Source organism: Amblyomma mixtum, chromosome 5 (genome assembly GCF_055824585.1).
Source record: "Amblyomma mixtum isolate Tamu chromosome 5, ASM5582458v1, whole genome shotgun sequence".
NCBI lineage: Eukaryota > Metazoa > Arthropoda > Arachnida > Ixodida > Ixodidae > Amblyomma > Amblyomma mixtum.
The window spans coordinates 9328837-9442668 of NC_143016.1; the positions used below are offsets into that span (position 1 = coordinate 9328837).

The following is a 113832-nucleotide window of genomic DNA, read 5'->3' on the forward strand; positions in this document are numbered from 1 at the left end:
AAGCTTGTTGAGCTGATTTTCGCACACTAATTATAGAATGCAGTCACTGCACCTGGCATCGCCGAAATCAACTTCTTCTACATCATCAAATGCTCCAATTGCACCTGCTGTTTCTGACACGTAATAAGTGTGGGGGAAGGCTTGTTATAAATATCCAATGCAGGAATGCAAACTCGGCTAGCTTTCAAATGCATACTTTTGGTGGTCGATATTTTGAACCACACTGGTAATTAATAAAATTTAAGAAATGCAGCTTACCTTCGATGCTGACTGCCATCAATTTTGCAATATAACCTTGCCTTTTGCTATAAAAAATTAGTTGATTTTAGTTAATTCATCATTAGTCTGTGGAGATGAATCACAGACACAAGTCATTGTTGGGTCTCCACAAATTTATTTGGCAGGACCCGCTCAGCCAGGCAGAAATGGGACAGCGTGCCGCCGGCATCCAGTTGAGCAGCCCTGAAATCCAGTCTGCGCGTGCTTGGCAGGCGTGCTGGGGCTGTCGCCATCTTCTGCGGCCGGACCAAGATGGCACGCTATAGGGCCCCCCCTCTAGCGATGAAGCCATGAGCAAAGTGTGAATGGCGAAAAGCGGATACTCTTGGTGCAAATCGTACGCGACGAGGACTGGCACGGTCGGGTGAGGATGCAGCTGCACAGTTGGCGATGACGTCGGTGTCAAGGTGAGCAGGTTCAAGGCGGTCAACTGAGATTGTGTCCTCTCGGCCGTTGATGAGCTGAAGAAAGTGCTTAGAAGCACACCGGAGCACCTGAACGGACCATCGTATGGTGGCCGCAAGGGTGGGCGTACAGCGTCGTGGCGAACAAAGATGTGAGTGCACTGCTGAAGGTATGGGAGGGACATGGACACGACGGAATACTGGCACTGATGTGGTGGAACGACAGTGCTCATAGCGCTGTGTAGACGGTATGCGTAATCTCAGATGTCAGCAGGCATGGGTGGCAAGGTCTAGAAGAATTCTCTAGGAACACGGAGAGTAGTGCCAAACGTTAGCTCTGCTGCACAGGTAGAAGAGTCACTGCGAAGTGCGGTGCAGGAACCAAGCAGGAGTAGGGGTAGGCACTTGATCCATGGTAAAGGAAAAGCGGATGCCATAACTGAAGCCTTCAGCTTCCGGTGAAAATGCTCAATGACACCATTCGAAATTAGGTGGTAAGAGGTCATCTTGATGTGATTGACACCGGGGAGCCGAGTTAGGTTGGCAAGTAATGTGGAGTTGCACTGACAGCCATGATCAGTTGTAATGGTGGAAGGGACACCGTAGCTGCTTACCCAGAGTGTGATGAGTGCTGTTCTGATCGACTCCGCGGTTATGTCCAGAAGGGGCATCGCTTCAGGCCATCTCGTGAACCTGTCAGTGCAGGTTAACAGGTAGCGGTGGTTCCCGCAGGGAGGAAGGGGACCGACAATATCACCGTGCAGGTGGCTGAAGCGGGGAGGCGGGAAGGTGCCAAGCGGAGTCGCAGTGTGTCAATGCACTTTGCTTTGCTGACAGCTGAGCCATGTGCGCGAGCACCAGTGAACGTCGATGTTGATGCAAGGCCAGACATAACGAGCCGTGACAAGGCGCTGTGTTGCGCGGATGCCAGGATGGGCCAAAGAGTGGGGGCATCAAAGACAGTTTGTCGGTATGGTGGAGGCACATAGGGTCGAGGGCGACCTATCGATGTATCACATCCGGGTCACCAAATTTGTGGAGATGAATCGTAGACACAAGTCGTTGTCGGGTCTCCACAAATATATCTGGCAGGACCCACTCATCCAGGCGGGAACGGGACAGCGCCTCCGACATCCAGTTGAGCAGCCACGAAATCTAGTCTGCGCGTGCTTGGCAGGTGTGCTGGGACTGTCGTCGTCTTCTGTGGCCGAACCTCGATGGCATCCTATAAATTCATATGAGGCACATAATGTCTGCCTTGCTGTACAATCCAACTCAACAGGCCACATTGATGTATCTCTCATGCTTTTCAAAATAAAATTGTGCAAAAGTTAAAAAAAATCAACTGTATATCACATTTTACTGAGATGTCGTCACATGGTTTTGCACTGTTTCTGGTCTTTGAGGAAAGGAAATGTCTCGTATCCTGGTGGGCACCCGAACAGCACTGCAAGGGAAGGGATCAAGGTGAGAGTGGAAGAAGAAAGAGAGGAAGAGGTGCCGTAGTGGAGGGCTCCGGAATAAATTCGATCACCTATGAATCTTTAACATGCACTGACATCGCACATGGGCGTCTGAACTGCGTTTCACCTCCATCAAAGTGTGACTGCCACGGCCGGGTTTGAACCTGGGAATTCCGGCTCAGTAGCCGAGCGCCAAACCACTGAGCCAGATACACCAATAATGGCACAGTTTTGCTCTGCGGAATGTTGCTTCAGCTTGATTTATGCAATTTTCAGTGGTAAATAAAAATTATTCTGATTCCACGGGTATTATAATGCTTGGATCTGCCAATATGAGGCAAGGTCATTTTGTTTCCTACTCAACCTAGTAGGGCGTTTTGTTCAGTTAGTCCTTTTAAGTCCGTAGGCAGTCATTGTCCATGCATGCAGCTTATCTCATTAAGTGTTGATGACAGACAACTGATTGTGGGTCCCAATAATGACAGGTTAGGCAAGCCATTGTGCAGATCCGAAGCAGTGTCTGTGTCCCTACCTCAGAAGCACTGGTTGCACAAGCGTTACATGGGTGCCACTTTCGGTGCTGTGTGCGTGCCACTGTCCAGTTTCAAACAAGGAACTGCTGACAACTGTTCAAGGTTTAGGGACACCAAAATTTTCATAGTGTATTTTTGCATTTCAATGATGTGTAAGACATTAGCAAACATAAATCACCATGTGAAATTCACCTGCGCTCAGTAGTGAACTTATATACAGGTTTCAGGCTTTTCGGTTTTTATTTTCTAAAATTTGGCTGACTTTTTTGGCGCTTATTTCGGAATGAATTTTTTTCGGCAACATAATATGGTACTCTTGTGTGTTAAAAAGTCGCCTAGAATTTCTTTTAACCTTTTATCAGCCAGAGGATTTGATTTACTAGTAATCAGCACAAAAATGGCACAAAAAATTTACAGCTGTACTTATAGGAAGAAATGTCATCACCTATAAAAAAGAAATGGAAGGAACTGTAAGTCAAAAATACAAGTGCAATTTGACTTGCAAAAGCTAGGTTGTGATGCTGATGTTGGGTTTCTGCACTGAATGGAGAGAGAGGTTGGGTCTCACGTGGTCTGCATGTTGACAGCGACGGAACTGCTGCTTAACCATCGAGGTAGCCGGAATAGCATACTTTTTCGTGGCACTTGTGTATGGCTTCGCATGAGTGTCCCTACATACAGTGGAGGAGCCCACTCAACTAAGCAACTGCACTGAGTGGGTGATGGCAGTTAAGAACATGCAGCAGTTTATTTACAACCTGTCTACAAATCAACCAAGGCGGTTGCTATCATGCAAATTTAACAATCAGGAATGTTGGGCCAGAGCGCAGTGGCTCCTCTCTTTTGGGCTGACGTCAGCACCCTGTCTTGGCCCTGCCTGCTCTCTCCGTCACTCCACCAACAGCAGGGTCGAGTCTCCCCTTTTGGCACCAGAAAGCCACCTTACCTGTAGCACACTGATGCCCACGAGCACCACGTGCATTCCACGAAGCCATTTAAGTACAGTTACAGCACAGACCACACACTCAAAACGATAGCAGCAACTGAATGGGAGCCACCATGCAGCTAGGTCTGAGCGCACGACTCTGCCCGCGCTCGCTTCTTCACTGTTAGTCTCTGGAACATGTGGTCCTCATCACGCGGTGTGGTGCTGAAGTGCCACAAACCTGAGGAGTCTGTGTGTCGACTGCGCCTTGTAGGAAGGAAGACCTTCCAAGGCCTTGACTTTTCGTAGACCGCCGTTCCTGCAGTTTACAGCGTTTGTTTTCAAACAAGCCCACTCATATGGCACAAGGTAGGAGAAGGGAGAGAGGGCCTCGCAATAAGCCCCAAGGAAATAGCTGAAGAAAACATTGAGCTAGTGGATCCGGGTGTTGGCTGTTTTATGACCCTCTGCACTATAGCCCATCACTTTGACTGCTTGGAGCCTCCCGGTTTGCAGAGGTGTGCAGAATAGCAGAGTAATACCTTAGAACGCATGACTGCGCTACTTAATCTTAATTTTCTTTGCCCTAGTGCGTGTAACGTGTCTATTAAGGAACACTGACTACCCTTTTTCACTTATAACCAAATTTTGAAAACTGAATTCGGTGTACTTTATTTTTTCCTAACCTTATTATTGGATTAATTCTTCGATGCAGTTTTGGTTTCAGCAGTTGAAAGATGGTTGTAGCATCACAAGTAAGCATCCGATCATGCGAGGCATACACAGTCTGAACTATAATAGCTCTTTGTTCACTTGCTGCCATTCTGGCTTCTGGAGCAGTTTAGTGCTAGTGTTTCAATCCATTAAAGCTACAAAGCAGTGGTTATACTGTCGCTTCTGTATGCCTTACATGACCTTGTACTTGCTAGTGATATGGCAACTGAAACTACAATGGAAAAAAAAAATTAAATTACAAATTATTTATTGAGTACTGATGAACTCCACGCGATGATCAATGTTTACTAATGTTTCGTACTTTATTCCAGGGCAAAAGCACACGCCGAAAAATTTGGTGCCTCTACTCCTTCAACTCATGTCACCGCACTAGTCTGTGACCGATGTGGCGTACACTGTGTAGCATTCTGCTTGCCCCTCATCTTTCATGAGTGGCAGAAAAAATGCATTTCAAGAGTGTTGACAAATATCTCGAGAATGGTTAAGTTCGTGTAAGGCAGCCAAGTTAACCTCGTCTGTACCTACCATTGCAGCCTAGGCCTCAAAACCAGTAACTGTAACGTGCACTAACCAATTTTAGTTCATTAGGACGTCTGGTTCCTGACCTTTTTGGTGTTTATTAAGCAAGAAAGATTACAGTGAAGATGAGAGCTTCACAGCAGCTTTCTTTTTCTCTCCAGAAAAATACGGCATATGGTTTCTTAAATTAAACTTGGCAATACATACATGTGTTCCTGGCAAATGTGCCATCACGCAGGAAGAGGCAGAGAGACCAACATCGATGACTAGCATGCAGACTGGCGATTCTTTGGTGGGATGATTGTCCACAAAGATTTGAAAATAGCTGTATTCTGAAGCAGTTTTGAGGACAGAAAGGGTTGAGATTGTCAGCCATACTTTATTTAAGCACAATTTAGAACATTTCTGGTGACAGGCACACATCTTCATGAGAAGGCCTAAAAGGTGCGTAATTGACCACAATGATTGCAAAAGCTTCGGTAACCATCCGGTATTTTTCAACAGCCATACGCCAGACAACTCGCGCAACATGATGAAAAAAACTGGATATGGCTGTCCACTAACAGCACTGTTAAAAATACACTTGACAGAATTCATAGCAATACCACGGCCATGCTAAAATAGAATACATTAGCTGAAAGTGGACACCGCATAACCACTGCCCATGAGCCAAGTTCTACAATACGTGGATACAGGACATCGTGTATTTGTAAAAATACTCGCACAGCCCGATAATTAGATTGCACCTTGCCTGAAACCGGAGATCAAGTATGACGCTGAAGAATGCGTATCAAAAACAACCTGTGTGTACCACCATTATTTATTATTTACCCTCAGGGCCTGAAGGCATTACAGAGGGGAGTGGGATAACGTACAGTAAATACCATAAAGTACAGCAAGAAAAGAAAAAAAAAAAAAGAAGAGAGACAATTATTGTGGGAAATAAGCCAGTGAAAACAAATTCAAAGAAAACACAAATTTGGAGAGAGAGACTACATATGGCAGTATTAAAAAAGTATTAGTAATGTCAACTACATGGTGGGGAAGGTCGTTCCAACTTGCGCAGGTACTGGGGATGAATTAATAAAAGAAATGTTCAGTGTGACATGAAGGAACACCTATTTTGTGGAGATGATCTATGCAGCCTGTAACACATAGGCCTGGTTAGCAGCCACCTCTTAAGGGGAGGATTGGTGTCATATATCTTGTGAAAAGGACATAAGCAAGAAATTTTTCTTTGGCATAAGAGTAGCGGCAATGATAAGGTAGCCTTCACAGTGGTAACACTGGAGCTATGGTGATAACTGGAAAGTATGAATCGCAGTGGTTGGTTTTGTGCAGATTCAAATTCAGATGCTAGTGATCTACCACAGACTTATGGTACATACTCCAATTTAGACCGAACGAGTGAAGTAATTTTACTGAGCTAGAGGAAAGGTAGAATTTAGATGCAGATACAGACACCCTAACGTACGGTTAGCATTGTTAGCAGTAAATTCAAAATGCGATTTCAAAGAGGTGAGAAGTTATATGCACACTGAAGTATTAGTACAAAGGCAGTTTCCAAGGTAGTATTGCAAAGTTTAAAAGTGGCTGTTACAACGCCACATTAAGAAGCACACACTTGTTAATGTTAAGTTCCTAGTGCCATGTTCGTTTCAAAACTCTGTTAATATCAGGTTGAAGAACAGAAGCGTAAGAGTCGCTGTTAATTTAAGAGCCTAAAGACAGAAGAGGCAGCATTGTTAGGCAAGTCATGAATACAAACGAGAAAAAGTAAGGGCCCAAGAACCCTGGGGAATGCCTGAGCCCACTGGAGAAGAACAGGAGGTAAGTTGATCTGCAGTCACACATTGAGAATACTAGTTAGTGAGGGAAGACGAGGTTACTGAATTTGAACTTTTTCAAAGGCTTTCGAGAAATCGAGAGAAAGAGAGCTATTTAATGAAAAACAGATTTTAGCCGGCGTGAATATTCGCTGACATGCTAATCTGCGTAGGGGAGGGAATAGGGAAGTAAAGATGGAAGAAGGGTGGTAGAAAACAGTGCAGTCATTGAAGAGGGTTGCAACGCAGTAGTTCACCGCATGATAGCTTCTTTGGATGAGACCAAAGTCAAGTTCTGTGCATGGACAGCAGGGTGATCAAGTGTTTGGCAATTTAGAGTTTGTCTAAAACACCAATAGCGTCGAAATAGGCAAATAAGAATATCATTGCACGTTGCTGCTGTCTGTGAATAACCTAATAGAGTCCACTGTGAGTGGCACTCGGGTGACGGACTGCATGCATTGTTCGTAGCGCGCACGTCCGTTGGCGTGCGCTGGACATTCGAAGAGGATATGAAGCACAGTCTCAACTGAGCTGCAGTTGTCACAATACGGGCTGTCTGCTTGCTTGAAGCAGTATCGTAGACTGTTCGTAAATGCAACACTAAGACAAACACAATGATAAACTGTTTCTAGATGACGCGGAGGCCCAAGTGGTAGTCTTGATTTGAGCTGTGGGTCGATGGAATGGAGAAAGGGGTAATGATGACTTGGCGAGTTCCAGAGGCAGTTCTTTTCATCCTGGGTATATGGTTTGGCGAGTTGGGAGGCATCTGATTTTGTGAAGAAGGTGCGCTTGTAGTTACGGTACAAATCGAGGAACATGCAGTCTGCCATAGAACCCTGGCCAGGATGAAATGCACATCGTGTGTAATACAAAAAAAGCTGTGTCTTGCATAAAAATGTTTCATGAAACCCTTGCTGGCAGTAACTGAGAAAGGAATTTGACTCTAGGAAACTTGCAAGGAGAGAGTAGATGCCATGTTCCATGGTCTTACAGAGGATGCTAATAAATGAAATGGGTTGGTAGTTAATAGAAGAATGCTTGTCTTCAGACTTGTGCATTAAAACCACCTTCCAATCATTGGGGACCCAACCAGACTCCATAAATTGCTCAAACAGTTTAGAAATGAATTATAGCCCTATAAGCTTTCATATTTTTTTGGAAGTTTAGAGTTGATGTTGTCCATAACGCATGGCGGTGATATCTTGATTTTTTCAACCCCCACAGGTTCATAACAATGGGGTTCACAAGAAGGAAATTACAAGGTGGATAACGAGGATATGCGATATTACCTGGCCACCTGATGCTTTTAGATTAACTGCAGAGTAATCCGTTTTGTTAGCAATGTTCCGAAATTGTTGGTTATCAGTTAGCATCAGTGGCAAAGTGTGATTGAAAAGTGACTCCTTTGCTTGTTTTAGTGTGGTTTTATATTAAGAAGCAGAGGACTAACACGCATCACACCAGTGTATAGAATTAGACATTTTGGCGGACTGAAACATTTTTTCCCTTGTTTTTTCTAGTGATAAGTAAAGTAAAAATGTTCTCATATTTTGCACATAGGCTGCAAAGTTTAGTGTGCTAGACAGTAATAACCAGGCACATAAAACAGCAAAAAGGCATTCAAAAGCTTCTTCTACACTGCAGCCTTTCTTAGCAGCAACTAATATTTTCTGGATAATAAAAATAAACATGCAAAAGGTAGAACTTTATTTTGTATACACAAAAATAATGGCACTTTTACTGACTGCATGCACATACTGCAGCCAGAGTTGAATGCACTGGGTAAATCCTCAAGGTCCTTTACAGCTTTCAGATGTCGATCAACCGAACAATGCAAAAGTGCAAGCGTGAACTCCATAAATGACGCCAGAACAGAATAAATACTGCCCTTTCTGAGAAGCATGAAAGAGCATTGCACCAAAGTGCACAAAGGTGGGCTGCATAAAAGCAACAACATGAGATAACTCGTACATGGCATCACAGACCCCACGATGGCTGACCACACACCACTTCCACGGGGCAGGTAGCTATCAGCGGATAAGATGGATGAACAGGCTTCCTCCATGTTCTGGTCTACAAAAACGGCTATCCTAACAGGCAGAGGGATGCGCACTGGGAAGCCAAATGGCTATCCACAATATTCAAGTGAGTTAGGCAGAAATCAAGCTGACAAAATGAGATGAAATCTGTTGCCTTCAGATTTGAGCAGGAACAGAGGAAGATCCTACGCCGTCTCATTCAGTTAGCCTGTTTCAGTGCTTTCCCTAAAAACTTGGAAAATATGAGACACTACACATTTTTGCGCGGTTATGCTCAGTAAATCTGTTTTAAAAGAATACATGAGGAAGGAACCAATCGACAGCTTTACGTATGCCTACATTAGTGCACTGTACTTACAGAAATCAGGTCAACGAGTATGTAACCCCATCAGCTAAAGAATAATCACGCTTTCTTGCTCTGCAGTGCAACACTTAAGCAAAGCTTCCCATTTGTGCAAACGTTTCCTTCCTAGACAACTACTATTACACTCCACAAAGAAAAGAAGCGGCCAGCACATTTCAAACATACATTTCCAATTAGTCGGCAAGCTAAAACCTTACGATGATCATGCATAAAAGATTAAGACACCGAGCAGCACACTTGCAATATCAGCTCGAAAGGTTGCGTCCGATGTCAGCTGCGAATGTAAACCCGATGTTTCATGGTTTCGATGGTCTAGCTAGAACTGCCAGTGAAAGCCGCGCGCATCCTGTTCGTGCTCAATTCAAGTGAAAACATTTCTGGCATACGTTTCGCGCAGACAAGCTCATATGCTGGCACAAAAATATTTTTTAGCCGCTAAGTTTCGTGGAGTTCAACGTGCCGAAGCAAATCGTTCCCGAAGCAAATCGTTCCGATTTGTGGACGATATGCGAACGGCAGGCGCGGTACTTGCCACCATGGCACTCAAGTATGTTGACATCCGAGAAATTATTAACACACACCACCTTTTCCTTACGCAGAACTGCCAGTTGTCTTGCTGAACTTACCGAAATGATGCTCATTGCGTGAGAAGGTTCGCCGGCACTGTGCAGGGATGCCTGCCTGAACATATGTCACTTTATGGTTCGTTAGCATTTACAGCACCTGGCAAAAGCATACGACAGGTGCAGCAGAGCACAGAAAGGACAGTAATAACACGACACACATCATTTACAACACATTTCATACACGCGCCACGACCCTAGCACTACGTCACACAAATAAAAAAAAAAGAGGGGAGGGACAATGAGAAAAGCGCACGCAGCGCCATTACTGAAATTTTGTTGCAGGCGAAACTACGCCTTTTAATTAGAGAAAGACTAACAGCGCACAAAATCACAAGCACCAAATTTTAACTTTTTTTAAGTGCACTGCTTTTTGAAAAAGAAATAGTTCGGCGAGTTTTCGTCAGTGTCGCCATCTGTAGTGCTGTCACTCAAGCCTTCGCAACGGCGCGTCATTTGAACTCACTAGTTTCAGCGTGCGCGTACGAGTCTCGTTGCGGGTCTGCACACAAGCACCTGCTGTTGAGCAATGCTAAACTTTTTTTTACGCTGTAGAAAATCCATTGTCTCAGTGGAACAGAAGTGGCAAAGAAACAGATGTGGTCTGATTCAGTTGTAATATAACTGCAACATTCCCAAGAAAATAAGAGTTTCCCCAGTTACTGCAGGTCAAAAACTTGGTGATAAATGGACAGTTAACAGGCAAGTGGAAATAGCTCATGACAAAAAGCGCAAAAAGATGAAGACCAAGTGAAAGACTGTTAGTCTTGTGTCTTTTCACTCCGTTCATAATGAAACCTTGACATGGAATAAATTGGGCAAATAAGCTTCCCACTCAGTGATGGGCAGTGAAGTTGAAATACATTGGAAACTGATGATGATGCTGGGTTTTCTTGACTCAAGGGCATCTAAGGCCAAAGAGCACCAAACACAAGGTTTTTGGTTGGCTCAGGCTAAAGTATGTACTACACGTGTTAAAATCAATACCGGGAGTATAGAGCCCAAGAGTAGTGAGTATGTTCATGACCACAGTGTGTCAGGAGGGTGTATAAATCAGTTAGAATGGCCTAAAGAGGTGTATAGTGCCAAAGATTCGCTGTGGCTTAGCTTGGTTAAGCCCGGTAATTGCGAAAGCAATATCCGTACCTACGCCATGGTACAGCTGGTAGTGTAGCTGGTGGTGGTGCTTGTGGTTAGACTTGTGGTGATGCATCGGTTATACAATCCAAACCAATCCAATCCAATCTAATCTGATCCAATCTAATGCAATCAAGCTCAAATGGAGGTCAGTGGTGGTCACCGCTGTGGCACGGCAAAGGCGTGAAAGTGCAAGTAGTATGGCTTTCGCAATAAAAAATTGTATTAAGAATTGTTGCATATAAAAGACGAAGCCAGGTAGCCTCAACCGCAGTCCTTGCTTGGAAAAGAAGAGCGAGGCATCAAGCAGCTACGGCTAAGCTCAGCCTTCTCCTCAGCAATGAGGAGGGGCTGAGGTTGCTTGGAGTAAGAGATCTCTTGCAGAAATCCTACATGTGTTAAAATTCTGAAAACCCTACCCAATGAAAGCATGCAGTCATCACCTAAAAATAAAGAAGGGTGCAATGGTATTTTGTATGTGTATAGCTCTGGGAAGTGCTGCCGTCTTTCTGTTTCGAATCTCGGGCACACGATTAAAATGTGCACAACTGAGATGGTAGACTCCACATCTTGCGCACTGCGGTGCTGGTGTCCTTTAAAAGATGCAAGTGTGTGATGTATGTATGTTCTATCCTCAGTGTGCAGAGAGCAACTTCTTTGAATCTATTTTGTTTTTCCGTGGCATACCTTCCAATCCTTGGTTTTATTGTGTGCAGTTTGTTCTCTGTTCATCCCAGTCCTGCTGTCACTCATTGCGGAGTGTAGTCCTCTAATATGTGGCCTGAGGTCCTGGTATGAAAGTTGGTTAACATTGATAAGACTCAGTTCAGCAGCTGACGCAGCAAGCCTATCAGCTCCCTCATTTCCATCGATGCCACAGTGACCTGGTACCCAGCATATTGTAATTTTAAGGTTCAATGTGTGCGCAAAAATGGAAGTTTGCGCGCAGGGAATTCATAATGGGGCTTTTATAGGGTTTCCCAGGGGACAGGGCTATAACCACACTTAAGGAATCACAGTAAATAACAGAGGTAGGGATTTTCTTTTGCAGGATGGACCTAACAGCCAGCAGGATACCATGACATTCTGCAGTAAATATGCTTGTGTCTATTCATTGTTTTTGTCTCAGAAAATTGACAGCTGTGAACTGCACATGAAAACTGAAGATGTTTGGTTTTGGTTTGGTTTGGTTTTATTGGGGTTTAACGTCCCAAAGCTACTCAGGCTATGAGGGACGCCGTAGTGAAGGTCTCTGGAAATGTCGACCACCTGGGGTTCTTTAACGTGCACTGACATCGCACAGCACATGGGCCTCTAGAATTTCGCCTCCATCAAAATTTGGCCGCCGCGGCCGGGATCGAACCCGCGTCTCTCGGGTCAGCAGCCGAGCGCCGTAACCACTGAGCCACCGCGGCAGGGCCAAACTGAAGATGTCTTGGAGTCATCAGTGTAAAACTCTGTGCGCTGATACTTTGCTTTTAGGGACATGAAGTGCTGTTTTATGCCAATTGGCGACCCATGCTTGCCAACCTCACAAAAAGTTCTGTCACAGACAACTGGATGCACTTCCCAGGGAGCAATCACGTCTCTAGAAGAAGTCATCAGTATTAGAGACTGGTATACTCATTTCTTGGACAAGTGTGGCGACTCTAATAGGTGAAGGTGGGGTTTCAGACAGTCTCTTTGAAAACAGTCAGTGTACTGGTCGGGTTTCGCATAAGCACGCTGCATGGATGGTCGGCATGAGATAATACCTTGGTGGCGTATGCTATACTTGTAAACTTCGCCTTAGTTCAAATGGCTATCAGTCCACCTTATTGTACAAACTAGCAATTGGGCTTGTATGGAAAGCACCAGTAGCCAACCGCAGACCCAGGTGGTACACTGCATCGACCATTTTTAAGGTGGTTCTTCGAGCTGACTCGTACGCTACTCAGCGGTAGTCTATACATGATAGAACTACGCCATTTAGAAGACTCAGCAGGCAGTCTCCATCTGTACCCCACGACTGGTGTGACACGATTTTTAGAAGGTTCACTGCCTTCATACATTTAAGCCATAACTGCTCAATGTGTGTGACGAACATAAGCTTTTCGTCAACTATGACGCCAAGAAATTTGTGGTCTTTTTGGACAGCAATACTCTGCCCGTTCAGTGTGATGTCGGGTTCAGGTCTAACACCATGTTTTTTTTTTAGAGTACACTGACTGTCTTTTCTGTGTTGAGTTTAAATCTGTTCTTGTGTGCCCACTTTGATACTTTGTTCACTCCTAGCTGAATTTGCTGCTCACAGATGGACAAATTACACGACTTGTAGCTTATTTGCAAATCGTCAACATAAATAGCGTAGGATATTGATCTCGGTAGGATGCTCTTCAAGTAATTCATTTTGACCATGAAAAGCGTGCAGCTAAGAACGCCGCCTTGAGGGAAACCATTCTGATGTGAAAAACTGCTTAGATAAGGAATTCCCTACACGGACCTTGAATGTTTGTTCAGACAGATAACTCTGAATGGTGGTCAAATACATTTGAAACTGCGTTTTCGATTCATCATGCCTGTGCAGGATAAAGGGCTCTCCCAATGATCTGCCATTATCCCTGTGCCATGCACCAGCCAAAGCTCCCCCCAGAGTGGAAACATGTGGAGGTCATCCTCATTCCCAAGTTCAACAAACCTCCTTCAGTTAAGGCACTCTGCCCCATTCATGTCTTGCCTGGGCAAGATCTATGAACAGATCGTTCATACCCATCTCCGAAACCGTACTGATGATAAAAACCTCTTTCCCCTGTACATGATCGGTTTCCACCCTGGACTTTCCACCCAAGACGCCTTCCTCCTGCTAAAAACGACGTACTCACGGGCATGCCATCTGGAGGCGAACTTCAAGGGGGCATTTGACGACATCACCCACACAGCCATCCTGAACAACCTCAATCATATCGACTACAGCACCCGCATCTATCAGTACATCACCGCCTTCCTCTCCAACCGCACCGCCACAATCGGCATAGGCACTATGTGATCCCAACCCTTCGACACTCATAATAAGGGCACCTTGCAAGGAGCTGTCCTCTCCCCACTCCTTTTTAATACTGCTACGGCCCCCTTGGCCCACCAACTAGCAGCTCAACAGGACCTCAGCTACACCACGTATGCAGACAATATTTCCTCAAGGTCTACACGGGGCTTCCTCGCAGCCAAGAAAGAGGCTCTTCAAAAAGCCATCCTAACCGTTGAGGATTTCTTCACCAGCAGTGGCACGCAACAAGCCCTGGAAAAAACTGAAGTGATTCAAACACACGGACCCCGCTACAAGTCACCTGGCTCTATCTGCCTCCGAAGCCATGACCATCTCATTGAGAAATGCCCCGCTTATCCGGGTCCTTGGCCTCTGGGTTCAACATGATGGAAAACCCACCCACACCCTGTAGACACTCCGCACCTCAGGTCTCAATGTCACCCGCATGATCCGCCGAATAGTGGGGCACGGAAAAGGCATGCGTGAAGCAGCACTCTCCGACTCGTCAAGGCCCTTGCTATCAGCCGCAGGATTTGCCAGGATTTGGTAAGTGGAAGCCAAGAGCGGGAGATCAACTACAGGTCATTTTTCTTGTCGGTCACAGCACTGTGCAGTGTTATGTTCCGAATGAGAGCAAAAAGCATCAGAGTGATGAACTAGAAGCACATTTTGCAAGAACAGGTTTGGTCTGGTTTATTGGGTTAACGTTCCAAAGCGACTCGGGCTATGAGGGATGCCATAGTGGAGGAAGGGCTGTGGGTTTAACCACCCGGGGTCTTTTAACATGCACTGACACATTGCACAGTACACAGGACTCCAGCATCTCGCCTCCATTGAAATGGAACTGCCACAGCTAGGATTGAACCCACGTCTTTCGGGTTAAGTACCAAGCACCATAACCACTGAGCCACTGCGTTTTTTTTTTTGTACGTGTTTGTGTGTCCTTTTTTTCCGAAAACAGAAGTAAAATATAACTGTTTCACTCTGGAATGAAATCGTGGAAAGAAAAATGACCATCGTAATGTAGATCGCTTTTTGCAGTACTTTTTGCCAGTGCATTCACTGCATGGTACAGGCACCATGTACAGGGTGCTCCATATTTATCAGTCAGGGTTGTAAAAAAATTATCTTGCGCAAACCACTGGTCTATTTCTGCTAAAGCACAGACCACAGGGTAGCTTATGATATCTGTGTTTTCCGATAAATACTCCGATAAACGCCGGAACTTGCCTGGACTGCCAAGAATCGGTGAAGGACTGGAGTCGTCTGCGCGCGGAATTTTCATGGAGGCGAACGGGATAGCCGGTTTGAGAGGCTTTGCCATCTGGTGAACTGCGAGGCAAACAATATCCCTGCTCGGAGCTGGGGTAGGTCGCGCAGTACCCCAGTTGGCACAGCCTGTCAAATATGCTGCTCCGCTTACCTAAACGAAAATTCTCCGTGCAGACGAGTGTAGTTTTTAGCCGTTTCCGGACAATTCAAGCAAGTTCTGATGTTTAAACCAATTATTGAAAAACGCAGACTATAATAAGCTACGTTATGGCCAGTGCTCAAGTCCAGACAGGTAAGTAGTTTGCGCAGGAGAATTTTTTTACAACCCCGACTGATAAATACGGAGCACCCTGTATACCACTTCTGTAAACAGCAGCTTGCATGCACAGTCTCCTATCAGCCGTGAATGTAGGTTGCAATGCAAGCTGGGCTAGTTGGAGGCAGCACATAAAACTGTGCACAGTGTGAGAAATTAGACAGCAATAGAACAAACACATATGCGTGCCAGCACTGTCTTGTAGCTGTGACAAAATAATATCTGCAGCCTGAACTTGTGAGGCAGTGCTGGTATGTGTATGTGCTCTTTCTATTGCCATTTGGTTTCTCATGCTGCACGCAGTATGTCATCATTGGAGCAATCGATGCATTGCTGTAGTCCTCGCAGAACATTTTCAGAAAACAACATCCTCCTTGACCGAAGGAATACAACTTGCTTGGATGCTGTCAGTGCAGCACAAGGGCTTGAAGAAGCTGATCTGGACCTGCAAGCACACAAAAGAACCACCACAGCTGCCCTGGCAGTAGAAGTGCAACTTTACCCTTGTGGTTACCCATGCTTCCTGACAACTTGAATAAGTTTTTGCTTAGCACAGTGAAATGCGTAGTGGATGAAGCAATTGCACTGACCGCCACAATTAAAGTATGCAGGTTTTTATGCAGTTGATAAAAAATTATAGCAACTGAAACGGAAGGAATTGCAGATTTAGACCACGACCTATAATAAGAAAAATTGGAAGGGACACTTAATCTCGGCCCTAAGGGTATGACACGATAGCGTTATTGGTCTCCTGGGACTCCTCATGCCCCTCCTGGAGCAGTGGTGCAGCAGTTAAGCGATGAACCACTGCGCCCTGCGATGACAGGTACTCCCAGTGGTGAGCCCCATGTTGCTCTTCCCAAACGACCAATCATAAATTTAACTGCCACCTTCTGCGGTGGGCAGTTTGCTCACAATCCGGTGGGCAGGTTGTGATGACGCCTCAAGGTCACGTGACCAAGATGGCCCACCTGCCTCCTAGGTTGCTCTATGGGCACCACCTGCCCGAGCCATGCACGCGGTTTTTCGCTCACAATGCCGAAGCTAACACCGGATTTTCTGGTGACCGTGGCGAGTGGCAGTTAAATTAATGATTGGTCTGTCGGGAAGAGCAACCTTTGTCGCTCAAGTCCCACCGGTGACAGCACCTGCCATCGCAGAGCAGTGGTGCATCGCTTAACCACTGCACCACTGCGCCAGGAGTCGTATGAAAACTTCCGGGGATCTATGAGTGTGAAGTAGAGAATGATGTTCTGCATTTATGGGAAAGAACCCACTACGTTCAACTCATCACGTCATACCCTTAAGGTGGAGCTTTCAATTTCTACCTTACTCCTCCAGCAGCAAGTGCCCATTTCCCATTGTTGAACATGACGGCCAAGTTGGTTGGTTGGTAACAACTTTATTCATAGTCCTGCAGAGCTTTCGCCGACGGGGCCTTAGGTCTCCCACGTGGGGACGTCGAGGCGCTGCCTCGCCGTCGCCTCGCGGGCCTGCTGGACGGCCCAGAGTTGGTCCCCGAGGCTGGGGCTGCGCAAGGCAGCGGCCAACCGCGGCGGGAGGGTTCCGGAATTAGCACCGTGAAGGTTTTTGTTGCAGTCCCAGAGCATGTGAGTTAAAGTGGCTACATTGGCGTTGCAGACCTTGCATATATTTGTCGGGTATGTACCGGGGTAAAGCCTGTGGTATAGTTCCGGGTTGGGGTACGTGAGCGTCTGCAGTTGTCTGAGGGTCACCGCGTGCGCCCTGTCCAGCTTGTCGCTGGGCGGAGGGAAGGTTCGGCGGGCCAGGCAGAGGGCCTTGGTAATTTCGTTGTAGCTGATCAAGCAGTCTTTGGTGCTATTCCACGGACGACGGTCGCCGGCGCGGTTCGCGAGCTCGCGCGCCTTGGCGTGTGCCGTCTCGTTGCGGTTGCGATACGTCCTCGATACTTCTCCCATGTGCGCAGGGAACCATTGAATTCTGGTTTGGAATTCTACGTCCTGCTGGACTTGCCGGTTCCTCAGGACTTGGGACGCTCTCTGTGAGATCCATCCTTTGGCGAAGTTTCTAACCGTCTGACGCGAGTCGCAGAGAACCACGGTGCACGTCGGATCCGTGAGGGCGAGTGCCACCGCCGCTTCCTCCGCCTCTTCTGCGCGTTCGCACGCTACACTTGACGTTATGCGCGTTTTGCCGCACGAATCGACGACCGCAACCGCGAATCGCGAGCGTTCTGCGTATTCCGCGGCGTCAACAAACCTTGTCCCCGTATCGTCTCCATGGCTGTGCAGGAGAGCTCTGGCCCTGGCCACTCTTCTTCCCCGGTTGTGTTCCGGGTGGACGTTTCGTGGAATCGGGTCGACTCTTAGCGTTTGTCTGATCGCGTTTGGAATGGCGACTTTCTGGCCTTGTTGTACGTGGTAACGGATGCCGAGACTTTCCATGATCTGGCGGCCGGCTGTCGTTCCCGTTAATCTTTCCAGTTGTGAAGTGCGCTGCGCCTCGGCGATTTCGCTAAGCGTGTTGTAAATGAATGAATAAATTTAATTTTGGCATGACTGGCACATTTAAGGGGGGGAAGGGGAGTGCTAACAGCCAAATAAAGTTTGATTTTCATATATAGCTGTTATGAAAGAAATGTTTATGCAAGTTACTGGAATGTTCACTGTATTTTACTGTATCATGCATGTATTCATCACTTTCTTAAATATACTGTAATACACCTTAAGGACTAACTTAATATATGCACCCAGATGAGATTTCTGACATTCAGATTTAGGACATTATTAATGTAAAGCACAGCGCGGCTCAGCTAGTTGCTTTATAGGCAGTCATAAAGCATTTCATCCGAGTATCCTCAACCAATCACATCGCTACAGTACTAGTTGATTTACTGACCCCTGTTCATGAATGTGATCTGCAGAACTCACACAGACTATGCGCAAACTTTCTGAATGCAGTTGATCACTCCTTGCATCTACATCTTTATCCCTTTTCATCCCGAATTTTTGTGGCGAGCACAAAAATTTGTGGTGGTTTTATCTCGTTAAGAAGCTATTAAAAAGCTTGTAAACAAATTACGAGGGCAGTAAGTACAGCGGTTTTCAAGGGAGAACCATGTCCAGTATACTGAACACTGGGATTTATTTGTTGCCCTAGGAGTAGCACATTTTCATCTGCACTTTAAGAATTGTAGCTACTTTCTTCACTATGAAGCACAGACTGTGGTTGGAATTTTTCCGCTTTGCCGCCTGAGTACGAATTGACATCAAGGTTTGAGTAGTCTCCAAACAAAATTTCCTGAATATCCTCATTAGGAAGAGTCTTTCCTACAAATAAAACAACCGAATGGTGCTCAGAAGCATATTACTTGGACGACAAATCCACATCAGGGTGTTTCTCGAACGATAGTGGGAGTTATTTAATTTTGGCACCAAACAATATTGAAAATCAAATGTAACCTGCTTGCGCACGGATTAGAACAATACGAACAATTAAATCGTAGTGACCAGTACATTGGAGATAAAAATATTATCACATTGCGAAAAAACTACTCACAACTAGGGCAAACTTTTAACCACATTGTTTCAAATGAAATTTGATTCACTTGCTAGAATTTATATATTTGAATTGGATGAAGAGGAAACTTTAAAAGAAATTGTTTGCTTGAGCACGTCGCGCGTGGCGGTCTGCTCGTGGAAGCTGCCCTCCTAAAAAGATGCGGCCAAGAGAGGAACTATCATGATGGAGATATTCCTCGTCTCTTCCAGAAGCCATCGAAATGGTTTTGGTTCTGATTTAGCTTTGTTTGATTTTTTTCATTGCTTTTTTTTCTGATGTCCAGTGTAGTGGTCGCTAGGTTGGAAAAGGTTATAAAGCTGCCGATTTCAATTTAAGTTTTACATGCAATAACAAATATATTTTTGAGCAGTAAAATATAAGAGTAAAAACAAAAAGTAAATAAAATTCAATAATCATTTTAGTAAAACATGGAATAAATAAACAAATAACTGAACAAACTCCAAGTCCTGCCCCCCAACCCCCCAAAAAAGTTCCGCAGTCCCTGCCCTCTAATGACATTGCTCTTTTGCAGCTGAGCTACTCCTCACCAAAGTATGTCTGTGAACCCAGATACCTTCTTCTCTCCCAGCATTCCCCATGAGTGGTGACTATGGACTTCAGACTGCCCTGTTCCTGCTCATGACTTACGCCTGCACCGACCTGCCCACTAGGACTGCTGCTGAAAGAAGCTCAAGATTCTGGCTTACTTCCACGACTGCCACTGATTAGCACTGGCAACTGATCTCTCCAATAGTGTGCTGCCTTCGTTGCCGCCACCACTGCCTAGAACTACTCTAACTGTGCTTATGGTGCACTCGCAAATGCCATACAGAGCTGGGTGTATCGACGGTACTGTTGTCTGCATTGATGGTGGCCCGGCTAACAAAGCTGCTGCTGTCATTCTATAGTTAAAGCTTGATTTAATAAAGTTGCACTCCAAAGAGTGGAAATCAAATGCAGTTTGAAACAAAGGGGACAGGTGTGTTACTTTTTCCCACACGAGTACATGCACCATGTCATGGTGCACCATGTCATGGTGCATGTACTGCGAAATTGAGAATTGTGGTTTACAACTGTAAGTTCAAATCTCAATTCCAAACTATATATACTCACCTATGCACAAAAACTTCAGTTCCTCAAAGACCTACATGTACACAGGAGTATAACGAATAGACGGAGGGGTATTAATAAACCGAGCATGTCACCACTCTGTTTGGGAGGGCGCACTTTGCTGGAGATTAATCTTTCTTGCTAACAGAGCAGAAATACTACAACAGAAAGCACAAAAACATGAAGCAGTTAACCAGCTCTAGAGATTTAAAGAATGGCACAACAGCCTAAGAGAGCTAAATAAGGCCCTGAAGTTTTGGAAGAAGAATCATCAATATAAATCGTGCACTAATAATACAATAATAAAATATTAGATATTAAGATAAATTTAGTCCTCACTTGAAGAAACAGAAGTTTCAATTCTTTGTGTTTGCACATTACCTACAGAAAAACTCTTCAGGTGATAAAACGCATGAAGGAAAACAGCAAAAATGCTGTCAATGCAGTGGGCTTTCCTTTCCTCTCTGTAGCACTTCCACAAGAGTATTTCACAGGGTGCCTAAAATAGTACAGACACCAAATTTTTGCTTCGTGTTTTCTTTCAAATGATGCATTAGACATTAATATACATGTACCACCGTGCGATATTTGCCTATGGCCGGTAAATAATTTAGAATTATATTTCTTCTTGATGTTGTTTCGGTTTCATCAACTGAACGATGGCTGTGATGTGTAGTTGGTATCTAGGTCACATGAGACACGATAAAAACGGCAATACAACTGCTGATACGTCTCTGTTGCCATTCCATTTCTAGAAGCAGGCTGGTTTAAATGTTGTAGTGAATCAAACCTACGTAAAAGCATGTATAGTGAAGTTTCTTCCTGCTGACGCAACCTAAAGGCCAACTACATGTCACTGCCATTGTTCGGTTGATAAAACTGAAACAAGAACAACATGAAATAAGAAATTCAGTTATAAATTATTTAGCAGTTGCAGGCAAAAGCAAGTGGTGATTCATAAGTTCACTGTCCAATGCGTCATTTGCAAGAAGAAAACACGCAACTGAAAATAGGTGTCTGTAGTCCATTAAGAGTTTCAACTTTGAACCACTTGGGCACCTGACTCAAAGGCAACCAGACGAAGGGTTGTCTTGAATTCTAGTATACCCAAGCAATTGCTATACACGGCGACAGATCTGGGGGCATGTTGCCTCATACAAGTTGCAACAGACGCTCTCAAGTGATTGCAAGAAGCTGTGGCCTATTACATGCCAAGTTACCTTCAACAAAGCTATGTTTTGGACACCACCGCACATGAAGGTTTATGGTTTATGAGGGTTTAACGTCCTAAAGCAACTCAGGCTGTGAGGGACGCCATAGTGAAGGGCTCCGGAAATTTCGACCAACTGGGGTTCTTTAATGTGCACTGACATCGCACAGTGCTTCCACACAAGACTTTTTTTTTTAGGAATTTTAGGCATTAGGAAACCCGCATCTTTCAGGTCAGCAGCAGAGCAAAATAATCACTGAGCCACCACAGCAGCTTCACATAAAGGGTGCTCCCACAGAACAATAGCTGTTATATATGTACAAGAGGCTGTGTATAGCTTGTTCTATATGGCACACTGTCTGCTTATGAATCTAGTACAGACTTGTACAGATCTAAATCTGCTGCTTTCATTCCGTAGGCAAACTACATAGGTGCATTTGTGTTTCCCCAACTTCTCTCTCTGCAAATCACGTAGCCGAAAGTGCTCCGAACAACTTTCCAAACAACACCGTACCCTAAAATGCAGAGGTGCCAAAATACAGGTTCTGGTTTCTGGGGTTTAACGTCCCAAAGCGACTCGGGCTATGAGAGACGCCGTAGTGGAGGGCTCCGGAAATTTGGACCACCTGGGGTTCTTTAACGTGCACTGACATCGCACAGTACACGGGCCTCTAGAATTTCTCCTCCGAAGAAATTCTAGCCGCCGCGGCCGGGATCGAACCCGCGTTTTTCGGGACAGCAGCCGAGCACCGTAACCGCTGAGCCACCGCGGCAGCGGTGCCAAAATACACACTCCACAATTATTTTTATTTATTTTATTTATAGATACTGCGATCTTGTACAGATCATAGCAGGGTGGGACAAAACAAAATACAAGCATATAAACACACACAAATTCACAACATTTACAGGCACTTTTCAAACAGAAGTAAAGAATTTTGATTAACAGTCTCGCTATTAAGTTTATTCCAATCAGTAATTGTCCTCGGAAAAAAAGAATATTTAAAGCAGTTATTTCGCGCGTTCAAAGGGGTGATTGTTAGTGCATGCCTTTGTCTCGTGTTATAACCTGAGGAGTAAGAAAAATAATTAGAGGTATCAACTTTATAATGTCCTTTTATAAGCTGGAAAAAAAACTTTAGTCGACAAACACGATTGCGCTCAGTGACGAGGGGTAACCCACTTCGCCTCACGAGCTCACTTATAGATGCACGGCCATATGAGTTAAAAACAAATCTAACCACTTTATGCTGTATTCGCTCTAATTTCTGAATGTTTGTTAACGTGAAAGGGTCCCAAATGACTACGGCATATTCTAGTAATGGACGGATGAGAGAATTGTAGGCCAATAGACGAACACTAGATGGGGATGACTTTAGGGAGCGCCTCAAGAAAAATAGCTTCCGCATTGAGTTTGCTACTACAGCGTCTATGTGTTTTGACCACGAAAGGTTGTTAGTAATCCATAGGCCCAAATATTTATACTCTGTCACTTCTAATAATGATATGCTGTTAGTACCGTACACATAATGAAGAGGCATTTTCTTGTTTGTAATTTTCATGAACACGGTTTTTTCAAAATTAATGCACATCTGCCATTTGTTGCACCATGCAACCACTTTCGCTAGGTCATTATTTAGACGCACCTGGTCGTCAACTGAAGACACCACTTGATAAAGGATACAGTCATCCGCGTACAGCCTCACGCGAACTGAAAGATCTGCCACAATGTCATTAATAAACAAAAGAAATAAGAGTGGTCCCAAAACAGATCCCTGGGGGACGCCAGACATAACCCGGACACTGCTAGAAGAAATATTGTTCAGAGTGACGAACTGACATCTGTTCGAGAGATAAGCTTTAATCCATGCAAGTATCCTGTCATTTTTAATGTAATAACTTAATTTATGAATTAGTTTGTTATGTGACACCTTATCGAATGCTTTATGGAAATCCATGAATATTGCGTCTGTTTGTTTTCCCTGGTTAATCGACTGAGCAAAGTCATGCACAGTTTCAACTAACTGTGTACTTGTGGAAAACCCACGCCTGAAACCATGCTGAAAATCGGTAAGTACTTTGTGCTGTTCCAAGAAACCTAATATATGTTTATGAATTATATGTTCTAAAATTTTACATGATGTGGAAGTTAGAGATATGGGTCGGTAATTCTCGATGTGTGCTTTTTTTCCGGTTTTGTGCAGAGGTTTAATCGCGGCTGTCCTCCAGTCATCCGGTAAAGATCCGTCATGTAAAGATCTGTTGAATATTACTGTCAAGTACTTTGCGCACCACTCCGCATAGCGCTTCAAAAAAGTGTTTGGTATGTTATCGGGACCTGCTGATTTTTTGACATCAAGGTTCAAAAGCAAGTTACAAACACCAGTCTCTGAAATTACAACATCAGATATGGCAGGGAGTGCTGCAGAAAAGTTGGGCAGGCATCCATTATCCTCTGTGAATACTGACTGAAAAAATTTGTTGAACGCAGAACAAACAACAGCCTCATCACGCACACATTTGCCGTCTACTATGAATTCGTTCGTGGAAGAAGATTTGGGCGTGATTTGGCGCCAGAATCTCTCGGGAGACGTTTTAATGAACGAGGGCAGGAGCGTTCCGTAATACTTTTCTTTGTCGCAAATTATTTTCTGCTTAAGTTCCTCTGAAATTGCTTCCACAATTGGTTTTAATGATGAATTCCTGCTTGATTTCTTTTTTAACCTTTTAAGCCTTCGCTGCAAGCGTAACGTCTCCCGAGAAATCCAAGGATTGCGGTACACAGACTTTTTTGCAATTTTGGGAACGAAACGGGCGACGATCATTTTAAAAGTAAGCCATAGGTCATTCACACTATCAGTGCTATTCCTAAAATTCTCATAACATGAATCAAGCATGTCCAGAATAGATTCGTCTTCTGCACGCGAAAAATTGGGAAAAAATTGCACGCTAGTTTGACGATCTGGGTACACATTTGACAAGCTCAGCAGCACAGCTTTGTGATCGGATATTCCGTTTGTGACTTCACAGGCTACCAAATTGCGGATGGCACCACTGACAAAAAATAGATCTAGAATTGATCCCGCGGCTCCTTGCATTCTCGTAAAATTATTTACTACTTGCAGCAGGTCAAATGTGAACACAATGTCGAGCATTACAGTATCAGCATTATGGGCAGAGAATGATGAAAAGGTGTGCCAGTCAATATTAGGCAAGTTGAAATCACCAGCCAGTATTAGTCTATCATCTCTTTTTACATGGCATTGTAAATATGCTCTTAAGTTTTCCAAGACCGCAACAGAAGAGTTGGGAGGACTGTAAAAAACACCAAGAACAAAGAACCCTGTTGATGTATGTTTTGCAAAATATGGCTTCAATGCCTTGAGCATCAGGCATCCTGAAAAGTTGCAATGATGATTTCATTAAAATTGCCACTCCTCCACCTCTTCTGTCACGGTCACTACGAAAAACCTTATAATCTTTAGGTACAAATTCACTGTCAAATATTTCATTGCTTAGCCAGGTCTCGGTAAGCATGGCAATAAAAGTAAATAAAAGTAAATACATTGCGGGCATGCTTTCAAAAATTCAAACTTTTTAAAACTTGACCAGGAGCATGCTCTGAACCTGTGGAAACAGCGAAAGTATGCATTACGCCATACCAATCTCGGCTCACTGTGGTAATGAGGTCAAGGTAGAATCCAGCTGGTGGAAGGATCTGCAAATAAACAAAGGCGCACGCTGCAGATCAGAGTAATGCTACAAACACAGCCAGTTTGCACAGATGAATTCAACAAACTCACTCCCAGAATTGAGTAAAGCAAGTGAGGGCTCCTGCTGCAGCAGAAAAACAAAGCAACGACATTGGTAGCTGCTGGTTGATACACACATGAATTAATTGTTTCGTAAATGCACTAGATGTGCATTCCCAAGACAATTAATTACAACAAACGAAACAGTGTAGTGGATTCACTGATACGGTAAATGCTGCATATGCTGCTTGCATGGATGAACTGTTCTGGAAAGTGGTTATAGCAGCTGCTGCCTTGTCCCTTGACAGCCACGTGAAGTCCACACAGCGGCCGCTAGCTCTCCTCCGAAGGACATGCTGGCTCTTTGGTTTGTCTGAATACCCTCTCAGTGCCCTTGGCAGCGGCTTAAAGGCACGCACTGCCTGTTACTTATGAATGCATTAATTTTTTTCTGGAAATCTTTCCCATAGCTTCCTCGAATGCATTGGAGCACACAGAACAAGTGTTGGGAAACTATGGTAGGGACAGGCATCCCAAATGTTTAAACAAACTCAAAGAATTATGCCAATGCAGTTATTTCGGTTGTAAAACGATAAATATTTCCATGGGCATCGACCTAGTGCTAGCTGAAGGCTAATGAAGTCACGTATTCCTTGCGGCATCCGTCGCCTTCCACGAATTACTTGGCAGTGACGGGCCTGAGCGGATAAGCACAATGAATGCATTGCTGCAGTCTCATGCTGTACAGAAGGTTCGTGGCACTCCGAGGTACGCCAGTTTTTTTTCACACTGAGCCAGCTCATATTTAAACTTAGGCTCCCCGCTGGCCAGCAACCCCTTCTTTCGCTCTTCGGAAGTATCACAAAGAAGCTGATCTCCTGCATTGCAGCACCGCGTGAAAAAGGAAGGAAAACATACAACTGGTCCGCACAGATAAACGCCACCTACCTGTCGGGAATCCCGACGCTTTGATAGCGCAACCACGTACCCCCCATCTGCTGAAGCTGCGAGGAAGGCAGTAAAATCCCACAGTCCAGCGCGTTTACGCTGGCACACACAGAAATAACAGCTGCGGCCAAATTGTACGGAGGCCATGAGCGAAGGAGATGAATCTTGATAAAGACAAACCTTCGTTAGAGGCAACCGACTATCGATAGGTGCACAGTAGCAAACATGCAACAGTCCTTTCAAGCGCGAAAAAACGACCTCATCGACGCCACTCCGCGGTCTCCTCGCGCGCCTTCACCCACACGATGTCGCGAAATTTACGTCAGAAGACGCTGCATTAATAATCGAGACCGTCACATACTTGCGCAGTCGTGCAGCAGCTCTTTCAACAAGCCACAAGGCGGTGACAGAGCGACGACGAACACTTTTTATCTGGTTGGCGGGCAAGTACGAAACAGCATCGCGCGTGCACAATGAATTACTTTGACAGCACTCACCTCAGTCTGGAAAAGGTTGAAGGTAGGGCTGCCTAAACCATGAACTGAGAGCAAAATTCACCGAGCTCGCATCTACCAAAACAGCATCGGGCCGATTCACGAGAGAGAAACGAAAGCGCAGATAGCGCAACGAGGCGCTGGAGCATGCACGAGTTCGCCCGTTCTCTGAAACGCGCGCCATCCTCGGCCTCGGCATAATTTTAGGCGTCTGGGTTTGAGAGTTACATGCCGCAAAAACAGAAAAGCGAAAAACCCTCCGGCGTCACATCCGCCAACCGTCCTCCTTTCCACCTGCTCTCTGGGCGCGCATGCGCAGTTCTGCGGAGTTTGCTCTCTCGATGTTCAGGTGTAAGCTTGCACAATGCAAGGGCTAGCGGGTTTGACTGGCTTGGCCTTCCGGCCACTGTACCGATGGGCTTCGTCTGTCTAGTCTGACTTATATTGTCAACAAAATTATTTATTTTTATACGTAACATAAAAATAAATATTTTAATTATTGTTTATTTCTTTTTAATTTATTGATACTTTAGGTCATGCTTTAGGTATAATAATGTGCTTACTAAAGCGCCACCGAGACGGCTGAAACGTCTTCACATGTGGCGTCCTCTACTCGTACCAAAAAGAACTAAAGGCACCTGACATTTTGTTCAGTAGGCCGACCGAAAATGAAGGCTTTTAGAACTAGATTCCCGGTTTACTTTCGCTGACGAGAGTTGTGCAACGCGAAGAGAAAGTGTGCTATTGTGTTAACGATCCAATTTCATGCGCGCGAAAGGTATTGTACGCCTAGGGGATTTTTCGCGGAGCCGTGTGTTCAACAGTCGCATCGACGAACAGCAGCATTTGCTCTGCGGTAACTGAGGTATGGTTTTTGTGAATCGCGCTGCATGCGCCAGCTTCTGTTTTTTGTTTTAGGCTTACTCACGCGGCCGCACACTGGATCTTATCTGGCATTACCTCTGCTTTAGTGTTTGATCGATGTGTCGCGTTCTCACGTCTCTCTGTAGGCCTTCGGTGTAGTGTTTCGTGCAGCTACTCCTGGCTGTACTTCAGTGGTTCTCAGATTGCTGCTGCTTTCGTCTCGGCTTGCGACTTAGTTGTTTACATCGTCCAGATTTTGCGCGTTGCCAGACACCTTGCAGTGACATTCAAATCGCCGTGATTTGGCCCAAGCTATTGTTGGACCCGAGCAGTATCCGCTGCGTTCTGCTCGTGCTATGTGAACAGCTTTGCAAGTCACGCGGTGCGATAGATCACATCATTCGGGTGCTTTGCCCCTTTAATCTTGTTATGCTGGTATGAAGTGTTTGCTCGCGCACCTAAAAACACATGGCAGTTGATGCACTTGAAGAAAGCATCCCACATCAGCTGCCGCATTTAAAGATCGCATCTGATCAGAAACGTACAGATAGTGCCGCCTGTGCGCTGCGATGGTCGACGAACATTCATTCAGTTACGCGTACGAGCTTTCATCACTCTGTGCATTTGCATTAATACAGATGGATCGTTATAGCCTTCTTTTCTTTCTTTTTTTTCGTAATTGTGTTTTTTTGAACACCGATGCTCTGGGTGCTCTGTCGGATTTTGCTGAACCCGGAGTTTGCGTCTGTCACTGGCGCAAACTAGTGACGGAGAAGTTCAGAAATGTCAGGACAAATGGCACGCTTAGCTTTAATTGACTGGTTTAAATAGTGTGCCCGCTTGATGTATGCTAATTTTTATGCGTGGTGTTTTTCGAGGAAACCACTGCTTGTTTTCGCTGATGAGGCGCTCTGAAGGTCGCTTATCGAGGTGACTGCACTGTGTGGAATGAAAACGGTTTACCTTGTGCACTCTCTACATAGATGTCATAAACCTAAGCAAGCCACTGGCCTGTCTGCTTGAATCTGCTGTAAACATGTTGGCTGCGTCAGGTACTTATTTTTTATTTTTCATATTTATTAATACTGCAATCACCATATGGTGACTTTAGCTGGGTGTCACCAAGATTATTATTTCAGGGGCTGTTACAAAAAATGCACTGAATACGGGTTGCACTGGAAGCAAATTTACAAACAACAAAGCACACTTGGCTTGGAAACAAAGCACACTTCGCTTGCTTCTGGACTTTGCTGTGTGGCACGTTTTGCACTGTCAGTGTTCTAAATCTCGAAGGTTAGATAAGCTCTCCTAATCGCCACTTCGGAGCTGGAAACTTCCAGCAGTTCTATGAAGCCCCACTACATGGTTGAGAAGCAAGCCCTTCGGCTGTTTACTTTTGACAAAGGCCTTAAAGTCGCACATTTTTTAAAGAGTAGTTCACATTTTTATACACTTAACTATGATGAGAACAGCGTTAATGTTTTGCAAAAGTGAGCAATTCTTTTCTGGTTCCAGTCAACCATGGTGGTGTGGTAAGAATGAATATGTGAAACGGTTGTTATGTATAGAAAGAAGGTTTTTGTTACCTAAATCATTTGCACATGAGGCAACCGGAAGAAACAATAAGATTTCTTTTATGTCAATCTTGTAATGCTATATTGATATGAGAATATAAGACTATAGCTGTAGTTTCTTTGGGTTTAAAGAGAAATGTAAAAGGTCTCTTGTGGAAGTTCAAGTAAAAGCCATACGAATAAAAAAAACACACAGCTCATCTTTAAATTTTTTCAAATTGGTTAGTGTTAATTTTGGGAAAAATGTCGCAGATCATTGCAGCATGGCCCATAGTTGACATGGTTGCAGATATATATATATATATATATATATATATATATATATATATATATATATATACCTGAGTTGAATACAGAGTAGCAGCCCAGTTTGCATGAGAAAAGAAGATTACACTTAGCATTTGTTATTACATGATAAGTATGAATATTACAGGTACATTAATTTCAAGATCAAAACTCCTTAGTGTTTAAATTTAGTGAGTTCGAAAAAACAATTGTTAATATTGGAAAACTAAGTGAAGTGGTTTTTTTCTCATCTGTTGTTTTGTGTAAATGATCATCTGCCATTCATTACACCCTGAACCAACCTTTTGAAAGGCCCATTTCAACATCAAGCGGTCAGATTTCCTGTTCAGCTTCGAGTGCAAAGCAGTTATCTGCATAGGGTGTCTTGCTTGCTATCGTTAATGAATGGTTAGTGGAATCGTATTATATTTTTATATTCAGTATAGGTAAGGCCATTTGTTTTCGGAATTTTTTTTTTTTTTTCTCTGAGTATGGGGGTAAAAATTGTGCACTATCTTTTTTAGTTCAAAATTCGGTGCTAATTGGTGCTTTCAAAAAATTGTTGCATAACTCAGTGTTTTGAGGGGGGGGGGGGGGGGTTGTATTTTTGACTGCACAAATAACTATTAGCTGTTTTGTGTGGAACATACTATGTTTTACTTTAACTATCTTTATAAACAGTCCATGAAAGGCAGGATGAACAATGCAGTTGGTTATCCAGTTAGATATTTTCTTTTGTTCCTATTTATTAGAATTACTCTATCATGTACATTTATATCTCCATGTGCAACGTTCTCATGTCTGTATTCAAACTACCTACAGTTGTTTATACACTGCTAAGATATTCTTTCTGCATCACAGCAGTCATTTGAAGTGTTCGAGTTGTATGTGATTAGCGTGAATAGCGCCTGATATAGTGGTGCCAGCGAGAAGTTATTTCATTACCTGTGTTTTGACCACTTGCTTAAATGTGCACTAAAGAAGATTGTGAGCTCATCTTTTTACCACAGAAACTCGATCTGCATGCTCTGAGCATTCTTAAAAACTTTGAATTATAGTCCTGCGCGGCCGATTTCCCTATTTAATCAGATTAAACGTCCCGGCTCCCGCCTTTATTTTGAACTGACCATCGAAAAGAGGAGGAGTCAGCCAACACGTGGAGTTCGTTTCAGTAAGTTGCATGACGGCTTTGCTTTTACGTTAAAGAACCCCAGGTGGTCGAAATTTCTGGAGCCCTCCACTACGGTGTCTCTCATAGCCTGAGTCGCTTTGGGACGTTAAACCTCATACACCAACCACCATACACCAGCTTTCACTTTTATTTTGTTAGGTTTCGGGGATTAAATAGTTTCATTCCAAGACAACATAGCCGCATATCAGGCCCACGGAAATAAAAATATGCGTGGACTCTTTGCTTTATGTATCACTCCACTGATGGCAGAGCAACAAGCCACCCATGCAACTGGCTGAAAGGCACTCCACACATTGCTTGACTCCTCCTACTCTCCGAGGTGAATTAAAAAAATATATATATATAGGCGGGAGGCGGGACATTTAATTGTGCGGAAATCAGCCGCACAGGACAATAATTCGAAGCTTAGAATGCTTGGAGCATTTAGATCGAGTTTTCATGGTAAAAAGACGAGGTCAGGTTCCTACCTTTAACATGCACTTATCTTGATGTGAGACCAAGCCATGGATAAAAAGGAGTGAAAGAAGTGTAAAACCACCAAATTAACTGGAAACGCCACTCTAGGATAGGCTCAGGATGTGTGCTTTTTTCAGTGTTATGTTTCAGCTTTTGCGCTTAGTTGCGTTTGTGCTTCCTAAGCCTGTGTTTGCGTAACAGTGCAGCATGGTTTCTAATGCCGTGGACTGCCAACTAACATAGACCTTCACGTCACTGCTTTAGCACTGGAAAGCTGCATTGTGTTTAAGGCGCCTTTTTGTGTAGAAATCGTTTTTCTTGATTGTTATAAAACGTGCTCGGGGTGCAGAAATCGAGTGCAATCAGGTTTTTCCCCAAAACTAAGGACCCTAAATGTAGGTGGCCAACCAGTCACTCTTCACTGACAGAATTGAAGATGTGTTCAGTATTTTTTGTTCAGTGTGAAGTTTCACTTGCAAGAATACAGGTAGTTGCTAGCATTAAGTGAAGGCCAGTTTTGCGCATGTGTTTGAAATCGGTCACTGTTCATGGCTTCATTTACACATTTTCCCTCTGGCTGCCATCTTTCATGCTTTGCTTTCCTTTAACAGGCAGAATGTCAGCAATCCGTTGTGCAGTCAGCCCAACAAGGTCTCTCTTCCTGAGAAAAGTTGCCAAGAGTGAGTGATGGCAACTTTCAAAATGTAGACCCTTTTGCTTTATCTCTTTCGTGTCACTAGCAGTGGCATTATAGGGAGTTGTTATGCAAGTGTTTGTGAGAAATTTACCACTCAGACCTGTATGAGGCTTTATTTATTGTAAACAAACATGGAGGAGTTAAGCAAGTATCAAACCAATGGCAGCCTAAATTTATGGACAGGTAACTGAAACTAACTTATAATTTGGTCTAAAATTCGCTCTGTTACCAGTGTAGATTATTGGTTTATGGAGGGAGGGCGTCAAACATGCAACATTGCTATTTTTTGGATTTTGTTGCAGTGGATGACTTTTTTTTTTATCTGTGATGGCTACACCAAAAGTAGCAAGCTTCTCCACTTATGTGGTTGCTGTCTTTATTTGAAAAAATTAAGTTTCTACCCTTGCTATGATTCACTTATGTGGTTGTTGTCTTTATTTGAGAAAGTTAAGTTTCTACCCTTGCTATGATTCAAAGGGGATGTTTTGCCTCCTGGGTGCTGCCTTACTCTTTTAAGTTTTAAAAGCTCCTTACCTCATAGTGTACTGTGGGGTTACACTATATATGTTTATCAGCCCATTTTGGCAGTAATAAAATTGATTCAGTTGCTCTGTTTATTTTGTGTCAGTTGGTCGTGTAAGTCATAACTTTCTTTGAGATCTGTTTCGTGTGTGTGAATCAGTTTTAGAGTTAAGTATTTCTTTATGCATTGTAACAAAAAAAAAACATTTTGCAAGGTATTATGTTTACATTCCAGCTCACTTCTCTTGTGCCAAAGTCATGCATTATTTCAGCCATTTTAAGAGGCTCTGAAACACCTTCTGTGGAGAATACAGAAACGTGCTCAATCACTGCATTGTGTTGTCACGAACACCCGAGTCGAATAGTACTCTTCTACACGTAGCAGAGAACCTGCAATCATGTGCGAAAGTGGGTGAACCCTTTCCAGTGACTTTTTCATTCTCGTGCCCTCCTCTGTTTCACGCTCCTGCGTATGCCGGTTAAGAGATGGCTATTAGATTCTTTCAGACGTCATTTAGCTACCGTGGCTGTGGCCAGTGATCCGCTTTCCTTCGGTCAGTCAGGAAGCTCCGTCCGCCGGGGAATTCATGCACACGTCGCTGTTAATCCGATGGAAGAGCGTCAAACTTTCAGCATGCAAAAAATGATGCTGAGGACACTGAAATCAAATTTTTACCACATATTACTCAGCTTCAAAAAAGTGCATTAAGAAAAATTCTTGCTGAAGGTTATTTATGGAGGGGCATCGTTTAACTTTTCAGGCATGCTGAAACTTTATTGAGAGCCACTTTCAGAGCCCCTTTAAGTGAAAGGAACTAAGAAAAATTTCATTGCATGAAAACAAACAAATACAGTTCAAAACACTGGAAGTGGTAGCCATGCTAGCAGCTCAAACTTCAGCAGAAATAAATGTACAAGGAGAATGCAGATTACAAGAAAAAAAAAATTGTTTAAAAAGCAGTGCACCAGTGATGTAGCAGTTAATAACACTTAGGTGGTACTCTGTCACATTGTCGACAGGAAACAGTGTCAGATTATATGCCATATTTCTTGGAAATTATTGCGTGAAACAGTTTACTGTTTCAAATTTCAGCATCCAAATGTCAATTGATCATTAGTTCCATTTAGTCAGTATTGCGAATAAGTGCATTTGTTAGTCCTGTGCTATGACTGACAAAGCCAAAAACTTTGCAGATTAGTAAAGCAGCCGTATTGTTTTTTTTTTTCTTCCCCTTTTTGCTGCTAAAGGTCAGCAGAGTGCAGCCCCTCTGCAGAGGGTTTTGCCAGTTGGCCATGTGGCTGGTAGCCGATGCCTCCTGGTGGCCACGCTGCGCACTGCTGTTGGAGGTGGCAGTGGTGCCAGTGGCGATGACGACATGGGGATCCGCAACGCTTCCTCTGGATCCGGAGTGGACAAGGGGTCCGGAGGAAACAATGGGGTTCGAGGAGGCACAGGAGGTGGAAACCGGGGAGACGGCCACCTGTGCTGCCCCAAGTGTGGCAACCCGTGCACCCATGTGGAAACCTTTGTCTGTTAGTTCTTCTTATTGTTTCTTTCTGGAAGGGTTGCTGTTCCCTTATTTTGCTATTGCACTTTATGGCATAACATTGCTGGCGTAATGTTAAAGGAGTAAAGGAGTAGGGTTACCATATTTCATTCCGTTTTAGTGAAATTGACTTTTGGGCCAGTCGGTAGTAGCATTTTGGAAACTTCACTGATCGGGAGAAGAGGGGCATGACAGCATTGAACGGGACAAGCGTGATTGGTTCACACTGCAGAAATGGCATGGTTAATTGTAGGGCATCACGGAAAACTTTGAAAAATGTTGCAGGTATTTTGCCGGCGAGCTTATTCTTTTGTGTTATTTCGGTTTCTGTTGGAAGTCTGTAGGCCCGTGGGGATTTCACTCCAGGTTGAGCAGGATATGTGAAAATGGGGGTATCTGGGTTGATGGTAATCATATGATTGCAGAAAACAGTGATGCTGCTGGCACCTGTCCCAGCTAAGACACCTGTGCTTTTGTATCCTGTTGTCATAGATGTCAGGTTGCTTCTAGCCAAGAGGCCTCAGGCATGCAGAAAAGTAATGCAAGGGAGTGCAAGTGAAGAGTGATGATTCATGAGATTGCTGTATGCTGCAAGAGTGGTCTTATAAGTCACTGAAGTGTTCGAATGTTGCATCTTGGTTCTATCCATTGCTTTCAGCTTCTGATTCACCAAAACCAATGGTAGTTTAACTACATTTTGTTGAAGAGTTCGATTGAACTGAAATAATGTTGCAGAGAAATCCTGTTTTTAAGTTATTTATTGGTAGATCCCAATTCATTACTCTTGATTTAATATGTATTATCAGAAATTACAAAACAGTCATCATATTTTTTTCTTTTTCAAGGGCAATTTTTGTGGAGCTAGAATGAATTACATTCACAGTGTTTCGTCCTGAGCCTCTGAGCTGTGATTTTAGATATGTAGAATGCTGAAGAGGGCATGACTCATTTTGTGGAACTGCTGCTATGGAATTACTCTGTTGATTTCATTAAATTAAACTTGAGAACTGTCAGATTTTCCAGTTCAGTATCTATTGAGAATTGGGTTGCTAATTCAATTTACCGGTGTGTTGAGATAAATTTGTCAGCTCTCAGATTTAATTGAATTCAAAGAGCTTAACTTTTCACAGTGAAGGCTGATCGAAATTGGTAATTTTTAAAAATATAAGTGGGCTACTGTTATTAGTATTATGCTTTACTAGTGTGGCACCTAAATATGTCTCATTAAAATCTGCATTTTGTTAACTAACCATTGCAGAGGTTGTGTGTATCTGCTTTCTTAGGTTTTAGTGGTCTTATTCTGGTGCAGCCAAACTGATTAACTGAAGCTAAACAATTTAGCTAAAGAAATTTGAGTGGACATACTTCTTGTGGAATTCAGTTTTTTGCGGGTCATAATTGTCAAATATATCCTCAGGAATTAAAAGGTTGTACAGTCTTCTAATGTTGTTTAAGACACTGGAATGGCTGTTCTGCAAGATGTACATTTCCCAACATTGCATCATGACATGAGCAGCACTGTTTTTCTATCAGGGCCCATTTGATGTGTCTGCAGGAATGTCCTGCTGCCACCGTCAAGGCTGAGATGAACTTACTTGGAAAGATGGCTGGGCACAGTGTTATCACTGTACTTGTGTCAATGGTCGTGTGGCCAAACAACTTGTTCACTGTGCAGCTTGCAGTTTTTGCATATGTGAGTGGAAAGTGTTTGCGAAATGTGTAGTACCCGTAACATTTTTGTGTTGGCTTGCTGCTTAAGTTGCTACACTGTCAGTTTTTCATATTTTAATCATAAAAACAATTGTTGCAGCAAAATTAATTTGTCTCTGGTATGATGGGCTTGTTTCTTGATGTCCTGTTCCTGCATGAAAGGCAGAGTATTGCTCGGTTCATTGCAGCATCAACACGATTTGTCAAATGCGAGAAATGCCACCACTTCTTCGTGGTCCTGTCAGACATGGACACCAAGAAGACTTTGAAAGAAGCACGTATCTCTGCCGACAAGTCAGGACTTGTCCGTAAGCCCCCTCCACCACCGAAGAAAGTAAGGCTCCTCAATTCTGCAGCTGTTCTTTTGCTCATTTTCAGGACATTATAGTCAGCTCTCATTTCACTCTAGTGGAAGTTCAGTTGTGTCTGAATGCGGCTGGGATGCACAGTTCATTGATTTGCTCACTGTAAGCTTTAAGTTGACATGCTGGTGGGACATGCATGCAGCATTTCCAGTTCTCGATTAGCAGCCACCGCAAACAGAGCTGGTTCAGTCAACTCCAATGCACTCTTTGGTGTCTTCCGTTCTGGGAGTCCGTTCTTGCAGTGTAAGCTGTCCTAGGATATACATGGTCTGTTCTGAAAGTAGTAGGACTCATTTCTTTAAACAAAATTTATTCAAGATAATAGTACAAACGATTACAATTTTTCAAGGTAGCACCCTTCCGCACCTACACGCTGCTGCCAATGAGTTGTACAGTTTTCGTACGCCTCCAGGAACGCCTGGACCGGAATGCTGTTTAGCTCCCTCGTCACGGCCTGTTGAACCACCTCTACCGATCCGTGATGTTTCCCCTCGAGCGTCGATTTTATTCTCGGGAATAGAAAAAAGTCTGGCGGGGCCAAGTCGAGGCTGTAGGGGGCTGAGGCAGCGTTGCCGCCTTGTGCTGGGCAAAAAATCGGGGTCCTCATTCACATGATGAAGAAGATCCTACCGGTTGGCCTTTTCCTCCTCTGACAACACTCCCGGCACCAACTTCGCGCACGCTTTCCTCATGGATAAATTTTCTGTCACGACCTCAAAAACTTGGGTTTGAGGAATGCTCAAGTCATCAGTATCATTCTGATACTCATTCTACGATCACTGTTAAGTAAATGTTTCACTCGCTACACATTTTCGTTGGTCTTGCCGGTCGAAGGGCGTCTGGAGCAGTCGTCTTCCTCCACTCTTTCCTTACCTTCTCGGAAAAGCTTGTGCCACTCAAAAAACACCTGATCTACCCATGGAAGCGTCACCGTAGGCCTCCTTAATCATGTTGTGAGTCTCTTTGCCCGTTTTACCAAGATTTACTCAAAATTTGATCGCGTATCGCTGATCCAGTAAACGCTCGACGATTCTGCGTGACGAGACGTTTCGACAGGGGTTCACAGCACAAGCGACCTCCTCTCTTCAACGGCTGAGAGCCAACTGCCGATTTCCCCAGAATTCCCAATATCCCCCTTCAACGATCCTGCACGCGCAGACCACCTCTCGTCCGCCCGTTCGCCCAGGAAAAAACCAGTCCTACTACTTTCAGAACAGACCCTGTATTTACATCTAGTATGTTTGGTGCATGTTGGGAGGTCGTTCTGAGTGCCATCGAGGACTATTGGGCAACTTGTGCTGTGGTTCTTAATGTGTAACAAATATTGGACAAGAAATGTGTGTCACTTGAATGTTGTCTTTGGTGTTGGGCACACTTTTTCTTTCCTTCAGATCTACGAGTATCTTAACCACCATGTAGTGGGACAGAATTACGCCAAGAAAGTGCTCTCTGTGGCTGTGTACAATCACTACAAGCGCATCTACAACAACCTTCCTGCACCTGGCAATGCTGCGAAAGCAGAGACTGGCAGTGTCGTTGATGGCCAGGCTCACACCGCATTCACTACGAGGGGTGAGCTGTACCTCTTAGTCCTTCTCTCGAAGTGCTTTTGTGTGGTTTTATCTTCCTAGACTGAACACTGAGTGAGTGAAAAGAGCCGTTGTGCGATCCTTTCATTATAACAGCTGCTTGGCTTTTCTCTCCATAGCTTTTGTCCATTACCGACTGACACCTGTGCCACACTGTGACATTTGCACTTGTGCCATCTTGTGGCACTTTTGATAACTGCAACGCATGCTTAAACACATTTTCCTCTGTGGTGACAACATTTGATGATGTCGCTGTTCATCATGATAATTTGGAACTTTATGGTGTCGTGGATAACGAGAAGAAAGGTTTGTACCGGTCGTCTAGTGCCAGCAGTTCAAATCGCTAGTTTGAGGGACTTAATATGTTAAAGCAGTAAGAATAGTCTATGCTGTAGTGTTGGTTTAGCGGATGTAGATGTGAAGTGAATCCTGTTATGCTCAGTCAAGGGGGACTATTGAAATTCAATGGAAGCCAGCTTGTCTAAAGGCACACAAGTGTGTCTGACCTCTGTTGCTTAATGGTTTGAAGTTTTTTTGGTGGAGGTTAATTTTTCAGTGCGCCTGAAGGTATGAATTCAAGCGTCAAGCACCAATGAATGTGTTAACGGCTACAAAAGAAAAAGAAAAGTTGCCTTGTCTTAATTGACCAGAAAAGTTCCTTGCAGTTTATGAGAACTAGAAGACTTTTCATGTAATAATATGGCTTTGGCAACCACAGCAAATAGGATAATTGTTCTGTAACATTAAAGCATGCTTTGTGCATGAGGATCTAGAAACCATGCCAGATTATTTTTTTCTGACACAAAGTTGCAAACTATTTGTGGCTGTATGTGATCTGCACTGATCTGACCACAAAAGATTAAAAGCACATTTTTTGAATATATGTTTTCTGTTGCTGATCTATTGGGATTTACCAACGAGAGAGGCTCTTTCTACGCCACCCTCAGAAACTAACCATCGGTGACCATCTTGGGGAAGCAAGTTGGGCAAGATAATAATTGAGGCAGTGCTTCAACTACAGTAGTTGGCTGCCTACGTGGAGCTTCCAGTCGGTAACCTGTGCTCTCTGGCTTGTGTGTTACCAGCAGACCTGCTGCACATTTCGGGCATCACTCACGGCAGTGCTCTGGGATTGGGCATCCAGGGCCAGCCCCCATCTTCCACACCTCACGGCGCCGAGGCCGACAGCCACGGTGGTCGTGGGACGGACGTTCTCGATGCATCCGATGCTGAAATACGGCTTGAGAAGAGCAATATCTTACTCTTGGGGCCTACAGGATCTGGTGGGTGTCCAGGCACACGTATATCTTTCGACTGTGCTGCTTTTATTTCTGTGATGACCTTGTGCAAGATGCTGTTTGCCTGGGAAGTGATGTAGTCGAAAGTGATGCTCAGTGAAAATACTGAGCAAAGCTAGATTGAAATTTTAGTTTCTTGAGACAGCAGAAACAGCATACTCATCATTTTTGTCACAAAGAGACCTATAGACCGTTTACAGCGCGCAGTACTTCCGTTTGAGACCAGATGGCGCCACAGGTGCGCTCAGAGCACGGCGTCATTACTTGCCTCGTAAGTTGCCGGCGTGTATGCCTCGACGCACCAGTGGAAATGTGGAAAGATAAAATACATGCTCTGTTGTGGATTGCAAATATTGCGACAAACAGTTAAAGGGGCGGGATACGATCGTTTGCGAGCTTCACGGAACCGAACTGCACAAGGACGTACTGCCCCTGTTCGCGCCCGTTCGGCATCCACCCGTTCCGAACGGGCGAACGCAACACACATGTTCGCCAGCGGAAGACAGCGAATATAGAAAGAAGGTCTCGATCTTGGAAAATCTGCGACGGTAAGCGCGCAACATAGCCGCATGAACGAGCTGTCCCGCCACCGAAACGTCACAAAAAAAAAAGACGACGTACGCTCCTATACCGCTACTGCATATTGTGCAGTGCATAGCCGTGCGAGCGGACAACGCTTACCGTCAGTTCGTGTATTACACACCGTCTTGGTGCTACTGTTAAACTTCGCTCCAAGTAGCGCGATTTTCGTGGACCACAATCGGAATAAAGCATTTGTGTTACGGCTGCTGTGCTCTGCGGTTGTCACTTCCTCGCGATCCATGCGAGACAGTCACTAGAAGTGACTCCGGCTGATTGTTTACAACCAACGAGACCTCGAGCACTTTCATGTCCGCATATCGAGCATGGAGCGTACCACACTTTTATACTATATCAGGCTGACATAATTGCGAACTTCGTGTAGTCAACGCTCTTCCAGGCACGCGTTATAACAATTATATCGCGGAATCCTTGTAAACGATAGCATGCCAGCTTGTGAAGGCTGCTTGATGCATGGTACTGCTTAAATGATTGGGTAACATTTGTTTGTTTATTTTTGTCGCCTTCCTTTGTTTAGCAAACTAACAGAAAATATTTTAGGTTGCCTATGCACCTTTAACAGGTTGTAAACAAATGAGTACGATGTGCATGTGAGCGTTTTAGAGCAGTCTCCGCATGCATGTACATAATACGACAACGACCTGCGCAGCCGCAGGGTCATTAAACCATGTTGTTTTAGATAATAACAATAAAAAAATACTAAGCAAAGCCTTCAGCGGCATTCAGGCGATCCACCCGTTCCCTCGAACAGGCGGAGAGCTCAGCGGCTCTTCGCGACATGAAGCCCGATCACGTTTTCACGTCTAAAGTGATCAAATTCGGGTTTTCACATGTTCTTCGAAGCTTCGGACCAACCACAGTGTCGTCTTCCCACTCCTTTACAACCGTATCAGCTGAAAAACTACCTGTCGGAACCGAAACATCAGACTCGGCAGCCGTCGCGACGAGGCGCACGCCGAGCCCGCCAAGCGGTCAGGAGGCGAGTAATGGCGGCGTGATCACGTGATCAAAGATGGCAGCCCCCATGATACGCCGCTGTAAAGCGTCTATATACCTATAAATAAGCCGAAAATTATGCAAGACTGAAAGACCTGCAGTGGTGCCCCAGGCATATTTTGGGTAACTGTGCTTGGTCATGTGCATTGTTTGCTGATTGTGGCCAGCTAATCGCCATCTTGTTGAACATTGTTTTGATGGGCCAATACTGCTCAAATGGGATGACACCGAGTGCTACCCAAGACAAGAGTGGGAAGTGTCATTTGGTTTGCATGCCACACTCTAGGTATGTTTAAAACCGCTTGCACTCAAGCAGAGCACAAGCACTCAGAGGCATTTGTGCTCTTGCCAAATGATGTGAGCACCTTGTGGGGAGAGGCTGGAGAAAGAACACTTTGCATAATATGAAAAATGTCACACAAAGCACTAGATGGTTGCACCATGCATTGGTACAAGTAAACTGCTCGGTTGCGACAAATTCTCGGAATAAGATGAACAATGAGTGTGAGACCATTTGGTTGCTCCCTTAGGACTCTACATAAAAAAAAAAATCGTCTTAAGACAAACCATTTCACGTGTGCTTCAGTTAAGGTGAGCTTTTGCAGTGACCACAAACCATGGTGACCTCCCTCGCAATGGTAGTTGCGGGGCATCTATGAGAATGCAAAATGAAATAAATAAGATGCTTTTATGCCAGAAGGCACACTACCACAAGTTGGCTTCAGCACACTTTTTCCCAAGACTGCAAGAAAGCCGTCTTGGAGGAGCATGCTTTCTTGGGGGAAAGCTTTCTTGCCGGTGCGAAAAAGGCAGGAAACCTTCATGCCTGTGCTGGCGCAGAGATCTGACATGGTCGGATATCAGCACTGCACGCATGTGATGGGCAGCATGTTGCCTCCGACAGACTGAAATGCGTGTGTGCACAGAGCGCACGTGCTCGTTGACTTGGAAACATTCTGAGGTCGCATTTTCAACTGATGCAGCTGAGCACCGCACGTTTATCGCAGTGCAGAGGCAGCCAGATAGTGGTGCCGCTCGTATTGCCTGATGGTGAATGGAAAAGTGTGCAGTGTGACTGCTCATGGCAACAACTATGCTGCAGAAGGAGCGAGATAAGAGAGAGGCACACAGCTGCCCTGCTGGGCACCTTTGGAGCACTCGGAGCCTGGTGGAAAGCAAGAATATGCTGGCAGTTTAGCACTGCTAACCATGAAATACAGTCTAGCCCGTTTATAACGAAGCCACTTATAGCGAAATAGCGGTTATAACGAAGGGATTTCAATTTCCCATTCCCATTTTTCATTTTTAATACATTTTGGGTCCGGTTTTAACGAAGTAAATAAGAGCGCGTCAGTGGATATAACGAAGAGATTTAATACCAACCGAAAAATAATCTGCCAATCAACACATTTTTGCGTCCTTGAGGAGGCGATTTTTTCCGCGAAAATAAGAGCAAAATTCGGCTGACGGCGTCGTTTCGTGGCGTCGTCTACCCTCCTGCGGAGCAAAAGGTTGCTTCACTGCATTGCATGGCACGCCGGTCTCGTGTTGCACCGTCCTTGAACGGCGTCTCGGCGTAGAGCGGTAGAGCACGCCGCGCAGGGGAAAAATGTAAAAAAGAACAGAGACGATTTTTTTTTTCGATGATGTCGCAGAGAGCGGCCGTCTTGGCCAATCTCGGTTCTCTATTTCTCCCAGGCAGTCGGCGCCATAGCTGGACTGCAGTCTGCAGGAGGTGTGGCAGCGCGCGCTTTGTTTTATGTCGGTGCCGCGGTGCGCAAGGCAGGGAGAAAGCGCGGCAGCATTGTGCATGTTGGAAGCGTGGCTCATTTTTATCGTTATCGCGGATCGTTGTATGCTGTTTATAAGGACAGAGTTATTCGACTTGATCTAGCTGGTGAACGGACAACTGAGCGCAGTGTCGCACTGTTCCAGATTGGGAGCACGGCGAACGCTACTGAGATCGCGCGTGACGCCATCGGTATGCCGATATTTGCATTTTTTTTTCGTAGTCTGCATAGTACGAAATAGCGGATATAGCGAAGTGATTTCCGATTCCCGCCGACTTCGTTATAACCGGGCTAGACTGTATTATGCGAAAGCAGGTTTTTGCAGGTGGACACCAATGACCAATGCCTTGTTCCTGAGAGTGCGACTGAGAGTGTGTTTCCTTTTCTTTTGTGACTTGCGTGCACATGGAAGTTAATGAAGATCACTATTGTGCAATGCACAATGTGAGACTGTGTTTCAGTTTAACACGAGGCATGGTCGGCTACAGCAATAGCCTAGTGCTCTCGCGCAGTGGCCAGCGAAGCTGATCTGTTTGCACCTCCATGGGTTGGATACCCAGTGGCGGCATTATTTATTTTATTTCTCCAGGTTGGCCAAGGTCACCCTCATTTAAAGTCTTGTTTATTTCTCGCCATTTCCCATATCACACGACTAACTTCGGAGGCTTCGCCACACGCCGACATTTTCCAGTTTAGGAGGCCAATAATGCTTTTGCACTAAAAATCAGGGGAAAAAACACCAATAGCAGCTGCTGTGGGATACAGGGGGAAAAAGAGACGGTGAAAAAAGAAAATTAGACCAATGCCATTTTCAGGTAGGATAACTTGAGCTTGTTTCATTCTCTTAGTCTTCAGCTCACTTCACGCATAGTATAATAAATGTTCTATTGGCAACATTCCTCACACTTCAAGGCCACTTTACATATTGTTTTCATGCAACATTATTTGAATACATCTGTGCTTGTGTATCTTTTTTTGAGGGCGCTGCTGTTGAGATGAACTTCTGTTAAGACGAACAAATTTTCTGGTCTCTTGAAGTTCATCTTAAAGGAAGTCTGCTGGATATTGTAACACTAAGTACGTCTGATGTTGAATGAGCCGAGCAGTTTCATTTTTATGCACATGGCGAACCTTCCCCTGAAATCGCTAAGAGCCCAGGAGATATGGCAAAGTGATGTAGGTTCTGTTGCATTTTGTGAAGGTGTAAATGGAGAAGGGATCCCAGTACTTTGCTTGGCATATTCTCAGCAGTTGGTTCATCTTTTCGCGTAGAAAAATTATGTGTAGATTCCCCATAGTGTACTCTATTTCGAGTGTTTCCCGTCAATGTCCGTTTAAGAATAGACTGCCTTGGCTATGTAATGAACCTTCTTTGGTGCATGCATTTTGATTATGTTATATTTGCAGTGTGTGCATACCTTGCTACAACATGACATTATCACCAATGACAAGTAGCCCTGGAGTTGTACAAATTCTTGCTACAATCAAAGGGTGAACAAGCATGTCACTTTATCCTTGTATGCCTTGTGTAGTTCTGCCTGTTTTCTTGATGCCATCGTGGGTGAAGCGGGCTGTTATTGATTTTTGCCGTGCCTGAGCTAGGCATTCTATGTAAAGGTACCATATACCCTAAAACTGATACTTCTTTCTTTAATTCTTTAGCTAGCATTTGTGCGAACGGATGTAATTCTTTGTTGCAGCTTAACTCTTTCGTTACCATGCCACTGTGCTTCGATCACCGGTGATCGAAAAATTCGAAGCGCTACGGCAGTGCGACCGCGGCCGCTATGGACTTGCTAAGTCATTCGGTTTGTTGTTCACACATTGAACTTAAAGGGGCCCAGAAACACAATCTTAGTTGACTGTTTTGCCTGTTGATCGCATACAGTGAATTATAATGGTGCTATTAGCGTCTGTAATACCGCGTATATTCCGTTTTTTAATATTTTAATGTCCTCACAAGAACAAATCCATGGTTTGGATGGTGTCGCCACGCAGTGGCGGGTTTTAGCAGCGGATATGACGTCACCTGGCGCGAGCTTGATGACCGGACAAACAGTAAATATACTGCAAATTGTGTGAATAAATAGACACATTTTGTCACCTGTCTGCGTTTTATATTAGATCAACAAAAACAACTTGTTTGTCTTAGATAAAAGCCCTGCAAAGCAAGTCAAATAAAAATAAACCACAAGGGGCGCTTTGGCGTGGAAACGACGCTGCCAGTCTCAGCAAGAACGAGTTACAGAGAGCAGGCAACCATGGAGTGCCAACTTCCGCGACGTGCTCTGGCAGGCTGTTTTGATTGGTTGCGCCAGGTGCCGTCATTGGGAGAGCGAAATAGGAGTGGGAAGCCCCGCCAAAATCGAGTTGAGGGCAGCGTTTTGTTTGCTTGTATTTTGAAATTTCTTCATTGAATAACTCCCGTTCCTGTGCATCGATTCTTGTAATTCTTTTTAAGTCAGCATCTGTGTGACATATAGAACCCACCTGAACTACAGCCGGCATCCCCCCCAAGCAGTGTTTCGCAGCCCCTTTAAATTTCCTGTTCAGTTTATATTTTTGCCAAAAAGCGGCAATTTTTGAGACGCGCTTGAAGTTGGGGGTGTGGTGTCAGGCGCTCCGAACAAGCCGCCATCATTGGGAATAGCGCTCGCTCGAAAAAACCCCGTTCCACTCAATTCTGCTGCGTTTGCACCACATATTTTTGATGTATCGATTAGCACGGACCCTGACGAAGATGCTGTATCGTCAGGTATTGTTTCGAAGCTCAAACTGCGCAACGAGAGCCCAGAATGCTCACCTGTGCGTTCAGATTTCTGGTTCCGGTCTGTTTGTGCAAACTGAAGCTCCTCATTATAGCCGTTACGGTGATGTGGTGCCATCTAACTTGTTCCTCGGACACTACAGTTTCGGTTTCTGCGTAGAGTGCAATTTTCTCATGACGCGCGAATTTTTGAAATGCCCTTGAAGCGGAGGGTACAGCGAGGACGCTCCGTGCATGGCGTCGGGCGTGCTCGGAAAAACCTTGCTGCACGCAATTCTACTGCGTCGGCTGCAATTATTATCTATGCTACGAGTAGCAGAGTCTCTGGTGACGATGTTGCATTGTCGGATTTTGGTTCAGACGCTGTAACTGCGCAAACCGATCCCGGAACGTTGGCCTGATAGTTTCGCTTTCTTTTTCCTGTCCGCTTGTGCGGACGCATCTGGTTTGTTGTTCAGACGGTTAGTTCCATTTTCGGCCTAGTTCGTTATTTCCCCGCCAGTCGTGCATTTTTGAAGTGCCCTTGGAGCATAGGCTTATTGCGACATATCACGCGGTGAGGATGGCGTCGCGTCGAGGTCGGGCGCTTCGCGCGCTCGGAAGAGTCCCGCTGCACATGATTCTTCAGCCTCTGCAGCTGATTTTCAAGATGCTCCGAGCAGCAGTGACTCGGACGAAGATGTTGTAACGTCGGATTTTGATTCTGCAGCTACATCGCAGCTATACTTATCGCATACTATATATCGCTAAATCGCACCTATACTTTGTTGTGTTTTATATTTTTTTTCTGTTTTTTTCTTTAAATTAAATAAGTTTTGATTTGTATTTTTTAAACCACGCTTACCAAGCTTTTGTTTGGCACATAACATTACACTTCAAATTTTTTTTTGTTGGACTGTAAAGATCATATCAAGGGCACTCTCAAATGAGCCTTTTCAAGAGGCATAAAGAAAAAAAATTCTAGCTCGAAAACTATTCAAGTTATAATTTTAAAACTTTAATGCCATGTTTTAGAAAGAATTTGAATTGTTTATTAATTTCTAGAATTTTTTTAGTACAAGTGTTTGGAGAGTTATTATCATATAAACACAAAACATTCGTTCTTTTTTATTTTTTTGTGTTTACTGATTTTTTTTCACAGCATTTCAAGCAGAATAAGTGTTCAAATAAATTTCGTTATAAAGCGCATTCTATCTCAATCATTGTTATGTATTTTATATACTTTTATGTATCACACTTTTCTAAAAAAAATTTTTGTCTGAGACATAAAAAATGGTCGTTTTCCTGTGGTAACGAAAGAGTTAAAGCAAGGCCTGAATGTCTAATGATTTTCTTGCCTCATTGCTCATATTAAAAGGCTGCTCTGCGATGTGTCCGCATCTTGCAGGAAAGACGCTACTTGCCCAGACCATAGCACGGTGCTTGGATGTGCCATTTGCCATATGTGACTGCACAACATTGACACAGGCCGGTTATGTTGGTGAAGACATTGAGTCTGTCATTGCCAAGTTGCTTCAGGATGCAAACTTCAATGTGGAAAGAGCACAGCAAGGCAAGTGTGGAGTTTGTGTTGAAAATTGCTGACGTGAAGAACACAGTGGTTTTACTTCTGTGTTTTTTTTTGTGCAGATGCAAACAAAACACATGCTTTTAAAGGCTGTCAGTGAGATTTTTTTTTTCAGAGCTCTGTTCAGTGTTCTAAATTTTTTGCTGGATACATTTGCAAAATTTAGGGATGGAGTCATCTCATCATTATTACCCTGACTATGTCTACCTCAGGACTAGGGCCTCTCCCATATCTCTCCAGTTAACTCAGTCCTGTGCCAGTTGTGGCTATGTTATCCCCGCAAAATTCCTAATGTCATCCGCCCTCCTAACTTTATGCCACCCGCTAGGTGGGAGCAGCAATAGTATTCAGGCAGAGCATCCACCTCGCATGCAAGAGGACTGCGGTTTGAATCCCGATGCCACGCAATTCTCCACTGGATAAAAATTCATGACTACATGTTGATGGAATGGATCAACCAGGCCCTGGGATGCGGCCTGATACTAGCAACTGGGACCGGAGTGGCTAGAGCCAAAATCGGCATAATAACCAGCGATATTCACTCTTTGGTGGTTTGCATCTAATCAGAGACGTCTTGTCCATCGTCAAAACATCAGATGTTGACAGTTTTACGATAGAATAGTCGGAGCTGCGGTGCGTTTTGCAGCAGGTCCCTGCTTTGAAAAGCATCGCGATTTTCTTCTACTCGCTCTCTCTGCAAAACAGTATACCTCCCATGCGCTTCGCTGCTACCTGTTTCTGTATTTGGGATGAAAGACTAAGCACTGATAAGTTCCATGAACTGTAACTACTGCCCGAGTTTGTGCGGCGGGTGACGTCCAAGCTCGGTACGAATCTGAAACCACACGGGCAAAATGTGCCGACACGCAGAGAATATCAGCCCCACAATTTAGGAGGCTCCTTTTTAGCTTGAATTTCATTTTGTTTGATTAAGTTTTTGATCTTCCTTTGCGTTTTGAATTCGAGGTTCCACTGTACACATTATATGGCGGCTTGGGCATTGGTGGCCAAAAAATCAAAGGTCCGAATTTTCGGTCGGCGACTGTGCACTAATTAACCCCCAGCCCTCGGTCTCCAGCGGCTGCGGAGCAACTAACGTGGCAGTCGGGCCTGTGACACAGCAGTGGGTGCTATGGTGTAGAGTAGTGTGCAACAAATTCCAAGTTTTATATCTGCTGCAGAACATATAAACAAGAATAAAAGAGATGAGGTTCTTGTTAGAGTACATGCACCGAGAAAGCCAACAGTCTTTGAAACCAAGGCATGCTTTCCTTTAAGGTTGTGTTGTTTAGAGTAGGAAATTTATTGAGTAACCATTTTAGGCAAGATTTAATTTACAGAAAGCTTAAGAAAAGACAGCCACGTACTGCTGATAGGAGCCAAACCTACAACCTCCACATGTTGTGTCCAGTGTTGTACCAACTGATGTAAAATAGCAGTTGTTCGGTCTTCAACTTTAAAATGTTTTAGCTACATGTAGTCTAACCTTGACAGCATGCACCGGTGCCACACTCAGTCATCGTGGCTGAGTTTGCAGAGTTAAGCCAAGTTGTAATGAAGTTGAGAAAGTCCGCAGTTGTTGTTACATGGAGGTTTTCATTACAGTTTTCACGTGTAGACTCGAAAAGGACAATGCAGGATGGAAATTAGAATGAAAAATAAGTGTCGATGAAATTGCCTAGCAAAGCTTCGCAGTAAACCTTCTTACTCAAAGTTATAAGTACGGGGAAACATTTCGTGATCACTTTGTTAACAAGACTGTGGCAGCAGCCTCCACCATCTCTGCCATGTCTCAAAAGACACCACTACACAAGGGGTGGGGAGAGTGGAGCGCCCACCTCTTCTCGTACGTTGTCTCTCTCAGTCTGCCCGGCCGCCGTTGCCCTAGGAAACGGACTCTTGTCCCCGCTCCTGCCACGCATCTGTGGTGGGCGCCAGAATCACACGAGCAACCAAGCTTCGACGATGTCTTGTACTGCTTGTCTCGTGCCTTTTTTGCTACGTCCTGTTCTTTTACGCTGCTGATGAGCATAAACTGTTGGGGTACCACTTCGTGTAGCGCTACATGAGCAAAAGCTGTGGAGACTGCTGCGTTTGACATGAGAAGAAGCCGGTCGCACGTGAGGATGGTGCACTGTGTCAGCCGTGGTAGCTAATTGTGGTTGTAAACTTTCCTGTCGTTGAAGTTCATGTTTTACTCTGGTGCAACTTTCACGTTGTTCCGCCATGTCGGCAGCGTGCGATGCCATAGACTTACATGGGCGTTGGCTGGGATCGAGCCGGTAGTTCAAATTATGCAGATTTCCGAATTAACAGCAGTTGTACTAAAGAGCTTTTACTGTAGTACTTATTGAAACGCTTTTTATTTGTTAAGACGCTTAATGTAGACAGTGTCGTTGCAGGTTGCATGACTTAACCCTGGAGAGTATCATGTGCAAAAGTGGAGGCCGAGCAGTAAATTTTTGGCTGATATTTTGGCTTCGGTCTGATTCTGTTAGGTTTGTGATTCTTTTATGTGTATAGCTAACAGTAGTTTTTCTTTCTGTAGCACAAGTGTGTACTGAGCCTCTAGATGGCATCCACATATGGATGCCATCTACTGTCTCCCCCCACCCCCCTCCCCCTTCTGTAACATAAAATGACCGTCGTGGGATTCTTTTCTTGCTGTATTTTCCATCTGCAGGCATAGTGTTCTTGGACGAAGTAGACAAAATTGGCGCCGTCCCTGGCATCCACCAGCTGAGGGATGTCGGTGGCGAGGGGGTGCAGCAGGGCATGCTCAAGATGCTCGAGGGCACCCTAGTCAGCGTTCCCGAGCGGAGTTCCCGCAAGCTGCGGGGTGACGCCCTCACTGTCGACACCACCAACGTGCTCTTTGTTGCTTCCGGGGCCTTCAATGGCCTTGACCGCATTGTCGGACGCAGGCGCAATGAAAAGGTACCTTTAGCATGGTCTGTCTCTGTCAGAAGTGTCTGGCATATAGGGTTTGTTGTTGAGCTATTTGGCAGGGTACTTGCAGCGTCCCTGTAGCTCCAAATCCCTGGAGAGCGAGTAGATCTCTTTGTTTTTGCCCCTGTGGAGCTTTGGAGCTTTAAGAGTCCGATTTGTATCCCACTACATGGCTTGGCTGTAAACCCTATGAGCAGGGCACTTTTGACTAAGACTGTACTGTGCGATCTTTCTTTTCGGAATTTACATAGTATTAGGTTATCCATGGTGTGCAGGTGAGCCGAGCAGACAAAGAAGGAAGAATTTGTTGCTTGTAGACAAATGCGTCTACTTTTTTGATTGTTCAGCCTATGATATGGGTGCTGTGATTATATTTCATCAGATAGCCTCAGTTTCGGGGTGCAGCCAATGTAGGTGGGGATCATTTGGCATGGCCATGGGCCTTTTTACCTGCAAAAAATGGTTCTCTCTTGCATCTTGCTTCCTGGCTTTTTCATAAATGTCAGCTTACTTTGATAAGTGGGGTTCCCCTGTTTGCGGCAGCTACCAGCATTTGCACCATGAGTGCTCCAGGCAATTTCAGTTGTGGTGGGGCTCACACTGCAAGAACCTGTGTATATTATATTTTTTTTTTCTGATTTTAGCATGTCAAATTTCCACCTCATATTATATGCGAATCCAAACAATTGTTGGTGCAGATCTGCAGTTTCAGTTTATAGTTTATTATTCGGCGCTATCGCCATCAGGCTTCCAATGAGAGGAGGCGTTATCTGATGATAGCGTCAGGCAACTATTTTGATTTTGATGTTATTTCACCACGCTGACCTCACAGTCCACACTGTCGGAAGGAGGACAGTTGCACCTTGCAGGTTCTCAGGACCGCAAAAGCAGTACTCAGCTGCTTTTAAAAGGAAAGTATAATTGTATATGTCGAAAGCATTGGCACCCCATCAAGCGCTGCTGCATGAAATGGATGAGATAGGGAAAGCATACAGTTACTGTATGGCTGAAATAGGCCTCTTCAGCCACGCTGTGCAGTTGTATCATAGACACTTAGGCAAGCATTCCTCAGGAGGTCGTTGGTTGTGTTTTCAAGAAATGCGGCATATTGAAAAGACATCTTTGACAAGGGACTCTTTGAAGACAGTGCACCTGACGACGGTGATCACCAAATGCGCAAAATGCAGTGTGAATAAATGCTTTCAGTTACTTTTTCTCACTTTAATTATGTGCAGCTGAGAGCTTTTGTTTTCTTGTTTTGCTATCCCCAAATTACACCTCGTATCATATGTGAGCCCTTATTAAGTGTGTGTTCTTGCAGTAATTTGTAAGATTGACACATTTTTAAACTATGTCTTTTGTTACAGCTTCAACTCACTACGGCGTCCCTCATAGGCTGAGTCGCTTTGGGACGTTAAACCTCCATAAACCATAAACCAAATTTATGCCGATTCAGTTGTTGATGCACGGCTGCAAGGAGGCTAGCATACATAAGGTGTTTATTGCCAACTCATGCAGTTATAGATTGGCAGAATGGTTGACAGTCTCATTTGACTCCATGGAAGGGCTTGTCACTATTTAAAAGGCAGCGTACATCATGCCATAGGCAGTGCAGTTTTCATGAAAGCATGCTATGCCCGAGCTTTCAGCATGCTATGCCCAAGCTATCAGTGCACTTAAACCCTAATAGATCAGAAGATCATAAGAACGGAAATTGGGAATATGCATGCGTGGTTCGATGTGTGTTTGTAGTTGCTGTAGCTCTTATTTTTCGTATCTTGGATGCTAAGTGAGTGCTGCGTCTGCTGCTCTCAGCATTGAGCTGTGCTGTTGTTCCATGTTTGTAAGGTTTGGCCCGTCTCCCTTTCCTTCCTGCTGCAGTACCTGGGCTTCTGTGCACCCTCGCTGGACTCCCCAGGGCGGCGGGCAGCATCGCAAGCAGGCCTGGCCAATGCCTCGCCACACTCGAGTGCCAGCGACGACAATGCAGAGCAGGACGCCCTCCTGCGAGGGGTGGAGGCTCGCGACCTCATTGAGTTTGGCATGATACCCGAGTTTGTGGGCCGCTTTCCTGTGCTGGTGCCCTTCCACAGCTTGAGTGAGGACATGCTGGTGCAGATCTTGACAGAGCCACGCAACGCACTGGTGCCCCAGTATCAGATGCTCTTTGGCATGGACAAGGTGGGCCACTGCTCTGACTGCGATAGTTGCTGAGCTTTCCTGTTGCACAGTCATCGTGTTTAATTAAGAGCAATTGTGCTTACTCAATTGCATAATCCTGCGTTATATTTTTCCCAACCCTACATTATATATTGTAGCTTGCCTAACTGCATGGCACGTCACTGAATGCACTCGTCTGCTACAGAGCTTTTTATATGCTTGTAACAGTACTAGTTTTCTAACAAGCATGGAACTTTGTCTCCATTATATTCCTAATGTACAGAGGGCAAAACGCTTGCCTAGAACACGTTCTGAGCGTGTTTCAGGCTGAACACGGGATATCTAGCAATAGCATTTGGTTAGAAATGATATGGGTGTAGGCAGGTGCAGTTGAACTCATAGGATTTAATCGTAATTTTTTCTCTTCCTGGTCGGCAGCGGCTTTGGGAGCTGTGGGACACGCAGTTCGGTCATTCTAGGCATGTGTTTTGCCCTATTGAGAGCATATTGAGAGGCCTTCTAGCTAAAGTAAACTTTTGTTGCAGTTGGCCTTTAATACTGTGTGTTGAACCAAGCTCTTCAAATTTTGTCTGGTCAAAGTATATTTTAGCACAGTTAGCTGAATTTGGCATCTTTTGGCACCACATGCGCGCCATTTTTAAATTCTGGTGTTGGTGCATTTTCGGCCTGCAGCTGCATGTAAACAAGTTTTGGCCATAGTATTGTTGGATAGAAAAGTTTGGATGGTCTCCCAGGTGGAGCTGACCTTCGAGCCGGAGGCTTTGAGGGCCATTGCCCACCTTGCCATGGAGCGCAAGACTGGTGCCAGGGGGCTGCGGGCAATCATGGTAGGCTGCTCTTCACCTTGCCTTCTTAGTCATTGAATTGGTGTGCTAGAACCTTGCACAGCACCATTTCTGTCAGGGTGTACTTACCCTTTTCCAAAGCATGACTTCTCTAGGATATCTCGTGAAGAGCGCCCACTTTGTGTGTGGCGCTGCTTTGCACACAGTTGTGGTGAGCTCTTGTTAACTCTAAACTTGCATGTCTCGAGATATTGTTTGAGTTGAAATTTTACCATGCTATGCAATAAATCTCAGTAGGCACTTTGTGTTTGTTCCCACTTATCTCGAAACGTTTTTGTGGTGAGCTGGTGTGGTGTCTCGGACCACTTGCACCCCCCCCTTACCACCCACCCCCCATGGGTAGCAATGTCGTCTGAACCACGGCTTGGATGACGGTGGCCAGCTGCTACTTTCACATCATCAATGCGATCACATGCTTCTCTTTGTCTACTGTCTCTCTTGCACTACTGTGCCAAGGTCATGGCTTCTGTAATTGTAATTGCTCAAAGTGTGTTGGGAATTTATGTTGCAAAATAAAGATAGGTGGAAGGTTTAAATTTCTACACTGCATAGTTGATGCACTTAAAACCTTGATAGCTTATCTCAAAATTTATTCTATAGTTTTGTGGCTCTCTATTAACAAGGGTTTACTGTAATGCGAACATGTGCCGCTTTTTTAAATGGCTCAGAGTAAGTGCACTTTCAATTTAAAAGTGCAAAGCAGTCATCATCACTTCTAAGCAAAGAGGTGTGTTCAGTTGACTGAACAGTGCAAGCGGTACCCTTATGCCTCAATTGCAAGAGCAGGCAGCCATGCAGTGTGTAAAAAGAGAGAGAAAAACTTTATTTGTGCAAAAAGTATGATTGTAGTTCTGTGCGGCTGCTGAGCTGAGGTCTGTGCTTATTAATGTTGTCAACGACAGCGGAACTGGCTAGTTTCACACACTTTGCCATCTATTTATCAAGTAGCATTGCAAGAGTACATTTGACGAAGACTGTACCTCTCGAAGAATAAGTCATGTGTGGGGACACACCGATAATGACAAAGTTTCACAGCAGGATGGTACTTCAGTTTGCTTTATGTGATTTTAAATTCAAAGTAATATTATAAACCCTAGTCAATTCGATATTGCAGTGCTAAGTTCTTAAAATACCAAGCAAGATTGTTCCTTTTCTATCATAATCTCGGGACACGTTTTAGTCAATTGAAGCTCATTTTGAGTCAAACGTGGGGGTCACGTCATCACATTTACTAACCTCTATCGTGAATTGAAGAAACCCACCAAAACCAACATTGGCATAGCTATCCAGCTGTTCTTGGCAGTTGTAATTGCAGTGCATCTTAGGTACCAAGTTTGTAGTAAATGCTCATGCAGAATTCGCATAAAGTTTTGTTTTACAAAACCACAAATCTTGGTAATGCTATGGTGGAGGAACGTGAAAGTACTTTAGGCCACACAAACTGTTGTTGTTCAAGCATTTGGATGCTGATGTATGATAGAGAAAAAGTATTCACATGACTTATAGTTGTCTGTGCAATAACTCGTCAAAGCAGGCTCTTGTAATAAATGCATTTTTCAAGTACTCCGCTTGATTATGTGAGAACAGGCACCATAATCATCGGGAAGTGCTGAAAAGGCACTGTCTTGTTTTCCTTGCACTGTGCCTCAGTGCTTAAAAGTGCTAGCATTTTTGAGCCACTTCACTGATATTTCAGCAGATGTTTTATTGCATTAGCATTAAAACGGTTATGTGAACGAGAACCCGGGGTCCGGTGCATCTCCAACAGAGTGTGAAGAAAAAAAAAGCTCTTAGGCATTCCTTGGTGGATCATATGAATGAGTTAGCAGCCAAGTGTTCATTATATCCAAGTTTTAAACACTGAAGTTCATTATGTCCGAGATGGTACACTTAGGTTCATTATATCTGAGGTGGTACACTTGGGTTCATTATATCTGAGGTGGTACACTTGGGTTCATTATATCTGAGGTCAACGCGCCAAGTTCATTACATCAAAGGTCCAGACACGAAAGTTCATTATATCTGAGGTAAACACACAAAGGTCATCATATCTTATATCCAAGGTGGCATACTGAGGTTCGTTATATCTGAGGTACCTAGTAGTAGTAGTAGTAGTAGTAGTAGTAGTAGTAGTAGTAGTAGTAGTAGTAGTAGACCTTTATTCGGCCATAATTTACAGGCCGAGCATGTCGACCACCTGAGCGACCAGAAGTCGCTGTTCTTCCTCCCCTTCAGCGCCAAGCCAGTCAAGCCAGGTGGTGATGGATAGAGAAGGGGGGGTAGGAATCTGACTGCCGAGCAGCCGGGCAATAGAAGAGGCAATGGGCCAGGTCCGCATAGATACAGGGGCAGTTGGGACAGGAAGGGTTCGATTGATAGCGATAGAGAAAGAGGCGAGATGGGGTGATGACTGCATTCATTCGGATGTGCCGAAGAAGGCGAGCCTCCGGCACCGTGAGTGATGGATGAGGGGGAGGGTAAAGGCATTTGTCGAGGCGAAGCTCGAAGTAGACCTCTGTTATGGCACGGAGAAGGGTGAGTCTCCCACCGTCCTCCGAGGGCTTGGGCCAGGGGATCAACGATGCCCGGAAAAGTGTGTCGCGGGCAAGCTGATGGGCCAGCTCATTGCCGTCAATCCCTGAATGCCCAGGGACCCAGCGGAGGAAAACGATGGAAGGCTGCAGTGCGGAGACCGTGCATTCGATCTCCTGTTGGAGAGAAGGGTTTAGGGTGTGGTTCTGTATGTTGTGTACAGCGGCTTGTTAGTCTGAATAGACTGTGTACTCTTGAAGAGAGGGAAGGAGGGCAAATGACTGGAGGGCATGCGCAATGGCAAGGACCTCGAGGGACAATGCGTCCGGAGGGCGCAGATACGGCCCGCTGGTGTGGGTATAGGTAGTATACTAAGTTTGTTCATGGCCTGGTGGGCATCGTGGCATGTGGGCCACCTGCCACTGGCTACTTTCAGTCAGTGGTCACCACTTCCACTTGCACAGACCCTTCTAATGTTAACCATTAAAAACTTATAACACTTATGTCCTTGAGCAGGATTCGAACCGGTGGTGGCGCGAGCAGATCAGTTTAACTTGCTACTGCTTTAGACCATTTGGCTGTTGCTGCAGCCTTTCTCCCCACGTGTTAAACTGCCAGCCTCTTGTGCTGTGCTTTAGAAATTTTTGCCTTCATCTACTCTTATCTCTGCACAATAAAGTCCAAACGCCTCTCGCGATGTGCCTTGAAAATCGTCAACTTTTGACCGTGCACAGTACAGTACAAACGCAAGAGCACGGCGCCACCTCCATGTGCCAGCCCATGTTCGGATGTGTGTCTGGTTTGACCCCTATGCTTGATGTGACTTAAAATTTTAACGCTTAAAAAATTAGTGTTTGAGGAAAGGAAATGGCGCAGCAGTTGTCTCATATCTCAGTGCAGGGAACCGCCCTGTTAGGGAAGGGAGAAAGGTGGAAGTGTAATGCTTTATCCAGCTGGGCATCTCAGTTCAACAAATTGGACTACAGTCCAAATGATTTTTAAAAATTTGAAAACATGACAAGCAGCCTTCCTCCCCGCATGCTAAACTGCCAGCATCTCGCGCTATGGCACTTGTTGGCAGATCTGCGCGCAGTGTGTGCCGCAAATCTCTGGCACACACGGGTTTGTGTGGCTGCACAGGCAGGGCGCCACAAGCCAATGCACTCATGAAATCACAGCCCACTTGCGAACACATTCCCCTCAGCATCAGTCGCACTGATTGCATGCGATTTTTCTTTTTCATTGTTGAGCTCCACATTTTCCATTGCTTCTCTCCCCTTTTTTACAGGAAACCATCCTTCTGGAGCCCATGTTTGAGATTCCAGGGTCTGACGTTACAAGTGTCCATATCACACATGACTGTGCCATGGGGAAGTGTGCACCTCTGTACATACGTGGCCGACCTGTTGAACGAGATTTTTACGACGACAGCCCCACTGCCGACCAGGAGAGGGCAGTCAGTTCCTAGGGACGGATGATTGCAGAAGCTTGTGTCTTTCTCTTCGCTTTGCATGTGGGACTGTTATTTTGGACAAAACAAACAAAAACTAGGGAAAAAAAAGAAGACAGCCATGAAGAAAAGACTGTCAAAAGAACTCTCTCATGTATAGGAGTCGGTGAAAAAAGCTGTAGGTGCTCTTCTGCATCTAGGGGTCTCATTGTGAGAGACCCATTGCGCAGCATTGAAGTTTAAAGCCATGTGCTGCTTGCCTGAAAAAATTATTGGAGACCTTGAACAGACAATATTTCTTGCTTTTGGTACACCTTCCCTAAGCGGGTGGAAAAGACTTTTCTCGGCCTCCATGCAGATTTGTGAATTGTAGTGTAAAAATTTTTGTTTCATCAGTAAGTGAAACTCCACTCCTGAGCTGCTGTGGAACAGTAGATTGTGCTGTCGCTGTAATGTGGATGGGGACCAGCTGATCTCACTGTCGATGGGAGGTCCTCAAGAGCAGCTTGCGTCCAGAGCACGAGTGAGAAGTGAAGCCACATTGTCAGCAGTGCCTGCTGCAGCCATGCTAGGTTAGTTACAAATTTAGAACTTGGCAACATCTTGTTTTCTTCCGCTCAGAGTTTTGACAAAGTGTGTTGGACAGTGCAGTATGCAAATCTCGAGTCCATCACCACGCTTATCAAACCTGAAGATTTCACAAGTATCGTGTTTACGAAATGACATTGTGGGTGAAAGACAATAAATTTTTAACATTCATAAAATTCTGGGAAGAGGACAAAAGCCTAGTAGCTTCCCAGCTGACTGTTCAGCTGTCTGGAATGCCATCTGGAATGCATCAAATAAGGGTCTGGGCTGTTGCATCAAGTGAACTTGATGCCAAGTATCCTGCCCAATGTTTTAAAGCTGTTTGTTGTTTGTTTGGTACATTAGTAGGTGCATTATTTTGCATTTTGAAAGTTAAAGTAAGCCATCACATTTTCATTTCACCACAAGAGATACAAACTTTGCACATTTTCTCATACTTGCAGCAGTGCCACGAAAACACGGTTTAGTTTCAAGAAAGGACGTTGCCACGAATGTTTAAAAACTTGTACGATACTGTGCTATAGCATGGCTGATGCAGCATTTGTTAAACGGTGTATATGATGAAAATAAAGACTCAGTTTTGCAGTTTTTGTTTGCCGAGTTTATCGTTCTACTCACGTTGCGCACTGGTAAACGTGACAAATTCTACTCAAAGTTGTAACCACTCGAACAGCCATGTAGCTACAAAAGGAACAACCTATAATTTGTTCTAGTATGTCCTCATTTGCGACCTAACAAACGAGAAAATAGCAGACCAGAGGTCACACGGTGAAGCTCTCGCCACAGCCACAAGTTCCTTTCACATTTGGGTTGTTGAAAACGAATTCACTGGACAGTTCTGTTTCAACGTAGTCCATCTCCGTGCCAAGAAGTGTGAGCTGAGCCTTAGAATCGATGAAAACCTTCACACCATCCTGTTGCACTTCGGCGTCGAACTTTCCCTTCTCGGTGGCATAGTCCAAAACGTACGTGAGGCCATTGCAACCGCGGTGCTTGACGCCAACTCTCAGACCGATGACGTCTTTCTTTGCGGCTAACAAGGCCTTAACGCGATCCACGGCTGCTTTGGTAAGCACTAGCGCAGCACGCTGTGGCACGTTGAGCCGCTTAGAGCCCACTGCACGCACGGTTGCGGTGAGTTTCGATGCCATCTTCTTGATCCACCAAACTTCTCAACTTCACTGCAGATACATAGTTCGGAAGGCACATTCACTGCCGATGACTAGATGTTGGAAAAAAGACCTCAAAATAGCTGTCGCGTAACATCTTCACGCGCCGCTGCGGAACATGTACGGTCCTACCGCAATTTTTGCACGCTTTCTGCAGATCGCGCAGCGCAGTTAGAGCAGCGTAGAAAAGACGATAAGTGGCTAATGTTGGCTGCAAGCGTCCCTTTGGCTTCAGAATCCACAGGGGCGTTTGAAGTCAACGCAAGGCTAGCCAACTGTTAGCATCGTAGCGCAGTGGGGTTTTGATTTTGCGCTCTGGTGCTGTCATGTGCTGCGTGAACTGTTTTGATTTTTCGTGAAATATGACGAGCGCTGATGTAAAGACGATAATATCAATCATAGATGTTCTAACATCGGGGCAGGACCAAGGTAAGCTGCTGTAACCCAAAGACATTCTTTCTGGTCTTTGAATGCAATGGATTGTGTTGTCATCATCGATATTTCATTGAGAAGCCTCCCTTTTAGCTGGTTTTAACCACTGTTGGATGACGTAACAACACATAGACCTATATAAAAATGTGTCCTCATAGCGTAGCTCTTCATTATGAGATTTCTGCACGCTGGAACAATTTCTACTTGCGCTGTCCTGGCGTCTTTAGCAGTTCTCTTGGAGATTTTGCCAAGCTACCGATACTGTGGTCTAAAGTTGGGAATCATGCCAATTAATACCTTCTTGAGGGTACTGATTAAAGAAGTAGGAAAGTAAAGGTGGAACTCAACATGCAGTGTTATGTTGCGTGGCTCGGTAGGACAAACAAGTTCGCTGTGTAGAGGCTTCGGTTTAACTAATAGCTTTTCACTTTCAGATGCTCGAGCACGAGCGGAAACAGGAAGTAGCTTTGAGTTATTGCTGCAGCAGAGACTCAATTGCTTTGCTGAGAAAGCATCAGCTAATGGAGACCTCAGAAGAATAATCTCCGAGAGTGCGCCGCATTTGCTAGAGCCACAAAGCAGTGACGACTGGCATTGGCTCTTCCTTGATCACTGCATCTCTCTACTGATCGTGTTAAAAGATGTCCTGGACGCATCGCCCATAGTGGCGGCGCCATCGAAGCCTCAGGGGCCTTCTCACCATTCTGAAGCGCCGCCTGCACCTCCGAATTGCCTCGGCGTGCTGCAAAAGAAGACTGTGCAAGGCCTGCTACAGTTTGTGGTGGCCCTTGGGATCAACCCAAACCTGTTGCCGGGTGTGGGGCTGCCACTCGAACAACGGACAGTCAGTGTTCTCCCCAACTGCAGTGCGCGTCTACTTCCATGGCAAAAGCATCGATACCTGGTGGCTTCTGTCCGGGCTCTCCTTATGTGCATCCAGAGCCCTGTGCTTTGCAGCATGGTTTTGCATCACCACCTTGTTGACGTTCTAGCAGCATTACTGCAACTTTGCCATGCACCAATCCGTAAAGTGAGTTCACTGAAACACCCTTCCTTGTGTTGGAATCCAAGCAGCTGCTTTGCAGTAACACTAGCATATAGGCCAAATGCAATGGCTATGCTTTGAATAAATAAATTAAATACGTGGAGTTCTACGTCCTGATATTGAACATGGGCTATGAGAGGTTCTGTAGTGAGGGGGCTCTGGATGAATTTTGATCACCTGGTGTTCTTTAACATGCACTGATGTCACACAGCACATGCACATTTCTGCATTTCACCTCCATCAAAATTCAACAGCAAGGGCTGGAATTCAGTCATGGCAAGCATAGTTCAAAGCAATCTTAAAGTTGCTACAGCTTAACCTTCTAAATGCTAGCCATCTGCACATCTGACTTCCATTCCAGCCAAGTATTATCATCTGCCACATCAATTATTGCCAGGCTGTCCAGCATCAAGCACACCAAGCAAATGAATAGCTTCCCCTGATAGTTGTCCTAAATTGAACAACCTTGTTCCCCACCACTCTAGTCTCCATTCGGCTCCTAATTGTGCTGATAAATGCACAGCAGCCCATATGCCATCTTTTAATTTTCTGTGAATGTTTATCAAGTTACTCAAGCATGCGGACACACTTTTCTCATATGAGTGAGTCATGGTCTCTTGTATTTGGTCCTTCAACAAATGAAGTTAACGAGCAAAAATAAAGGAGGAGGAAAGCCTTCACACAGGGTTAGTTGGCGAACAGCGCCCCTACTCTTCCCTGACCTCCACCGCCTGGTTTGCTACGTCCAGACAAATGGAAACTGCTTTTCAAGTGGCAAACCCAGTGTTTTACCCACCCATGGCCCATGTACCATTGGTTGACGTCTGATCTCTCATGATGGGTCGTGGGTCAGAAGTGTGTTACTCACCTAGCATAGACGCTAGCCATCTCTCTTGGAATCTAACACAAAAGTAGCTTTCTCTTGCATTCATTTCACTCAAACATATTGTTTCTTCACTACATGAAAACGCTGAATACTTGATGTAACAATGGGAGAGTACATGACATGACCCACCAGTGCCCCATGATGCAGTGAGCATGTGAAAAAACCGATTACAACTTTTAAAACTGTGGCGTGTACTTGTCACTGGAGCCATGCCCACCTTGTTCTACTCATTTGTAGGTTGTAAAATTTCCACTTCTAGTCTAGACACAGCGCTACATTTTGTGTTTCTTTGTGAATGCATTCAAATGATCAAATGTGATCTACTTTTACACAGGTCGTCATTTCTGATTTCCTTACTCCTTTCTTGTTATGAATTTTTATTTAAAGGCAAAGTCTCCATTTGTATCTCAGCGTAGTGCAGATGCCATTTATGCACTATTTAACATGTGCTGCTTGTCTCTTATACATCACGGCAGCATCTGTGCCTCACTTGCAGGTGGTAAAAGTATGTGAGGATGCTGTTGCTGCAAAATTGAACTTTCTTATATGCAGATTACAGATGAGAGTGGCAACATTAAGTCTAATCCCAGCTTTGCAAGCCATTCATCAACTGTTCCAGAGCTGAAGTCATCGTTAGCAAAATGTAGAGGTATGTTAGCAGTGTATGCCAGGCTGTTGCCAGGCTTGTTCTCTTTTCATTGGTGTGACTTTTATTTCTGTCAGTGTTATTATGGAATATTGAATAGGCAGAAAGTATATACTTGCACCATCACTCTATATTGACATGCCTCATATATTCTTTTTCCCTGCTTTTTGCAGCGAGTGTGCCAGCTGATGATATCAGTTTGATTCAAGAAATGTTGGAGGACAGACAGTACCTCTCTTTAGATTTGCAGCACCTGTTGGAAACTACATATCAGCCCATTATTGTTCGAGAGCTCCTGCTTTTGCTTTCTAGTGCATCCCAGCTCAAGGCAAAAGGCGTAAGTTTCTGGTCGTGCTTACTGATTGTGCAGGGTAACAAAGCCTGTGCAGTTAACATTACTGTGTGAACAAGGAATCCTGTGGGTCTTCGGAAATTTTCATTTGTAACACTGTTTTGACATGTTTTGGATAGTAAAAGTAATAAAAGGCAAATTTACTATCATCATCGTCATCATTAAAAGCAAAGTAGCAAGTGTCAAACAGGCTCTTGTTCAAAGTGTGCATCTGCAGTCTATGGAAATAGCCACGGGCAGTTATTTTATGAGCAGAATATCTACATCCTTAACCCTTTGAATCGCTTTGTGCACAGTTGTGCACATTGTGAACTCGTATTTTTTTCTCAGGCTTTGCTCTACCTAGCACTGAATTCTTTGTGTCAGGCTTATTAAGCACCCTCATCTTTCAAATGGGATGCTTTATTACGCGAACAAACTAGCAAATAATCTTTCACAGAACAGCTTTGTGGCACGTCCTCTGCCATTTTTTTTGCGAGCAGATTTTGTGACCAGTACTAATGTCAATTCTTTTTTAAAATTTCTTTCATCATGTGCATCTTAGATATAGAAGGTGATTCCACGATTCTTAGGGTGCGAATTTCATTAATCGTAGTGTTTTAATTTTACAGCTTCGCGCTACCTTCAGTTCGTAAGTAATTTTGCACATGAGTGTAAAAAATAGACCATAGGCGTTTTCCTCTGAAAAACTAATGAATTGGCTTTCTTTAAATCTGGTTGTACTATTTAGGTAGAAAAATATTTTGTTTGAATCAAAATAAGAAATGGTGCTTGAAAGGGTTAAAATTTGTTCTTTTCTAGAGAGTTTTGCAAGGGCTACTTTCTACTTTGTTCTCGCATTACAAATACAACAGTTTTGACAGTACCGAGCAATACGATAAATCCATTTCCTTGCAGTGTAAGTACATTTATAATGTTAAAAATAATGGCCCACAGAAGCCTGTAGTGTTAACTTTCGTGAATACCTTGTGCCTTTATAGTCCTTGCGAGGTGAGACAGGTTAACTTGTGCAAGCAGGTCCAATTGTTTGATCGTGAGATTCTCAGCTTGGAGCAATTGGGATGAACTGTGATCAGCAGGAACCAACAGCTCCCTAATTAATCATATAATTATAAAGTAATTTTTGGTCATATTATATTTTAGCCTATGTTTGTCTCATTTGGTTTTCAGAACTTGCATTTTTAACTTAAATGCTATTTTTGTCGCCCACAAGTCTTTTGCAGTGCTTTGCCATTTATTAGCATTGTTAAATATTACCCATTAAACATTTCAAATATTGTTATTTTTTTATATTATGGGTCTTGTTGAATGTTATAATGGTATTCCTGACAGCTCCTGTGCTTTCTTTAGGTTTCAGGTGTCAAGAAAACTCCTCAGTGGCTAAAAGACATCTGCGGGCAGCTTCTTACACAATGTCTTTTGCGTAAAAGGGGCCTTGCTCAAGTTATCCTGGGCACATTTGATGCATGGAGTGGTAAGAAACGAGTCGCTTCACATCAAGAGTTGCTGGGCAACAGTAGTCCATTCATGTGTTTGATGGAAGGAATGTTGGTGGAAGTTTAGCTTAGCTTTTTTCAGTTCCAAAATGTTATGATAGTGAGAAGCTGTGCATCCTTGTGCTGTTAGTGCTGTTGCTGATAGGGTCTTGTATTGCACTGTTTCTTTTTAGTGGACAGCTCCGGAGGTGTAGTGTCTGAGAAAGACTGGCAGAAATGTGAAGCATTTGCAAAGATTGTTGCTAGGATCCCGAGTACGAAGGGTGTTACTGTGGAAGGCTATTATGAGGGAATCGCTCCTCAGGTGAGCTGTTATTGTGAGAATTGTAAGTCAGCATGTACCGTGACTCTGGTATGTTCATGCACAGCTATCATTGGAGGAGTAGGATGTCGTCCCCGCTCTAGGAGATGATAGCATGTGAAACCATTGCAGGTGGTGGAGCTTTTCCTTAAACCGCAAGGCTCCAGCATGGATAAGGTAGCCTTTCGTGTGGCATGTGCCATTGTAGGTGCTATGCTGGAGGAACAAGCTGAGCAGACATCGCGTCTTGTTTTAAGCAAGATCTTCAGCCCACTTTTCAGCTGCATCCATCAGCAAGGTGAGCTTTTACTGGCTTTGTGTCGCAGTCAGTTTTAACTGCTCTCTTTTTGAAGCAGTAGCTGTGTGGAAGACTTTTTCGTGGGGTTTACAGTGTCCGTCATTATTGCTTGTTGCCATTGTTAGTTAACATAGCATATCACAACTGAAAATTCCCACATTCACCTGCCAGCCAATGGCAGTGTGACCATGTGTCCGGGGTATGGTACAGCTGTTGCTGTCTTAGGGAGGATGAGAAGTTTGTTATCCTTTTGAAGCGACAGCTTCAGTCTGCTGGGTAAAGCCGGGTATCGCCGTGTGTGCAACATCACGGTCATGGCTCTGGCAGGGGGTGTCCAGAGAGCAACCTGGGAGGCAGGTGGGCCACCTAGGTCACGGGACCTTGAGGTGTCGTTACAACCTGCCCATCGGATAGTGAGCAAACTGCCCACCGTGGTAGGCGACCATTAAATTAATGATTGGTTGCTCGGGAAGAGCAACATGGGCCGCACAAGGCACATTGCTATAAGTGCCTGCCATCCCAGGGCAGTGGCACATCGATAACCACTGCACCACTGTACTAGGAAGAGTATGAGGTTTGGTTTGTTTTATGGGGTTTAACGTCCCAAAGCAACTGGAAGAGTATGAGGACTCCCAGGGATCTATGAATGTATAAAAAAGAGAATGACCTTCTGCATATATGGGAACTACCCCAATGCGCTATCGCGTCTTGTCACGTCCTTTTCAAAAGAAATGGAATTGTTGACTGGGCCACACCAGGCCTCCTCGAAAGCTTCTGCTGTGTCCTGCCTTTCTGGTAGCCGTGCGCAATTGGCATTTTGACTGTCATTGCTGAATTATTTGCACCTTGAACTGTGCCCGTTATGAAAAAAAAAATATGCAGAAATATGTATATCTGCACATTATGGCAGTAGAAAATAAGAAGCACCAAGCAATAATTAATAATTCAGAACAGACCAGCAGAGAAAGGGATAAACAGCTTTGATGGGAAGAACATGGAAATCTGATTTAAAGATAGATGTTACGCCCCCATGGGTCCCTGGTTGCAGAAAAGTGCATTAATTTAATTAAACTATATCTAAAATAGCCAATTTCATAATATAACATAGGCAAATTTAAAATTTTAATGCAAAGATCAAAATTATCATATCGTCTTGTTCACTACTGTATGCAGAGTCGGTCATCCTATATATTACATTCATAGATCATGGGGAGTCTTCATGCTACTCCTGGTGCAGTGGTGGAGAGGTTAAAGGTGCACTGAAGAGGAATCTGAACTCGTCTTTTTGCCACGGGAACTCGATCTACACGTTCTGAGCATTCTTAGAAACTTCGATTTATTGCCCTGTGTGGTGGCCAATTTCCCTAATTAAATCGAATTAACGCCAGGCTCCCGCCTTTTTTTTTAAATTCTGCCTCGTACAGTGGGCGGAGTCGACCAACGCGGGGAGTGCCTTTCACCCAGTCCCGTGGCGGCTTGCCGCTCTGCCATCGGCGGAGTAATACGTAGTAGTCCGTAGAAGCAAATAGTCCGCGCGTATTTTTATTTCTGCGGGCTTATTTTGCGGTTATATTATCTGAAAATGAAACTATTTATTCGCGGAAACCTAAAAAACGCAATAAAGCGAAAGCAAAGCCTCCACGAAGCTGGCTGAAAGGCACTCCCCGCGTTGGTCGACTCCGCCCACCGTACGAGGCAGAATTAAAAAAAAAAAGGCGGGAGCCGGGCATTAATTCGATTTAATTAGGGAAATCGGCCACACAGGGCAATAAGTCGCAGTTTCTAAGAATGCTAGGAACGTGTAGACCTAGTTCCCGCGGCAAAAAGACGAGTTCAGATTCCTCTTCAGTGCACCTTTAAGCTATGCGCAACTCCTCCAGCAGGTGGCTGTTTCAAACACAGCTGCCAATGAGGCTTGTGAGACCCAGGTTGCTCTTCTTGAGCAGCCTCTCGCAACCAGTCATTAATTTAACTGCCACCTGCCACAGTGGGCAGATTGTGACGACATCACAAGATTTGCCCTGCGTCACGTTGCACGTGCGATTGTGATAGCCATTTCCGCTTGCACGGACTCTTCTAATGCTAACGCATTAATAATGGCGGCAATGGTCCATCACCTGGGGTGACTGGCTAGTGAGTGTCAGCGGGCTGGCAATGGGCATCTCTTCTCCAGCCAGTGCTAAAGTTCCTGAAAATTTGTAAAGTAATGCCAGCCTTTGAAGAATGCCGCTGCACAGTCACCCATCCGTCTTTTATTTTCTCTCACACCGGGTACGGCCGTCCTGCGTCTTCCCAGGCATGCGTTAGACATAATTTTTTTTGCGTGAATAGACATTTTTGCATCAAAACAAGAGGAGGAAGTGGAAGAGAGATGTCGCTACTTAACGAAGTTCGAGGTGTATTAGCCGGTGCTGCACTGGCGGCACATTTAGCCATGGCGGCGGAGTTGGCGTAAAAATTACGCTTGACTTTCATAGTGTCCTATATGTAGGACCCTCCAAGTTTATAATTCAAGTATTGAGACAAAATAGCATTACCATCGTGTCGTTATATGCAATGCCTTGAGTGCTTCACATGCATGATTTAGAAGAACGTCAATTTGGGCTAGATGGTGCATTATTTGAGACAGAAATGGTGTATCTCTTAATGCAGCGCTATTACCATTTCTGTCTCAAATATGCATGATTGTTTTCATTTTCTGTTTATTTGATTTCTTGCTCAAGTGATTGAGCATGCGTGGCTGTATCGTGATGCTGTGTACGCGCCTTGTTGTTTTTATCGCTATTTACTTTTCTTTACTATTATTACTACTTCATTTCGTCTCTCCTTCTCACTTGAATTCTTGTGATGCTTTTTTGTTATGTGCATTTCCTTGATGTATTATTGATATGCGCACTCCTTCCCAAGGCCTTAAACTGAGGCCGGCAGTATCTTGTGAATAAATAAATAAAATAAATAAGATTTCTTGTAATTCTTGACCGTGTAGCATGCAGATTTCTCCCAGAGGACAATTTACCTTCCTCACAGAGATAGCTTATGTTTGGAAGTTACGTGAGGCATTTTGAAGACTGATGTCTTTCTTGCTCCTACTTGGCATGGCTTTATTTCTCAAGTGCCCTAACACACCAACATTTGTGGGTTATCTTTTGTCAGTGTCTTAAAGAAAGCATTGTCCTGACTTGCACTCAATACAACAAGCCCTTCATTGTTTTCTTCCAGTGCTACTTAAGTTCTGTCTCGAAATTTTCCGGATGGGGCCACTAAATTAAGCCTTCTACATTTAGTACACTGCACGTGCATAATTTGAGTGCCGGTGCTCACACTAAATTTTTAACCAGGTACTTCCTTGTCTGCAAATGATGTGGTCGTATCAGAAGAGGATCTAGGAAATTGCATTGAAGTGACTCATAAGGTAATGTCCAACAGTTTTCTTACGTTCATGGCACTTTACTGGTAACACTTGTTCAGGCATGCATGTTCACATAAAGAGAAGCAAGTTTTTGTTGTGTCATTCAGTATGTAGTTAGACTCCCTCAGTATGAATATGGCGGGATCTTGTTAACCCACTAAGCTGATCAAAATATGAAGTTTTGAAGTTTTCTGGATTAATATGGATGCTGATGTAGATCGGAAAAAATGAGGCAGATATAAAGAGCAGGAATTTGCTTGGAAACTTTGTTAAAGGGACCCTCTGACACTTTATCTGAGGAGGTTATTTCATTGGAGGCAAAGAATGAAAACGATGCTGTAACTGTATACTGTATATATGAAAACTGTATGCATTTTGTATTGCAAGATGTCTTCAAGTTATTTTGAAAGAAATATTTTCCGAGATCTCACGCAGTGCCTGTAGCCAACCGTAGTGGTGTTGTCACCTATTAGTCTGAGAAAGTTTCTCTTTTCTCATGAACGGGTATGTGCGTGATGTTTGAAAAGGGTTCCTGTCAGCTCTCATACTTTATAAAAAGCCATTTTTTGTGTTTCAAGAGCTGCATGTGTCCAGTTTTGTGTAACATACAAGGCCACCCATAATTCTTTGGGACTGTCGCTGGGCAGGAACATTTGCACTTACAGATTAATTCAGTTATTCTCTTGGATTTTTTCATTCTTGATGTCCCTTGCATCCTTCCTTACACAGCGCAGTAGTTACATAGACTGAATGGCCTCTTACCACTGCTAGTCAGTGTGGCACTCTAAGAATATAAGTATAAGCTAACCATCTTGCATAAGTTAAATGGTTAATATATCATTTTGTCTGCACAAAGGTAAACAAAGGCTTGTAGATCCTGTTTTGGCTTGGCAAAGTTCATCCTACTGTATTCATTTAAGGGGGGACGTGAAAAATCGCGAAGAAATGGTCAAAATTCATAGTTCCTTTTTAACTCATTGCATCTGTTCATATGCCTTGCTTTTATGCTGTTCTGAAGTTTCATATTGCTGAAGTCTACCAAGAAGTATTCTGAAAAAAATCGTTCCATGAACCACAGTGGGACTGCATGTAGGGGAAATCTAGAAAAACCATCATTTTTCTTCGTTTTGGTTTTCTGACTAGATACTTACCTTGTGCAGCAGATTTCTTCACGACTGTTTTTCTGTTTTGACTCCATTTGTTTTGTTAAACTCATAGAAAACTGTTTTATATGATCTCATTTTGACGAATTGTAGGTTTTTGGTGTAACATCACGGTGACAGTTTAGACATGTCTGTGCCAGCTGCTTTGTAAAAAGTGAAAACAAACAAAAAAATGTGTTGTGAAAAAGAAATTTAAGAATGTCATTATGCGTACCATGCATTCAGAAATGCAGTGAACGTTGAATCAGTCTTCTGCCACATTTTCTAATCTGCAGGCATTTCACAAGGTGTAGAAGAGAAAAAAATTGTATAAAAAGAGTCCGAGTATAAGGCTGAAATTTTGAGCAGTTTAGTTTCAAATCATTACTAACATGCAGAAAAAGTTTCATCAAACTCCATAAAAAAGTATGAAAGTTGGTGTTGAAAGCCACGTCCCCCACCTGGTTTTCACCATACCCTTGTTTTTACCTGACTTTGTGGTAAAACTGTTACTACGGAATTTCATGGGATTGGAAACCTGACTGTTTGTTTGTCGCATTTTTTCCTCAATCAATGCCTCTAGATGGTGTCCTCTGTTGACCCCAGCCATCCAATTCTCACTGCCCTAGTCCCATTGTTTCCAGTACTTTTTGAGATCACCGTTTCTACTGAAAACACAGTGTCCTACTTGCGGTGAGTCTAATTCACAAGTTTACGTGAAGATGGACTGTTTTTTATATTTGTTGCATTGCTATGCTGCTGCTTGCATTGTCTGTGCAGTCTTTATCCCAGTTGTATTGTGTCATTCTTGTGTTTTAAGTGTCGGTGATTGTAGAGCATAATCTGTCTTGCTTTTGATGCAGAAACTGGGCACAGGTGCTGAAAGCAAATAGTTCTTTGTTGAAGGTATAGCATAGTTAGAAAAATAGTAGCCACATTAACATTCTCCTTTCACCTTTAGGCCATAAATACTTAATATTTTACTACATTGCCTCAGTTTCAATTCAAACTGAAGGCAAACACACTTTTGTCTTGTCTTGGCGCCGCTGCGATGGCTCAGTGGTTATGGTGCTTGGCTGCTGACCCGAAAGACTCGGGTTTGATCCCGGCCGCGGCGGTTGAATTTCTTTGGAGGAGAAATTCTAGAGGCCCGTGTACTGTGCGATGTCAGTGCATGTTAAAGAACCCCAGGTGGTCGAAATTTCCGGAGCCCTCCACTAGTCGCTTTGGGACGTTAAACCCCATAAACCAAACCAAACCAACACTTTTGTCTTGAGAATTTGAGTGCATTTTTAAATATCCCCAGAACTTCAAAATTGCCCTGGTTTTGGGGGTCCTTAGAGAATTTCTGCCGATTTTATGATATATAGTTGCAGACCGATTTTTCGGACTTTAAATGGTCTGCAGAAACACCCCCAAAATCTGGCTGTCCGAAATATCAAATCCACCGATAAAGATGACTTTACCACTAATAGTTAGTATGGTGGACAAAGGGGTCAGTAATTTTGTACACTTTCTGAAGCTTCGCATGATTAAAAAAAAAAGTTGGGGGGTGCACTTAAGTTACGGCATCGGAACTGCTTGTTTTGCTTGTTTGGCTTTCTGTGTGAGGAAACAAGCATTCACTAGCCCAAATTTTTGTGCCTGGTTGCTCACATATGCTGTCTGTTTCTCACCACTTACAACCTCCCTCTTTACTTCATCATGCTTCTTTGCACTTGCTGCCTTCTAAACCATAATTAAGGCCCCTAGTTTCCCGCGATTCCCCGAAAAATCGGAGGTTTAAGGATTTTTCACGTAATTATGTGTTAGTATGCCATGTTATATTTTTTTTTATGCTATTGTTACGGGCGTAGGTAGGAATGACAGTATAGTGAAAAAATGACTTATCTACCTTATTTGCTCAAATATAATGAGAGGGGGATTGGAGAACTGAGAAGAATTTTAAAAGAACTGTAATTATGATTATTAATGCAATCTCAAGCTCCGGAAGGCACCCTCCCCCCATGAAAACACAGCACGCTAAAGTACGGAAATGGCAAATGCGTCGACATTATTTAACACACAACATTTCAGATGTGCAGGCCCAATTGAGTGAAGCCAAGCCTCCGATACTTCAATGCACACAGCCTTCTATGCAGCAGCAGCTGCTGTCACTGCCGCACCTTTGCTACTCGACGTTTCTTGCTTCCCATTCCTGCACCCGTTTTTCCTTATTTGCTTTCCCGTCTCCTCTCAACTCTTTCAGCTTTCTCTTTCACAGCTACCCGCACCGCCTTCCTTCCATCGCCACCTTCTCCGTTGCCCTTGCACACCGCGTGCTTTGCCCAAATGTCATTAAAAAGCTGCCTTCTTCTAGCGGCTGTCAAGCCTGTAGGTGAAGGTTGCTTTAGCCACACTGAAAAGCTCGGAAAAAAAAAATTCACACTGTATTCATACCTTGGTTTTATATGTGACGCAAGGTGCACTCTGAAGCATTATGTGATGTCCCCAGTGAATTTCTCGGATTCTTTGCTCTCAATTCGCAGATTTAAAAATTTTCTGTGACGAAAGTCCAAAATAGGGGTCTGAACCATACCTCTATTGGTCTCACAGCCTCATAAAATCTCAGCTTTGCTTCAGCTGTGCATATCTGAAGCCTATTGGAGAGTGTACGGCTTTCGGTGTCACTTTTAAAATGCTGCCTGTGGTGTGTTGAACAGCATTATTTGCTGGGAGTAATAGGGACTGTGCTATTTACCCATTGAATATGTTTAATCATCAGGTTAAAAGCCCATTTCAGGAGCTTATTAGATGTGATTGTAGTGGTGTTTTGTAAGCTGTGCATTGTTCTTAAAATGTAAATTTATTTTGGCAGATACTGCAACATGTTTGACATGGGGGAAAAAAATGGAAAAAATGTGTACAATGCAAATTAGGAACTTCTCTTCATGCAAGATAATTTATGCATGTTTTGCATCACTATTTTTTACCAGATCAGTTAAAGTTATTGCAGCGACTTTGCTGTACTTGCCAGTCTGTGTACACCACGCTTTTTGTTAATCATTAAGAGTTTGTGAATGTCTTGCTTATTTCATGTTTTGACGGATGTCCCTAAACATGGTTCCTCATTGGGCACTTTTAGGAAACCTTGTGAAGAAATTTTGAGTGCAGTGTACCACAGCCAACCAGCAGGACCTGCCATGGAGCTGTTGCATTGGTGCCTATTCAAGACTGACTGTTGCATTCCTCTCGCAACCCCACGTGATGACATTACCTTTGTGCTGGGAAGCTGTGGCGGTGTTGAAGCAGTCCGGCGATCATTACCACTGAGGTAAATGCACTTCTTTCAAACACACATTGGATACAATTCTTTAAAACTTGTTGCTTCGAGCCATGGCATTGAAGTTTTAATGTGGGAAAATGTTTGGTTTGCAGTTAAAATTGTTTGCGGTTGCTGTTCTTGAGCTTTTAAGTATCAAAAAAGAAATGACGTGATAAGTTGGTAATTTTTCGTTTTCAAAACAAAAATAGGTGTACAAGGCTAGACAAAACTATTTGGTTATAGAGTCAAGCCCACTTATAACAATATTCAAGTTCCATGAAAATACCATTGTTATAGCCAATAATTGTTATAACAGGGTTGCGCCAAAAAAAAGAAAAGATGACAAACTTCAGAGCATTTATTGACAGTAAATATCCGGAGTGGTTTGATTGTTCTAATGCCTGTAAAAGCTCGTTAATTCGAACTTCAGGGAACCGGAACAATGTTCACCGATGACCAAAGCACCGCCATCACTGTGCCACCAGGAGTTTCGCGCACCTCCGCGTCACAGGAATCAAGCCGGCTTTCCGGAAGTGATTCTTACGGGAAATTCAAGAAGCATGCAGAACTAAGGGTGCGGTGACAGCTGAGAAGAGAAAAACCCGCTGGCTGCACGCACGCGCATTGCACTGACTGATTGGGGGTAGGCATGGCGTGCGTAGCCAATGCAGCAATGCAGCAGCTCTCGTGACGCGATGACGCCTGCCTCTTTTGCTTTCGTGGCGTTGCTGCGCCATCTTAGTCCATTGGTCGGCCCCACATGTGCGCGCTTTTGTGTTGTAAGCATGGTTTTGCTGGTGTGGTTGTAGCATTCCCTTATTTTTTTTTCTATAACGATTGACGCTCAATTACCAGATTTAATTGTTATAACCAATAATGTGCCTTAACAGCAATGCTATAAGCAGTTTATTTTACCATAGAACACATAGCAAAGCTGATGGTGCCATGACTGACCATTGTTATATCCGATATATTGTTATAACCAGTATTGTTATAAGTGGGCTTGACTGTATTGTGTTATAGTGATTTTTTATAAAGGAACAAGTTTAAAAGAATACAATTGCTTACGTATGATATCTGCTCCCTTCAGCTGCACATTTTTAGAGCAAATATTTGCTCTAAATTTTGTGGCGCTTTGTCCCAGTCAATGTGTTGTTATGTGGCTGAAGGGTGCAGGTATTGTAGTTAAACAATTGTTTATTTATTTAACAGTTGTATTCTTTTAACCTTGTTCTTGTCGATGCAAAACCAACTTGTGATGTCATCTACATCAATCCATTTGTAAAAAATGATGTAATGCCAGCTTCCTGCTTGCACAATTGTAAGGTAGCATGGTTATTCACGGGGAACACTGGTCTTAGACCTATTTTCCTTATTTGTAATCTAATTTTAATGAAACTGCAACACCTTGCAGAGTTTTTTACGCTGATTTCATAATTTATTTTTTATAAGTTAGTTCCCAAGGCAAATGTTTTAGTTAGTCACTGATTAGTACATCAGTGAAAAAAAAATTGCTGAATAAAAAATAATTTTTAATGCATGGCTACATCGTCTAATGAATAAAGAGCGTAGTAATCAAATTAATTTTTTTATTTTACCCTGATTAGTTATTTTACAGCATTTGGAACAGCAACATTGTAGGTATGAATGTCATGCATTGAAAAACTTTGCAAAATATTAAATTTTTGAAGTGGATTTGAACGTCTGTGCTTTGATTATGTATTGCAAGTACTTCAGCTTCCCTTAGCTGACAGAATGACATTTCTCTCTGTGTTAGATGCCGAGATATTTTCATACGGAGACAGCCAGGTGTCCAAACTTTTCACACGGTCAAAATACTGATTTCCATAAGGCGAAAATTGGCAGAGTTGGCAAAATTGGCACACTGACATGGCAAGTTAGGTTGCTAAAGTCTCTTAATTTATAAAATAAAAGACATGAGAATATGGTAAAAAGATAGTGCTTATTCGAGTTTTTGTTAAAATTTCTCTCTTTCTCCTTATTTCCGAGAATTCTTTTATAAATGAATTCAACGCTTTTCAACAAAACATCTCATTTTCATTTTTATTCCTGTAGGTTTTCTGTTTTTTGTTATATTATCTTTTCTGTTCAGGGATCGCATTGTCCAATAGTGGTATTTTTTTTTCCCTGTAATTATTGAAGCTGCTGATTTCGTTAGGGTTTTAGCAGAGTAAAGTTGCTGTCATTGGCATTTTTTTTTCTGTAGTTCTTTTGGATTATGCATTTCGTACACCGCAACTAGAAGAATATTTCAGCACAACACAGAAGGCAGAAGTGGTTGCTAAATTCTTTGTTTACTTTTCTACTTTCAATGCTATATGCTAGTGCCTTTGCTTGCTCTGTGCAGCATAACTTCATCTTTTGTATAGGCAAAGATTCTCAACGGAATAGAAATAGTGGAGGTCAAATGCGTGTACTAGTACTATCACCGATAAGCCGCTGCAGTGGCTCAGTGGTGATGGTACTCGGCTGCTGACCTGAAAGACTTGGATTCGATCTCAGCCGCTGCGGTCGAATTTCGGTGGAGGCAAAATTCTAGAGGCCCTTGTACTGTGCGATGTGAGTGCACGTTAAACAACCCCATGTGTTCAAAATTTCCGGAGCCCTTCACTACGGCGTCCCTCATAGGCTGAGTCGCTTTGGGACGTTAAACCACATCGCAAATATTGATCCTGGCTTGACCACCGCCGGTAGTTTTGCTGACTACAATATTATCCGAATTCATCACTTTTATGAGTATCGCATCTTGAAGTCATTTCTCTTTTCCACAAAAGAGCTCCAATCTTTTTTTAAACGTGTATCTTCATTGACACGCCACGAACACAATGTTGCTACCCGTAACACCGACCCTTGGCTCGTTCCTAATTTTTGCACCAATTATAAATTGCAGTCCATAAAGCACAATCTACCTGTTATATTAAATCGCCATAAAGATATGAATAACTTTTCGCGTAAAAAGCTACACGAATACTTTAGTAAATTGTAATTGCCTTCTTCCTCGCATTTTGTAGTTATATAACTCTGTATAAGTGTCCTCTTTTGTGTGCTTTGTATATATGTATGTACTTTTTATATGTGTATACTCTGTTTAATTTTTGTATTGTATAGTATTTCTCCGTATGTACTGCCTGTCGCTGCTCTGTAAACGTCTCCGGGACTCAGTCAAGGCCCAGTCGGTCCTTTTAGCCCGGAGAACGTTCCAGTGTATAACTGGAGAATAAATTGAATTGAATTGAATTGAATAAAACCATAAAACCAATTTATCACCGATATTACTGTTACGCTCAACATGACCTGCAACACATCCGAAGTGAGCCAACTGAGGTTTTCGCTTTATAGTAAATCAGCTTGCCTTTTGCACGGAGCACCCAGCTAGCACAGCCATCAGTGCGTCGATGACTAAATCCGTCAATTTTCAGTACCACTGGGCTCTCGCTGCTTCGTGAACTGAGCTCCTGCCACAGCTCGTGCATTGCAGCTCATATTGAGCGTGATAGCACATGCTTTGGCATGTTTAGTCTTATAAGAAAGCATGTTGTTGTGTCAAGTTCATGGAGGTAATAAATTTACGACACTTACTTATTCGTTTAATGTATTTGGTAATGTTTTCTGAAGAACCAGCAATCATGTTGCGTTTTCTGGTAGCGTGGTAATAACTCCTTTCTTGCTGCAGTGATGAAGAGTGGCTGACGCGGTCAGATCAAGCTTTCCTGGCTACAGCATCTGTGTTTCATCATGGCAGCTTGAAGGAGCCATGCACCAAATTTTTTGTTTCTCTTCTGAAAGTGAGCTCTTTTTCATTTATGTATGGCATTTCAAAATTTGGGCAGCGAAAACTTTTTGAAAACTTTTATCATATCGTTAAATAAATGCATGTGACCCCTTTACTTTGTAGAGCTGAGTATTAAGGTGAATTCTTGTGCTATTCAAAATGAAACATGTTCACTGATTGACATTGTGGCATTAACTCATTTTTTGAGTGAGTTCTTGCTTATAAAAGAATGCTTTTTTTTTTTCTTACTTTGGTTCAGGTGGCCCTTGAGTACGTTCTGAGCATAATGCATTAGAGTGGGCAATCAACTTACGGCAACCACAGATCTTCTTGAACACAGTTTTCCAAGGGATGAGTTGTGTGCTTGTGGGGTGATATAAGGATGTGTTTAAATCACGTCTGAATTACCGTATTTTCCGGTGTATAAGACGCGACTTTTTTTCAAAAATTCTGCTGGTGCGTCCTATACAAGGGTGCGTCTTATATGCGAATTTTTCGTTTTTTTTTTTTTGCGAGTTCAGAAGTTACTCACGTTCATGTTCAAGCTTTCCCGCCGAAAAAATATCACTACGAATAACGCGGTTATAACACGGTTAATACTTCAATACCGGGACGGCCGTACGCAACTTTTTTAGGTGAGCTTTATCATGAAACGGCGGGGATGACGACTTCCGGGATCACAAACATATGGTTGTTTCGGAGGCCCCAAGCAAAAGTAATGTGAAATGCCAAAAGTTGGCGACAATCGCGCTTCTCGCCATTGTCAAGAAAAGCTAAGACAAGCCGGCGTTCTTTTTTAGTCAACCTTTGCAACATTGCTCTGTAGTGCGAAGAGAATGTTTCAGCCGCGTTGCCTCCAGAAACGGGCGAACTTTTTGATAGCGCATCTGAAGATGAAGACATCGAAGGTTTTAAGTAAAAATAAAATGTTGTTATGGACCTAAGGAGAGTTCTTTCGTTTTCTTTCTTTTTTGCTAAAATATGGGCGGCTATGGCGCGAGTGTTGCCTTTTTCGGTCACTTAGCGTTACTTAACAACTTCTCACAGGCACGGTGCATTTCGCAATGGTCGCGCAAGCGTGTTTAATTAAGCTTCACTAGCATAACTGGGTAAATTGGGGTGCGTCTTATACACGGGTGCGTCTTATATACCAACTTTTTCAATGACAGCCTGCATTTATGGCGGGTGCGTCTTATACAAGGGTGCGTCTTATACACAGGAAAATACGGTACTGGTCCTGGCAAGTGTCATAATTTTCAGGCTTGTCAGATCAGCTAAGAGTGCGAGTGCAAGTATTCACTGAAAAATCATCATCTTGTGGGTGCTCTTATCGTGGCTGTTTATGTTCCCAAGTAATAAACAGGGTGCTCAGTGCATATTGTTTTTAATGAATGGCATACAGTCAACATGCCTGTGACAAACCTCACTGTTGTACTGGATTCATTCGTTTTGTGTTTTTTTAAACAAATGGTGCTCAGAATAAGGTGACTTCAACAAAACTTGGGTAGGGCCTAGTTGGTACATGATGTTGTGAAGGTAAAGGATGCGCAATCAAAGGACGAACCACGAAGAAAGACACAGGGACAAACACAAGCGCACTAACAACTGTTTATTTCTTCCTTGAAACGCTTACTTATACACCTGGCCACGCATGCTCAAAAGCAATCTCTAACCACAATAGTCATGCCAACGGCTGTTAACGCAGACGCGAACGCAAAAAGTTGATTTCGGCAACGTACAGAGCCACGGACGTGTCACTGATACAATCTACCGCGTTTTCCTTTATGTGGAAAGCTTCCAAAGCCAGCCGCGCTTGTTCATTTTTACTTTTTCCCAGTATCACGGTCTCGTCAAGTCGCGGTGCGCAATTGCGGCAAGAACTAAGATGGGACACAAGGTGTGCCCCTTTGTCTGTGTTGTTCCTGACTTTATTTGCATGTTCCCTGAGTCGCTCGTTTATGCACCGCCCTGTCTGCCCGATGTAGTGCGGTTTTTGGAAAGTAATACAAATGTCGGGTATGCTTTTTCAGTAGATGTAGAAGATTTGTTCTACTCAGTGCCACAGCGCGAGCTTTTGTATGCGGTGAAATCATGCATTGAGGAAAATGGTGAGCTCAGTTTCCAAAACGCTACAGGACTTTCTGTGGGGAACTTTTTAAATCTTTTAGAATATTATCTTAAGGTCACTTTTATTGTTTTTAATGACCAGCCATTTTTGCAATGCAACGGCATTTGTATCGGGTCCTGCGTTGCTCCAGTTCTCTGTGAAATTTTTTTATCGAGTATTGACAAGTCTTTAGACAATGTTTTTAGCAAGGGAAAGGTTTTAAAAGTGTTTAGGTACGTTGACGATTTTTTAGTGTTTTTAGCGCGTGACTATTCCAGCCAGGATGCGATTGATGAAGTTTTAGAAGTTTTTAAGCAACACGGACAAGGTCTTGGTTTTACACATGAGTTACCCCACAGGAGTGTTCTGCAGTTCCTGGACCTAAAACTAGAGTTCTGCGTGCGGCATGTATGTTGGTCTTACCAACCTCGTGCAAAAAAGGAACTTTTGCCGTACAAATCAGAGCATTCCAAGATTGTGAAAAGAGGCATTGCTACCCATTGCATGGATTCGGCTCTCAAAAAGTCGTGTGAGCATCAATTGCAGGCAAGCTTTGACAATCAGGTCCGCCGGCTTTCGGCAGCAGGTTTCCCTATGTCGCTCTTGACGGCGGTTGCCGAGGCCCTGATACGTAAGATGAAGACCGGTACGCCAAGTATGAGAGGGACGAGTGAACGCGAAGCGTTCAGGCCTGTGGTGGTGCCATATCTGCATAAGGTGTCTCATCACCTCAAGAGAGTTGCAGGCAGGCATGGTGTCCCTCTGGCGTTTTCTGCGCCGAATAAACTGGCGAAGCTGTGCGCCCGCACGTGCGGTGATAGAAGGAGTGGATGCCTAATCAGGCACGGGTCTACCTACATCCCTTGCGCCACAGGGGTGGTATACTCCTTCCCTCTTTCATGTGGTAAGACCTACATCGGGCAGACAGGGCGGTGCATAAACGAGCGACTCAGGGAACATGCAAATAAAGTCAGGAACAACACAGACAAAGGGGCACACCTTGTGTCCCATCTTAGTTCTTGCCGCAATTGCGCACCGCGACTTGACGAGACCGTGATACTGGGAAAAAGTAAAAATGAACAAGCGCGGCTGGCTTTGGAAGCTTTCCACATAAAGGAAAACGCGGTAGATTGTATCAGTGACACGTCCGTGGCTCTGTACGTTGCCGAAATCAACTTTTTGCGTTCGCGTCTGCGTTAACAGCCGTTGGCATGACTATTGTGGTTAGAGATTGCTTTTGAGCATGCGTGGCCAGGTGTATAAGTAAGCGTTTCAAGGAAGAAATAAACAGTTGTTAGTGCGCTTGTGTTTGTCCCTGTGTCTTTCTTCGTGGTTCGTCCTTTGATTGCGCATCCTTTACCTTCACAACAGAATAAGGTGAGATGCGCTGGAATAAAAGGAAACGTGCCAGTTTGTTTCTTCAAATTTGAGTTGGTAACTGCAGTGTATTTATATAGGCTAGAACAGGTGAATTCACTTCACTAACAGCTTTGCTTCTAACTAGTACGTACATGCTCTGGGGGTGTGATGTACGTGGTCACTTTTGACATAGGCATGGTGAGGGACAGTGCGTCCTGATTTCTCACCTTTTTTTTTTTACAATGTTAACTCTTCCTTAAGCTTTGCAAACATATTAGTAGCGCTTAAAAACAAGGACGACAGTGTAGAGAAAGACAACACAGGCGCTAACTAGCGCCTGTGTTGTCTTTCTCTACCCTGTCGTCCTTGTTTTTAAGTGCTACTACTATGTCCTCTCAATCCAAACACCAACTAGTCCAGCTTTCTGCCTTAAATGCTTTGCAAACAACACTTTTACTGGTACATGGTTATGGTTCTGCTAAGGCAGCACGCTTGTCTACATTCACAAATTTGTGTGAAGAGATGTCAGCGGTCTTGTTAGGTTGTTGTACATTCTGCAACTCAGAACCTTTTCATTTCCTTTTAGGGCGGTCGAAATTATTGATTTGAGAGAGCTGTACCTTTCAGGTAAATTTGTAGGTTAGGTTTAGTTCGGTCTCTTTGCTAGGCTAAGTCATCAGTGGCTTTCTTCACTGAGAGCACTACATACAGAAGATACAGAAGATGGGATACCTAGGACAGAACTTGCCATGCGTCATGCAGCACACTAATGAACTGTATGCATGCAGTAGTCATGTACTTTGGCATGACTACTGCATGAAAAGTAATATGCTTGAAGACAGTGGAAATGAGGCCAAACTTCCCAACGTTAATTGCTTGGCTGTCTGCAGGCATGCTGCAAGAGCTGGAAGGGAAAAGGGAGAGGAAAAAAAATGTGGGCTTAGTTATATCTGAGGAGATAGATGAGTGCACAGACAGAAGGCAGTTATCACGGCTGAAATGTCCTGTGCATTTTCTCAGAATCTCAAGTCTCCTCATGTTCATTCTGTTCAAAAGTTGGTGCAATCTTTCTGCCTTGCTTAATAATACCATATTTACTTGCATAATGATCCCCCCCGCCCCCCACTTTTGTTGCTGAGAATTAACTTTTTTTTAATTTTAAGCGTTAGCTTTTCTTAGCGCATGCCTCAGTTTCACACCTGGGCAGCGTGCCAAGGTGCTGCACGCTGATAACATCACAGTGTGTTATCTTTTAACGAGAGCTCCTGCGGTGGTGATGCTCTCGACACGCTGCTGTGAGCACAGCTATGCCATTGTATGCTTAGGAAGCCGGAGAGAACTCAAGCATCGGAGAAGAGAGTTGCAGTTTAAATCAGAATGCTACGTAGAAAACAGGACATTCAGACCCTCAAGTGATTTGGCAAGCTCGAGATTGGGAGCGAAAATTCCTAGCTCACACCACAGCTGACGCTTAAACATTCACATTACACAATCATAACTGCCCTGCAAGTTTTTTTAATTTTGCTTAAGAAATGCGCGCCTGACCTTCAGGGCCCATGTTCAGCATGTTTGCTTTATCTCGCCATGATTGGCTGGTGCTGTCGACTATCACAAAATCGTTGGATTGCATCGTGATACTGCAAACACCTTTCGAAGCGAGCGATGCTAAACACTGACCTCACGAACGTGGTGACCACATGCTTTTTTTGTTAAGGGTTGGATGAACGGGTGGGCCGGCCAGTAGGCATGCTCACCTGCAGATGTATGATATGAATTTTGGACTCTCGCAAAAAAATCCGTCAATTTTTTTTACCGCTTCATATACAGTCCCCCCCCCAATTGATGTCAACATGAATGAATACGGTAGTAGTCTCCGTCTTTGTTCGTAAAATTCAAGCATTCATTATTAATGGCCTGGACTGTATTTATAATGGGGTTAGAGTAAAGCGCAGTCAAGAGACATGCCACTGTACTTTAGTATTTGTGCACCTTGTAAGTTGTTGATGGTGTGATCACTGGTGTTCAGTTTTTGTGCGCTATGGCTACGCTATGTGAGTCGGCTGTTAGGGATGCTGATGCTTCATCATAGTGTGGAATAGCAGTTCATTTCCTGTGAGTTACCATGTGTGCAGTTACCACATTTTGCTTAATGGTTGTTATATAAGGCCAGTTGCATTTTTAGGGCATGGGTTATCTTTTTGAAAGCATAAGCTATGATTGAAAGGTCATCGTAGAAGTGTAATTACGCGAGCTTTTGTCATATCCTGTCCCAGTGGAGATTTGTTGCCATGCTTCTGTCCTGATCTGGATATAACACTGCTTGCAGGTGTTTATTCAGCATATGTTTGTTCTTCACCAGTCAGAACTAGGTGCTAAGGAGTATCTAGTTTGTTTTGTGAAATGTTGGGCACCGTCCTGAAGTGCATTCTGTTGCAGAAACTGACTGGAGCTGTTGGAGAACTGGTGTCAAAGGAGTCCACTGGCACAGTGCTGCAACCGACCTCTGCAAGTGAACTCAGCTCGCAAGAAGTCAAGGACAATCTGCTGCTGTTACATCTTGTGGAAAATTTTGCTGATTTAATATCTGAAACTCTTTTGCAAAACAAGGTTTCACTCTTAGAATTTGTGGTGGTAAGTGTGCTGCCTAATGTGGCAATTATTAAAAAAAAAGTGATATTTCTGACAAAGTGAATTGTCCTATTGTGGTGTTACAGGAAACATTAAACAGAGTCTCTCAGCTGTCTGAAACCTTGGAAGTGAGCAGCCTGGCCTTGCAGTCCACCCTGTTCTGTCTTACACTTTTGGGTCTTCTGATCTCTGGCGAAGATATGGTGTGTACATGCTCATAATTCTCTGCAGTGCTGAATCTCGCTATATAAAACACAGTGGAAGAGGAATTTTGCAGTTCGATTTCAAAAAGGCGGTGTTCGTTCATGCTCAAGTCCTAACTGAAATGAATGGCAAAAAGAAGGGTTATTGAGCAACATTCGGGGCAATAGATTGCGTGAAAGTGAGGGTTTGGTTGAATTCTAACTGCAATTCCCTTTTTTTTTTTAGGCTGCTGCAAAGAACGAAGAATTATGGCAGCAATGCAACCAGTGCTTGGTGACCTTGGCAGCCAGGCACAGCAACCCTGAGATAAAAAACATGGCACGCCATTTGCAGGTCTCATTCGCGAGCCAAGGGGTTGTGGCAACACCTCAGGCGTCTCGTTCCAAAAGCACTGTTTCAGGCCGCGCTCCGTCTAGGGCAGATGGTGGAGAGACGGCACATCAGAAAAAGCTGGCTGCCATTGCAGCAGGGTTCAACATCTTGTCTGTTAGCAACTGCCAAGGCACAAGACCACAGACTTCGGAAGAGCAGCAGGAAGTAGAAAGCACGCAGGTGGCAGCAGGATCATCAGGAGTGCCACCATCACCTGGATGTACGACGTTTGAACAGCTGTGGTGTGAACTGCATGACACAATGGTGCCCGTTCGGGGCCATGCATTTATTCAGCTGCGCCGCATGCTTCTAGAGGGCAACGCAGAAGTATGGCAGCACCGAGACCAGTTGCTTGAAGCGTGTCGCTCGGGCATTCAGGACGAAGACTCGTACGTCTACCTGAGTGCCATCCAGGCTTTGGCTGTACTTGTGGACAGGGATTCGGATCACCTGCTTCCATGGTTGGCTGAGCAGCTGACCCTTGAGAAGCTGTCTGTGGAAGCACGCCTCAACCTTGGAGAGGTTCTGTTGCGAGTGACGAAAAACTTTGGTGAGTGGTTTTGTTTCGAACCTTGCATTTCGTTAACTGGGGAAAATATCCCAGCTAATATCAAGGGAGTATGCTACAAAAGGATAACAGTTGGTACGCTTGCCTAGCAATGTGAAGACTGTTGTCTTGTTGCTCCCTTTACTAAAGTACAAAGGAACAGCATGCATGCAGTAGCAAGAATCGCATGTGCCCACAAAATGCTAGCACATGTGGCCACTTCTGCATGTGTATGTTTACTACAGTAAAGTTTGCTATTTGGGGAACTGACTGGTTTGCCATCTACTGGTGAATTATGACTGGGCTTTTTTGTGGGTGATATTCAAAACTTGTAGTAGTCGCATTAATACATATGGCTGGTACTGTTGTTTTCACCTACTTTGAAGGGCTTGATTACAAAGGCCCTGTCTAAATACAGTACATTTTCTTTAAGATGAAATTGAAAGGACGAGAAAATTTTTTTGCATTATTAGAAGTTCATCTTAACAGAAGTGCCCCTAAAAAGTGTGTGTGAGCATGCTAGGTTTTCCCAAACATATGTCACATGAAAACAACGAATATATTATCATATCAGAGAGAGGATAATTGCAAATAGAGCATTTATTGCACGATGCATGAAGTGAGCTGAAGACGCAGCGTGAAACAAGCTTATGTTATCCTACTTGAAAATGTTATCCTTTCTATCCTACTTAGTTTAGGATTTTTTTTTTAACCATTTCTTTTTCTCACTGTCACAGTGCTTGCTGTTTGTATTTTTTCTTCTGGTTTTTGCTTTTCATCCTGTCCCGAGCAATTTGAAGGTGCCCAGTAGGGTGGCCGTGCATCCGTTTCTTATCTTGCTCCTTCTACAGCATAGCTGTTACCAACTGCACTAGCAGGCACACAATGCACCTTTCCGCACGCTGCAGGCAATGTGCATGGTGCAGATATCTGCCCATCTCTGCCCTGCAATAACGCGCTTTGCATTGCTATGTCTGTTGAAAATGTGGCCCCACATGTTTTAAGCCCCAAGTCCCCAAGCCCCAAGCCCCAAGCAGGCGCATGTTGAGCATACGCACCTTTTAGTCTTTGGGAGGCAATGCACGGCACTCAATGTGTATGCGATGCCAATATCTGACCATGTCAGATCTCTATGCCAGTGTAGGTGCTATGATGCCTCTCCTTTTCCGCACCGGCTATAGAGCTTTCCTCCAACAGAGCGCGCTCTTGCGGGACAGCTTCTCTGCAGCTATGCACGAAGGTGTGCAAAATCGGTACACACACATGCAGAAGCCAACTTGTGGGTGTGTTCTTTCTTGCGTAGAAGCATTTTATATAGTTCTTTCTGTGTTTAGTGCCGTGCTGACGCCCCATCAGTGCCACTGCGTGGGGCCACAGTGGGTTGTGGTCATTGCAAAAGTTTGTCTTAATCGAAGAACACACGGAACAGTTCGTCTTAAGCGAATTTTGTGTAAATTGATTCGTCTGAAGCGGATTATTTTTACATTGAGTCCTCTAGATGGTCTCACTTTTTCATCTCATTCGAAAATTCGTCTTAACGGGAATCTACTGTAGAAGCAGCACACAAGGCCCCGGGTGGTTTCAGTGAACAGCTTCCACAGAATGCCTAATTGCATATTCGAATTGGTATGTTGGCACTGGTGATTGTCAGTCATGTCATCAACAGAGGAAAAGTGGTTCTTTAATTTACACTGGAAAAAACCATGCCTTACCATTATTTTCAGAGGAGGTGCAAAATCTCTGAGAGCATCTTTTCTAAGGTACAAAACAGTTTCAGTTCGAGTCAGTGGTCAACCGCATTTTCCTTTTGTTGCTGAATCTAGCATGACATCTGTCACTTCTGAAGTCGCAATGTGCCTAAGCCAGGATGCTTATTATTCATTCTCATGTTGAAGATGCCTATCAAGAAGAGCCACATTTGGGAGTGCTGTTTCTTGTTGCTGCTTGTGCCCTCTTTGATTGCATGTTGAATGCAGAAGCTGCTTGGTGTGTGCATTGGCATGCTCCTGGTGCCAGCTCTGTCTGGTGTTGGTATGTGGCGCAAAATGAGCTACTTTGCTGCTTTGAGGCCCAACAAGTTAATGGGTTTCTGCATGCCAAAGAAACACTGCCTTGATCTGTGAGGTGCACCATAGAGGAAAGTTCTGGGTTACCTTCAATCACCTAGTCTTTTCACATGAACCAGAACCTCAGTATGCTCATTTTTCTTCCTTTTGCCTTTGTAGACATGTGGCTGCCGTAGCCGGGCACATTGCAGATTAAGCACATTGTTTTACAAACCTATTTTTAGCAGCTATCTGAAACTTCTGTTGTTTCTGATGAGACTATGTGATTGCGTTAGGTTAAGTGTGAGTCTGATAGAGAGTGAAAGCCAGAAACGCTTTGCCCTCAGAAGAACAAAAATATTAAGGGCATCAGATACTGAGACGCAGAAGTTTACTCACCAAAGTGTAGCTTGCATCCCCTGAAAGAGTCTAAAACAATCTGCTCCAAAAAACCTCTTTGTCAATCACGACTAATGCATTGGCATTGGCTGGTTGCCTTTCCAGCAGTGTTTTTCCAATGTGCTGAACAAGAGCAACGAAATTAAAAGTGGAGCATTTAGCTGTTGCTATTTCTGTCATGTTTAGTCTTGGCTTTGTGCCCAATCGGCACCTATGGGGAGCAGTGCCTTCCCTGCAAAGGCAGTATGTGCCAATCTGTTCACATTGTACATTGTGACCCTGCTATCGCCACTACCTTGTGGTGAGGGCAGGATCAGCTTGTGCTGCACAAGCTTGCAGCAGACAACGAAGCCGAGAAAGCAGCACTGTTTTGTCAGCACATGTGACTTGTGAGCTACACTTTTACATCAAAGCACTCAAATTGCATTTTTAGGGGAAAAAAGAAACAGTGCTGCAATAAATTATTCAAAGGCTACTAACATATCTTCTCCCGTTCTGTTGTACCTTAGGCTTTACACACCATTACCAGCAAAGAAGGAAAGAAACAGCTTGAAACTTGGATGTCTATACTGCTTTAATTTAAAGCAAGTAATTTGCCAGAGATATTGCTCATCAGCTACAGAATCTAGTCTAATATTTAATATTTCTATTTGTCAAGCAGTGACAGATATCCCATAGCGCTCAATACAGAGTCTCTTACTGCTGTAAATATACGAGTGGTTGGCTTTCTTGACATATTCCATTTTGTTTCTCTCTAATGGGCAGGTGACATGGCTCCAAAGTACAGAAACCTGCTGGTGAACAGCTTCTTGTGTGCTGCCAAGCACTCAGATCCAGTGATTCGGTCCTCAGCTGTGTCTAATCTGGGAGAGTTGTGCGGAAAACTGGGTTATTCGTTCGTACCGATCACGCAGGAGGTGAAGACTGCTATTAATTATGCATTTTCCTCCCTGTGGCTAACTTGCTTCTTTTGTTTTGATTCTGCTACTTTTTTTCCACCCCTTAGATCCTTGCCTGTCTTCGTGGTCTGATCAGAGATCCCGCTGACTTGGTCTGCCATGCAGCTGTGCTGGCTCTAGGCTGTATTATTAAAGGCATGGGCCAAAAGATATTTAAAGTGAGTGCCTGTAATGCATTACTTTTCATAATGCTGCTTTCTCAGCAGTGACAGTGTTCTACAGCCTTAGCTGAAGCAAAGCTACCCACTGGCAGATGAAACCGGTTTTTCTGCGGTTAAGGAGCCAGACAGTGTTGTGAAGACATCACAGGAGTACAAAGCTGTCAGCTTGTACCTTGCTGTCCCTCTTGACATGTGTCCACATGGGAAGTGGCTACAAGTGGTTATGGGGCTCGGCTGCTGACCCAAAGGACGCTGGTTTGATCCCGGCCGCGGCAGTCGCATTTTGATGGAGATGAAATTCTAGAGGCCCGTGTACTGTGCAATGTCAGGGCACATTAAAGAACCCCAGGTGGTCGAAATTTCCAGAGCCCTCCCCTGTGGCATCCCTCATAGCCTGAGTTGCTTTGGGACGTTAAGCCCCATGAAACTAAACTACACTAAACTAAACAACAAGTGGATTATGCGAGTGCCAACGTGCTTGTGGCTGTTGCTTTGTAGAAGTCTAAATTATATTCAGCTCTCATTTGCATGAAGTGGCACTCCTCTGCTTAACTTTCATGGTGGATATCCTGAGGAGTGATGTTTAGTAACAGCAAACCTACCAAAATGTATTTTCTAATATGGATTCTTTCTTTTAAATGGTGCAGTGAATTAGTAGCCTCTTGATACTTGCTCTGTTGTTGTTTCTTTAACTGGTTTGCATCTGTTATGTGGCAAATCATTGAAGACACTCAGTCACTGGAGACGGTGCACTGTCTAATGTTAATGGCAGTATCCGCTTAGTGTGCACAGAAAGCTTGGCCATCCTGTCGATGTCTCTGCACATGAAAAGGCACGGCCGCTACTTTTCATTGTACCTGTATCTGGTATCTAACACATTTTTCAGCAATATGGAACTCTCGTCCTGCCACGCAGTTTTTTGACAGCTCCGCGCATAAGACGACTTGTTTATAAAATTGGCGAGAACGGTCACTGACGATGGGTAGTCATGACTCGACACATGTTTAAGAGACTGGGAGAAGTTTCGTTTCCTTGACAAGGTATCTAAAGCACACAGTCAGTATAGTTTTCAAGGAAAAAGAAGGGGTGAGTGAAACCTTTGTATGGTAACGATGGTAGCAAAGGTGGCCATGCCTTCCTATAATTTGAGCCACAGCAAAATCATTTTTTGGGGGCTTTTGTTAATAAACTGCTATGCAGCTTACAGTTCACTGTGGCCTTGTTCCTTGCTATACATTGGCATCATACCTTTTTCTTGTTTTTTTTTTCTTGTTCTGCGCCCGCTAAGTCGACCTTCACGTTACAGCCGTGGTTGCATGACATTTGGGCAAACACGGTTTTATTCTGCAAAGGCCTCGTAGCTTGTTCATAGCATTTTTCCTTGAAGGAATTCAGTGTCACAGCTGTGTGCTTGTTGCATGGCAAGCCTTTCCCAACCAACGGTTATATCTTCCATATACTTTACCTTGCAGGTGATGCCCCATGAAGTGAAAGACATTTATCGTGAGCTGAGGAATCTGTACGCAACTACATCTGATAGTGTGACAAAAATACAGGCACAGGTGGCTATTGAGGAGTTAAGTGCTGCAACTCAAGAACTTTTGCGGTCGCAGCCTCGCATGGAAAAGCGTATACAAATACTGGACTTGTACAATCCTAGTGGAAGCTGACTTTACGCTAATAAAATCCCAAGCCTCTCACCCTTCTCCAGAACATCAAATGAAGAACTCACTCAAGGTACAAGGAATGCTGCGGACATGGAATAGTTTCTGTCACCTATTTCCATTGGAAAATATGCTGCAAGATCTTTGTTTTTGTTCACAACAGTGTCAATTTTTTACGGATAATAGCAGAGTATTTCTCATTGGGAAAAATAACTTTGGGTAGCCTGGCATAGCGAAGGCTGTTGAACATCCAACAGTACCACTTTATGCTGTGGGTTTCAAGTGTGCAGCAAATGATATTGCGTGTGGGTCAAACCATGGTGCAGCTCTGTTGGTGGCCTGGATAGAACAATTAAGGGTAGGTTGTGGCTTCCTTCAGGAGGTGAAGTCTTGAATGAACTTGGGAAATTCCATGAATGTGCTTGCACTGTTGCTCGTGGTGCACTTGTGGTAAGCATCTTATGTAGCCATTCATGTGTTGGCCCTGGCATGTTTGCTTGGGGCTCAGGCCTTCACCTTGGGCTCAGAACCATGTCAAAATTCTATGTAAAGAGTCTGCTTGCTGGATTAGAAGGAAGTGCTGTTGGTGGCGGCATGTGGTGCAGCTTAGTTTGGCTGTGTCAGAAAACCCTGCCATTGATGCTGAAAATGAGCTTGTCTCCTGCAGTCTTGGTTAGTATTGTTTTAAAGCCTACATCTACTATCGATGAAGCTGGTGGGTTTCAGATGCTTTTACAGGGGACAAAGATTTAATAATGAGTTCGATAAACCTAAAGGCTTCATCAAATACATCTGAAAAGCAGTAATTCTTTATAAGACTACAAATATGTGACATTTCTTCAAGCAGAAAATCTATGTTGTTGATCATGTTCAGTCTGCATATGTTTCTCGCCTGCAAACACTGATGCTACAACTCTTAACTGATAGAAGTAGTTCATAAAGAGGAGCGCCAAAAAACAAACAAACAACAGGATGCAGTATTACTTCCAACTGATATCACTTCTAAGCTGAACCACATGTAATTATTTTAAAGCATAATCACAGCTGAAGGAAAAAAAAGTGTGAAATAGCATAAGACATTGCAAACAGCAGTAAAAGACTGGATAGCATTCTGTGCTATTTCGATATTTTTTCTTTATTTGTCATTTAACAATTTTTATATGTGGTCTTGTTTGGGAAGTGAAATTAGAAGTGTTTTGTCCTTTCTGTATTCATCTTTGTTACTTTTATCAGTTATGAATCATATGTTCTTCAATTAGCCAAGCTCCAAACAATGTTGAGAAACAACTGCAGTGGGGACAGAGCTAAGATAACGAAGAAGCTGTGTATTGCATAAATGACTCTGTGCCTCGGGACTTTTGCAATAAGAAAGGAGGTTAGTAAACAAGATGCGGCTCTCCTAGTAGCACGAGGTTCACAAGGAATCTGCAGGCATAGCAGAAAGGCAGGGCAAAGCTGCTAATTGGAGAAACTCAACATATGCTATTGCTCCGAACGGATTTCACACATCTCGGAAAGGAAAACATGAGCGCTCCTGCTGCAGTACAGGAACCCCCCAAAGGAAAGAAAGTTAATACTGGCAGCAGAAGTTCGACATGCAGGGACACCTTGCGCACAAGTGGAATGATGAGTTGGCGTAGGTTAAAAGCAGCCGAGTAAATTCATATAAGGCTTACTCAGTGGCTGTTGTGATCCTTGAAACCGAAACAGCACAGTAAAGAAATTCTATTATAAATTATTTAGCAGTCATAGGAGAATGCCATGTGGTAATGCATAATGCCTTATGCATCGTTACAAAAAAGAAAACACACCCAAAAGTTAGGTCTCTATACCCCTTTTAACATGTTTCTAAAACCTAAGAACGATCTGGTCTGTGACAAACTGAGCAACAACAACCTTTAAAAATGATTTCTCACCGTGAGAAAAAGCCCTTTCCAGTAAGGGCTCCTTGGTCTGCGCCGCATTGCTCGCTGGGCTGTTGTCTGCACCCCGCGATAGCGCGGTGGAAGTGGCAGCGTAACCGATTTGCAACAGCCCAGAGATGGAAAGGTCTATAAAATGATGTATAAAACAAGCTGCCAGCCGCTTTCTCCCTCTCCCACTTTTATTTCTCCACCTGGAGAATGCTGTATTTAGGGCTACCGCTCCATGGGGATACGCTGTTTGATGTCGGCCGACGATTTCAGAGTCTGTACTACCAATACCTTCACGTCAATGCAGTAGTGCATACGTCCAATGGCACATGTGCACACATGCGGATCGGCTGAGAACTGAAGGTCAAGTGAAGGTTAATTCGTAGGACATAATTTTGTCAAGAATGTGGATAAAATGTCATTGAAGGTTAAAGGGACACTGAGGAGAGCTCTATTGATATTTTTTTTATAGCAAAATCCGATAGTTCGGCATTTCATGGCTTTGTTGCCACTTGGCCGGCAGCGAAAGATGCATTTATTTCTAAGAAATTTGGATTCTAAGTTGAAATAGTTTTTCCCGCCGCTCTGATTCAAACTTGGGATTCTGCTATGACGACACAGAACTAAACATGACATTCACATGACGTAACGCAGACTCCGTGATTTCTGGCGGCCAGCAGTGCGGCCCAGCAGCAGCCGAAAAGAAAGCTACCGCCGGCCGCACGTTGAAGGCATCTATCGGCTATTGCGGCCGTCGCTTCGTTTACATTTGCACCGGCGTTTTGCCAGCGTTACAATGGATCCCGTTCTCGAAGTCGTCAACGAAGTTCTCGCAAATAGACGTCTTTAGCATACCGTGTACCCTGTTACCGTTAGCGGAATACCGGGAGCCCCCATACCGCTGAGAGCAAACGCTGATTGGTCCCGGCGCTGCAGGAGCGCACGTAGCTATCTAGAGTCAGTGACTCTATAGCTATCGGGTACGTGGCGCCATCTGGCGACGTCAAGGAGATTTGCGCATGCATTTGCTGCGCCTCAGTGATTCGTAGCTTCTCGTGTCCTAGTGTTGCTAGAACTATTGGTTCTAGCAACACTGTTTTGTCCTAACGTATGACGCCATGGAGGAAGAAAGCAAGACGGCTTCGGCCACGAGGAGTATCTGTTCTCGCTTCGGCGAGCGCGGCTTCGGCCGCTTCTTTTTGAGCAGCGTCCGCTCCGGCGGACGCAGTTGTTGCTGCGACGCGCGTCTTTTCTTTCCTTTTTCTCTTTCCTCTATCTTTTAACTCTCCTCTATCTGCACGTGGCAGCGGTGGTGGCTTGGCTAGAGCCAGTAGCAGGCCCGTGCAATTTCCTCTTCATCCTTCTCTCAGTCACAACAACAACAACAACAACATGGAGGAAGAAAAAAACTAGGAGAGAGCGCGCTCAGCCTCTGCAAGCTCTCTCCTCTGACGCCGCTGCCGAGGGCCCTTTTGCGCACTGACTCTTGGGAAATAGGCCCTCCTCCACAGTTACCAGACTGCCGACCAGCGGTGCTTTTTAGTGAACGTCCGTGCTCCGATGTAGCGCAGAAGCGCAGCGCCAGTGTTGCAGCTTTGGCGGAATGCGCACCGAGCTTGAGGTTGTCTGAAGGCTCCGCGTCTCAACACTTCTGTTGATTACACTCTTGAGTTTTTGGGTGCACTGTAGAAAACTGCAGGTAAACTTTTCATCAAAGGGTGCGGCCGCGACCTCGTCACTGTTCAACTGTGGTTCATAAAGAGAATGGAGAGGAACTACTTTCGTCGTTATACACACATACGGAGCGTTTATTTCGGAGAACTCGAGAGTAGGCGAAGAAAACGAGCCTCTAAAAAAGGGCGCAATGGCTTCCAGAGCGCTCACTGCGGACGGACGTGTTTAACGAGCGCTCCCGCGCGCTGCGCAAGATTCTATTTCTCGGGCAGGCGGACTTCGGCCTGCCCATGGGCCCGCCGTTCTCTGCTATTCTCGAGGCACAAGTCGCGCCGAATACGCTTGCGCACATACGCGGTTCCGACGTGAAATGCAGCAGTGAAGTATTTCTCTCTCTCGCTGTCGAGAGAGAGTGCCGGCGGCTTTACGTCTGCCCCTGCGCGGGGTCTCCCGGCCACTGCGCACAATCACTTACAAAAAGAAGTAAACTGTATGTACTACGTAGCCGCGCGCACGTAGCGTCTTGTCTCGGACCAATCGCGCGCGCGGCACATTGCACTAGCGGCCGGGGTGGGGCGCCCGGCCGCGTATACCGTCCGATGTAGCACCCACGGAGCGTTCGTGTCACGCGTGCACTACCTGGCGAAGAGCGAGCGGGAAGTCAAGCCTGCCTGCTCGATGAACGCACAGAGGCTCCTGTCACGGGTGCGCGCACTGCCGCGCGGCCACAGGAGCGCTTCGAGACTGTCCGGGATGATTCCCAGCGCCCTGTAGGCCGCAAGCATCTCGCGACGCGGCACTGCAGAAGCGGCACAGCGAAGGAGCATGTGCTCAGCGCACGCGTCGCTCGGGGATGGTGGCCGCTGCGGCGAGCGAGCAGTTTGTGCTCACCACGGAGCCGTCAGTGAAGACAAGTAGATGGTCGCGCAGTTGCTCGTAGAGCGAAACCGAAATCCGGCTAAGAGCTACCGCTTCCTTGTCACGTGAGGGCCTATTTCCCATGATGCTTTCCATTATATTTTTTATGACTAGGCTTCACGATTGTGACGTCATGCTCCCTCCTAGTTTTCTTTCCTCCATGTATGACGCCATGAAGCTTGTACTTGCGAGTTTGGCCTGTGGCGGCGATACCTGTATTTTGGTTCTTACTCTTTTCTATGTTACAGGAGCTTTGTTGTCAGTATGAATGGCGTTTTTGTAATCAGGAGCTGGTATTCTGTCGATGCAAGTCAACTTCAATTTCTCCTCAGTGTCCCTTTAACGCAGCCCGGCGTCGAGGCAGAGCAAGAAGTGCCCACACGCCGACAACACTTGAAAAGTCCGCCAAGTTCGTAACGCGCTGCTGAGAGTCATTTTGCATGTAGTGCCATGGTAGTGCAGGCGCAGGCATATAGGTTTTCCTCGCCGCGGCACAGCGGCAGCGCTTTAATCGCCAGTGATAAGAAGTCACTAAAGATAACATCACTATGATAACGTCATGGTAGTAGAATATATCGTGGTAGTTATCCGCATCAATAAATATTTAAGCCTTTAAATATTTAAACCTTATGTTTAGCAATGCGCTTGCGTTGCGTAACTTTGGGTAAGGTCTTAGCACCGCTGGCACCGCCGCATCGCTTCGTCCCTGGTGGTAACGGATTAGGGGGTGCACTCGCGAAGTTGTAGCCAGATGTAGGTTCACTATGGCTGCACCTAACTACAGACTTCATGGATGCTGTGTTCCTAGGCGGACGTCTACCTGTGCGGTCCGCGCGGTGCAGCTGGTACTGCCGATGACGGGATAAGCGCAGGAGTGCGTTTTGGTGAGACTACTTTCTTATGTAATGGGCCCTAGTCTGTCATGCGGTGTCTGCGATTGAAACATTATTGTAAGCGAGCGAGCGATGCTGTCGGCTGCGCTTGTGCAACACTGTTAGCATCAGCGCTGAAATGAACTGTTTACATTGGTAACGACGCTCCTCTTGTCACAAGCCAGCTGGCTTGTTGCAATCTCTCCACATGGTCCGTTGAACGCGTTCGCCGCGCTGCAACTGGGGGTTTGCAAGCGTAAACTTTTCGACCCGCATCACTGCTTTTCCTCGGTGGGACATAAACGCTATCGGAACAGGACTTGAGCTAAGTCAGGTGTATATAGGGCAGTCCGGGAACGTGTTTTCTTATGATACGTGTCCTTTCGTCTGGTGCGAGAGCGCGCGCTGCGTACTGTTGCTGAGCTTGCGTTGTTTGTGTTTGGCCAGCGGGTTGTCTTGCGTCGAAAGCCTGCTGGAGGTCTTTGATCGTTGTTGTTGACCGGAGCTTTTGGCAACGCCGAGTATTTTAAACTGCGCCTTTCTTTCGATCGCTCACTTCGTTCCAGCTAAAGGCAAAAAGCATCATCTGCAGCGACAAAATTCTATGGCTTGAGCTGACAGACTTTTCGACTGCCGTCACTACTAGAGAAGCTGGCGTTGTATGACAATGGATGTCTCCGGCCAGAGCGATCCTGACCTACCCGGAGATTGGACTTTTATGCCATCTGAGGACGAAATTATGGTAAGTTCTGTGCGCTGCTTTCGTAACGGAGATCCGGTAACGGGCGGTGTGTACTGTATACATAGACGTCGGTGACTGATGGCGATAATCGCAAATTCCTGGAGCAGGCGAAACGAATGGACCAGTAGCTCCTGTGCTTGTGGAAAAGGTCAAGTACTCGGCATTATTGTGGACTGCATTGAACCGCATAAGGGGAGAGCCGGCCGCACGAGTGAAGCACTTATCGCTCAACGTTTCATCTTTGGAGCGTATCGCGCCATGTTTGCCTTGACCGTTAGTGTGCCAAACACATTAGTGGCCTTTAGAAAAGGGGAGCATCTTGCCTGAATTGAAAGCCGTGGTGCTAGAGTGCGTGTATACGCGCAATACAGGCTCTATATTGCGTCAGCTGTTATTACAGTGTCTCACTTCTCATCAGGCACTAAGAGTATTGAGTCTTTGTATGGTTAGCCTCTATTCAAAAATAAACTGTTCCAGTGGGGAATCGCCTTAAAAATTTTTGCTTCATGACAGAGCGTGCCATTCTAAAAGGCTGCCTGCTCAGTATCGTTCCCTTTGCTGCCAGTACCTTGCAAAGCATGTGCATTGCTGTCAGTTGCACGTGTTCAGCAGCTGTCACTCAGGAAGGCATTTGCTGAGTGCTCGGGGATGAAAGTTGTACCATTATCTTATCGTTCGCTGTGGGTGTGTTCTGTTCTGGCCTGCTTCCAGCCATTGTTCTCTTCTCCGCTTATGCCCTTGTGTGACATTGAAGGACTGATACTGATACCTGCCCCCCAGTGCTGCGTCGAATAGAATGCCGGCTTTCCCTGAAGCGCTACCCCATGTGACTACCGGGTGAACACAACCATGCCAGCATAACGGGCACTATCCTGGCTCATGTCATGTGGCTGCTTTGACAGAATACTCAAAAGAGCCAACCACAGCGCGCCAAACCGAATAGTGTTGTTCTAACTGAACTAGTGCAGCTAGTTGGGCTTTTGTGTTTTCATATGTTCTATGCTTTATACTTTCTATTTAATTAATCCTGTTATCTGTGAGTATTTTCTTCCCTAATATGGCAGCCAGATTTCAGTATTGTTTTGTCAGTTTGAAAGTTTTTGTGAATGCATGTTTCTTTCAAGAACGTATCTGCAGTAGCATTACGAGTGTGGAAAACTTGTGTTAAAAGGTGACAACATTTCAACTAGCCTGAGCTAAGAGGCCAAGTTCTAGCCGTTATTTTCACTGACAGTTCTGTGGGCGGTCAACTTTGACATGAACTCTTGACTAGATTAGAACAAAAATTTTTAACTGTTACTCTCTCTTTCTTTTTTGAAGTCAGGCTACGGGATACTAGTGGCTTGTAGTGTTGTTGTCTGACGCTTAATTTTATTACATAAAAAAATTCCAACATTTAAACTTCAGATGTTACTTCCTTATAATGCGTAGCATTTATGGGAAGAAAAGAATGGAGTTGGTACGGAGAAATAACATCTGAAATCACTTAAAAACTCATCATAAAAACTTGCTAAGGGCATCAATGCTGCCTAGGTTGTGCCTAATTAGGGAAGAAAGACATTTCAAATACATTACAGCATTTTGCGAAGGGCAAAATTAATACACAAGTTATTTCGTGCACAAATTCGTGAAACATTAGAACAGCCTTCTGAGATTAAATTTTTTATACTGTCTATTGTATCAGGATTTGATTCATGAATAAAAAGGACATGTATCATTGATCTCAAAAAGCATAAACAATATGTCATTAAACATGGGTAGATTTAAAAAAGGTGGGCCGAGGGGCAAAGGAGGCAAGAGATTTTCAATGGAATAACCACATCGGCCCCATTTTCTCTTTTTCAACTAAGAAAGTTAAGAAAAATGTTTTGTGCTAGTAGTGCAAGCATTTTATATATAATGTTCTCTCTCAAAGGCTACATGTAAGTTGTACAATTTTGCAGGATGTCACAGATGCAGCAACAAGTGTGGAAAGAAACCGGGTTGAAGACATACCTTTGAGTGAAAAGTAAGAAAACTTTCCTGTCAAACAGGTGTGCAAGAGGGAATGCAAAGAAATGTTGGGGAAGTAGAAAAAATTGTCATTAGAAGCCAAATTTCTGTGGACAGGCCTGCTTGACAGTCACAAATTTTGGTGTAGAGCGGCCTAAAACATTTGAGGTCTTCATGATATAGTATTACTATTTAGCAAATGTTGAAAATTGATCTCAGTGGTGCATTTTCAGGGAATTGAAGGGCTGTTGTCATTTTTATGTCATCTGCCTCTTAAAGGACTGTAGCCATTAAATATTGGTTGTGTACTTTTTTTTAATGATCGTAAGACATTAGTACGCATGGATGACCACGTGGCATTCACCGTATAATTTATAATTGAATATCTTATTTCGTGCTGTTTCTGTTTTGGCTTGAACAGCTGACCAGTGTCTATGGCATCAAAGTTCAGTAGAGTCGATGTTAACAAACGTCTTTCGCTGTAGCGACACTGCAATCAAGCCCCAGGTCACTTCTGATATAAACGCTTTTGTTCTGACAACAGCTTAGCCGTGCCTCTGACGACCTCTGATGTGGAGTTAGGTGCAACAGGTGGGCATAGCTATGTCCTCTGGGTGAAGCACTTGCTGTACAAAATGTAGAGGGCTCTGGTGCGTCTTTTTTCCCCAGCTTCGCTTTTGAAATGTCAGTAAATATTAGGTCTGCTAGGTTTAGAATGCATTGTGCATGTGGTTCTCTGTCGAACGCAAGACCGTGTTGTTGCATGCAAGTTGCGTGAATGTCAGACAAAAATATATGGTTGCAAACGGAATGCTACTGTTTTACATGGCTTTCCCCTCTTGTGTCCAGCCAGGGAATCTTGCTTTAGGTGAATTGAGCGCTGATTACTTAGCCAAACGAAATAAAAATATTTTGTCATACTTGCTACCGTTGAATCTGTCTGCTGCAGAATGCATTTTGTACATGCGAAAGAAAGCAAGCAATCCAGAATGCAAGTGCACAGTGACGCAGCGGTCTTGGCAAGCAGCCAAGAAACTAGTTTGCAACATGCATTTTTGCTGTTACGACCGCCAAAATGCATAGTGCACTTCTTCTATTTATTATTAAGACTTAAACTGCAGTTACTTTTTGAAATTTCTTGAAAACCCTGGACAAGAAACCAAGGGAAGCACCACGTGGCTGTCGCTTAGTCAGACAAGTCTAGGGCAGCGCCCTCTGCATCATTGCAGGATCTTCATGGAGGCATTGCATTCCTCAGTGCTCTGGGCTCAGTGTAGTGTAGTGTGCTGTTTCGTATTATGGTTTGGTTTATTGGGGTTTAACGTCCCGAAGCAACTTAGGCTATGAGGGACGCCATTGTGAAGGCCTCTGGAAATTTCGACCACCTGGGGTTCTTTAACGTGCACTGACATCGCACAGCACACGGGCCTCTAGAATTTCGCCTCCATCGAAATTCGGCCGCCGTGGCCAGGATCGAACCCACGTCTCTCGGGTCAGCAGCCGAGCGCTGTAACCACTGAGCCAATGCAGTGCAACTGATAGGTGTTTACCAGAAAGGCAACCCACAGAAATTTGTCGTATTGTATGTGATTTACTTGTTATGTCCATGAAATTGTTAATTGTTGCAAGCTTCATGGTTTTTATTGAGCCTTTAATCAAACCAGCTTTCGTTGTAAGTACAGGCAACATTTATGGACACTCCCCCCCTCCTCCTCCCAAGGGAGAAGAAAACAAACTGCAGGCATCATTTTATTTTGTTCAACTTTCTAGTGGAGGTAGCTTAGCTTGTGCAGTGGTGATCGTCTTTGTCAATGGCATCAACCTTTGCCATGTTGTAGACAGAAATGACAGCTGGCTTATATGACAATTCACCTAACTTGTTCGCATCCTTCTTCTCTGAAATTCTCATTCCACTCAAAAGGGTTACACTCTGACTACCTTTCTGTTAACATGCTTTGTATGCCTTCTCACTTCTTAGCTAAATCCAAACAAGTGCACACGAGGCTTTGTTTCATGCATTCTGGTGCATCATTTTATAGGAAAAAAGGAAGACATTGGTAGGATTTCGGCAAGTGATGCCACTGTGTAAAACAAGGAATGATGAAGTTGCGCTGAGCGAGCTGATGGAAATGTCTAGAAATGTCTGACAGGAGGGTAGCAAGAGCTTTCTACTGCCTAGCCGTCCTTAAGACATGACTGGAAAAGTTCAGCACATTCACATGGCATGCATTGACGCTTGCAGTAGCGACCTCTGCACTTACCGTTTCCTTGCCATTAGCAACAGTGTTGTCCTGGGAGCTGGGCCTCCAGGCTGTGAAGCAGGTTTTGTGGTGTACCATACCCCATATTATTCAACAATGTGGCCACTATGACTGAAACTTTTGACCCCTGTGGTGGTTTCAGTGGTTAGGGCACTTGGCCATTGAGCCCATGTGGTGCTCCAGGACGTTGAACCCCATAGTTTATAACTGAAACTTTCTAGTGAGCATTCTGCCTGCATTTCACTGTGTATAGCTCTCATTTACCATGGTCACTTACTGTAACTTGTCACATTAATTGAATTGCATGCTACACCAGCTCACAATGCATTGCTTCACAGACAACACCAGTGGAACAGTCAAATGTGGTGATATTATGCAGGTGACTACTGAGTGGGACTCTTAAATTTGAACGCGCAGGCATTGCCGTATTTGACGTTGTACTGATGCCACCTGTTATGTATCACACGGAGCAATGGTCCTGGGCTGTCAAGCCAATATACCTGCAACATTTTTTTTTTAACATGGTTGTGGTTTGTTGTCGTGTCTAGCATTGTGTCATAAATTTTCAAGAGAGTGACGATATGTCCACCAGAGACCTCTTTGTTGGTTGTAGTGCCAGCAATGTCAGTCGAGAGAAGGCCATGGATGAAGGGCAGGAGAAGGGGCAGGAGAACGGAACCGTCGGAGGAGACGGAGAAGGAGAAGCCAGCGCCGGGAGCCGAGATAGCGATATCGACATCATTGACGAAGATACCGACCATAGCCTGGAATCTCTGAGCTCCTCTGCCATAGGCAACACCTCTGCATCACTCATGGGCTTCAGCGAGATCTCTGGTACTATTTCACTTCTGTGGGACTATACTTGGATGATTTTGGAGAGCATGAATCTTGCCTTTACACTCTGATGCAATACTTCAAAATATATTTTGTCTGTTGAAGTGTTTCAAGGAATACACTGGGGACAAGTTTGTCAGGTTTTTATTCTTGGCAAAATTTGATATCTGTTCTTTCTTTCACTTCCTGAATTTGATAATTTGCATGAATGCTCAAAATAGGTTTGTTACATGGATTAATTACCTACACTGATTGCCCCTTTACGGACCTGGTTGTTCTTTTTTAATATGTTGTTCACTTTTTGCAGATTTGTTTTTTCCTTTAATCCTGTAGTGCTTTTGCAGCAAAAGCTTGTTAATTAGACCGTCGTTAATTCGGATATCCAGATAATTCGAACTGCCGGCTTGGTCCCGGCCAAAGCACGCGCAAGTCTGTGGCATTGGACACTCATTAAATTGGGCACTATGCGTATCGCACTGGTTAATTCGAATGGGCTCCTGAAGGGAGGCTGTGTCTAGGTATGACTGGCACGGCAAAAGGTCGTTAAATAGCCTTGCACAAAATCTGAATTCCATGCTGCTTAGTTGTTCACGCACTCGTGACGTGTGCGCGACAACAGGTGTGCTGAAGAAAGGGTAGTCCCATTTCCGAGAACAATCCGATCACTTATTTTCTATTTTGCTTTTCTGAGCTTCGCGCCAACCTGCAGTTGTGGTGGCTTCACCAGCCAGCATCAGCCAGCCAACCTAACGCAGCTGAACACTGTATCGAACGTTGTCGTTTTCTTTTGCCCTTTTATTTTCCCCCGACTTCGGCGCCATTTGCTTTGCTTCCATCTGCATGGTTCCGTTCTACCACCAGTGCGCTGAAACTGCGCACTTGTCATGTGCCATTGCTGTCTGTGCAGTGAAGCCTCTTCAGATGCTGCATATGATGGGTGTGACGCGGTAGCATTGGAGCTCCACCGCGTTGCACTGTGAAGGATGTGGGAGGTCCTTATGATTCTGGAGCACTTCTGGTTCGATGCTCCTGATAGTACACATGCAATAAAGCATTAGTGAAAGCATGAAGAACAGTCTCTGCCGTGCTGTTTGCATCTGAAAATCAGGTGCCCATTTCCCTGTCTTTCACCAAATATATTTACCATGATGCAAGCAGTTCTTGAGTTTTTTTTTTTTTGTTGAGTCATTCGATAATTCGAATTTTCGGATAATTCGAATATTTTCCCCGGTCCCTCGAAGTTCAAATTAATGAGCTTTTACTGTATTGGAATGTGGGCTTTGAAAACAGATGGGATATGTAATCATATAGCTTCATATGACCACATTGAAGAATAGCATACACTGTATAGCATTTCCAATTGGTCGAAATTTCCGGAGCCCTCCACTACGGCGTCTCTCTTAGCCTTAGTCGCTTTGGGACGTTAAACCCCTTAAACCAACCAACCAACCAACCAACCAACCAACCAACCAACCAACCAACCAACCAACCAACCAATTCTTAACCACCAAGGGCATGCAACTTTGTAACTGGAACCAGGATATGTGGCCGCTATGTCATCATCACTGTGGCGTCATTCGTGATCCCATATTTTCTTATCGAAACTTTTATTTGAAAAGAGAAATGTTGCATGCAGGTAGTATTTTTATTTAGCCGAGTTCTTACCTTGTGTCCCCTGCGGTTTCCTTTCTGAGGCTACTGTGGTTTTACCCGCTTGCAGGAGGCACTGTGAGCTCGTATTCGAACATAGAGGTGCCATCTGCCTTTGACTGCATGGATGCAACGCCGGTGGCCTCTGATGCATCTTTGCCGTCAGGCCTGGAAATGCGATCTGGAGTACGTCGTTACAAGCATGTGCCGAACACTCGTCTGAACTGGGCTCTGACGGCACTGGCTGCTTTGGTGGCTGTTGCTGCTGTCGGATTTGGAGTGGGCCACTACCTTGGTGAGTAGAAAACATATTATAGGGCATGGCATTGAAAAAAAAAAAAAATGAAGATGTGTCTAAGGCAGGTTTATGTTACACCAGTAAAGCTGACATCTTCTTAGTCATACCTGGAACCTTTCATGGGAATGAGTTGAATTATCTGAATGCCCATTTCATTATGAAGAGGCACTTAGCTTTCTTCTTTAAGAGGGGAGGACCTCTACATATGCCTTCTACATATGCCTTTCTTCTTTAAGAGGGGAGGACCTCTACATTTGCAGCCGCCGCGGTGGTTCAGCGGTTGTGGTGCTCGGCTGTTGACCCGAAAGACGCGGGTTCGATCCCGGCCGTGGCGGTTGAATTTCTTTGGAGGAGAAATTCTAGAGGCCTGTGTGCTGTACGATGTCAGTGCACGTTAAAGAACCCCAGGTGGTCGAAATTTCCGGAGCCCTCCACTACGGCGTCTCTCATGGCCTTAGTCGCTTTGGGATGTTAAACCCCATAAACCAACCATCTACATATGCCAAAATTAAGCCATCAGGCAAATAGGTTGAACTTGTTTCTTTAGGGGCCTACTCATAAAATGCCGGGTCCTTTATATATATGTGCATATACTGTTGATCTTGCCCATATTCAGCATGAGTAATTTTCTACTGTTCTACATGAGCAGTGGTAAAAATATCATCCTGAAGATGTGACATAAAGAGTAATAATTTTTTCCTTGTGTAACGCTGTCACTGTCTTTAGAAGAACTGCAGATTGGGCTAGTTGGTGTTGACTCATAATGGTGATTCAACAGCACAAACACACACAGACCAAGAAAGAGACAGGACACGCAAAACAGTGCTGATCAGCACTGTTTTGTGTGTCTTGTCTCTTTCTTGGTCTGTGTGTGTTTGTGCTGTTGAACTACCATTATGAGTCATTGGCCTGTAGTGGGAATTATCTGCTGGCATTTCTATGACAGCCTAATATAATGCTAGGCCTAGTAGTCAAGCCGTGATCGTTAAGTCCATTGTGCATTGTCATGCCCATGGTGGGTTGGGTGAAAGGGGACTGATACAAGTTGTGTACTCGAGGCATATGCTGTCTCGTTGAGTAAGAGCTGCAACTCTGTGTTCCATGTGCTTTAATGTTTTTTCATTTGTGTGTCTTGCAAATGTGTTTCAAGAAATATAAAGTCTGGCACGGACATTGTTTGGCACCCAGGCGGGTCTGACCAGTCCCTTCAGCAGCGAGAAATGTCTCAAGGCCAGGTGCAACAGCTCAAGGCACTCCAAGATGAGCTCGTGAACTGCATGCAGCAGCAAAGCAAGGAGGCACCACCAAAAGATGCACCTTTCTTCAATCCCCAGGTGAGTGAGACCAGGTCAGCTTTTATCTTGTTTTTGTTTAACCTGCATGGGTAACACGCTGTCTGATTTTGCCAAGCCAAGTGAGGCTGTCAAAGCTAGTAGTCTGCAGTACAAGTTGTAGGAGTGTTGTGCTTGTTGTGTGCACCTTACACTTGCTGTGAATCATAAGGAACAAGCTGCATGTGATTTGAGTGGGCTCTTGCCTGTTACAAATGTAGCTAGCTTGCGTGTGTTGACATCAGTACAGTTATTTAGAACAGGTCTTTCAAGCTCTAATAGGGTAAAGTTGATATGCGAATGGTCATTTATTAGAAGCAAGGAATTGGTATTGGCCACCGTTGACCCTTGACCCATTTCCCCACCAGGGGGTTTTGTGCAGCTGAGACAATATTTTTGTCTGGTTCCAGGTGTGCTACCAGGATGGTGAATATTGGAAAAAGAAATTTGAGCAGCTTTTTTCTGAGAACCAAGGTCTCAAGGAGCTGCTTGAGCACTCGCAACGCAATGCCGTCATGCTAGACCCTCGTGTGGACTCATCTACAGACTGCTCGGCTGATTCACCCCACGATGTCCACAAGCTGAAACTAGACCTTATCCTCAACCAGATGCAGCACTTGCAGGTTGGAATGCTTTTTTTTTGCATTGATTGCAGACATTTTTCATGGCATCCTCGTCCTTTCATGTGTGTCCCGTACATGACCCCCCTTGTCAAAAGTAACCGAGCAGCAGGTTTTTGCTTCTCAACCGTATAACGGAGCCTTTACGGCACCCCTCAGGACCGAAAGGTGTCAGAACTTGTGGACAAGGGCTCACCTTACTCTACACAGATTCATAGCTTAAGGGTTGCCATAAGTGCTTTGCTACGCGGCTGAGAAACAAACCACCTGTGCCCGGTTGCTTTTGACAAAGGGGGTGCAGGCGGCCAAATCCTTAGCTAGCACGTGCGCCGACCACTGTCAGGACGGCCGCTATCAGTTATCAGGATTTGTTTTTCGAGTAAGTTAAAAAATATCAATTGGAATATGTTATGAGGCGTAGTTTGTGGTGGTTTGTTGATTTGTGTTCTGGAGATATTCGGACTTGTTGGTCGATTGGCTGTGTTGCCTTTTGTGCAGCTGATGAAGACGTTCAATCAGGTGAAACACAGTGAGCGTCTATCGCGGGAGCAGGCTCGCAAACTGGAGTTGGAAAATGAGCAGCTGAAGGCTCGACTTGAGGAAGAAGCTGATGAGGTCCTTGTCCAGCAACAGCTTGAAGAAAAGGTTTGGATTCATTATTTATTTCTTTGCTGATTCTTCATGCCTCAAATTCCCTGTTTATTGGGCGTTACAGCCGGGATTTTATTACAGCATTAAAGTGCGATGACGAATAGTGTTGCATGACTTTATGTTTTGTTTCTTTTTGTAACGTTGAACTTGTGAAGCTTTGTCATGATTGGAAAGTATGTGGCATGTGATAGAAGTGGGAAATTATTTCATGTAGTGAAGCTTAAACGTCATTTGCATGTTGAAGGCCAGCCTACAATCTGCATGTTGTTGTGCTGTTACTCTTTTTTTTCCACAGCCAGGTGTTATTTTTTGTTTTTCTATTAAGTGTAATATGTTAATCTGGTTAGACTAGCAACTAGAAAATAAATTCACGCTGCGAGTATCGTGTTTATGTGAATATAATGCGAGCTTTTTTTTTTTTCTGCATTTCTTCAGTTGCAGCAAGCATCTTGCGTTGTATATTTGTAGCAATCGGGGTACAAATAAAATGCAAAAATCTTTTTGCTCGCTGCTTCTCAAGGTAGCTACAGTGGCCTTCACTAACCCACCGCGGTGGCTTAGTGGTAAGAGTGCTCGCCTGCTGAGCCGGAGTTCCCGGGTTAGAACTCGACCGCGAGGCCTGCATTTCGATGGAGACGAAATGCAAAAGCACCCATGTGCTGTGGGATGTCGGTGCATGTTAAAGGTCCCCAGGTGGTTGAAATTATTCTGGAGCCCTCCACTATGGCACCTCTTACTCCCTTTCTTCTCTCACTCCCTCTTTTATCCCTTCCCTTATGGTGCGGTTCAGGTGTCCACCAAGATGTGAGACAGGTAGTGCGCCATTTCCTTTCCTGAAAAAAAAAAAAATACCGAAAACAATTTCACCAGACTTGTGAGCTGATAAGAGACTCCAACTTTTCGATGCCATCTGGGCGAAGCAATGTGCCAGCCCGCGTGCATGGGCAAAGGAGAAGTTGCCCGTGAATGTGGAAAGGAGGAGGCACAGCCCGTTGGGAAAGAGAAGGCACTAAAAAAAATCTAGTGGTGTAGGGAAAGGAGAGAAGGGTGAATGGGCACAGGACTTTTGCAGCACGAAATACGAAATGCGCAGTGGCACTGCAATGATGGCAGCCGCTTTTTATTGGTTCTCAGATAATGTCAGCATATCTTTTTCAGTAGTTTTGCATGCCGTATTTGTTTTTTTCTGAGCCTTCGGCTCCTTGGCTGTAGTTTTCTTGAACTAATTATGATTGCGCTATAATTGTAATGTATATATACTATAAACTTTCCTGATCATGTTTTATTCGTGGTCACATTATATAACTAAACAATAACATATGGATTTAATGTGCTCTACACATCTTTTTGAGCATTGCTGCTAAGCAGTGAGGCGCGCGTTTCCGCCTCCTTGCATGTGTGGCTAGCCCATGTCCGTAGTGCTTATTCGTGTGCTCATGTTTTGTTTGCGCCCTGTACTGTAGCGCCTGTGGTGCAGCTCCATGGTGTGTCTCTTCCAGCTAGCCATATCAAGAGCATTGCTGCATGTCTTGCCCTCCATCTCGGTGGCCATGCCTCAACCCTGAGCTGATCTCTGTGATGCAGGTCCAGTCCCTGGCGGAAGAGAACCAGGAGCTGCAGTCGCGGCTGGGCCATGAGTCGCAGAGGGAGGCCGCCCTGCGCTCCCTTGAGCACCAGGTGCAGCAGCTGCTGAGTGAGAATGAGATGCTGAAGCGCTCCATGGAGGAGCAGGTGCCCGTCACCACCAGCCGCATTTCCCTGCTCCGAGACACGGTACGGGGGGCCCTCCAGTCGAATGTGTGCCGTCTCAGTTGCCTTTGTTTATGCTCTGTTCATGAGATAACTTTCACTCCGGTACTCCTATAGACTGAAGAGAGGGCTGTAGCTCAACCTCGTGAAAATACGGGGGTATTTTGCGGCCATTGTAATCATGCGTTAACGTATCATGCCCATTAACTATGTCATAATGATTGTAGGTGTATTTAGAGCAGTGAAGTGTGCCTTGTATACCTTTTATAGGTGTCTTTCAGTGGACCTCCATGAGGATTTTAAACCACCTGATGTTCACCACTGCATTCTAGTTCACAACTTTTTTGCAGTAATATGCCATTTTTTATTGTTTCTTTTGTTATGGATTTTTTTTCCTGTTAAATGAGTGTGGTAGACTATAGTGGTGACAAGACGGACACATTTTTTTTTGTGCACATGTTTGGAAAAAAATTTATGTTGTGTCTACGTCACATGATAATAGTACATTCATAGTGTGCATGTTCTGCTCTTAGGTTAATCGGCTCATCATTGAAAACGAAGACTTGAAGGCCGTGGTTGCCCGGCTTCGCTATGGACCTCCGCTGCCTGTCAGCGGTAAGTGTCATGGAATCCTGCTGAAGCAGAAAGGGAAGAGACCTGAATGTAGTGTGTGCCAGTGTTAAGTTGTGTCTGGTACTGCCATGTGTGGTGTAATCAGTTTTTGTGTGTCCTTTTGCTTTGCAATGGTGTTTTTGTATTACACGAAAATTTTTGAGCAGTTTAGAAATAATTTTATGACTGCTGTCACAAACTTCTACTGTTATGTCTCCAGAAACTTGTTTTCTAGTATATAATTTTTCTCTGAATTTTTGTGTAAAGGCTTCAGAGCTAAGACAGTGTGGCAGAAGCCAGGTTCAGCATTCATTGCCCTCCTACTGGCATGCTACAGGTCAAGACATTCTTGGAACTTTTTTGCTCAAAGGGCAAATTTTGGTTTCGAATTTTTGCCATGCAGTGTTCATTGACATATCTGGTGTGAAACGAAAATTTTCGACAACAAGTTTAAAGTTTGCAAATTTGAAAAACAAAGAATGTCTTGACCTGCACCATGGCCCTTGGAGTGCAACAAAACAAGCGGCGTGAAAATGGATAAAACAGTTGTGAAGAAATCTGCTCCGCAAGAGTAGTATCTAGGCAGAAAACCGCAACGGAGAGAAACTGCCGTTGTACGAGCGCTTCCTCGCAATGCACAGCCTCTGCAGCCCACAAAAGTTTTTTTAGTTAGAGTTCTTTCTGGCCGATCTCAGCAATGAAGCTTCCAGGCAGTATAAAAAACGAAGCATACAACAGTTTTAGAAAGATTTGGAATTTGAAAACCACGTCTCTCATTAAGGGAACACATTCAATACCTGGTAGCCAAATTTGCCGCAGTGAAACACGGGGTGGCTATGTCGGATTAGTCGTCCTTTTGGCCAGCAAATGTTGCAAGTGTGCGAGTGGCTCCGTGCTCTCTCTGACATTATTGCACCATGCCAGAGTGCAACGGTTGCGCTGCCGTCTACTCTTGCTCCGTGGCCATTAGTCGCTTTTCATTTCCAGATGATGCTGCCTCGGAAAAGCCGAAGGGTGACAGTCAGAGTGAGGATACAGCGGCTGAAGAGGCTGGTGAAGCCAACCAACAGCCCGTGGCCAGGGACGAGCTCTCCGAGCTGCTGGATGTGCTGAAGAAGCAGCATGCAGACTCCAAGCAGTGGCGCAGGTTGTATGATGAGCTGAAAAGAAGCCAGGGCAGTGCCAGCAGCCGAACAGTGTGGCGGAAGTTGCTTACACTGGGCCAGACACTGTTTGACGACATGCAGACAGGCCTGGACCGCACCTTGGATTCCCTGGTTGCACTAGCCAAGAAGGGCTCCAGCGTGGCCAGCGATGTCAAACCCATGGTCCAAAACCTTGGCGAAAAGGTGAGGCCTTGTAGAAAACTCCTTGCTGTTGGCTGTTTCAGAACGTGAGCTGTGCACAAAACTTTCAAATGCCAGTGGTGGTATTTAAAAAAGAAAAGTTATCAAGGCACTACAAGTGATGTACTATGACAGTCCTAGGAATTTCTTTCATTTCAGCTAATAGGTATCTTGATAACTGTTTGAGGGATATGTCATAGTGCAAAAGAGGAAAACACACATACTGTATATACTCGCGTAATGAACCCACTTTTTTTCCCGAAAAATTGACTTCAAGTTGGGGGGGGGGGGTTCATTATGCGGAAAAAATTTTTTTTTCGAAATTTTTCGGGCGATTGAATTTCATATCACAACATCGATAAAAAATGCAATCGCAGCCTTACCTCTATAGAAAAACCACGGATGCGATGTGAATAAAAAAATTTATTTCACACACTGCTTGGCTCGGTCTCGCGTTATCACTCGGCCTCGCTCTCCGAGTCGAGGCTTTCGCTCGCAACTTCGTCGTCGTCGTTGTCATTGTCCCACAATGCGTCGTCTTCTGTGCCGTCCAAGCAGTTTGAGATTCCAGTTTTCTTGAAGCTGCGGACGATCACCTCGGGGGTAATTAAATTCCACGCTTCCAAAATCCATCGGCAAAGCATGTCGATGGTTGGCCTTCGTATCTTGCCAGTCGGTGTCAGGTCGTGGTTGCCCGCTGCCATCCACTCAGCGTACAGCCGCCGCACGTTGTCCTTAAATAGTTTGCTGACAGAGACGTCAAGTGGCTGCAGCACTGAGGTTAGGCCACCCGGAATCACACCGATGTCTGTTCGCAGCTCGCTCATTTGGCGCCGGACGGCTTTGTCTAGGTGGCCACAAAAACTATCTAAGACAAGGAGCGACAGCAGAAGAAGGGCCCCTGGTCGCCGTCCCCAGACTGTCTTGAGCCAGTCGACCATCAGTTGTGCCGACATCCACCCTTTCTCTTGGGCACGAATATGAGTCCCAGCCAGAAAGATGCCTTTTGGAAGAGTTTTCCTCTTAAATATAACGAACAGTGGCAGTTTCCTGCCATCTGCCGTTACAGCGAGCATTACGGTGCACCGTGTTTCTCGGCGCCCGTTGTCCTCATGTGCACGCTTTTTGCACCTTTCAGGTCCACAGTGCTGTTCCGTGGCATATCAAAGTTTATCGCCGTTTGGTCGGCATTCCCAATCTGTGAGAGCAGGAACTACTTCTCCTCCCGGATACGTATCACAAAACGATGAAAGTCGCGCACTTTGTCCTCACAGTCTGCCGGCAGCCGCTGACATAGCGTCGTACGCCTTCTCAGGCATAGCCCGTTACGACGCATAAAACGAGTTGTCCAACCACTGCTGGCTTTAAATTCGAGAACAGAAATGCCATGACTCCTTGCAGTGGCCTGCGCGTGGTTCTGAATGAGCTCGTGAGATACAGCACATCCTTCATTGCTCAGCCTCTTCACGTAGTTCAGCAGTTCTTCCTCCACGTGAGGGAACTTCCCTTGTTTGCGCCCTTGAAATGCGCGCCGATCTTTTCCAGTAGCCCTCAGTTCATCCTCTTGTTTACGCCAGTAGCGCACACGCACCGGGTCGACATTGAAGAGTCACCCGGCCGTGCGGTTGCCGTACTCCAAGGCATGCTCCACGACTTTTACCTTGAAACCTGCCTTGTAGCTGCCATAACGACCCATCACCACAATGCACAAATCAAAGCATACAGACACTCACACGCAGCTCCAGCAATATGGCGGGTGGCTGACGTCCAAGTGGGTTGTCTTTACTTCGTTTTGGTGCCACTGCGCTGAAACGGCGCTATGAGCAAGGTTTTGTTTTGCATTTGACAGATGGTGCTAAGCAACCAGATCATTTAAAATCATCATCCTCGGCAAAAGCGGCGGTCACCAAGTTTCGTTTCCGCGTCACCTGCGCTCGTGTCTCCGGCGTTTCTCTCACATTAGACAATAATAATCATGCGGTTATGGTAAAGGAAAGATGCCGCAATTGCCACTCTCACTAGGAGGTCACCCGAGCTGCGCTGTGAGCGAAGGGAAGAAGAGCCGTAGTGAAGGGCTACCCCGCCGGCATATCTCGCATTAAAAGAAGCTGGCTGCATCACGTCGCGATCTGTCGACTTTGTTATCGTCAGCAGTGCCGGCCAATTGTGCTGAGATAACGCAAGCATGCTCCAATATGGCCCTGAAGATCGGCACGCAGCTTATACCCGAGAAAAAAAAAAATCTCATTTTTCGAGGCGAAAAGTACGGGGGTGGGGGGGGGGGGTTCATTATGCGAGTGGGTTCATTACGCGAGTATGTACGGTATCTTGCTATCCATTACCACAAGCATGTGCAAAGTTAAGTTCAGCCTATTACTCATATTGAAAATGTGAAAGGTGCACTGCACATGTACGGGGCATGAACAGGCTTGATGTATCAACACATTACTAAGTATTGTAGTCGTCCAGCAAGATTTTTAAAATTTTATTTATATAATAATATTTTTTCCTTCATGTGTGCTGGTAATTTGGTTGCGAGTATATCTGGCTGGCTATGCCAACGGTTATTGAGTGGCTGCAGCCGTAGTCGGTCGTAGGTTTATGTTGTGGTGTCAGTATTCCTTGTCGCTCACTGCATACTCATGATGTTGATGTTGAGCTGTCTTTATAAAAAAATTCTGTCTCTGAGGTCAACAGTCTTCATGGCAATGAATGCATGTCCCTTTTGCTTTCTTTCGTATTTGCTTAGGTACGACGAGAGCTGAATCGCCGTCGAGCAGATTTGGATGGCTACCTACACGGATCTGGAAAGCCTGTTGAATCCATTTCACAGACAATGAGCTTGTTAGAGTCATCGGTAAAAAAAGTGTTTGAAGCTGGACGCAAATTTATCTCCAAGGGTCAGGAAGCAACTGGCAAACATGCGGAAAAGTTGGTCTCAAAGCTCTCCAAGGTGGCCGAGATGCTTAGCAGTGACTGGGAGGCATCGCTTGAAGAAGATGCATATGAAAGTTCTTCAGTACCTACAAGCATGGGGAGCATGCCAAGAAAGGGCGAGGTCCAATTTGCCCGGAGAAATGGGAAGGCTGGCAGTGAAGAAACGGGAAGCAACTGTCTTCTGGGTAATGGGGAATGTACAAAGAGAAATGGCAAAGGCAAGGGGATTAATCAGAAATCTGCAGAAAATAACCAGCTCAAGGGGAAGGCACAATCCGAGAATCCGGCTGCCAGGAAGAAGCGCCTGCTAGATGTCGAGCTGGAGGAAGAGGACTGGTTTAGTACCAGAGCCAAGGACCGGGAACGGCTGCGCACTGAGTCTTCATTGGGAGATGACAACTGGTACCTCAAGCGTCAGAAGGCTGGCTGGCGTAAAGGGAGCAGAGAGGGCACAAATAAGGACCGTACTGAAAAGAAGTCCAAAGACAGCCATTTTTGGGTCCACGAATCTCTTTTTCATGAGGAAGAGGGACTTTCTGAATAATGTGGCATTGTGCGATGTTAGTGTTATTTTGCACTGCTTTTAATTACTGGGATCATGGGGTCCACTGCTCCAATTTGATACAGTCTTGAAGAGCTGAAAGCCAAATGAGCCTAATTTTAGCCTACAGGCTTTTGAAACAGCACATGAAACTTGCTTTTAGTCCTAAGCTATGTTTCCTTTTCTGATTGCTGTTTTGGTAGGCCTGGAGCAGTGTTGCAGGTGTGTGTGGCAACCACGCGCATTATACATACCACCCTTGCTAACACTTTTGAGCTCTGCAGAAAGGCATCAGTCTTCATCAATAAATGACGCATAGATGTCAAATATTTTTTCATTGCTGTGCTCGCCTAAATCACAGCTAAATTTGGTGCGCATTTTTTGCCCAGCTTTTGTACGTAATGTTAGCGAACAGTAGATACAAGTTGCTTCAAATGGGGCTTCAGCTTGTAGTTATTTCCTCCCCTCTTATGCTAGACGGCTTTTTAGTTAGCCTCAATGAATATTTAGTATAACAATGTTGCAGGCTTTGCTTGCAAGCACAGCTGAGTGTACGTAATTTTCTTCATACTGCCAGCAGTGTTGTGAACATTCATATGTCATTGTATTATTTGATTGCTGCTTCCCAGCAGTGGTGCCCAACTGCTTTTAGAGCAGACTTATGCACTGCTGTGGAGCTGATTTGGCTGAGTGCCGCGTAGTTGAGTACTGCCCCACAGCGACATGCGCGAGAAATCCTAAGGTTGCTGGCAACATTATTTTTCGCTTAGTAACGACGCAGCATCACTGGCAAATGCTGTTGTGTGCATTTAGACATTTCCACTGTGAGAGGACACGCAGGGTGCTTGAGAGCGCTTGGAATCTCCCCCTCCAAATGCACAGGAGCCTAGGATTGCTTGTCCTGACGAGCTTGTTAGGCACACATGAAAACAAAACTCCTCTGGTCCATCTGTTATCCCCGCAATGTTACAGTGTCTTTCAGATTTAAATATGTGCATGCTTTTCTTCCACAATGTGTAGAGTTGCACTTTAAAGATCTGGGGTATGCTGTCTAGTGATGTTCGTGATAGGAAAGTGAACGATTTCTTTTTTTTTGTGACCAATTTTTAGCAGCTAACTGCAAGCAATGGCTCTGAAAATGTGTTGTGATATCTCTTCCATTGTCCTGACTCTTATTCAGGCTTCTGGATATTTAAGCACAGGTTCTATGTTGCTGTGGTTTGTAAACATTTACCAAATCTCCAAAGTGTGTCGGAAGACGCCGCTAGCTGTGTTATCTTCGTTATGTGCACAGTGTTTGGTTGTTTTATGTCTTGTATGGTGTAGTGCCTAGCATACTTCCCAGTGGTTCTGTGCATGCATCAATGTATATATGTAAATTAAGAAAGAGTCTTTGTTCCCTGTGCATAGAATAAAGCCATCTTTCAAACTCTCATTTCTTTGTATTAGTACCTACGTTTTTGGCATCAACTTTTAGTGTATGTGATGAGTGCTTATGCACAAATTCAGGGACATCTCCAGATACCAAGAGATTAAAAAGAAAAGTTGCATAGCTGTGGCATTGAGTTGTAATGTTTGCTACACGCTGTGTTTTTTCAAAATTGTGCTGTGGTAACTCTGTAACATGCTGTAACCAAAGTGCATTACAGTGGCGCATTCAGCAAAACACAATGGGGAAGAGATTAATAAAAGAACTAGTTAGAAGAATGATAGAGCAAGGAGATAAATGCTGAGGAAATAGTCAAGCATTAGAACTTTAATGAGCTGCCCAAGTTTTGCTTGAAGGTGGCAAAGTCCTGGTGAAATATGTATCAAGATCAGATGTTGCAATGTTTTAAAGACTCACTACGTATGTGCACAATGAGGCTCAAGTTGCTCGGAGGGACATTATGCATGTGCCGCTTCACCATTACGGTCTGATGCATGCATTCCAAGAAAACAATGTCCCGCAGCTACCATACAAATCTGCAAGTTGCACAGTTCCAGCACATGCATGGCAGCACTAATTTTTGAGAGAGCAGACACGAGGTTCCAACAAGCTATGGCATCCTTGATGAACCACTTCTGCACATTGTTGAAGTACACTAGGTTTGGAAAAAGGCAGCAGGCCTTTCTGAGAGTGGGGAGAAAAGCACCAACACACATGCTGTTGTCCAAAAGTGAGTTTGATATCAAGGAAGCGAATCTTCCTATTGCATGGGGGCTTGATACCGACTCGCTTTTGAACAGGAGCGTGTGTATTGGTGCTTTTCTTCCCACTTTCAAAAATGCCTGCTGCTTTTTTATCAGCACACTCAAAACTGCTCAACAGAGCTGCAGCTACAGGCGTCATGATGAATGCACTACACAGTTCCCTTCACACGCAAACTGAACATTTGGTCTCTGCTGACTCTCTGAGGCATCTGCTCACGGCAATCATGAAAAAGATCTTTGCACGGATGGCGCCAGGATATCTGTGGTGGGGTGGCACGGAGAAGCAGGAAAAAAAGCAGGGGGGGTGGGGGGGGGGGGGGTGCCTACGAAGCAAAATGAACACCCGCTAGCCAGCCAGGACAGTGTGCACCAGCATGCTAACCGATATGTGGAATGCTGAAGCAGCGTGATGCAGACAGGGCTGGTGCAGCGCCAGTCCTCTCTGCATCACATTGCTTCGGCATTGCCTGTCCTGTCTGCATCAAGTTGCTTCGACTTTCCACATATCAGTCAGCATGCTATTACACACTGTCCTGGCTGGCTAGCGGGTGTTCATTTTTCTTTGTATGCATCCAAGGCAACACGTCTACTCAGTATTTTCCCTGCCTTGCCAGTCCTGTCGGCATTTTTGTTCATCCTGGCCATTTCGCGCTGCATTCTCTAATCATGCAACGAGATAAACAAGCCCAAACCGCAACTTTCATTTGGCTGAGTGAGCAGGCTCACATCTTAAAAGGAACAACCGAAAGCAATCTGGTAATTCAGTGTAACAAATGTAAAGGATGCAAGTCATTTCTTAACAGTACAGAGACAATAGGAGCGTGTAGAGAGGCGCGCGCATGAGAGAAATTTTAAGCATTCTGGATATATAAAGAAAGCAACATTGCGTTAGCACGCCATCGATAAAGCAGAAAAAAGAATAAATCTGGTATCTTGGAGGGTAGGAGTTTGTTTTGCTTTGAGCTTTATTGATGGGGTGCTAACGCAAGTGTTACCTTCTTTTTGTATCCAGAACGCTTCAATATCTCCTGTATGCATGTGTCTCTGTCCTGTTAAGAAATGGCTTGCAGCTTCACATTCGCAACAATGAATCACC

The 113832-nt window shown here is 44.5% G+C and overlaps 4 protein-coding genes and 1 long non-coding RNA gene across 10 annotated transcripts; 3 read left to right on the forward strand and 2 right to left on the reverse strand.

Annotated features, from left to right (window-relative positions):
• Positions 1-374: 374 nt before the first annotated feature.
• Positions 375-26825, reverse strand: LOC149341291 (uncharacterized). 3 transcript variants are annotated; one of them, XR_016282899.1, is made up of 5 exons: positions 26524-26825; positions 24989-25044; positions 9720-15908; positions 3846-7456; positions 375-2130 (listed from the first exon to the last, which is right to left on the reverse strand). It is a non-coding gene; the product is annotated as an uncharacterized LOC149341291 (long non-coding RNA). The 3 variants fall into 3 exon arrangements; XR_016282900.1 differs by having other exon boundaries at positions 375-3923; XR_016282898.1 differs by having other exon boundaries at positions 375-7456.
• A 305-nt stretch (positions 26826-27130) lies between these two features.
• On the forward strand, positions 27131-57472 carry ClpX (Caseinolytic protease chaperone subunit). Its single transcript, XM_089543320.1, has 12 exons — positions 27131-27385; positions 28368-28436; positions 31503-31571; positions 33359-33643; positions 35556-35701; positions 37124-37304; positions 38407-38604; positions 46160-46324; positions 49023-49276; positions 51170-51469; positions 52204-52296; positions 56135-57472. Exons 2-12 carry the CDS (start codon positions 28421-28423, stop codon positions 56312-56314), a joined length of 1887 nt encoding a protein of 628 aa, XP_089399446.1. The 5' UTR covers positions 27131-27385; positions 28368-28420; the 3' UTR covers positions 56315-57472.
• On the reverse strand, positions 57463-58257 carry MagR (Iron-sulfur cluster assembly 1 homolog MagR). The gene has a single exon (XM_089543318.1). The coding sequence runs from the start codon at positions 58033-58035 to the stop codon at positions 57646-57648; it is 390 nt and encodes a 129-aa protein (XP_089399444.1). The 5' UTR covers positions 58036-58257; the 3' UTR covers positions 57463-57645.
• A 31-nt stretch (positions 58258-58288) lies between these two features.
• Tango6 (transport and golgi organization 6) lies at positions 58289-87638 on the forward strand. Of its 2 annotated transcripts, XM_089543317.1 has the most exons (17): positions 58290-58482; positions 58920-59515; positions 60969-61065; positions 61236-61399; positions 62765-62888; positions 63084-63214; positions 63344-63509; positions 66848-66921; positions 68644-68753; positions 71185-71373; positions 75059-75170; positions 81060-81254; positions 81338-81454; positions 81681-82377; positions 85584-85735; positions 85825-85935; positions 87411-87638. In XM_089543317.1, exons 1-17 carry the CDS (start codon positions 58416-58418, stop codon positions 87606-87608), a joined length of 3300 nt encoding a protein of 1099 aa, XP_089399443.1. In that variant the 5' UTR covers positions 58290-58415; the 3' UTR covers positions 87609-87638. The 2 variants fall into 2 exon arrangements, 1 of the variants encoding a protein (XP_089399443.1); XR_016282901.1 differs by lacking the exon at positions 85584-85735 and having other exon boundaries at positions 58289-58482.
• A 4673-nt stretch (positions 87639-92311) lies between these two features.
• LOC149341295 (uncharacterized) lies at positions 92312-111978 on the forward strand. 3 transcript variants are annotated; one of them, XM_089543325.1, is made up of 12 exons: positions 92312-92991; positions 93546-93721; positions 95665-95729; positions 98588-98808; positions 100529-100753; positions 101945-102090; positions 102498-102710; positions 103215-103352; positions 104943-105131; positions 105641-105722; positions 106707-107068; positions 109815-111978. In XM_089543325.1, the coding sequence occupies exons 2-12, from the start codon at positions 93641-93643 to the stop codon at positions 110544-110546; spliced, it is 2454 nt and encodes an 817-aa protein (XP_089399451.1). In that variant the 5' UTR covers positions 92312-92991; positions 93546-93640; the 3' UTR covers positions 110547-111978. The 3 variants fall into 3 exon arrangements, with proteins under 3 accessions (XP_089399451.1, XP_089399449.1, XP_089399450.1); XM_089543323.1 differs by having other exon boundaries at positions 92315-92991; positions 103206-103352; XM_089543324.1 differs by lacking the exon at positions 92312-92991 and adding an exon at positions 93101-93270 and having other exon boundaries at positions 103206-103352.
• Positions 111979-113832: the final 1854 nt, after the last annotated feature.

What these genes read in the sequence shown, in the direction of transcription:
- Tango6 (XM_089543317.1), top strand. Translation starts at nt 58,416, where the DNA reads ATGACGAGCGCTGATGTAAAGACGATAATATCAATCATAGATGTTCTA. An exon ending in CACTCTTAGAATTTGTGGTG is followed by an intron (nt 81,255 to 81,337) that starts GTAAGTGTGCTG and finishes GTGGTGTTACAG; the next exon opens with GAAACATTAAACAGAGTCTC. An exon ending in TCGTACCGATCACGCAGGAG is followed by an intron (nt 85,736 to 85,824) that starts GTGAAGACTGCT and finishes TCCACCCCTTAG; the next exon opens with ATCCTTGCCTGTCTTCGTGG.
- ClpX (XM_089543320.1), top strand. An exon ending in CCCCTCCACCACCGAAGAAA is followed by an intron (nt 35,702 to 37,123) that starts GTAAGGCTCCTC and finishes TCTTTCCTTCAG; the next exon opens with ATCTACGAGTATCTTAACCA. An exon ending in TGTGGAAAGAGCACAGCAAG is followed by an intron (nt 46,325 to 49,022) that starts GCAAGTGTGGAG and finishes TTCCATCTGCAG; the next exon opens with GCATAGTGTTCTTGGACGAA.
- MagR (XM_089543318.1), bottom strand. Translation starts at nt 58,035, where the DNA reads ATGGCATCGAAACTCACCGCAACCGTGCGTGCAGTGGGCTCTAAGCGG.
- LOC149341295 (XM_089543323.1), top strand. Translation starts at nt 93,641, where the DNA reads ATGACAATGGATGTCTCCGGCCAGAGCGATCCTGACCTACCCGGAGAT. An exon ending in CATCTGAGGACGAAATTATG is followed by an intron (nt 93,722 to 95,664) that starts GTAAGTTCTGTG and finishes ACAATTTTGCAG; the next exon opens with GATGTCACAGATGCAGCAAC. An exon ending in CACCTTTCTTCAATCCCCAG is followed by an intron (nt 102,091 to 102,497) that starts GTGAGTGAGACC and finishes GTCTGGTTCCAG; the next exon opens with GTGTGCTACCAGGATGGTGA.